This window comes from Barbus barbus, assembly GCF_936440315.1.
Source record: "Barbus barbus genome assembly, chromosome: 2".
In the NCBI taxonomy this organism is placed as follows: domain Eukaryota; kingdom Metazoa; phylum Chordata; class Actinopteri; order Cypriniformes; family Cyprinidae; genus Barbus; species Barbus barbus.
The window spans coordinates 9,826,156-9,970,334 of NC_136730.1; the positions used below are offsets into that span (position 1 = coordinate 9,826,156).

The 144,179-nt window shown below is 37.6% G+C and overlaps 5 protein-coding genes across 11 annotated transcripts in view; 2 read left to right on the forward strand and 3 right to left on the reverse strand.

Moving 5' to 3' along the window:
• Positions 1-7,862, reverse strand: part of LOC306882475 (neuron navigator 2-like) — a 204,246-nt gene extending 196,384 nt beyond the window's left edge. Inside the window, exons 1-2 of the mRNA XM_079437118.1 lie at positions 7,796-7,862; positions 6,613-7,138 (exon numbers count right to left, since the gene is read on the reverse strand). Of these exons, the coding sequence (XP_079293244.1) occupies positions 6,613-6,849 (237 nt within the window). The 5' untranslated portion in view covers positions 6,850-7,138; positions 7,796-7,862. The remainder of the gene's footprint in view (positions 1-6,612; positions 7,139-7,795) is intronic.
• A 1,084-nt stretch (positions 7,863-8,946) lies between these two features.
• e2f8 (E2F transcription factor 8) lies at positions 8,947-18,585 on the forward strand. Of its 2 annotated transcripts, none has more exons than XM_079430673.1 (14): positions 8,947-9,234; positions 10,225-10,312; positions 10,709-10,954; positions 11,053-11,209; positions 11,306-11,617; positions 12,346-12,507; positions 12,750-12,887; positions 13,011-13,214; positions 13,685-13,769; positions 13,853-14,321; positions 15,052-15,354; positions 15,521-15,656; positions 16,041-16,363; positions 17,721-18,585. In XM_079430673.1, exons 2-14 carry the CDS (start codon positions 10,232-10,234, stop codon positions 17,871-17,873), a joined length of 2,769 nt encoding a protein of 922 aa, XP_079286799.1. In that variant the 5' UTR covers positions 8,947-9,234; positions 10,225-10,231; the 3' UTR covers positions 17,874-18,585. The 2 variants fall into 2 exon arrangements, with proteins under 2 accessions (XP_079286799.1, XP_079286798.1); XM_079430672.1 differs by lacking the exon at positions 8,947-9,234 and adding an exon at positions 9,994-10,136 and having other exon boundaries at positions 17,721-18,555.
• A 2,674-nt stretch (positions 18,586-21,259) lies between these two features.
• Positions 21,260-26,839, forward strand: LOC306884169 (cysteine and glycine-rich protein 3-like). Of its 5 annotated transcripts, none has more exons than XM_079439885.1 (6): positions 21,260-21,533; positions 22,643-22,774; positions 24,421-24,589; positions 25,359-25,485; positions 25,721-25,814; positions 26,095-26,839. In XM_079439885.1, the coding sequence occupies exons 2-6, from the start codon at positions 22,663-22,665 to the stop codon at positions 26,166-26,168; spliced, it is 576 nt and encodes a 191-aa protein (XP_079296011.1). In that variant the 5' UTR covers positions 21,260-21,533; positions 22,643-22,662; the 3' UTR covers positions 26,169-26,839. The 5 variants fall into 5 exon arrangements, with proteins under 5 accessions (XP_079296011.1, XP_079296009.1, XP_079296013.1 ...); XM_079439883.1 differs by having other exon boundaries at positions 21,415-21,533; positions 25,588-25,814; positions 26,095-26,809; XM_079439887.1 differs by having other exon boundaries at positions 21,457-21,533; positions 25,696-25,814; positions 26,095-26,809.
• Positions 26,840-27,006: 167 nt separating this feature from the next.
• zdhhc13 (zDHHC palmitoyltransferase 13) lies at positions 27,007-40,518 on the reverse strand. The gene is made up of 17 exons (XM_079439851.1): positions 40,388-40,518; positions 39,458-39,669; positions 37,980-38,102; positions 37,252-37,329; positions 36,854-36,998; positions 36,691-36,755; positions 35,799-35,961; positions 34,871-34,996; positions 34,159-34,292; positions 33,012-33,112; positions 32,723-32,847; positions 30,412-30,474; positions 30,062-30,155; positions 29,881-29,964; positions 29,309-29,466; positions 28,249-28,346; positions 27,007-28,171 (listed from the first exon to the last, which is right to left on the reverse strand). The coding sequence occupies exons 1-17, from the start codon at positions 40,409-40,411 to the stop codon at positions 28,027-28,029; spliced, it is 1,938 nt and encodes a 645-aa protein (XP_079295977.1). The 5' UTR covers positions 40,412-40,518; the 3' UTR covers positions 27,007-28,026.
• Positions 40,519-63,313: 22,795 nt separating this feature from the next.
• On the reverse strand, positions 63,314-118,641 carry LOC306884157 (metallophosphoesterase MPPED2). 2 transcript variants are annotated; one of them, XM_079439864.1, is made up of 7 exons: positions 118,165-118,641; positions 115,648-115,908; positions 102,034-102,215; positions 94,112-94,337; positions 69,550-69,665; positions 68,257-68,370; positions 63,314-64,546 (listed from the first exon to the last, which is right to left on the reverse strand). In XM_079439864.1, the coding sequence occupies exons 2-7, from the start codon at positions 115,773-115,775 to the stop codon at positions 64,428-64,430; spliced, it is 885 nt and encodes a 294-aa protein (XP_079295990.1). In that variant the 5' UTR covers positions 115,776-115,908; positions 118,165-118,641; the 3' UTR covers positions 63,314-64,427. The 2 variants fall into 2 exon arrangements, with proteins under 2 accessions (XP_079295990.1, XP_079295991.1); XM_079439865.1 differs by having other exon boundaries at positions 117,702-118,343.
• Between the last annotated feature and the right edge of the window lie 25,538 nt (positions 118,642-144,179).

The following is a 144,179-nucleotide window of genomic DNA, read 5'->3' on the forward strand; positions in this document are numbered from 1 at the left end:
AGATCAGCAGCTTATAGCAACACAGTGAGACTCTGTAGGTTGCATCCAAGACCTAGGCGCTAGTATAGTTTAATTAAAAGACGTAGACGAGACCTACAGATATAAGACTGCTCATGCTCAGCTTCAACCTTCCAACTGGGCCTGACCACCTGTCCCCTCCCACCCGTCCCTCCATGAGGAAGAAGAGGGGACTGACAGATGGTGCTTCAGGGCCTCAGAGAGTCAGAAGCTGGTTTTTCCACCGTCCACCCTCCATCACATTCAACGGCTCATCAGTGCCACCTGCCCTGACCAACAAAAACACTTTCCCTGCATTGACATTGTTCATGGAGAACCCAACAGACCAGGATAAAAGGTCTATTGCAATTCAAAATTCAAGACAAAAATGCCCCTGCATGAGGTTTTTGTCTTATTTATTAAATGATAGAGTTAAAGCAATATCACACAAGCAAGAGTGTGATTTTTCCATAATTGATTGCGATGACAAATATGATACTGATTTTATAAAACAGTTCATTAAACCAGTAAACCAGATTTTAGACAATACTGTCAATAGTTTTTGCTCAATTTTGCCAACAAAAAAATGGTACCAAAATAATCCACAATAGAACTGCTGTGCATTTTAACAGTGCAAAGATGGATTTTGTTGATACTGATTTAAATTGATTGGTAATAAACTTACAGTGTCTTATTATTCTAAATTTAATTTATTGGTTAAATGTACGCATTTGACTTCAAAGATTGTGAATACATTAATAAGGTTTAAATAAAATGTAAAAATGCCCATGGAAATCAATTTAGGAGGGAAAATGTCACTTGGAAAAGTTAATTTCTGTCACTGCTGTAAACTAACCACCACACAGAATATGATGAATATTGGAAAGCTTCAGGAGTCATTTGCTTTATCTGCAAGATCCAAGAAAAAATAGCATTATTAACACAATAGCATTGGCTCTCATATGTTTTCCTGGGGTGAACCACTTCAACTGTACAGCCAAAAATGTGGACCATATTTCCCCCAAATCCATGCAAAACAGTTATTTCTAAAAGTTACAAATTATTCCTAGTTTAAACAACCACAGTTTGACCAATTCACCATCTCCAGTTTTCCAATTCATAAATTCAAAAGATTGCCGTTTTGCTCTTATTATATTGAAGTAAACTCGACTGCTCTTAGTGGATGAAGCTTCTGTAAATAAACTAACTATTCACCAGTTAAGAAGTTGGACCAAATCAGTTACATCAATGAACAGAGACAAATGAAATCCTTTAACAAATTAATTTTACACAGTAAGTGCATTTAATGTTACAGGCTCATTAATCAGCAGCACATTGGTGTTTCTGATCAATTTGTAATTATATATTCCAGTCTACTTTTTAAAATCAACTCTATCATTTAAACCACTTAAAAGATGTTTTTCTTAAAGGGGTCATCGGATGCAAAATTCACTTTTCAAGTTGTTTGAACAAATGTGTGTTGGAAGTGTGTGTACACATCCATCCTATAATTATAAAAATCCACCCAATGTTTTTTTTTTAATCCCTATTTTACAATCCCCTTTCTCAAATCAGGCCGTTCTGAGATTCCTGTCACAAAAATACTGCAAACAGCAACGTGCTGAAATTAAATTCTATTTAGGCACCAAAAATCAAATGAAATTCCCACAAAATTCTGCAGTGGGGGTTAATATAGTTCACTGTGCTGTACATTACAACTCTACAATATGACTGAGCTATGCAATATGATGCTATATTATACAACAAACTGTAGTATACTAAACAATGTCCTACTATACCATACAAAAATTCACTACAATACCATACAAACCATTTCACTACTATCCAATCCTCTGATCATAATACAGTGGCCTGTACTGTCATCATCAGTCAGAAACCTTATGTCTCTACTCAGATCTCTGCCGGAAGAGAGTAAGACCTTCCTCTACGGATGAGCAGTTCCTCGCAGGAGTTATTGAGATGAATTGTCAAATAGGTGTAAAAAGAGAGAGCCAAGCACAGTTCTTCTCATCTCCAGTGGAGAAATTCTGGCGGGGGGAAGGGGAGGAAAACTTGATTACGGTGATAATGGTTGGCTGTAAATAAAGAGGCCGTGACAGTCATTTTTCAATGAGCTTTCCTGCCTCACTGATATTATGTTCAATTAGACTCAGATATTTCTAGAATGGGCCAGTGGCAAATGATCAGTCAAGGCTGTCAGCAGTCTCTCTCGCTCTCTTTGCATTTCTGGGAAGGAAGCCAACATTACTAAATAAAGGTGCACAAACATATACTGTTCAAAATGGCAATTAGTGTCTTTGATGCAGTTTTAGCAGTCCAGTTAAATCTGTAACAGCCAGAACATTACTGCCAATACACTTAAATGATTAAGGATAGAGATATCGCTTGTTTGGCATATACATGCAATACAAGACAACACCATGCAAAACCGACATTTATTCCAGGAGAAAACAAAAAGGTGATTGAATATTTATAATGAATCAAGACTTGATGAAAAAGTTTAGAAGGCTCTTTCCATAAGTGTATTCTTCTTTCATCGTCTCTCAACATTTTTGCAAATATAGCCAATGACAGAGGTTTTAAAAGACTCATGAGAAAATGCTGAAAATGAAGAGAAAAAAAAAAACTTTACAAAATGTTTTACTTTTGCCAAAGTTAACATGTTAATAAAATATGTAAAATTAATACATTATTTGAATATTATTAAAATAATATTATCCAACTGAATACATTTAATACATTTTAACAGGTCAGGTATCTTTTTCTCTTTTTTTTTTTGACACTTTTATGCTATTTACAGACTATTTTATTCTAACTAAGCCAGTATTCTCTGTAAAGCTGTTTTTCCTGATTTTTTTATATTTTGCTTTCACTTTTGCGAATTAACAATTTATTTAAAAAAAAATTTATAATAATTAAAGACAAAATTGAATTTAGGAAACAACATGTTTTTGTAAAAGGACATGTGATATTATATATTAATATTTAATTGATGTTTTTGATAGTAATATTTAATAAAACTAATGATATTAATAATATTAATATTTAATAAAATAGTTCACAGCATAAATGGGGCTGTATAAATAAAAATAGTAATACGTGGTCATTATATCAGTGGATGAGAGATCATCATATTTGGGGTCATATGGCATCAAAAATTTAAAAGCATGCCATCATTCTCTCTTTACTGTCAAAATGATCCCAAAGAGTATCAATATCAAAGGCAGTGGCCTTAATAAGTCAAAACACACAGACACTTTAACACTTCAACCCTTCACACCATATGACATAATATATATATAAAGTGAAGGAGATCAAAACAAACAGTCTCTCAGCTCAAGCACAAACACACACAGGCTTCTCATCCTAATGAGAGCAATCTGATGTCCAAGATGTCACAGCCAAACAGTTTGATTTACAATTAGCGTCACTCTCCCATTCCCAATAGCACAGGAAATCTCTCCAGACATGTTTCAGAAGAAACGGTTTCTCTTGACAGGGAATCACATGCAACTGCTGATCTATGTAAAAGCTTTTTCCCTGATCTAGACATCCCATTGCAAAGAGATTGCAATTGAAATACAATTAAAAATGCATTCATATTTTTTTCACCTGTTAACATCTCACATCATATATAAACAGCATTTTGTTCCTTTTAATAAGATGTGAGATATTAAACTGTGTCTTCAGGCAAAATACTGAAGGAAATATAATAGCACTTGTCTGTTTCCACTGTGTGTGGCCTCAATAAACACAGTCTAATGTACACTACTGACACAGTAGCCATGTTAACCAACAGGAGTTCAAATTTCAAAAGCAAACCGATTCAACATATTTAAAAATCAGCTCTTTTTAGGTTATGAATCAACAGGGCAGAAATGGTGAAAAGAATAAAAACATTCTTCTGAGAACTGGCTGTTTGTGTTAGTAGCCAACCATCGCTTAAAAAACGATCTCAGGTTCTTCAGCGGTCAGAGAGTCAGTTTCAGCGGTTGATAAAACAAGCAAAAGATGAACCTGAGATTTGAAAAAACCTGTAATTTCACTGAGATTGTTTCTTTTACTTTCTAAATTAAGAAATCAAAGTAAGAGGAAATATAAAAAGTAGGCAAGTATAAATACATTAAAGCATGATCTGTTATTTAGCTAGGCTAATGTAAAAAGCAAGGGCAAAGGCATGGGGGTCTTAAAAATACATATTCTTTTGCAAGTAAGTTTTAAGTTTTCAATTGGCATTTCAGTAACCACAAAAGTAAGATTGGAAGATAGTCAAAAGAATGCGGTACATATGGTACATCACCAAAAAAGTAGACTATGTGTCATTACTTATCAAATCATCATAGATTTACATATCACAAGTGTATCACAAAAACATGATTGCACTCTAAAAATACAGCAAACTTAATTCACACACCGATAACATTAAGGGCAACCTCCGCGCTATCATTTTACCATCAATTATTCTCAAAAACAAGCTTCTTACTATAGCCATTTGCCAACTTGAATTAAAATATTTAAACAGAGGTTAAAAAAAATTAAATTCTGTGCTCATTTACCCATCCAAAGTTCACAGTAGCCATTGACTTCCACATGATTTTTTTCTGTATGGATGTCAATGGCTACTGTCAAATGGTTGGTTCTTCAAAATATCTTCTTTTGTGTTCAACAGAAGAAAAAACTCAAACTGGTTTGGAACAACCTGAGGTAGAGTAAATGATGATGACTGAATTTTCATTTCACAGGCCCCCAAAAATCACAGAATGGAATGGAAATGCAACCAAATAGCTATCCATTAAGAAACCTTCTCTTGTGCTTTGCATTGATGGTAGCAGAAAACACTTGCAGAACGCACTTTAGTTTCTCCTGAAGCCAAACAAAGCAATGCAACATTCGGAGATGCTTCTCAATATAAGCCACTATACTTTTTCAATTATATCTATTTCATTAATGTTTTATTCAGTCTCTTCATTGAGTCACCCTTCCTTCTGTCAATGAACAGAGAACAGGAGTTCACTGGCGCTTTGTCATTACCAGGCCCTAATCTAAAATTCATAGCTTCAGATTGAAAAAAAAATAAAAAATGATGTAAGCTTCACATCAACGAGCAATTCCACAATGAAGTGCGTTACCTGCTTCTCTCCCAGGAAATGTCATTTGATGAACACACGTAATCAAAAAATCAGGCCGAATAGTGGGAGAAAATCCAATTAGCCAAAGCAGAAGCAGCTCTCTCAGGAAAATCTATATAGCATGAGGTAATTGGGAAACACCTAGCATCAGATCCAGGGAGACCCCTGTTATTCCACAAACAATGGACCTTATACTGGCAGACGGATAGACCTATTCAAAACCACCGGTTTCGGTTGGCAGAGACTATTGTGCAATACAAAATACAGCGCCTCGTTCAAACTAAACAAATTACTGATTCATATCATCCTTTTGATAACTTGAATATGGAATTAGTTAAATTTTGGCTTTTATGCCAACAATCTTCTTTATGTCACGGTGTGCGTCCGTCTTAGCGAAGGCGTAGTGTCCTAACAAGAGTTCATCATGCTGGAAAATTGGAAAACAGCAGCTGTGCTTTTTGCTACTTTAATTAATTCATGTTCTACTAAAATCCCAGGTGATCAATTTTGCATATCTAATCGACTCAAACCAAAGAGGACGATGGAAAAAAGCCCATCGACCAAAAATTTCAGCAAAATGAGTCTGTATATTTTAATAGTCCTCTAAGACTCTCCTTTAAGTCTAGGCGAGAGACCAAAATGTCCCTGAAGGATCCAGCTGGGCAACCAGGAAGCCCAAGCCTCATCTACTCGCTTCACGCTAGGATTTACACCAAGCAAAACATGTCATACTTGGACAGGCAAGCAAATGGGTATCCGTTTACATGTAAAATCAGATTCCCAAAGACGGAAGTGAAACATGGGCCTTGAGGAATCTCTAAGCCAATTAGTTCGGCTCTTGAGAGCAGAATGCGCCTGAAACTGGATCGGATGCAAAGAACGCCTAGGTTTGTGATGCCTGCCCTGAAGTTATTCTGCATTACTAGTTGTTTATTTTATTATAAAACTTGCATGAGTGATAATCTGCACTGAGAGGCATTTATTTGCTTTCAAATAAAACTAAACCAAGACTCTGGCATCATTTTTCTCGTGCTTCACTGCAATAAAGTCTAAAATTATCCGCAAGCTTTGTGGTCAGCACATGCATTTGCAAGCAGTCATAAAGTAGACACACACATCTCAGCACAAGTCAATTAAGCGGCCATTGCACCTGGTGCTATGCTATTGGGCCATATGCCAAGGGACGTGCGTGGCCTCAGCTGACCATAAATCACTGGATAATGTGCAGCATTGCCAAGGTGAAAGTGTTCCAAGTGTCTACTTTAGCATGAAAATAAAACTCTAAAAATATTAAAAAGTTGCAAACAGCAATTGAGGCAACAAATCCAGACAATTATGTTTGGAAGCAGAAATGTTTAAAGGCAAATTAGGGGTGTTTAGGAAAATATCAAGCATCAAATTTAGGAAACGCTGTAGTTTTACACAAGGTATGATGCTATCTACCATCTCAAATCAAAGCACTAACCTTCTTCTGATCTTCCAGACCATGAATCACCTGCTTCCGCTTTGTGGACTGAGATGTAGACGCCTCAGCTCCCTTATCAGACATCTTCCAAAAACACTCCTTGAAGTATCCACTGCACTTCTTCAAATATAAATCCAACACTTTCCGACAGGTTCCAGTATTCCCAAATCCAAAGTCCCTATGCAACCGAGCTAATTCCCTTTGCCACAGTAATGTCCATTCATTCGTGCGATTCATTGAGTCTGGGGTAGGACAGACGTGTGATCACACCATGGTGCATCCCTTCAGATGAAGCCCAGCACGGCCGCTCTGTGACAGGCATCGAGAAGGGGGGAAGGGCCCCTGTGACCAGCGACCCCCAACTTCATAATTACACATTTCTGTATTCACAAAGTCATTTTCCCGATGATCTGAAAACATGCAAATGACACAGCGGCATGTTCTTGCAGCTTTACATCACAGCCGGGTCTTGTAAAATCCTCAAAAAGCACAAATCCAGAGATGGTACTTTTGCTCCAGGATTGGTCTTCTTTACATAAACAGGAGCACGTGGGTCAGAAGGAAACAAAACAAAGCAAATTTCATTTCATTTCAATAAAAAATGACAAAGTGAGGACAAAATAACTTACACTTCAAAAGTAACACTTAACACTAACTATTTACACCACAAGCAATATGTCATATTGTCAGATATCCAAACGAAAATGCATTATTTTTACAACTTTAATGAGAAAGACTGAGAAGCTGCTAAACAAGCGTGATTGCATACATTGATATTTATATATTATAGTTATATAATAGTATAATATATCACAATTCATCATAAAACATTCAATAAACAAAAAAAATAATAACATTTTCTCTCAATTTCTTACATATTGTGCAAGCTTGATTTCAAACAAATAACCATCTAAAGATTTGCTTTAAAATACTTTAAAACATTATTCCGACTTTTGCCATTTTAGATGCATGAATGTGGATTGAAACTCTTAGTTTAAGTAATAATATCCCTGCCATGCAGCCCCTCCTTCATAACACTCGCATTCTTACATGATTCAATATACAAATATATAATATTGAACAGCAATTCAGACCGCAACGCTTATAGATAATGTGTGACAAAGCGTAGTCAACTCCGAAGCGCTTATTTAATCACCATAATAATAATAAATAAAAGACAGACCTCACCCAAACAGGAGCGCAGAGAGTCCGCTGAGAGAGTGCACGCGGCGCGGGACCGGCGCTACAGCGGCTTCTATCCATCACATTACGTCATTCCGCGCACACTGCTCTTTTCAAGCCGCTTCATACCGGCGACCGTCTCCATAGAAACGGCCACAGCGAACGCGTACAGTGGCACCTAGCGGCAGACGACGGAAGTGTCGCAAGCGATAATCTGACAATGTACTGTGCTGCAAGAATAACATGACTGGGCTAGATTCGTTTCATATTCAATAGTTAGATCTCATACACTTCAATGCGAGAAAAGATGGGGGAAAAAACATAAAATTTGCAAGTAAATGTTCGCGCTCACGTCATTCTAATATGCTGATTACACAAAACATTTCTTCTTATTATTATCAATGTTGAAAACACTTGTGCTGCTATACATTTTTATATAAACCATGATGTACTAGCATTCTAAAGTATGGGATAAGTAAGCTAAATGATAAAAAAAAAAAAAAAACATTGAGCAAGGATGGACTAAACTGGTTAAAGGTGACAATAAAAAAAATATATAATGTTACAGAATATTTATATTTCAAATAAATGTTCTTGTGAAATTTTTATCAAAGAATCTTATGGGGAAAAGGGGGTACCACCGTTATTTATTGTGCTTTAAAAATAAATAAATAAATACATGCATGCATTCTTGAGCACCAAATCAGCATGTGCCACTGAGGACTGGTGGAAATTTTGCTTAAAATAAATTATATTTTATCAAATATAATCATATAGAAAACAGATACTTTAGATTGTAATAATGTTTCACAATTTTACTGTATTTTTTAACAAATAAATACAGGCTTGGTGAGCATGAGAGAAATATTTTTTAAAAAAGAAAAGAAAAACTATGCACATTGGATGTTTTTAAGAAAAAATATGAACTTTCAATAAAACTGAATCCCTGTCAAAACACATTTTCTCTCAATTGAGTACATTTGTCTTCTGAAATGAGAAGGAAGTGGCTAAACTGCTGTTTTTACTGTGACGTGTCTAGGATCACGCAACAGCCTGCAGAGGACGTCTGACTCCGCCTCCAGTCTGGGTCCCTCGAGCTGTGATTGGTGGAGAGGCGAGAGGAGGCGGGGCAGAGTGTAGCGCGCTGTGTCCAGTATCTAGGCGGGACAAATGGTCAGACAGATCTAATAAACTTTTTAACTCACTAGGAAACGGCCACATACAACTTTTCCTCAGCTATGCATCAAAAGCTGTTTGTTTTCTCTTTTTTATTAATTTTCGGTTACTTTGATACGACTTTTAATTATTAAAAGTTACAGAAGTCCGGTATTATAGGAGCCCTGGAGCTGTATATGTTAGCTACCTGTACAGTATTCCTACGGATTTATGGGCACAACTGATGTCGAGTAGTATGTGAAAGTGGTACATTTCTCTTTTTGGGTGAGTAGCTTTTATATTTTATCATGTTTTTGTAGTTTTGCTCTATGTTATGTAGACTGGGCAGAAGTGTAATGTTATGTGGTTGGCTGTAAGCTTGTGAGCTAGCTGGTTTCAGGCTTGTTTTGGTTTAACATATCCGTATAATATCCATATTTGTCCATATAATATAATACGTACGATAATTACATTCAATATCATACATTTAGGACACATCCCAGACTGGCGGCTCTTGGTAAGTTAGTTTTGAACCCGCGCTAACTAACTAAGTTTTAGTGTTATGAGCCAACATGTCTACCGTCTTGATATAAATTCGTACGTATATTTATATAATTAGTTCCTGCGCTATAATTATGTACTTTATACTAAATAAAGATACAGCACGTAAGCGACTGAGCTATTATTAGCTAACTGTTACCTCTGCTGGTACTCTGATCATTTTAAAAACTGCTTAATAGTTTACGAAGGCTGTTTGAGTTATTCAAGGCGCACGATCATCGGAAACTAAACTAATTATTTAAAGTTGTATTAAAGTTAGTAACTTCCGGATTAAATCTTTTGCAATCGGCGAGATTCCGCGCCAAGATTTCAAAAAGTGTGGAGGCGCGCGGGACACGGCGAAGTCCCGCCTCCTAGCGCCGCGCTTATTGGCTGCTGTCAGTTGGGGGCGTGTTTTCGTACGAGTTCTCCGCAGCCATTCGATGGAACGCTTGTCAGTTATCGCTAAGAGCAAAAAAAAACAACACTGTAATTTGAAATCATAATACTTTTCAATTTACGCACATTGATTGGCATCTGTTAAGTTTTAAAAATCAGTTTTAGCTGAGTGAGAAATTGTTGAACGTTGTACCTGGACCGATCCTCACAATGTTGTCTCCAAGAATGTATAATGCTGTAAAGAAACGGTAGGACTGCTTTATTAAATGTAACGTTAAATAATAATAAGTGAACGTTGATTATTTTAACGTTGCCTCGGTGTGTTCTTTTCTTTAGGTGGAAAATGTCCAGTACATTATCAGAAGGTCAAAAGCTAATCAGGAAGCCTTTAAGTCCATTCAAGGAAAGATCAGAAAATGACAAGGTCAGTTATAAATATTTTGGCTTGGCAGATTTTATTGTCAGCAAAAGAGTGATTTGAAGAATCTATAGTTAACTTTTCATTCTCTAGAGCAAACATGCCCAAACAAGGGCCTCCAGGACAAAGCTGGTCTGTGTTGACCTTTGATTTGTCTTGTCATATCATATCACAAGAGGACGGGAAAAATAAACCATTGAAGCATATCTTCATTTCTAATTTATCTTCCTGTCTTAACACTAAAAATGTCTTAATATAATATAGTTGGACATAATTGAACAATTAAGAGTTTTGTTTTTGGCCCTTTGTAGTAAAAGGTTTTGGGCAACTCTCCTCTAAAAGCATTTCTTGAAAAACATCATGATTATGATCAATAAGACCTAATGTTTTTCTATATAATAGGGGCATGTTTTTGTGGAGCCACAAACACCACTAAAAAACTCAAGTAAGGCTTCAGAAGCTGTGTTACTGGAGAGCCATAAGAACATGGGGCCCCTGACAACACCTACTAAGGGCCTTGAGGCACCATCAAGCGATCCCTGGACACCTACCTCCAACCTGAAGATGCTCATCAGTGCAGCCAGTCCTGAGATTCGTAACCGCGAGAAAGAAAGAGCCGTAGACAGCGGCGAGTCGGAAAACTCACAGGTATCGATAAAAGTCTGCGTGCAACTCCCACTATTTGTTAATTAACTCTCTGTATTGCTAAAAAAAATGTTTGATATATGTGTGTGTTTTCCACACAGGAGCCTGAACAAGGGGAAGAAGTAGAAAAGCTCCAGATAAGCCGTAAAGACAAAAGCCTGGGTTTGCTGTGTTACAAATTTCTTGCAAGGTACCCAAACTACCCCAATCCTGCTGTAAACAACGACATTAGCCTCGACGATGTGGCGACAGAACTAAGTAAGTTGTTCAATGATCAAACAAAACGACTTATTTCAGTCACCAAATCATGCGTTTCATCGATCTTAATTGCTTCCATTCTCGCTAACCTCTCAGATGTGGAGCGACGTCGCATCTACGATATCATGAACGTTCTCGAGAGCCTAAACATGGTCAGCCGACTGGCTAAGAACCGCTACACGTGGCATGGCCGAGTGAAACTTGCACAGACACTTGCCATGCTGAAACGGGCCGGCAAAGAGAACCACTACAACCAACTGATGCAGCAGATCCGTCAAAGAAGCCTAGAGCAAGAAGAGAGAGAGTTTGACTTGGACGGAGAGGAGAAGGAGAATGAAGAAATGTCCAGTTTTGATATAGATGGAGACTCTGGTCAAACAGAGTTTTCAGGAGCAGATCCTAAAGCAGGTCTGACCATCTTAGATGCATTTATCTATGCATGATTTAAAGGCATTTGGTTGCATTTACAAATAATTGTGTGGATTATTTTGCATTTGTACAAATAGAAGAATTTCTCATGAAAAAAAAAATCATTTTTGAATTGTGAATTTGTTCTTAATTTCATTGTAATGGTAATGATTTATTGCTGAAATTAAAAAAAGGTGCATATAAGTCACATTTTATTAGAATGTTTTGAAATAATGTAGAAACTGGTAAATAAAACAAAACATTATAAACTATAGAAGTGTTTTAGTTCCCTCTCTGCAACAAATCCTATAAATTTAACAGCAAATCTGAAACTGCCGATGTGTGGGAAATGCACTGAACAAATACACTTGGGCTCACATACTTTTTTTTCTAAATGTGAGCGCTTTGCGTATGTTTTGCAGGCCTGACAGTAATTGCATTATCTTTCACTGCATTGTAATTGCAGCACATTTCAGATGATAAAAACTTGTTTTAAATGCATTTTTATGCAGACAAACCTTGCAGCTCATTCTATAATTATTCTTTACTGTAAACTTATCAGGATTATAAGGCCACAGAGAGTATGTGATTTTTAAGTTTGTGCGATTTCAATGAATCCTACTTTATTTTTGGGAAATGTAGAATTATGTTAGTATGAAAGTTATCAGTGAATCATGATTTGTACACATATTTAACTGAGACCCATTGACCTTGCTTTTTATCTGCAGCTTCGGCAAACAGTCGTAAAGACAAATCTCTGAGAGTGATGAGTCAGAAGTTCGTCATGTTGTTCCTGGTATCCAGCCCTCCTGTGGTCAGTCTCGAAATAGCTGCCAAGATCCTCATCGGTGAAGACCACATTGTGGATCAGGACAAAAACAAGTTCAAAAGTGAGTGCTGTTCTCATCGTACATATTAAAAGCACTTTGCATCATTATTATAGTGGATGGCACATTTGTTATCAATTTCAGCGGACAGGTACAAATCTTGCAAAAGTGCATTACCAAGTGTACTCACCCAATAAATCCTGCTTTGAAGAAACTCATTTTTTAATGCTTGAGTCTAATACGCATCTGCATTTTAACTCTGCTGAAGATGGAATTATCTAAATTATCTCTTTTTTTGTTGCCAGCTAAGATCCGCAGACTTTATGACATTGCAAATGTTTTGAGCAGCCTAGAGCTGATAAAGAAAGTGCATGTGACTGAGGATAGAGGAAGAAAGCCTGCTTTCAAGTGGACTGGGCCAGAAGACATACCATCTCCAAAGGGTAAGTGTAACATATTTCACATGAAATTGCGCGTAATCCTATTTATAGTATTTATTTTAAGCTGTCTGTCTATATGTTCACTTCTTATATCACGTGTTGTTATTGCTTATGTTTGTTTTATAGATCTGGGGACCTCAGCTTCATCGACAGCATCACGGCCTCTGGAGTCTCGTTCCTCTGTTGACAACTGTGCCAAAAATCTCTTTTCCTCACCTGGAACAAAGCGAGGTTTTACTCGACATCATTCCTTAGTCAAGCTGGTCAAGAGCATACAAGATGACCGCAGAAAAATCAACTCTGCTCCTTCTAGTCCGATTAAAATGACAGGTGAGCCATAACTGTTTTTTAATCATAAGAAAGCAACCAACTAATGATCTTTTGGGATTTTATACTTTTAAGGTCAGTCATTATTAATAGTACCAGCCTCTCTTCTGCCTTCCAGCTTGAGATTGCCTTTTTGCAATCTGACCGCACAAACAAAATTATTTTGGGGGTCCTTTGTGTTGCAATTAAAAGCCTGACATAGAATATGTGATGTTGAAGACTGGAGTAATTGTTGAAAATTCTTTGCCATCACAAGAATAAATTATGCTTTAAAAAATATCTTAAAATACAAAGCAGTTATTTTAAATTGTGATAATATTCCTGTTTGTACTGTATGTTTGATAAAATAATTAGCATATTGTGACTTCTTTCAAAAACCCCAAACTTTTGAACAGTAGTTTATCTATTTCTTCTATTATAAATCCCTAGACTTTTACTACACCTGAAAACTAATGTCCCATTTCGTTTTATAGGTGATTCTGCAAACGGTGAGTTCTACAAAAACAAAATGGCTCATCTGGCTGCTATCTGCAAAAAGCAACTAGATGAACAATCAACGTAAGTAAACTTTCTGTTTCTTAGAACAAAAAAAGACAATGAACTAGCCATTTCAGATATAACAGCCATGATTTGTCTTCCAGGGGCCATCGTACTCTGCCTAAGAATGAGGTGACAGATGCTCTGAATGGAAGCACTTCACAAGTATCCGAACTACCTGAATCCACGTCTGCTAGCAATCATCAGTCTCACGGGCCTTTGGGAATGCACATCCCAGTTCTTCCCGCAGGGGCAATTCCTTACCTTTCTACGTGTTCCCCCATCATCCCGGTTCTGATACCCCAGCACCAGGCAGGCGGGTCATATGCCGTTTACATGCACCCCACTTCTCTCAGACCGCAGCCCACTAGCCTAGCAGTCCGTTCAATGACATTTGAGAGCCCGGGAAGTGCAAACACAAAGACATCACCGGCTGCCACAGCTAGCAGTAACCAAACCAACCAACCATCATTACACGGTAAAGAGCCAACAAGTCCCTCAACCCTTAAACGACCATGTGGAGAAAAGAGCTTAGCAGGAAGTCCATCTAAACTGCAGCGGATAGAGCCAAAGGTGAGGTTATGTGCAGAATATAGGGCATGGTATATTTACATATATATATATATATAGAGAGAGAGAGAGAGAGATTTTATAAGTAAAAACAATTCAGAACCAATTTTTATTTATTGTTATAATAAATGATATTAATAACTTGTGCAAAATTGTGTTTTAGTTGATTGCGTTTTTTATTTGTTTTTGCGTTTAATTAAATGCGCAAATAAACAAAACATGCATCCAACTAAAACATAGGATAGTTTTGCATAAACAGTTATTTTACATTGTAAATGTTTGCAAATATTTATTTTACGTTTTAATTTAATATTTTTATTTATTTAATATTTTATTGTCCAAATAATATAATAAATGACCATGTCTTTGAATTTCATTAAACTGGACTTTTTTGTTTTGTTTTGTTTTGTTTGTTTGTTTGTTTTTCACACAAAAAACTAATTTGAAAAACATTAATGTCTTTTCAAGAAATAAATCAATGAATCAAAAATGGCCCCACATATTTCACATGCTTTTTAATGTTTAGTAAAAATGCGTAGGTAAATATAATAAAAAGAAAATGAACAGTAATTACAGACATATTTAACTTTTTCTTTTTTTGATACATAGATTAAATGTTTGAACTGACATTTTAAGTCTGAATTGTCTTAAATTAACTGCTCAGTACCTGCAATTTATGTGCTTCCAGTACATGGAGTAACAGTTTTAACCTTCTGCTGTGTTTCCTTTTAAGAGTGTTTCACCAAAGCTGTGTGAGATTCTGCAAGCTCGTCTAAAGGCCCATAGAGGGACTTTTGCCACCAACCGGCCTTCCCCGAGAGCCCTGCACCTGGAGTTCTCCAAACCCTCTGAGAACTCACTAATCACCGGCACAGCGCCTCTGGAGCACTGTGTGGAGACCTTCCTGGAGAAGGAGGAGAAAGTTCAGACCTCAGACAATGAGGCCGGACCGACGCCTGTCAGACCACCACATTCACAGGCCCAGAAGCTCAGCGTTCAGGACATGGTGCTGCCATCTGGACCCATACATACAGAGGTAGGAATACTATTTACTACACTTCATGTGTGCAGGAATACTAACTGGGCACTTTGTCTGTCTGATCCTCAATATTCCTCTTTTTGGAATGATCCAAATTGTTTTTAGGTGTTTTTATTTTCACATGAGTTTTAGTCTTGACTCTTAATTTCTTTTTTTGCATCAGACTTTGATCCCTGCAGGTTATTTGATTCCGATCTCCCAGCAGTCCATCGTGAACTTCAGAGATCCACAGTGCTCCACTGGAGAAAGCTCCAAAGCCTCCACACCAACATACAATGTCTTTCACACCCCAACTGCAGGTATGCCAATACCCAAGGATTTACTATAGGATTGAGAAAAAAAAGTAAATTTTTCTAGCTATGCTTTCTAGTTGACCAAATATTGATTTTAGGTAAAGCAGAACTTAATTGTGAGATTTGATTTGTGAGTAAATTATTTTGGGGTCATTTTCAACATTTTTTAATGCGTTTTGGCTGTTCATTACATGCTAAACGCATTTGGGAGCCTAAAAATTCAAATATTTGATAATGGGTTTCATAGTGCAAGTTTTTGAAATTGTGTCTGTGTAAATGACAAAAATGCTTTATTTGTGAAATATGGCAATTCATAAGCACTATTCATGAAATACAGTTAAACATGCACGTAACGAATTGAACAATCACTGATGTATCTGTTCTTTCCAGGTTCCAGACATCCACTTCCTCAAGAAGTCACCCCCACCCGGCTCCCTTTCCACCGAATACCTTCCGTCTCTCCCTTCCCTTCTCAAGGGCATCGCATCCACAGCCCCAGTCCTGCCATTCTCAACTTCACCCTGCAGAACCTGGGCCTTATCCAAGGCTCCAGCACACCAAACTCCACTCCTGAGCAGGCCGGCACGCTTCCGTCTCCCCACCCGGGGCTCCCTCCACAGAGCATGATCTTTGTGAAGCCCATCTCACCTGCCCGAGCTCTGCAGCCGGCCTCCATACACGGGCAGCCGGTCACCCTCATCAGCATACCACAGGTACAGCCGCTGCAGCTATGAAACAATATGGAAAAAAAGTGAAGCATAAGGGATAATGTACAGTCAGCAATCCACTTTTGTAAAAAAAAAAAAATAAATAATAATAATCTACTTTTGTTTTTTATTTTTATTATAATAACTAATGTTATAATTTGTTAAACTATTATAATCTACATTTGACAAAATAGTTAACTGTTGTTCTTAACTATGTTTTTAGGAAACCTGGATAGAAAAAGTAAAATAATATATTTTTTGCTTCAAATTGTAAAAAAAAAAACAGTATTGGCCAATAACAAAATATCAAGGATTCCTTTAAATAAATAAAAACATTTTATTATGTGTGTAGTATATGCCCATTCAAGTCACATTAAAGTTAGTTTTCCTAATGCTTGGAAACTAAATTTAGTTTGACCTACACTGCCGTTCAAAAGTTTGGTGTCAGTATGATTTTTTCATTAATTTAAAAAAAAAGTTAAAAGTGACACTTATAGGCCCGGTTTCACAGACAGGGCTTAGACTAAGCCAGGATTAGGCCATAGTTCAATTAGGACATTTAAGTAATTTTTATAAACATGCTTTGTTGTAAAGGCTCCTTTCAGCGATCGACTCGACATAGGTAAACTTGAGCAGGCAGGAGCGGCTGAACTAACGTTACTGCTCAGACGACGTCAGAATAAAAGCCCTCTCTTAAAGGAGCAAACATTACTGGGGCGCATCTTGAGACAAAAGAAAGTCACTGATATATTTTAAGATCAGTCAGTGCAAGTTTATTTCATTTGAAACAGCTAAGATTTACATTTTAGTCTAGGACTAGGCTTAAGCCTTGTCTGTGAAACCGGGGGATAATGTTACAGAAGATTTCTGTTTCAAATGAAGGCTGTTTTTTTTCTTTTGACTTTCTATTAATCAAAGCATCCTGAAAAAATGTGTCGTGGTTTCCACAAAAATATTAAGCACCAACCTTCATAATAATTAGAAACATTTTTAATAAAGTAGCAATTCGGTTTATTAGAATGATTTCTGAAGGATCATGTGACACTGAAGACTAGAGTAATGATGCTGATGCTGTATCACAGGAATAACTACATTTGAAAATATATTTAAAAAAAAATAGTTGTTTAAAATTGTAATATCTCACAATATTACTGTTTTTACTGGATGTCTGATTAAATAAATGCAGCCTTGGTGAACATAAGACACTTAAAAAACAAACAAACAAAAACATTTTAAAAATCTTACAGACTCCAAACTTTTGAACAATAGTGTAGTTTGCATTTTTCTTGGAGCCTCCCTGGGTTTGTGCAAATAGTCCTTGTTTAAAACAGTCATTTGCATATTTACTCTCCTTCTCCTGCAGACTTTAGTAACCACACCTAAAGGTGCCTGTCAACACCTCCAGCAGAGTTTCTTTCACACACCCGTCTCCTTCCCTTCTGTAACCAACACCACAGCTCCCAAAAACATCTACATCCCTCAGAGAAAGCTTGATGTGAGTCCAGAGGACAGCTAAGACCTTCACACTGATGATCATCACACCTGCAGTCCTTACGCTGCTAAAAAACACTGTTCTGTTTGAGCCATTGTGTGTGCTTGTTATGTGTCTTTGAGTGTTTTTTATGTTTTCCTCTTTATATTGTTACTTTACTATAGGGTCTGCATTAACTTCACATGAATCTGTGGTGCTTAATGCTTTTTACTGTTGAGGCTCTTGAGGAAAGCAGGACAGCAAACATGGTGCTATGCTATTTACCAAGACAGCTGAGGGTATATTTGCCAAATAAAAGCACAATTCAGGGTTTTCTTTAAATATGCTGTAAATTTAGGGTTAAAAAAGGAAGAATGAGCAAAAATGGTCAAATGTTGTATGAAATGTTAACAGGAAATTGCCAAATTTTTATGATTTTTATTTAATTGTTGTGAGTGGCATCGCCTCACAGTGTTAAAGTACCACAGTATATTAAATTGCCATAACTTGGCATTGTGTTATGATGTATTACTATGGGAGAATGTTAGATTAAGGGTGTTATTAAATATTGTAGATGTATTTTATGTTAATGAAATCCAGTAATATTACTATCTGCACATCATTTATTTGAACTGCCTTTACAATCTGATTTGTATGTAATAAAGATAAATGAATGTGCTCCACTCTTGTGTTTATTTCATTGAATAAATCTTTACAGAACACAGTGTATTTCAGTTTTGTAATAAATAAATTAATCAAAAAAACGTATTAATAGTGGATAGTCACCATATATTCTTCAAAACCCAGCCTTTTCTTTCTACAAAATCTTTCACTGTATCATAAAGCATTAAAAAAAAACACAAAATAAAGAAGTCCTTATATGATATCAAGTGTGCTGCACTTCCGGCTGTAAGTATTTAAATATTTAAAGATGAATAAACAGACATCCCTTGCTTCATTAGGTATTTTTATATTTATTATTTTACAAAAAATAGTTACATTTAAAATTGTACAAAAAAATATATGTTCTATAAGAGATATGTTCCAACTATCATAAATGAACAGCTGAAGGATCAGATAAACAGTTCTTGAAATGCAGTACACATACATAAGAGAGATTCCTTGCCTTGTTAGATTATTCATGGCATGGACTTTCAAGCCTAGTTCAGCAACACAATTTGATATGAATGTGTCCAGCTCCTCCGGATACTCAAACAATCAGAATATTGTATTGTACAGATGTGCTATATACAAATTAAGCAAGGGAATGTGGATAGATGTATGATATATTAAATCAAAAACATGTATAATAAATATAAGTATGGACAGTTCGGTATTGCACAGTGGGGAGAACATTTAACTGTGAGGTAGATTGCCTGAGGGAAGAAACTGTTCCTGTGTCTGGTCGTTCTGGTGCTCAGAGCTCTGTAGCGTCGACCAGACGGTAACAGTTCAAAGAGGGAGTGTACTGGATGTGAGGGGTCCAGAGTGATTTTACCAGCCCTTTTGCTCACTCTGGATGAGTACAGTTCTTGGAGACGGGGAGGGTTGTACCAATGATTCGCTCAGCAGTCTGGACTACCCTCCGTAGTCTTCTGAGGTCAGATTTGGTAGCTGAGCTGAACCAGACAGTTATTGAAGTGCAGAGGATGGATTCAATGATGGCGGAGTAGAACTGTTTCAGCAGCTCCTGTGGCAGATTGAACTTCCTCAGCTGGCGAAGGAAGTATAGCTTCTGCTGGGCCTTTTTCCACAATAGAGTCAATGTGATTGTCCCACTTCAGGTCCTGAGAGATGAATAAAAAACATCTCTTGCTTCATCCGATTCGACCCCAGGTAGTCGTTGATGGCATTTTGTTGATTTTTACTGTCCATCTGGAGTAAGGCAGGCCCTTTCACCTCCCCACAGAATAACTCACGGTGACTCTGTATCCAGCACAACACTGGGCCAATGTCTCTTACAAACTTCCACTTTATGTCCTCTTGGCACTCCTGTTAAAAATACAGAATACGTGTGTGTTGGTCCACTAAATATTTGTCATACTAAATAGTATTTACCTCATCATTTTGCATACAAGAATATTTATGATTTTAAACCACAAATATCAATCACTAAAGTATCTAGAGAAATGCTCCCACCATGCCTCCATACCTTTCTTTACTGTTGAAACAGCAGCAGGAAACCCTCATCCCGCAGAACTGCTCTGCATCAGGCCAGGACCAAAAATGCATAGAATGCTGTAAAACATGACAAACAAACATTGACAATCATTATGTGATCTTTCCATTAATATAGAATAATAAGGGCAGTCGTGGCCTAATGGATAGAGAGTTGGACTTGTAACCCGAAGGTTGTGGGTTTGAGTCTCGGGTCCGGCAGGGATTGTAGGTGGGGGAGTGAATAACCAACTCTCTCCACCTTCAATACCATGACATTGATGCCCACTGCTCCAGGTGTGTGTACACTTGGATGGGTTAAATGCAGAGCACAAATTCAGAGTATGGGTCACAAACACAGAGTTATCCAGCAATTCATACTGAAATGATGTGGTTGCTCAACCAAGTTACTGTGCAAGGGTACTGTGATCAGTGTATATCATAAAAATATCATATGTATGTGTGTGTTGTTGGGGGGGGGTGGGGGGGGGGGTAAGTTATGTGTGAATTGCACGTTCAGTCAACAAAAACTTATTTTTAGCGTTTTGCAAACAATTTGACTTATCGATGCTTCTTCCTGTTTCAAAATAATAAGCATGTGATGTTTGAATTAAAACTATAATTTACACTCAATACGTTATTATTGAGTACTGTTTTATAATGTACTACAATACTGAGGTGCAGATAATTGCTATTTGCAATAAGTAGGCCTAGAATAAATAGCAGAAAATCTTGCTATTTTAATAAAGTGTAAATAGAATCTATAGCTATTTGCACTTAGTATATGGTATCTATTTCTAAGAAAATATGCTATTTGCACTTAGTATAAATAGCCGCTGCCTTTTATATATTTGCTGTATTCTCATTCATTGTCATTATATGCCAAAGAGCATATCCGTAATTTTGGCTAATAATGCCATTCATATTCCACTGATTTAAAAAAGCGAGAAAAAAGACAATTGAATTAGGTTAAATAATAAATTAAATAGGTTAAATTAAATGAAATTATAGAGAAATAATGTTACTAATAAGAATTAAATCTAAACGTTATAATTTTTTCAGACTATGTGCAACGTGCTGCATCAGATACAAAGTAGTTATAGAAATTATTCCTGTAAAGTACAGTCTGTTCAATTTTAATATTAAGTCATCCAGAAAATGTAATGTATATGCAGCTATTTAGGCTATTCGGCCTGTGAACTTGTCACACTATGCACAGTTGTTAAACCGAGTTGAGCACTCAAGCCTTTAAAGCGCTGAACCAATACTGCAGAGCTTGTAGAATATCTGAGCTCAGGACTGGAGGCCACTGCAACTGCATTGCATCTGTGTATTGTCAGCAGTTAATTTAGGAGGACAGACTAATTTGAATGTCAGCACGGCCTCCTGGTCCTCTTGAAATTATGAGTGAGTGTGTGTGGAGGTGAGGGAGTGATGCCCAGTATATAAAGATCCACCAAAGAGGGTCAGAAATGGACTTCATCAGGACCCTGAGCTGGACAGAGGTGAAAGCATCATTTCCAGAAAACGATTTCTTATATAACCTGTGTAAGTAGAATTTAAACATTTGCATTTTTATGTTTATCCATGGATTCATCATTTGTGCTGTAATGTAATCGTAAACATTTTACATACAAATATTCACTGGAAATAAGAAATACTGTAAAAAGTGAGTTTAGAAGAATGCATCAGGTTTTATTTGAGTGATAATGATTGGGTAACTTATGACTTTCATCAATAAAATCAACAACAACAAAAACAGGTAATAAAACATTCAAAGAGGTCATGTAACAAATATATTTACATTTGAACGTGCATCAAATGATTATGTTACATATAAGCTCTGTTAATGACTTTTCAATGAAAGTTAATTGTATTATCTGTTATGTGAAAGAGTTACTAATTAATATTGCTTCAATAGTCGTGATATTACTAAACCTTTCCTTCTTACAAAGTAGAATATGTTTAAAGAGAATATCAATATATGAATAAAGTTATACTACCATTCAAACCTATGGGCTTTTTTACTATCATTCAAAAAGGAAGTTTTCTATTCACCAAAGGATTATGTAAAACTCTATCTTGGTTTCCACACAAATATTAAGAAGCACAACTGCTTTCAAATATCTTGAGCAGCAAATCAGCATTTTATAATGATTTCTGAAGGATCACGAGACACTGAAGACTGGAGTAATGATGCTGAAAATACAGCTTTGTCATCATAAAATATATTCAAATATAAAAGTTATTTTAAACTGTAATAATATTTCACAATATGACTGTTTTTACAGTATTTTCAATCAAATAAATGCATCCTTGGTGAACAACGTTTTTGACTTCTTTCAAAAACGGTAATGTAAATATTAAAACATATTTTTACAATTTAGTCACACTACAAAGCAGTCATTACTTGTAAGCTGGCAGTGGCACTAATACAAGTTCTATTTCTGGACCATTATCATTGCATTCCACACTAGTGAGGTGATATTCTGCTGCTCAAAGATATGAGATAGAAAGAGACATATTACTTTGAGATAGGATACATCTATTTTTATATCTGACCAGTCACATGAAGCTTTTGTCAGTGTTTAACAAATGGTAAAGATTTCTTTCTAGTTGTTGGCGGTTTTGCGTTGATTGTCTCTTGTGAATGTCAGAGCCTGTGCCAGAGCCAAAGATGCCAAATTGGGGAGGAGGAGCCAAGTGTGCTGCCTGTGAGAAGACGGTGTACCATGCTGAGGAGATCCAGTGCAACAGCCGGAGCTTCCACAAAACCTGCTTCATCTGCAGTAAGTCCACAAAGCATTAATAAACCGAATGCTACTCTTACCCTGAAAGGTCAAGTTCGGAGGGGTTTGAAACATTTTAAGATAGATAACATCACCAGACACGTCTTTCAGGTAACCAGGTACCAAATAATAAAAATAAAAGCATTGTGAATAGAACCGTTTTAGCTAGAATTATTTTTTTTTTTAAATACACACAAACATAAGGAAAAACCAGAGGGATAAAGAAGAATAAAATGCTAAACCAAATTAAACTAAACATATAAATTAAAATAAGTTAATAAAACATACAAACATGTGCATCCTTTGGGCCTTGAGTCCATTAGTATGTTTGCCAAATATATTTACCTTTAAGTTTTATATTGATCTATCAAATGATTAGTTCAATAACATCAGCATTTTAGGATAAAGCAATAAGCTCCCAGGAGTGTTATTTAAATATTACTACTATTACAATTTTTGTTAATATCTTGAATTAGATTTTTTGTATTTTCTGTTTTCATTTCGAGTTTTTTTGTTTTTGTCATTTTTAGAATTATTTTTTTTTTTTGCCCCAAATTGTCTACATAGTGTTTTAATTTATTGTTTGTTATTTTAGTACTTCAACAAACTAATGCAAATTAGAAATGTTGTCTTTTGTTTTTAATTTTTAGTAAAAATAGTTATTTTTTATTTCAAGTAATTGTTTTTATGGTGTTAGTTTTAGTTTCTGATAACCCTGGCCCATTTCTTCTGCTTCTTCTTCATGTATCTGGTTATGTCAGAATATTTAATATACAGTTAATATATGCAAATATAGAGCTAATGATGATGATGGGGGGGGGGGTTTGGGGAAATAAAATGCCATCAAAAGCAAAAGTACTCTTTGAAATGTTTCCCAGTGAGCGGCAGCTTTCAGTGGCGCAGCATTAACTCTTAAGCGCTTGAGTCATGCCAGAAAGTGTGGTGATAAGTCAGTCTGAGACTGGTAACACAAACACCCCTGCACTTCGCCACCATTCAAGGGCCTGTTTCCATCTGCTGTGGATGCTTTGGTCTCCCAGAGCCTCTTGTTCATCCAGCCCAAAATTAGATATAAAGACAAGCTCCCATGAGCCTCTTGAGCCGTCCTGGCTGAAAGTGCAGCAGCTGACGAACGCAGACATGAGATGACAGCTCCTCTGGAGGAGCCGAGAGATCACGCTCCAACTCTACACTCCCTCTGTCTCTACCAACAGATTCAACAAGAGATTTTAAAATGCAAAAATAAATGCTGTTCTTTTGAACTTTCTATTCATCACAGAATGCTAAAAAAATGCAAAATGCATCAAATGTTTTCAACATTGATACTAAAAAGTAATGTTTCTTGAGCAGCAAATCAGCATTTTATAATGATTTCTGAAGGATCACGAGACACTGAAGACTGCAGAAATGATGCTCAAAATTTAATTTATAATAAATACATTTTAAAATGTATTTTATGAGAAGATATTTAAAATTTGAATAATATTTCATATTACTGTTTTCAATGCATTTCTATTAAATAAATGCAGCCTTGAGCCACAGAGACTTCTTTCAAAATCAAATGTTTGAATTGTGTGTATTAATAATTTTATACTTTATGTGTCTTTACAGTCATATTTTAAAACAGTTGTCTTTCTGTTCTTTAGTGACTTGTCGTAAAGGTTTGGACAGCACTACAGTTGCAGCACATAATTCTGAGATTTACTGCAAATCCTGCTACGGCAAGAAATATGGTCCAAAAGGTTATGGGTACGGCCAGGGCGCTGGAGCTTTGAGTTCTGATCCCATCAATAATGAAGAACTTCAGCCTCAAGAGTATGTCTTGGAAATATCTTTAAAATATATTTTTTAAAGGAACGGTTCACCTAAAAATGTAAATTTGCCAAAGATCTACTTGCCCTCAGACCATCCAAGCCATAGAGGAGTTTGTTTCTTCATCAGAACAGATTTGGAAAAATTTAGCATTGCATAATTTGTTCACCAATGGATCCTCTGCAGTGAATGGGTGCCGTCAGAATGAGAGTCTAAACAGCTGATAAAAACCACGATAATCCACATGACTCCAGTACAATAATTACCGTCTTATGAAAGGTGTTTTAACTTTAAACTATTTCTGCCAGTAATACATAATACTGTGATTAGAACTGTTTTAGACTCCTTTTGCTTGTAAACTGTGCATATTTCTCTCCTGATTCAGAGGAGATGACTTTCTCATTGGAAAAAGCAAAATGTATAGAGGACTTGTATTTTAGCCAGGAGCAATGGTTTAAAGTTAAAAAGCCTTAATGATGTATTTCTTTCTTACAAACTAATTCAAAACATGGATTATTGTGATGTTTTTATCAACTGTTTGGACTCTCATTCTGACGGCACCCATTCACTGCAGAGGATCCATTGCTGAGCAAGTAATGTAATTCTACATTTCTTCAAATCTGTTCTCATGAAGAAACTCATCTACATCTTGGATGGCCTGAGGGTGAGTAAAATTGAGTTTTATTTGTGTGTGAATTCCTTTAAAGATAGAGTACCACTTTAATTAATAGCATTTGTTTTGTGATTCTCATGCGTATGTTTTTATGTTAAGGCCCAAAGCCCCCCACCCTGCATCTGATAACTCAAACAAGTTTGCACAGAAGTTTGGGAGTACAGATCGCTGTCCTCGCTGCTCTAAAGCCGTTTACGCAGCAGAGAAAGTCATGGGCGCTGGAAAGGTAAAACTACAGCTAAAATTAAAGCAAGAAGCTGACTCAGAGTTTTGATACATTATACTGTTTTATGAAATTAAATATATTAATATTAAACCATTCAAACAGAAATATACGCATATTTTGAGAACGTGTTCCCTTCTCAGCACTTCTGCAATATGCTGCTGTCACAGGTCAGCGCTGTGTAAAGCACATTTCACTGTAGTAATTTATCAGACTGTGACTGGTTCTGATCCAATAGCCCTGGCACAAAACCTGCTTCCGCTGTTTATTGTGTGGGAAGAGCCTGGAATCCACCACGGTGACAGATAAAGATGGAGAGCTCTATTGCAAAGGTACAATCAATCAAATGAGAGATCTCTGCCAGCTCAATCTCATTACTATCACTTAACCAATCAATAGATACTCGGTTTCAGATAGACCTGGTTATTGCTCAACTAATTATTTATTGTTCAACTAATTAAAGCCTGAATGAGGATTTTTTTTAATCAGTGTGTTGAGCTGAGCCCCAGTGACAGTCTTATACCTTTTATCCTGAGTGTAATTTAATATAAGCCATGATGTATTTTATTATTCAGAACTAAGATTTGTTAACACATTTATTTTTTTTTCCAGTTTGCTATGCCAAAAACTTTGGTCCAAAGGGGCGTGGCCTGGGGAACCTGGGCGTGGTTGAGGAGAATGATTGACAAGTTCAGTCCAACCCAATGCAGCAGCTTTTTCACACACATCGTCTGAATAGGACTGTCCCCTAGTGGCAGCCTTGATTAATTTTTTTTGCAAACATTCACTATGGTAGAATGAATAAAAGAGTACAGATATTTAATTAATTAATTAACCATATATTCTTACATGTTTTAATGCATTCAAAGCTCAATTTGGATCAGAAAATTCCACTTTCCATAGGAAATGAATGCCTTATGGTCAATCAAACGCTGTTTGTTGTGAGCAGTGAAAAGGCAGCTTTATACTTAAGCTCAAGTGTGTCAGTTCCAAACAGAATTGCACTTTCCTCCCAAACACTTTGCCATAGATCAGATAAAAAAAAAAAAATCTCACCCAAAACTGGTTGCTTGAACCAGTGTTCCGGTGTGGTTAAGCAGTATTATGTTGCGATGGTGCAAAATGTTTACACTTTTTGAGAACCTCATTCACCTTACTTATGCCTTCATGTTAAATTGGGGCAGGGGAAAGTATTTTAAGATAAAAAAAAAAAAATTACACACTTCAGCTTTAAACTTAATCTTACGTTGATGCTATACTGCATAAAACAAATGTATTAGAATTAAGAATCCTATCTACTGTAACTGTATATCATATGTCACAGCATAAAAACAAAATTAAAGATTAAATAAAGGTAAAAAAAAAAAAAAAAAAGTGTCATTCAACATTGATTCAAAGACGATCAGTAACTGGGAAAATAAACGTATAAAATCAGCATATTAGAATGATTTCTGAAGTATCATGCAGTAATGATGCTAAAAATTCAACTTTCTTACAAAATTAAGAAAACAGAAAACCGTTATTATAAATTGAAGTAATATTTAATAGTTTTTACTGTATTTCTGATCAAGTTGCAGCACTTCTAAGTGTAAGAGACTTATTTCAAAAACTATAAATTTATACTTTTTATATACATATTTATATATCTCCAAAACTCCTTCACTACTAGCTAATAGTGGCTGTAATGCAAGTTACTAAATAATAATTGGCTTTTTTGTTGTTGTAGTTGTTGTGGTTGTTAGATCAGCAACAAATATACCTTTACCTGGAGAAACACTCTGACCAGCGAATTACAAAAGTGGTCTGATTTATTCCAAAGCACAGAGCAGGATTCAAGAACAGCACTTTTCCCTTATTATGACATACTGCGTAATAAAGTATAATGAACAGAACTGAGAACTGGAGTAAAGAGCGAGCTGATACTATCAGGCACAGCCCTGTACTACACAGTGGTTATTAAAGGCATAAATAAAAGACCAACTGCCTTTGAAAACATTACTGATTAAAGGTAACATGATACTAATAGCTACTAAAATATATTAAATTATACGATTCGTCTTGCACGTATAATGCATCCGATCGTAGCGTAAAGTTATTTCAAATGCGTTTTGCCTCATCAAGGGATGTACGGTTCTCGAAATTTCTCAATTTTTTGTAGAAATTGCTCTGATTTCCAAATCTTTTCACAAAGAGCATACATATAGTGGTCACTTCCTGTAAAAGGACTTGGAGTAAAAACCAACAGGTGATCTTACTGTACCTTACAAAATATTTCTGATCAAAATAGATCAGTGTATTTACAAACATGCATTCATCCTTATGTACAACTTAAACTGTAAGGCAAAATCTAACCTTGAACGCACATCACATATACTATATTTCCCTCAAATACAAAAGGTGGATGTTCTTGCAAATAGAACAAATGATGATGATCCAAATTAGCATTCAGTCTGTTCTTCATTTCCATCATTATAAAGGCATTAATATCAAACCAATGGCTCCAGAACTGGGGACGTCGCTCTCCCTGAGTGGGCGACTGAGTGGTCAAACAGCATCGGGGCCGCTGAACATGGGATGGTCTCTGCTGAGACCCATGGGATACTGCTGAGTCCAGTCCAGCACCATTGGCTTACAGAGACCACAGCACCGCCACTGGAAGAAGTTCACCAGGTTCCTCACCACTCCAAGACTGTGAGAGAAGGAACACCATTAAAAATAAGAACTTTATGAGTGTTATCAACCCTATACTAATGAAGACGTCCTCACTTGAATGGGTTTTGTCTGAGAGAGAAGGCTTGAGGAAGTTTTCTCTGTCTGTGCATCAGGTTCGCTCTCTCGGCCGAAGTCAGCCCGAGAAACGCGATCTGTGAGGAAACAAAGCAAACCATGAAGAGAGTCTGTGCATGAATTTGTGTGAAATCATCTCCACTTTAACACTTTCCACTATTGACCCGTTCAAACTCCATACAGGAAGTCAGGGCATTATTATGCTAGTGGGAGAACATGTTCCTAATGCCTCTTTGTTAATCATGTGAGAAATTCAATCTCCTGCTAAAACACTACAGACATACGAGAAGGTCATTATTTACACATTTTAAAATACTTTTTTTAAACTTCATTTTAATTTAAAACTTGCACTACTCTTTAAAAAAAATAAAAAAAAAACATTTAGTGTTATATTAGTATTATTTACATACTATTATTGTATTTAATGTTTTGAATTTGCTTTTATTTTAAAATTTCAGTTTTCATCAAGTTTGAGCTATTTTTTACGCGCTTTTGTAATTTTGTGCTTTTTATTTTTTATATTTTCTATTAACTTATAATATTTGTTTAAAATTTCATTTAATATTTATATTATATTTCAGCTTTATTATATTTTTAGTGTTAGTTAATAATTTTAATATAATTTCATAAGACCGCTTATCAGTGTTTGCTCTTTGTTCAAGCTGCGGTTATATTTTTGTAGAAAGAGGCTGCAAGATATTGATGACTAATACTTTTGTTTTTCTTTTTTCTTTATTACAAGTATTGGTCTGATTAAGTTGATATTAGGAAAATAAAATATCAAGGCATAATTCAAAAAGCATACTAGATTTCTATGTACTACCTACATATCATAATTATTCAAACATGATTGATTTCATGTTATGGAAAATTCTAGGCAAAGGAGTGAAGAAATGCCATTATATCTGTCATCAGCCATAGCACAAAAATAATGACAGCTGTTCACTCTGGTTGTCATGTCCTAACATACAGTATTTGGCCAGAAGTGCTGATATCTAGCTGGGATGTTTGACAGTTTATAGCACATCATGTCATTCACCTGGTAGAGCTGCACCAAAAGCAGGATGGAGGCCCAGGAAGCGTTTAAGAAAGCAAAGCAGAAGATGTAGAGCACCCAGGGAGAGCAGCCCGTCAGAGCGGTCACCACCCCCCAGACGCCCTTCTCTGTGTAGTGTGGCGGGCAGTGTTTGGACCAGTCTACACACAGAAAACACACACACACACACACACTTTTTAAATCAACATTTTCTTCTGGAGACTGAAAATGCAAGATGTAGTATTTTACAGACATCAACTATTCATTTGGGAACTTTCCATTCATCAGAGATGGTTTCCACAAAACTAAGCAACATTGATAATAAGGAGATTTTTTATTTTTTATTTATGAGGATCATGTGACACTGAAGACAGGAGTATGATGCTGAAAATTCAGCTTTAAAATATATTAAAACAGAAAACAGTTATTTTAAATTGTAACAATATTTCACAATATTATTTCATAAAATAAAATGCAATCTTGGTGAGCATGAGAGACTTCATTCAAAAACAAAAATTGTACTGACCACAAGCTTTTGGATGGTAGTGTACATTCGAGTTCAAGTGGTCACTTACATGTGATACTGCCGTAGAACATCCATATGCACAGGAAATTAAGAGCAACCAGGAAAAGCACAAAATATGGGTGATTTCTGGCCCCTGTAAAAGGAGGTTAGCATGAGCGACTCATAATGAGAGCAAAAAATGAGAGAAAAGGAAGTCCGTGCTATAAAACATCCTAGTATGTGCATGTTACCTATGCAGCCATTGATCCAAATGGAGTGGTGGTCTTGTTTAGCGACACAAGCGTTACAGGAAAAGCAGTGATTTGCTCTCATTGGCTTCCTCATCTGCAAAAATAAGTTTTTTAAGCTCTATAGGAAACTCTGAAGAAGGTTTACAATATATGTTCCTGTCAGTACTACGGTAAAACCACACAGATTTCCAAACCATGGCCTTGTGGTTAGCGCTCATGCTTGGACTCATTCTGTCATAATGCTTTGAGAAGGTAACAAGTCTAAATTTATCTAGCATCATTTCCCAATCCAGTTTTCTTTTCATCATTTGCCCTCTCTATCTTGTCGCTGAAAAGAGATAATAACTTACCATACATGAAGTACAAAATATCCTGGGATCCAGACAGCCTGCCTCTGCCAGAACCACAATATTCTACAGAGAGACAGATGAACCTGTTAAAGTCATCCAAGAGACTAGAAAGACTATAAGAACCTAAAGGAATCATTAAGTCAAACAAGGCAACCGACTCCTCCAATTAAAATGGTCAATATAAATCAGAAAACGCTTATCACAACAAGCACATATAAAGAGCAAGAATATTAAAAAAATTTTTATTTAAACATATATATATAAAAAAAAAAACTATTTCCATATGCTTATTTAAATTTACATTTTTAGTTCTTTAAAAAAATCCAAATAAATGAAAATCAGTACTGCACAAACTATACAAAATAATATGTATAAATAAATATCATATGTTATTCATACATATCTAGATTTGCTGTATTGATTTTAATTTATGCTATGTGCATTATTAATGGATATTTTTTGCTGATTTTAATTTATGCTAAATTTATTTGTTATCTTTTAATTATTCTTATTATCATTTCCTTTATTATTTTTTGAGTTGCTTCTATAAATAAATAAATAGATTAATTAAGAATGTACATATATACAGTGCCCTCCATAAGTATTGGAACAGTAAAGACAAAATTGCTCTGTTGGCTGTGGAGTCAAGACATTTGCAAATATGATTAAAAGATTAATACGAGACAAAACTTCAGAATGTCACATTTTATTATTAGCCGTTTCAACACATACATGTTTTACCAAATAAAAAAGAACAGCACTTTTAGAGTTCATCCCACTCATTGATGTGAGCATAAATATTGGGACAGTTGAACATAAGGTAGATATAAAAGATGTAAAGATTGAAGATCACTTGCGCACAATCACAGCAGTGAGTCTGTGACCCATAGACATCACCAGACTCTTGGTCTCATCCTTTGAAATACTTTTCCCAGCCTTTGGGGAGTTTCTGCCTTTCCTCTCCTCTCCAGCTGGTGAAATTCATGTTCAATCAGATTTTCTTGAATATTGGTAGGCAAGATGGTTTTGTACCCTTCCAAATTCATTCTGCTACTGTCATCATACATTAAGTCATCAGTAAAGTTGAGAGGGCCTGTTCCAGAGACAGCCATGCATGCCCATGCCATAACACCACCTCCACCATGCTTTACAGATGAGGCTGTATGCTTGGGATCATTGCAGTTCCCTTTTTTTCTCCACATTATTACTTAGATAAAGGCTCATCTTTGTCTCATCGGTCCATAAACACAGTTCCAAAACTCTTCTGGCTCACCTTTGTGCTTTTTTGCAAACTTTAATCTTGGCTTTCTATTTTTGGTGCTGGTCAGAGGTTTGCATCTTGCTGTGTAGCATCTGTAATTCTGTGTCAAAGTCTCCTGAGGACAGTAGATTGTAAGAGCATCACCCCAGCTTTCTGGAAGTTGTTGGTGATTTTAGACACATCTTTTAGGGTTTATTTGTTGGTTGCTGGTGTCGCTGGTGGTTTCCAAACTCTTGTTTTCTCCATGCCCTTTGTTTTTGCTATAGCTCTAATTGACTTCCTCTTTTCTTTTAGCATCCAAATTGCTTGCTTTTCTCTCAAAGTCAGCTCCCTCATCTTCATCCTGGTTTGTGTGTGTCATCATCGAATGCAAGATTCAGAATACAGAAGTAATGGATATAACTGATACGACACATTCCCTGCTTTTAATATCTGAAGAATTAATGCAACAGGACACAGCTGATCACTTAGAAAGGCCTGTGAGGCAACTGTTCCAATACTTATGCTCACATCAGATAGAGGGATGAAACTCTAAAAGTGCTGAACTTCTTAGCTGGTAAAACATCTATGTGTTGAATCGCCCAATAATAAAATGTGACATTCTGTAGTTGTGTCTCATATTCATCTTTTAGTCATATCTGTAAATGCCTTGACTCCACAGCCAACAGAGCAATTTTGTCTTTACTGTTCCAGTACTTTTGGAGGGCACTATATATATATATATATATATATATATAAGAAAACAAAGCCTATTTTTAGGAACATGCCTGTGTCATGCCTGCACCAAAATCGAAAGAAAAAAAAGTTATAAAAATTCTACTTAAAAAAAGTGACAGGCTTTTACATTCACCTCATATACTGTATCTCATAAAATAATATTATATAAGCACTGATACATGTAGTTTGAGTTACAAGTTTGCAGTTTTCTAAAGTTGATTCAAGAATCTCACAGAAGCAGCATCCGGTCAGAATCTCACCACAAGTAACTGGTACATGTATTAATCAATAAGACAGCGGCACCATGCCAGCCAATCACATCCAGAGCTTTACCTTCTTCTTCTCCTCCTCGGTTGCCTTGACGATGCCAGGGTCTGTCCTGCAGGAGCGGAGGTAGTAATACAGTAAGGCTGTGATGTTGATAGTGAAGAGCATCTGAACCGTAGCGCTCGGGTCATGTGAACGATGCATGTTAAGGTATTTACAAACACTAAACACATACAACTATAATAACTCTGGATTGAACATGAGGTGGATATATAAAACCCATCCTGACAGATATAAACACATCTGCATGAAAGTTATGATCAGTTTCAAATGTCTGGGTATTATACAAGGATATCAGGCAGAAACCACAAGCCCCAGGTGACCACCATCCAGAAGACAGAAGCCATGAGACCTGTGGAGGGAATCAAAGACCGGACCGCCACAGTCGCCAACTGCCTACAGAAACAAGCCACACGAATGGGATAGCATTGTTAGGACACTTTCAATACTGGGAACAACAGCTCTTCTTCCAAATTCTATATTTCTGTTCTAACCTCTTACTCTGCCTGTGTACCGTAGATATTTAAATGGCTCTTTCAGGCTAAACCACTGTTTTTTTAGTCCTGGGGACCCACCGCTCTTACCTGAGAGACATACAATAGAGTGGTGGGTCTCCAGGACCAGGACTGAAACCCACTGGGCTAAACAGAGATGTTTTACTGAGCTTACAGCGCCCTCGTGAGGAATTCAATATTATTGCACACAGTTATTCTGTTGACAGATTTGCATTGTGCAATGGCACTGCAAATTATATCAAGCCCTTCATACCAAGATATACTGCCATGATCTGTCTCTTTAAAAAATAAATAAATATTTATATTTAAATGTAAAAATATACTAAAATCAGTATCATTAAAAATCATTAAAAAACAAAAAATCTACATTATCTATCTATCTATATACAACATCTATCTATAGATAGATACAACGGTACAACAAAATCTACATTATCTATAAATATTTTTTTGTGCAGTGTGTAGAATGTGCAGTATTCAGAATTATTTGTTTAAAAATCTGAAATTATAAAAAATAAATGTAATATATGTAAAAATACACTAAAATCAGAGCAATTTAAAATCAGTACAACAAAATCTACATCTATCTATCTATCTATAATATTTATTTTGTTGTACTGGTTTTAATGTTTTTGTTTTACTATTATACTATACTATTATATAAATATATACACACATGCATACATAATACAATATATTATTCTTTTATCAGATTACCAAAATAAAATTTGTTTCTTGATTTCTTAGTGCAATATAGTGTACATAGTTTGTTGCAAATGTTATATTTTATGTATAATATACAAAAGAATACATTTATTGTAAAAATGATAAGAGTGATAGTGGAAACAGGGCCTTTTAAATCCATATGTACAACAAGTCAGTGAAGTCAATGCTTAAAGTTTGTTTGAAGTTTGTTGATGCTTAAACCTTGAAGTGAGGTTGATCACAGCTATGACGCAGGCCAGCAGCACACCCTTCAGTAACCATGACTCCGTCTTCATGTCTAATATGGAACCGATGGCTCCGACCACAACACCACAGAACACACACAGCAGACAGACCTGAAACACACAGTCACACACTCACAGTCTGAATAATGAAGTCTTTTCAACTGCGATAAAAAAATCAGGGTTACAGCAGAGGAATGTGGGTCAGAGAATAAGTGGAATGTTATTTTCTTGTTTAATAAAAGCCTTAAAATGGAGAATTCTCCAGGGCCAAACACACATTATGTGAGAAATTGGCTGCTTTTGTTTCTGAAAGCTTAATTCAAGGTTAAATACAGCCCTGGGATTTCAAGTACTCGCCTCACATCTTCTTTAATAAGGTTAGTGAGAGCGGTGTGTGTGTGTGTCTGTGTTTATGAGTTGGCCTGGAACAATTGTTACAAATCCAACCATTAAAACTGGGATTCATATGCAATGAAACACCATTTTTACTATTATTGTTTCCCATTTCAGTTTCTTAAGAAAAGGTTATTTATTTTCTTCATTCATTCATAAGGTTAAATTAGAGGTTTGTTCAAATTCAAAATAACTGAATTATCTGAACAATACTCCAGATTTTAGTGCATTAAATCCACATTACAAAGGAAATCTTTTTTCTAATCTGACCTGAGTGTGTCTGAGCATGAGTGTACCTTGTATCTGTTGAGCAGTTTGAGACACGTGGAGTTGGCTTTCATTCGTTCTGTCTTCACCACACTGAGCATGTGAATGAGCAGAGGGCTGTGCACCTGGTGTGCCAGGTCAATGGGAGTGTGACCCTAAAAATTACACAAAAACATCAGTTAAAAAGGACACAAGGTAAAGGTCAATTTTCAAACTGAGTGGCCAGGTGAGTGAAGAGCATTGCTTTGGAACCAGTTTTACAGCTATGGAGAAACACTACTCTTTTGTTCCGCCGGTTTAAACTGCATCACTTCGGCTTTGAAATTAGTGACTGGACATGTAATAGCAAGCAATAAGATGTTTAAATTCATGTGGAATGAACGTGAGCACTTTCAAAAAGTACGTACTGAAAAAGTATCTATTGAGCGTGTGAACACAATGAAAACAACCTTTCATGCAGTGAGTAACACATAAGTGAATGAAAACATCCTGCAAAGTTTTAAATCTGAAAGTACACCGTGTATGAAGTTATTGTCTCTCAAGAGAAAGAGTCGACTCTGAATCATTGAAACGAGTCGTTTTTAAAACGAATCCCAAGCCGTTTCATGTTGACATCAACATGAAACATTAGCATATTGCCCGCCCACTTGTTGGTCTGAATGAAAATGCTAATTCATTCTTTGCCACTAGGTGCCGAGCGGTAAAAATAGCGCTCACAAACGCTGCTTTATCAGGCATTACAGGCATGATGAAATGAAAATGAAACCAATCACCGCAGATTAGCGTCACGCAAAGGAGGGGTTTGGAAAATGAATTGAAATGCATATTATAAGACAATGAAAGTGTTCTTTTGACCTTGCAAGCATGTCAACCTGTTGTTGGGGACTCACAAAACCAAAATATGAACATTTCATTACCCATAAGAGGGGCACTTTAAGGGCTTATGTGCCCACTTACATTGGCATTATCTAGGTCGATGCTGGCTCCAGCCTCTAGCAGGATGTGGACCGCATCAACGTTGCCGGCCAGCACAGCGCAGTGCAGAGGTGAGTTTCTGTTCACTTTATCAACCGCATTCACTGAAGCATTGCACTTTATCAGGAAGTTTGTGGGCTCAGGTCTGTTTCAAAAAACCAAAACGACAAGGTGTGAGAAGAGAAAAATATCAGGACAGGAAAGTGCCTAACCACAGCTTCCAAAATGACTCAAATCTGCAATACTTTCGATATCTGAGCTAGACGTTTTGAGTAAAGATTCCAAAATAAATACTCAGTACAAGATAAAACATTGGCTATAAATGAGAAATTCCAGATATAAAATTCACACATACTGTTCAAACGTTTGGAGTTAGTGAGACAATTTTAATATTTTTCAAAGAAGTCTCTTATTTATGCTCACCAAGGCTGCATTTATTTAATCAGAAATATAGGAAAACAGTAATAAAATATTATTACAATTTAAATTGTACAATTTTTCTATTGTAATTTTTTAAAATGTAATTTATTCCCATGATGCAAAGCTGAATTTTCAGGAGCATTTCTCCAGTCTTCAGTGTCACATGATCTTTCAGAAATCATTCTAATATACTGATTTAGTGCTCAAGAAACATGATGTTACATTTGTAACGTTATTGTACTTCAGATCAATTTAATCAGTCCTTGCTGAATACATTTATCATCTTCTTTTAAAAAAAACCTCACTGACCCGAACTTTTAAATATATTTGTTTATATACATGCCATTATCTCTACATATGTTAAATTTAAAAAACAGTTTCATAGTTACTTAGTAATTGCCAGATGAAAAAACACTAAACTCCAAAGCTTGATCGAGTCGATTGGTCACCTTACCCAATGATTTTTTGTGCTGCCAACATTAGTGGAGTTTGTCCATTTACGTCCGGCGAATCCACTTCCTACAACAACACAGGAACAAGAATAGTATTCAACTGCATTACTCAGTATTCAAACCCTCCATCGTTATTTAAAATGTCACTTTGTGCTTGTGCCACACCTGTCCTTTGGCCATAAGGTACGCAGCGATGGGCATATGCTGGAAGATCACAGCCAGATGGAGAGCCCGATACCCTTCACCATCTGCTAATGATGAATCGGCTCCATATCGCATCAGCTGAATGACCATAGACAAATGACCCTGTCTGTTCAGGGGTGACCAGGAACAAAATCAGCAGATATAAAACACGGTCAAGTGCCACTTGCAAGCAAATGTTGCTAGAACCAACATTTTTCAAAGCCATTTTTGCACTGGTTTTAACTGACTGTGTTTTGGTGATTTGAGTGGATGTATGAATGCAGATGTCAGTTCTAAAAGATCACACAGGTGCAGTTCATTACATTTACTAGGACATGTTCTACAATGTAAGGTCATTGCTGTATGTATCTGAAACGTACCGTATGGCCCAGTGGAGTGGTGTTGAATTCAGGTCACCGCCTAGCTGGTCTATGACGGCTCCTTTAGATATGTAGTATCTATGAAACACAGCAGAACATAGGCAAATACAAATAAGAATAGGTTTAATAAGTGAAGTGATTTAAGTGTTGCAACTGTTCAACACTGGCAGCCAAAAGTTGAGAAATAATTTTTTCAAAGTTTTTGTCTCTTATGCTCACCAAGGCTGCATTTATTTGATCAAAAATACAGTAATATTACAGTTTAAAAATAACTGTTTTCTATTTGCATAGATTTTAAAATGTCATTTATTTCTGTCACGTCCAAGCTGAGATTTCAAATAAATGCTGTCCAATGAACTTTTTGTTCATCCAATAATCATCCTGAACAAAAATGCATCACGGTTTCCACAGCAAAAACAGTTTTCAATATTGATAATAATAAGATGAACCATTATTAACTGCACACTAATAATAATAATTATGCACAAAACCATCAAATTAGAATGATTTCTGAACGATCATGTGACACTGAATACTGGAGTAATGATGCTGAAAATTCACAGAAATAAATTAAATATTAAATTATTTATGATGAAATAAAAGCAGTCTTAGTGAACATAAGAGGTTATTTCAAAAACATTTAAAAATCTTAAATATTTCAAACTTATAACTGTTTATAAGTTATATAACTTATATGGATGCCCCCCCACCCCACCCCACAATCTTACTTAACAATATCTGCTCGATTATTGATGGCGGCCCAATGGAGCAGTGTAACATTCTCTTTGTCAGGCTGCCTGACGTCATAACCAGCCTCGATAAGTTCTTTACACCTCTCAAGAGCACCAAACCTACAATTTAAAACAAACAAGAGAAAGAAAGATGTTGTTTATTTTTTTTGCTTCATCAGATTTGACTTGATTGAACATGTATACCCACATACAATGCAGGTTTTCTGCATGAACAAGTGATAAAAAGATCTGCATCGCCCAATAGAAATGAACTATTTGAGCAGTGTGAAGCATGCAGGTGAGACAACAGATATAGACGCTGCTTGAGTTAATAGAAAACCAGATATTACAACAGCACAACAGTATTGTGTATGTGTATTGTCTGCTTCTGTACAAAGGGAAGATGAATGATCTGTTTCTACTCACTACTGAACAGCTAGATCTCAGAGTAAGATCAAGAACATATGTGAAATATTTACTGGATGCTTGAAACATCCCTACAGTGTTTAAGAGGGAATTTCACAAAGACTCTCAATAACACTTTTAGGACCATTATGAGTTTTTGCATTGTCAATGCACAAAGCACATTTCAACTCTAATGATCTATATTTCATTACAAAAAAAATCTGTGGTGGTGGGGGGGGGTATTAACAGCCACTACTATTCAAAAGTTTAAGGATCAGTATGATTATATGAGAGTGATTATGTTAGAAGTGTTATTCTTTTGAACTTTCTATTCTTCAAATAAATCCTGACAAAATTATTAAGCAGCACAACTGTTATTGATGATAATAAGAAATGTTTCTTGAGCAGCAAATCAGCATATTAGTATGATTTGTGAAGCATCTGCAGAAAATTCCTTTTAAAATTGCATTTTAAATTATATTAAAACAGAAAATTGTTATTTTAAATAATTATTGCAATAATAATATATTACTGTTTTTAAAGTATTTTTGACCAAATAAATGCAGACTTGATGAGCATAAGAGACTTTCAAAAACATTAAAAACTCATACTGACCCCAAACTTCTGAACAGTAAGCATATATAACAATGTTTTAAATTATAAAGATACATTATTGCACAATATTTGCACATAATGGCAGAATTTGTAATACTATTTTTATGCAAACTTTTAAAAAGTAAAAAGTAAATATACAATAATTGTCTTTTTTAAATGAGGGGGAATTTGTTTAATTGTCACGCAAACATTGTCACAAATCACAAAATTGGCAAAGTCAGGATAATAAAAAAAAATTATCCTAAAAATAAGTTATATTTATTATTTTTTAGGATTGAAATGTGATCCGAGCATTAATTTTGTGAGATTTACACTTAAGATAATTCCAATAATCACACAAATACTTTCAGTATACAGCTATGACAAAATCTCCAGGGCATCTTAATAACATAACTGCTCTGATTATTAAGAGTAGTCCCATTGTGTTTATTGCACATCAAGAGAAAAAGTCTCACTGTGTTGCTTTGACGATATCCCAAGAACTGCTGTCCTCCGGGTGTGAGACCTTCCTCGGCTGCTGCGTGGGATCAAGAGGTCCCGGGACCAGCTGACCGTGGAAGCCACCGGGCATAAAACCGCCAAATCCAGGTCCTCCATGACCGTGACCGTGGGAGTGGTCTCCGCCGTGTCCATGGCAACTGTCACCCATGTGACCGTGGGAGTGGCACTATAAAATATTACAACACCAGTTATTTCTGACTAATTTTAAGGTTAACATCAAATGCACCTGATTTTGAAAATTAATAAATTGGATTTGTTTTCTACACACACATCCACTGACAGATGTGTGTAGATAACATATTGCTATTTTTCATATTACTAGTAATGGTTGTAGTAACAAGTGCATGCCAAGGCTGGTCATGTGACGTCAACATGGCAGTGGTCATGAGGGAGACCCTCTCCATGTAAAATAAAATTCATGCCAAATTATATTTAATTATTTTAAAATAATCAAACATTTTAAATATATTATTTTTTAAATTAACAAACAATATCGAATGCATATTTTAAAAAACAAAACAGATATTTAGTTCAGTTCATTACATGTTGCTAGTAACATCTGATTTGCTCCCTTGTAGTGATGGTTTGAACTTTGAATATGCTAATTTAACCTTACATTTATCTGAAAACTGTAGCTGACCCATAACCATGTTCAATATTTGGCCCATATTTATGGTCAGTTATTGCCCATTAAAAGCAATAATCATGGCCGGGCTTGTTTTCGTGGTCTAATCAAACAATTAGATGTATAAAATGTACAGTACGAATTGAATAGTTGATCGATCAGCACGTATACACAGGTGATCAGTTAGCAATAGATGCTAAGTTAGCTGAATCCATTTAACGACGAAACAAAAGAGAATATAAAACACTTTCTGTCTTACTCCGTCTCCTTCTGACCAGTCCATCACTTCTGTGCGAGGTAATAAGTGATTGATTATGAAGAATTTACGCTGACTGAGACTGAAATCGGGCGTGCGTTCAGCGCATCTTCCACTTCCTGGATACGAGTGACAAATCCTGCGCTCTGATTGGCCGCTTTGTCTCAGTGACGTTGCTTTTGTTTGATTTTTTGCATTTCCTTTTGCACAAGAACACGTTCCTGTCCACAGACAGCGACAGGAGTGCATCAGAAATGCGGATTATCGTTACATGGTGTTTTACGTTCTGCGTGGGTACTGTTTTAGTAGGCTACATGATATCATGCAAATACTGGAAAATAATAATAATTTTTCTAAATGTGTAGCATAGGCTATATATGTCCCCAAAGTATAAACATACATATAGAGACGCATATATTTGCCTACATTTTACATAGGCCTACGCTTAACGATTAAAAAAAAAAAAAAAAAAAAGTAAATACTTTTAAGTATTATCTTGTGCTGACTGAATCTAGTTTAACTGGGCTGCTGCAGGTTCAAGAACAAAGCAGATGATATTGTCAATTCAGCTTAAATCATAGCCTAGCCTAGTGTGGCTTTAACGCATCAACCCCGTAATAAACCACAACACCTTTTTTAAAAAGGTCTTGAGAAACAATTATCATTACCTGATCATCCATGATCATATAACCCACAGGAGTTTGAAGTAGCTACATACAATACTAACAGGCGTTCTGAGGGTGGATTTCAAACAATTAGTTCATTTAGAATGAGTTAATAAATCAATTTGGCATTATATCCCCAATACTGTATTTCGTAGATTTTCTTTTAAAATGCAATTTCACCCCTTCTAAATTGCCAATTTCTCTCTCTAATTTTCACCAACAAGCTTTACCTGCTTGGAAATTGTGTTATGTGCACAAAGAAATTCTTATTTAGTATTTTAAAGTCTCTTTTTATTGACAAGTGGTATGACAGAGGTATTGTCTTCGTTTTGGATTTATTTAAAGATGATGGTACTATACTGGAGTATGAAGAATTTATGACTTTGTATAGTTTTCCTCTACCAGTTCTGTCATCAAAAGTTTGTCTCCATGTTTTGTGCATTTATTTAAAACATACTTATGTTTTAATGAGAGGAAAACAATTATGCCCAAATTTTTATAGGTGTGTTTTCTTGATAAAAAATGTAACAGTAGATATATAAAGCCAATGTTACATTATTCAGTATATACATCCCCTAGATGTAAGTTTTTCTGGATCAATTTTTTTGACAGCATTAATTGGAAGAGGGCATGGTTACTCCCTAAAAAATTCTGCATCTCTAATAAAATCAGAGAGGTACATTTTAAGATTTTGCACAGTGTTTATCCAACGAACTCCCAAATTGCTTCTTTTTTTGATCTCTCTAACTCATGTGTATTCAGCAAAGTTGAGGAAGAGTACAAATTCCAAGTATGGGTCACCATACTTGGCCGTATTTCACTTCACTTCTTCTTTTATAAAATGTGATTTAAAATTTTAATTGAAAGACATATTTTTGTATTTTTTTCTGGTAGTGACCATGCTATCAATCTTGTTATTTTTTTTGTTTTGCATTGTAAATTTTTTATTCATAAAACCAAATTTTTCAATTCGTTACCTAGATTTGATGTCTTTCTTGCAGAGATTTTGCTTATTGTTAAATCTCTTAAATACACTGATAACAATAAGAATAACAAGTTTATTAAGGCTTATGACAATATTTTTCTTTCTGATTGATTGTTATTGTTTTTTGTTTGTTTTTTCTCCTTTGTTATTGTATGTTAATGCAGTGCTGTTTCGTGTGGTTTTCTTTTTGTCTTGCAATAAAAAAAAAAAGTACATACAATGCTATTTTTGAACACCTGGATGTTATGAAATGTAGTTGATTTCCTTCCTGGGACCTAAACTTTTAAAAAAATAAAGGTTAATATATAAAATATGAAGTTCCATAGAACTTTTCCATTGCACAAAAGGTTCACTGATATATATCCCTTTTGCAACCTTTATTTTTAAGAGTGTATAGTGATCACCAGATGGCAGCATATCGTGTAAGTTACTATGCAAGCTCCTCAGCCAGGAAAAACCCCTCAGCATTTTGTTGCCTGTACAGAACTATTGATCATGTTACCACAGATCAATCAAAGCCTGAAGAGATCCATCACTTCACACTCCTCTGAATTACTATCTCTAAACCACACTCAACTGGACCTGAACCAGAGACAGAGATATTACTCAATCACAGACACGAACCTAAAGACAGAGACTTCTCTATCTATCTATCTATCTATCTATCTATCTATCTATCTATCTATCTATCTATCTATCTATCTATCTATCTATCTATCTATCTATGTTTGTTCTTGTAAAATGTATTGATATTTAAATTGTTGAATCTAATTTGAACAATGAACTGTTGAATTATAGGCATCTTCAGAAACCTGTTTATGAGGTTGATTTCGGAGCTGGAGTAAGAATAGTAGTCTCTCTACATATATACAGCTCATTAATACCTATGGGAAACCAACAGTTTATTAGCATAATTAATTTAATCAGCAGGGGCTCCATGTAATCTCTCTCTTTTTTATTCTAGGGCTGAGAGAACATAATTACATTGACGAGATTGATGTATTTACATTGTTCTCCAGCCTCATTAACGGTAATGTATGCGACCCAGTGCTCAAACCATTGTGAAATATCTCTGAAGTCAAGGCCCTTTTGTCATAAAGGAAATATGTATTATGGATTTATGAGAGCCTTAGTAGAGTAGCCGCATTGAAGTGACAAAAGTATGGATGACATAGCTATTCACAACTCGTGTACTATAACAAAACCATATTAGTTTGCTGCAGCAGACATTCCTCGTCCTCACACTCTTCCAATCCTCACAAAACCAGCACAGTTCATCTGATCTCATTAGTATGTAATGGCAGTACAGAAGGGTTAAAGATGTCTGCAGGCATGATGCTGAGCTTTTGTCTCCATCTGTCTCGTGTGTGTTTAGTGCTCTTACATGAGCATGTCGCATGGCGGACTAATGAACTAATGAGCTAAAAAATGGTGGGCCGCCACACTTTGAACTTCCTGTATTCCACCACACATTTCACTTTAAGCTTACAAAAATGCTTGATATTAATTTACGAAGGTGCATGCATGCTAAAATATACATTGGACAGTAAGTATTACTCTTTGTTGATAGATTTCAAACTGAATGCAAGAGAAAATCTTGAGTTTGAGTTATATATAAAAAAGACACTCGGCTATCAAAAGGGATTTGGTTTTTATTTATGAGAGGCTCATGTAAACAAACAAACCAATGAACAAACAGATATACGCGCATGCACACGAAACGATCCGTCTCGGCTTAGTGTTTGTGTGCATCTGTATCGTCGATGGCTGATGTATCATCCCTCTTCATTCATACTTCACCATAATCAGCCCGGTGATCCATTTTATGTGGAATGGAGTTTTGTGTGGGCTGTGCTGGTTTGATTAAAGGGGACACACATAACTCTGGGCAATTTGCCCAGACATCAAAATCAATATTTGAAGGCCATTTGCTATGGACTTGAAAATAAAGAATGTCAAGGCCTCCCAAAGCTGCAATAAGGTTTCAAGTGATTTTCCTTCCACCAAGTTCTTCTCAAGTTCAAAATCTTTTTGTTGTTGTTGTTGTTTGGTTAAAAAAATGCAGGTGTTCCTGGTGACTCCTGCACTCATTAACACAACATAAGATAAACTGATTATCATATTTGCACATGGGGAGTTAAGATCACCTCAAGACCAAACTAATCCATACTGAATCTCCGAAGGAAAAAATCATAATAACCAGAAACATGCCCTGTTTTTGCCTGAGATTGTCACGAATCTGGTCCATGCTCTCCCGGTCAACCACCACTAGAGGTCACCCGTTCACCACAGTGACTATTTTCACTCACAAGCACATTGGACTCCATTTCCCACCATCCATTGCACAGCTGTTCTCAATTATCACACCCACACCTGATCACCATTTCACAATCACCACCACTCACTACTTAAGCCTGGGACTTGCTCTTGCTCACCGCCGAGTATTGTTAGCCTGTCTGCACTACAAAGCGTTCTCTGTTCATAGTTTTCCTCCACGTTGTTTTCCTGTGTTTTGATTCCTGCCCGTGTTCCTGGATTATTCTCTCTGCCTTGCCCTGTTTGGATATTGTACGCCGATCGTCGACCACGCCTGTTTACTGACCACTCTTCTGTCTTGCCCTCAACATACCTGTTTGCTGGTTATTCGACCCTGCCTGTCTTGACCATGTTTCATAATAAAGCTTTGCACATGGATCCGCACGTCTCACGTCTCATCAGCCCCGTAACAGAATACTCGGCCACAAGAGGATCCAGCAGCTTTTCAAAGGATCAGGAGAATGGTATGGACACAGCATTTCGTCTGTTGCGGTTCAAGCAGGGTACCCGATCATTGGAGGAGTGTATTGAGGAGTTTTTAAGCTTAGCCAATGACTCAGATCTGCCGGACTGTTTTTTGATTCATCTTTTTGGTGATGGCGTTAATAAACCTCTCAGAGGTAAACTATTTAGAGAGGGTCCGCGTTCGTCACTCGCTGAGTTTATGGATTATGCTTTGCTGTGCGTGGGCTCTTCTTTTACTGTGGGTGTCGCGGAGGAACGCGACACCGCACTCACTCACAAAATGGCGGCAGAAACAGCACCCCTTCACGTCGTCGCTGTCAAGCCAGAGTCTGCTCACGTCGTCGCTGTCAAGCCAGAGTCTGCACACCACGTCTCAGTGCTCCAGCCAGAGTCTGCACACCACGTCTCAGTGCTCCAGCCAGAGTCTGCACACCACGTCTCAGTGCTCCAGCCAGAGTCTGCACACCACGTCTCAGTGCTCCAGCCAGAGTCTGCACACCACGTCTCAGTGCTCCAGCCAGAGTCTGCACACCACGTCTCAGTGCTCCAGCCAGAGTCTCTTCACGCCTCCACCGAACTGCCAGAGGCTGTTACCACAGATTCAAGGTCAGTCCTTCGAGTTCTGATATCCAGTGTGATGGACCCACCACTGACGTCGGTGCGAGCAGCTGGCATTCCCAGGGCCTCAACCCTGGCTGTTACAGAGACTGTTCCCCTGACCTCAGTGCTTCCCGTTATGGCGGTCGCCATTTTGAGCGTGTGGGCTGCACACTGTGCTCCTGAGGCCTCTCCTGTCCACGAGTCTGTTCCTGAGGTCTCTCCTGTTCACGAGTCTGCTCCCGTGCCTCCAGAGGTGGCGGCTTCCGCTGCAGAACCTCCCGAAGTGGTGGCATCTACTCCCGAATCCCGAGAATCCAGTTCTCATGCCACGGAGGCCGTTCCTGACCTCATGGTCTGCCCTGTCACGGCCATGGAGGCCGTTCCGGACCTCATGGTCTGCCCTGTCACGGCCACAGAGGCCGTTCCTGAACTCACGGTCTACCCCGTCACGGCCACGGAGGCTGTTCCTGAACTCACTGTCTGCCCTGTCACGGCCACGGAGACCGTTCCTGAACTCACTGTCTGCCCTGTCACGGCCACGGAGGCCGTTCCTGAACTCACTGTCTGCCCTGTCACGGCCATGGAGACCGTTCCTGAGCTCTCGCCCTGTCCTGTCACGGCTAAAGAGGCCGTCTGTGAGCTCACGTCCTGTCCTGTCACGGCCAAGGAGGCCGTCTGTGAACTCACACCCTGTCCTGTCACGGCCAAGGAGGCCGTCTTTGAGCACACGCCCTGTCCTGTCACGGCTGAAGAGGCCGTCTGTGAGCTCTCGCCCTGTCCCGTCACGGCTAAAGAGGCCGTCTGTGAGCTCACGCCCTGTCCCGTCACGGCTAAGGAGGCCGCCTGTGAATCCTTGTCCTGCCCAGTCACGGCTATGGAGGCCGTCTGTGAATCCACGTCCTGCCTAGTCACGGCTATGGAAGCTGCCTTTGAATCCTCATCCTGTCCTGCCACGGCCATTGAGACCGTCTACGAACTCTCGACCTGCCCTGTCACGGCCCCTGGGACCATGGGGACTCTCTCTGTGTTGTTTGTCTCTGTTCTCCCTGTGGCGTCTGTCTCTGTTTCCCCCAGATCCCTGATCCTGCCATGGCTTCCTGAGCAGTCTGCTCTACCGTGGAGATCCTCTGCCCTGTCTACTCCACACTGGTGGGCTCTGGCTCTGTCTGCTCCGTGGTGGTGGTCAGCTGCCTGGCTCTGGGGGTCTCCTGCTCCACCCAGGTGCGCTCTGGTCCCGTCCTGCCCTGCCACGGCTCCTGAGACCATGAAGGCTCTCTCTGTGTTGTCTGTCTCTGCTCTCTCTGTGTTTTCTGTCCTTGTTCTCCCCAGATCCCAGTCTCTGTCATGGGTTCCTGCCCTGTCTGCCTCCCTGTGGTGGTCCTCTGCTCGGGTCTGGTGGTCATCTGCTCCGCCATGGTGGTCCACTGCTCCGCCCTGGTGGGCTCCGGTCTCGCCTGCTCCGCCCTGGTGGGCTCCGGTCTCGCCTGCTCCGCCCTGGTGGGCTCCGGTCTCGCCTGCTCCGCCCTGGTGGGCTCCGGTCCCGTCTGCTCCGCCCTGGCCTGTGGCTCCGCCCTGGTTTCCTGCTCTGCCGGTTCTGCCTCAGTCCCCGGTCTTCCCACTTCCTCGCGGGCCTGGCCCTCCGTCCCCCCCCCCTGTTCCGCCTCTGCTCCACCGCCCTCCTGGATTGTTTGGGAGCGTCTGGAAGCCGCTCTTTGGGGGGGGGCTATGTCACGAATCTGGTCCATGCTCTCCCGGTCAACCACCACTAGAGGTCACCCGTTCACCACAGTGACTATTTTCACTCACAAGCACATTGGACTCCATTTCCCACCATCCATTGCACTCCCTAATCACGCACAGCTGTTCTCAATTATCACACCCACACCTGATCACCATTTCACAATCACCACCACTCACTACTTAAGCCTGGGACTTGCTCTTGCTCACCGCCGAGTATTGTTAGCCTGTCTGCACTACAAAGCGTTCTCTGTTCATAGTTTTCCTCCACGTTGTTTTCCTGTGTTTTGATTCCTGCCCGTGTTCCTGGATTATTCTCTCTGCCTTGCCCTGTTTGGATATTGTACGCCGATCGTCGACCACGCCTGTTTACTGACCACTCTTCTGTCTTGCCCTCAACATACCTGTTTGCTGGTTATTCGACCCTGCCTGTCTTGACCATGTTTCATAATAAAGCTTTGCACATGGATCCGCACGTCTCACGTCTCGTCAGCCCCGTAACAGAGATATTGTCAAATAGATAAATAAATAAAATAAAAGCAACAAGATATCTATCTATCAACTGGCCCCCATTTAAAATGTAAAAGCTATTTTGGTATTTCTGAGGTGATTCCTTCAATGTAAATCTATGGGATTTTTTTACCCAGTTTGTTTTATTATTATTATAAGTCAAATTATTTTAAAAGTAAGACTGCACATCCTCTCAACAATTTTTATGCAGGATGAGTTATACGCTAAATTGTGATACTTCAGGATAGCGCTTTGTTCGCACCCTAAACCCCAAACACCCCTAATAAGAAACATATCCAGCTGAATGTTAAATGTATGAATGTATACCATCAGCATTCACCGCTAGACATGCTTGTGTGGAGAAGGGCAGTAAAGCTCATTCATCAATCCATTAAAGAAGGTAGTATTCCCCGGTATTTCAGCATGTCCGTCAAGAAGACATCAACTCCCAGAGGACGACCGCTCTCTCTCTCTCCTCACGAGGGAAGGAGCCCTTGACTCTTAAAGGTTCCAGTATGCCAAAAATTACTATTGACATTTCAATTTGGGCTAGATTTTTCAGTCCGGCCCCCACAACCTCCCACCCTCCTCCACACCCCCAGAGAAAGGAAGGAAATTTACATCTGAATAAGCCAGACAAAACACGGAAAGATATTTGCGTGTGCGGCACTTTGGGCCGTCCAGTCATCTGCTGCAATCTCTGACTGTCAGTGTCAGGAATACCGATGCCTGAGCATCACTATGCTAAGTGTGTTATGCTATTCCTTCTCTTCTTTCACAAAACTGTATATTTTTCACATTTGTTTGTATGTGGAAAAGCAGCAAAAGCACTGTAAAAGCAGTTAAGCCCCATTTCTGGTCAAGTCAACATGATAAATCTTTGTCGAAAGGATCAGATTAGTGAAACTAAAAGAAAGAAAAGAAATCCCCCAGTACACTAAAATGACATTTCTGCCAATATTTATCCCCGTATTGATTTGAAGTACAACTGAGTGTGTTTTCTGAGCTTTTTGGGGAAAGAAAATCTCAGCAAGGCATGCAAATTGTCTGCTATGAGACCTCTTTGGTGTGAGGGATGTTAGCTAAGATGATAAAAAATAAACTTTGATATTTGAGTGAAATGTCACATTAACAGTTTTTGAAATTTTAAGTCAAAGCATATAAGAAAAGGTTGACGGGATACACAGGCTTTCATTTGGTAGCTTTAGGAACAGAAATTACATTTAGTCATTTAGCAAATGCTTTTATTGAAAACAACTTACAAATGAGACGTCACAAGAAGTCAATATAAGACAACATCATATGGGTTTGCAATAAATTATGACAGACGTTTGGATGAATGCTACTTTGTAATGTGACTTGATTTTAAATTATTTTGTACCTTTGTGAATATACATAAAAATATTTACGATAAAGTGGTCAACATATTTACTTATTCACTAACACTTTGATTCCCAATAGATTTAAACCCTTTAACCAAATGAAAATAGGCCTACAGTAATGTACACTCGCATGAGGTAAAGCCACATTGCTAAAGCTAACATGGAACGGCTATGGGATGTTAGCCTGCTAAACCACAGGACACACTCGCTTGATTCAGACACCTGGTTAAATATTAAATAACAGGTAATGCCTACTTAATCTCCTTGTGGATTGTAGACATAAAGTTCACAAAGTTCTTCACACAGAATTTCTCCTTCTCATGCCCTGGCCAAGGGTGGGCAACGATGCCAACACTAGTTAAACTTTCATGCATCTTCACTGATGCTGTTCTCCTGTTACTTCAGCACAGAATAGGAAGAAACTCATGTTATGCATTCAGTATGCTAGACTGAAAAAGTTAAGTTTTCGTAGATTTATTCCTTTTACAAAATGCATGATTTAGCTTGATGATACAGGCTTATTATATGAGCATTGTATTGTAACTGAACGCACATGTGGAATTTTAAAATGACCAGATTTATAATTAGCCTTAATCTTTCTGTTTTCAGGTTTAATATTTCATAAGTCAAAATTCCTAAATAACTGACAGATTCTGACAACTGACAACTTCTCAGAGAGCATTTCAGCATGTTTTATACAATAAGTGCACTATATGTTTCTTATGATCACTAAGGCTGCATTTGATCAAAAATACAGTAACAACAGCAATATTGTGATTTATTGCAATTGTTTACTATTTGAATGTTTTTTTTTTTTTTTAAATGTAACTCACTCCTGTGATGCAAAGGTGAATTTTCAGCATCATTACTCTAGTCTTCAGTGTCACATGATCCTTCAGAAATCATTCTTATATGCTGATTTGCTGCTCAGTAAACATTTATTATTATTATTAATGTTGAAAACAGCTGTGCTGCTAAACATTTTTGAGAAAACATATGTGATACTTTTTTTTCCCAAGATTCTTTGATGACAATTCACAGCATTTATTTAAAACAGAAATCTTTACTGTCACTTCTGATCAATTCAATGCATCTTTGACGAATAAATATATTAATTTCTTCAAAAAGAAATCCTAACAACTCCAAACTTTTGAATTGTAGCTTACAGATAGATGTATGGATAGATTTTACCATTCGCAGAAGCCAGAACCACAAAGACAGGAGGAAAAAAAGGAAAGAGCAGCGATCTTTCGAGTTTTACACACCATCTCGAGGTTTAAAGTGCTTCTTTTCCATTATGAAGCTGCATTAATGCTCTGCTGCATTTGGGTAATTAGCAGAAAGTCAATTCCCATTACTGGTTAGGCACATTGACCAGCTGCTTACTTTAATAAAAAGGCATGTCCCCTACATTTAGAGCGGGAAAGAATCAATACGCAGGATGCATTAAAAGAACCTGCCTCCTGACAACAGGGCCGCCAACCCATAACACGAGAACCCTGCACTCTCAGAGATTCATCTATTCAAAACTCACCTCTCCTGAACTCTCCACTCAGGCTTTCATGAATCCATTTCTTTTCCTTTTTTATTTTTTTCTTGCTTTTCTTTACTTCAAACTCTTTTGAAAATTTACAATTCCTAGCCTTGTAGAGAGCAACCCTTGAAAAAAAGATGTTAGGTCTGGGGTGGCATAAAGTAGAAATAAAGAAAAATCTTTTGGAAAGAACTTATAAAGGGCTCCTATATTTAATATGTATTCATTTGGACTTCTATTAGACTGCTGGAAATCATGGTATGTTTATGTTTAGCTTCGTAAATAAGAATAAAAAAGCAGGGAAACATTTTGCATCAGGATACAAAAACATGAAGATAATGCCATTAAAACTGCATGGATTGGATTGGATTGAAATGCAAAAATACATTCAGTGTAAACAGGCTTTTTCATAAAATAATCAAATCCATAAATAAAGTCCTTCATACCTTACACTCTATAAAGAATAATAAAACTTATAATGAGATAGGTGGATAAACCATGTTTTCTATGTACTCATCTTCATATGAAGGGAAAGCAGGTGCACATATCCTCACATGTGAAGTGTGCCTCTCAGTCTGGAGTGTGAGTGTGTTTCACCCTTTATCTCTTATCTGTCACACAGGTCTGTGGACACTGGATTACAGCTTTGAGATCTGCCAACTTTTTTTTACTGCCTGTCTGTGGCTCAAGCATTTCTGATTCTCTGCCACCTCCCAAAATTTATACATGTATTTGCTCCCTCCCTCTCTCTGGAATCAGACGATATATGCGGCTGTCTTCCTCTGATTATAGTGATCCAGTGGAACGGAGAGATAGCTGCAGGGATGAAGAGAGGGGGAGGAGGGGAGAGATGTGTCAGTGTGAGAAAAACATCAGACCCTGAGTGTCTTCATATGCACTCGGTGTTCAAAAGTGAAGATGACTGCCGAGGAACTGTGGGCAAAAGGATTGTGGGGGCTAAAATTCCAGAATCAGAATCTCTGAAAGACTCTGTGGTCTCTTTGTGTCAAAGCCAGAACATGCCGTCATTAAAGCTCAAGAGTTTAATCAAAATGATTGTTTTCAAACGGGTTTCCCTTCATCTATACCACTGGTTGAGCAACTAGATAGTCCCAGATAGTTGGTTGTTTGAGGCAATATTGCAAGTGTTGGCATATTGAACGCATTAAAAGTGTCACAGATCCACAGTGTTTGCATCTAGAGAGATTCATTATAATTGTCTCTACATATTAAAATGAGTATGGAAAAATAGTTTCGCTCAAAAATCAAAATGAAGAAATCATATATACAAAAATATTCAGATACATATTTTCTTGTATAAATAATAAAAAGCCAATTTTGGCTCATCACTACTACAGTAAACAGACCCCCAGAGTATGTCTGAATATATATATCTTTTGGACTTTAAAATCTTTAGAAAACTTTTTATTTTTATTTTCTTTAAATATTATTTTCAATTACATTTTTTTTATAATTCATACTATTTACATTGACATTTCTGTCCGAAATTCTCATTATTGTAATGCAAATAAAAGATGATTTTTTTTAAATGATGAAAGTTTTTATATATAACTGAACTACTAGGTGTATTGTATTACAGTACAACAAGGAATAAGGAGAATCTAATGAGAACCACAGTTAAACAAAAAAAATTCAATTTGGGGAGAATTTGTATATAATTGTGCTTAATTGTTATGAGGAATTGTAATAATGCAAACAAATAAATAACCGTATTATAAATATTTCTGAATATTATAAATAACTAGTGCTACTTGATTTTTGTAGTGAAAAAATCTGTACTTCTGTACTGTACTTCATGAATGCACCATGCATCTGATATTTAAAAATAAATAAATAAAAATCAGATTTACATGTTTACAGTAATGCAGTTACATTTTTTGCATTCCAGATGGGTTAAATTGTTAAAGTGCTTTTAGTATTTCTGCAAACCTGTTTTGAAGTTGTAACATTCATTTAAAGAGAGTCTGTACTGTACTGTCAGGCTGTAGTGAGCAGCTGGCATATCAAACAGTCTCATCTCAACGCTTCCTGGATACCCTGCAATGATTCTAGTGTGAAAGATTAATTCAGAGGAAATGTAGTTCAATACAAATGTCACTTTACTTCCACAGAGATGAAAGAGAGAGGGGAAGAGAGCGAGAATGAGGGAGAGAACTCTTGGTATGACTTTAATCGCATGTGCATGATGAGCAACTCTTACAAATGGAGCAAAGCATCTCCTGCTGTTTTTTCTCCCCTCATCAACAGCCTTGATTAGCAGTGCTTTAATTAGACCGAGAACAAAAGGAATGTGATACCCATCTGTGGAGTGATCCCCCATCACCCCCTTCTCCCTACCAGCAGAAACCCTGACATCTAATGAACCGCAGCCATCAGTGTTAACACAAACCTTACACACAACAACCCTGAAACACCAACAAGCTCAATAAACCAGAGAAGGTTTGAGGATTTCAAAGCAGGTATGTGTAACAGATCTTTTCACATGCACTTTTTGCATGTCACAAACACAGCTCTTACATATGGAAGGCAGAAAGGGCCAAAATTCTTTAAACTGAGTGTGTGGAATTTGAACGTCAATATGCATTGATCGTCCACGTTAACGTGACAATTGAATGCGTTTCTTTTGAATTTGTAAACAAGAACATTATAGCTGTGTTAAGGCATCAGTTCTTGCCGCGTTTCTTTAGTATGTGTAAACAACACATATTTGCACCAACAAATTTGAATGTTTCTTAATGCGTACACCTTCTGGCCATGAATGTAATACTGTTTAAAGCAGATTTACCTCTAAATTTACCCACATATTAATCCTTTCTTTAGTTCACTGCGGCAAAAATTGCTTTACCGATATCTACTGTGCTAAAGTGAAATAATTATGTTGCAATTTAAATAAAGAATTTTCTACCTGAGAAAAAATGTTGAACTAAACAACTAAAAAAGGACATGACATAAGACTGACATCACACACACAATGCAACGATGCAATGATATCCCTCATGAACATAATATAACACCTGATGGTTCAAATCTGAAGTCTGATTATGGTGACCATATGGCCATTTTTATGGGACACGCCCTTGCCAGAATTTCTATATTGCCTAAAATATCCAGGTTTTGGCTTTTTGCACTGTGCAGACAGATCATTGTATGACATTATTTCACGAGAGCTATACAGAGCAGAGCAGACGGCTCCTTATGCTTTTGAATCACTCTTGCGGTACTTTGGTGTCATACAATGATCGGTGTGCAGCTTCAAGTGGAACGAAAAAACAAACATGTGCGCATATTTGCTTCGCTTTGATTGTTCTCACCTTCTCACGCACCACGATTGGTCAATTATGTACAATACCTACATGTTATTGGTCAAACTACTTTGGATGTTTTAGGCAATATAAAAATCCTGACCAGGACGTGTCCCATATAAATGGCACTTATGGCCACCCACTGGTTGCTGTGCGTATTGTTAACATAGACAAACATAACACTATCCATTTAAAGGACTTTTGGCCCCGTTTGCCTTCCATACTTACGGGTCTATAAAAGTGAAGGCATATCTCAACAGGTAAAAGTACTTACAATAAAAGGTCCAACATTTAGAAATACTTTTAATTTAAAGTTTAGCTTACCTATCGAGAAGAAACTTAGCAAGTTTGTCGTATCCCAAACATTCAATCAAATTCTTCCATCTTGTTAAAAACTGCCAGTGTTTACTCTTGTTTTACCCCATTGTTTCTGTCTATTTTTGTAAGTCTTTGAATTTTAGCCTTGCACTTTTGTAACAGAATCTGAATTTCCTGCAGTAGCCACGCCCCCAAACTCTCACTATTGACTGTTTGGAGCTATGCAAAGATGGGTTGAAAGGAAGGTAGTACATCCTATCCTATCATTGCATTTGGATTGAATGATGTGATATTGCATGATATATTTGTGGAGTATTTGAGGTTATTTATGCTATGCTTTTACACTGTTAAATTTCCTTTCAATGATCGATGATTGAAGAGCAAGTTGCTCGGAAGCTACTCCCATAATTTGCACAAAGCATCATGAGGTGGAAGAAGGTGGTTTGTTCAATTCACAAACTCCACATACTGTATTTTATGAGCAATAGTTATAGTGAGGATTTTGCAAACACCACTGCTAATTACCCACATGCCCCCGATAGAGGACAAAGATGAGGAGTAAGAACTGCTGTCACTTTATGTTCACGATAACTATAATTACAATGAGGGTCTGTCAATTAAATAAGGCCTCAATTACGCTGAAAATAAATTAACACTAATTATCCAAATGGACCTTCATCCATTAACAGAAAAGGAAAGACAAAGGCAGATGAAAGCCAGACAGCATAAAAGCATCAAAATGCAATTAATGCACCTGTCTAACTCATTATGACCAAACAGATTTATTAATTAAAAGAACATTTTGAGTTGTGTGATTTGACTCCCTTTGATTTTGAGTTCTTTAATTTAGGGTACAGGAATAAATGCATTTCAACCCTTGCAAAAAAATATTATGCTCACAATGTTTAAAAGAGTTTACTTGAACTCTGTGAAAATGTAACTTTGTGTGATCTAATATATATACAATGTTGCACAACCAGCATAATCAACAGCTCAGTAGAAAAGTTTTGCAACCCTGCTATCTATTCTCCTGAAGCATGCAATGCATTCTCCACAGTGAATGTATTTCATTTCGACATCTCGATTATCTCTGAGGACGGTGCCAACAGCAGCAGCTGTGGGGATGGATAACCAGAGGATGTGATGTCGTGGCGCCACTTAGTCGTCATATGCTAGGCACTAATTCCCAAATCAGCAGCAGCTATTAAATCAACTGATTTGCACTTGTGTTCTGCTGTTAGATGCAAGCGCTACGATTTATACCACACAAGTGTTGCAGATAACACTGGATTTTGCATTCTGGAACTGTGAAATTGTTTACAATGTGTCAGTAACCCTGAGATGGTTTGAACTTCTGCTAGTTGGTTGTGAAATATGTCTTGCAAATGGCCTATTTACACCTGTTATTTGAATATATCCTGTTGATTTTTAGCATAAGTGAACACCAGTCTTGCATTTGGGTGCAACAAAGACCTTTTTTTACTTCTTTGTGCATGAAAACACAGAGCAACACATTGCCATAGTAAGTTAAATATGTAGGCACAAAATCAGAGGCCCTCCTCTCAACAAAATATAATCACAGGAGGTCACAGGAGATGTGTTTGAGATGGATGTTAATACAGGTGTAAACGAGGCCTAAGTGTCTATTGATTTTACCCAGCACTAGCTGAGATATTAACATCTCTGCAAATAAAACTGTATGTTTTTTGCACATAAGATCACTTATCTAAATTTAAATAAGAATAAATGTCAAGCTAATATTAATTTAGCTGTTGTCTGTACTTGTTGACACACCAGGTCAAACTGAGATTTTTTCATATTAATTTATCAGTTAATGCTCTATTCAATCTAACTACAAGGCGGTGTGGTGTAAGATGTTCATAATTAAGATCATTTGTTTCGGATTTTTAGGGGGTGGAAATTAATGTCAATTGAATAAGTGCCAATTATCATCCAATCGGTACAAACCGACATGATGAATTCAAATTAGATTCACACACGTCCCAGAATTCCAAACAAGTTCTGATTATCCCTCATCTTCATCTCGACACAGTCCTGTGTGCTTCAGCCTGTCGTCTCGTAATCAGCCTGTAATGTGGTCAGATTGAGCTATTGTTGCTGCATCACAGGTTTTCATGTAATGTTTGTGATTACAGCTCCATTGAAAACAACTATAAGACTCATCAAATCATCAGATTTCAGCCTGGTACTAAACTGCACTGATGCACAGAAGCAGCATTTTTGTGTTACATGGAATTCTATGTGAAACGTAAGAAACATAAAAAAAAAAGATTTTTTTTTTTTTTTTTAAGATTTTCTTTCTATATATACTGAACTGATCATTATTTTTGAAGTCACAAATAAATGTATTGTATAAATTGTATATTTTTGAAACATAACTTTCATTAAAAAGACAAGAAAAGATGTATATATATATATATATATATATATATATATATATATATATATATATATATATTTGAAATAAAATCTGAATAAGAAAAAAAAAATTATACAAACAAAAAACTAAAAAATATCTAAAAATAAATAAATAAAATGAAGAAAAAAGCATTTAGTTAATATGGAAAACGTCTGGGTTACTTATGTAACCTCAGTTCCTCGAATGAACGAGACGCTGCGTCAAACGACGCTTTGGGGAACGCCTACAGCGTAACCGGCTCTGAATACCAATCAAATCTGTCCAGAAATGGGAAGGGACATCACGGGCGAGGTGACGTGATGACCAGCTGGTACAAAAGCACGTGCGGTGAAAAGTGTGGCCCCGTGACGCAGCGTCTCGTTCCCTCGAGGAACTGAGGTTGCATAAGTAACCCAGACGTTCCTCTTCAGGAACTCGAGCTGCGTCAAACGACGCTTTGGGGAACGAGATACCAACGGCTCCAGACTTCCGCACCCCTGCCCTGTGTGTCCAAAAGAGGCGCACAGCTAGGGCAAGAGAACGGAAGAACCTGGAGTGGCTCGCATGTCCAGGCCAAGAATCTGACGAAGGTCAGAGGCGTGAACCAACCCGCAGCGTTGCAGATGTCCTGAATAGGGACAACTGCGAGAAAGGCCTTGGAGGCCGCCACACTCCTAGTGGAATGAGCCCTGACTCCCATCGGCGAGGGGAGGTCAGAAGACTCATAAGGCATGTGAATGGCATCCACAATCCACCGACCGCCTCAGTCCACCACGGAGGAAACATGTAACTAGGGGTTGTGCGCTCACTGTCAAACCACCAAGAGGGGTGTGGTAAGCAGAAATTGCTGCCACATAGACCTTCAAGGTGGAGTGGGCTAACCCTGCGGAGAGTCGAGCCTGCAGGAACTCCAGCACTTTACCTATTGGGCAGTTAACTGGGTCGAGCTGGCGATCTCCGCACCATGAAGTGAAGAGTCTCCACTTCAGGGCGTACCGTTTCCTCGTAGAGGGAGCTCTGGACTGGAGAATGGTCTCAACAACCTCGTTTGAGAGACCGGAAGCTATCAGCTGTGCCCCCTCAGGGGCCACACCCACAGCTTCCATAACTCCGGGCAGGGGTGCACAAGGGTGCCTCCTGCCTGTGAGAGGAGATCCCTCCTGACTGGAACCTCCCATGGGGAGCCGTCGAGGAGGAAAATGAAGTCCGAGAACCATACTCGGCCCGGCCAGAACGGGGCTACCAATAGCAGCCGGTGTCCGTCCCGGCGCACTCTCTCCAGAACTCCGGGGAGCAGAGAAATCGGGGGAAAGGCATAAAGACGAAGCCTCGGCCACGTCTGCCACGGCATCCAGCCCCTCGGAAATTTAGTGTCAATGCTTGTGTTTCTAATGTACAAAGACTAAACGGCAATTAAAGTAAACGGCATCTCTTTGTTGTGTGTGGATGAGTGGATGAGGAAATAGAGGGTGAATAGTTCATCTTGACACATCAAGAGAAAAATATACTGTCGCTCAAAATAGTGATGCATTTATCATTGAAATCCTTGGAGAGTCATTTTTCTAATGTAATGAGGCCATGTAATGTCTCTTAGCTTCAGAGAGGGTGTGTTTGTAAGCGAACAGGACAGTTATGAGCTGGGGTGTTTTCAGTTTTCCAGCCCAGATATGGCTAATCTTTTAATCATAATTGAAACAATAAAATAATATTATAGTGATTTCTTTGATAATGCGCAACACATGGGCAATGAGGAAATGGGTAACAAAGGAACCCAACACTTCTCTTCTTACCCAAGATTTTACTTCATTATTATTTCATGGGTGAGTCAAGTCAGGCCCAAATGAAATCCAGATTACAATAACGGCAGGGCTGGGTTCAATTAGGAGAGCGTAAACACTCCATACTAAGCTCCCGGCAGCACAGTCAGACTTATGAAGGCTGTTTTATACACATTTACACACACATGCAGTAACATGTAAGCCCACACAGAAACTACAGATTTCCCCAGAATTGCAATGTATCTCTTTCACAAAAGTCTAAACATCCCTGTCGCATGTATGGTTATTAAATATTTTGGCTAATTTTATCATGCTTTTGGTTATATATACATCTATTACAAGTCTTTTAGCTTTTTTGAATATATATGTTTACAGATGAATATTTAGACAAAATTTAAGAAAAATGTTATTAATTTAAAATCTTGATTTAGTTATCCCTGCACTGTAAAAAAGTTGAGCCAACTTAAAATTTTAAAGCAACCAGCTTCAGCAGATTTTTGAGTTTTCTCAACTTGTTGTTTTAAATTTATATAACAAAAAGTTGAGAATCTCCTACAAAAATAAGTTAATAGAGCTCAAAAATCTGCTGAAGCTGGTTGCCTTAAAATTTTAAGTTGGCTCAACTTTTTTTTTTTTTTTTAGTGTGGCACATTCAAAACACGGTAGTGTCCAATTCATGAATGAATATTCTTTATATTTCCTTTGTGAAATACCGCAGTGCCGATGAAGATTTTCTATCAGGACTAGACACAACTCCCATTGATCAAAACAGTTTGTAAAAAGGTCTGAAATTGTTCAGTTTGATTCATTTGGACACTCGCACACTGAATTGCTTGTGGCAATTTCTCACTCTGAAATAGTAACATGATAGTTTGTAAGACAGAAATCAAAAAGAGCACCAGATGAGATGGATTTTTACGATGCATTGAAGAAAACAAAACTTACAAATGTGTTTATCTTTTGTCAACAACGAAAACTCTTTTTTTGTGTGTGCAGCTTGAGAACGACTCTGTACTGCATGATTTACATCCATTTATATCCAAAGAATATTAATAAAAAGAGTATCAAAATATGGACACAACTGATGGCTAGAAAGGACACTGGCTGGTACTTTTGCAACCTTTTCAATCATTAATTTTGGGAATTTTGCTTTTTGTTTTCTAAAGTAATTTGGTGGGAACAACATGAGGGAAAATGATGACAGATATTTCTTTCTCTTTAAATCTATTCCAGATTTCCCTCCAAATTCCACAGCAGAAATACAAAAATAGCACTCAGATTCTATTTGGACCATATAAGTTACCTCAAAGACGTATGGACACAAACACCTCGGTCATGTGTTTGTTCCACCAAAGGTACTTCATGTTCTTTACCTTACCTTATATTCTGTGTAGCAGTGTGCACACAAACACACACACACACACACACACACACACACAATCTCTCAAGTAGTGACGGTGGGTATTAGCCTTCAGAGTTGCGTGTCATCCATCACTGTAGCACGAAGGCTAAGTTGACAAATTTCCAATATTAATAGAAGCTGTCGGGGCGTCGTATAGGGTAATAGCAGTCCCTGTCACGGGCACCTATTAATGCCTGGCCCCTGCTGCAGGACGAGGTAATTAATACACTCACACATGCTCCCAACACAATTTAGATTGACATACACACTTTCACCTTCCTTTAAGACAGGGACAGCTGGGAGAGAGAGAAAAGGGCGATGCTTCAGTGTGTCTAGGAAGCTACTTTGAAACCGTAGCTGTAGCTAACGACTACTCAAGCTGCGCATTTATATAAATAGTAAAGCTACATTAAAGCTGCACATTTGAAAGCATTCAGCTTGGTTAATACGGTTAATACACATGAGGAGTGGTATATCAGTCCAATGTGCATTTGGGTGTGGCTTCTCAGTGTAAAAGAATGCAATTTTAGTGCCCGCCCACTTTTTCAGCAGCTTTGGTTCAGGAAGTATTTTTCCCATTGCGATTTTTCAAAATCTTCAGTAAGGTGTGATAAGCCATGAACCAAACCAACCAGGCGCCAGGTGAATCACAACATGACAAACTTTAATTTGAAGCTAAATGTATTTGAAAATCTGACAAAAAGACAAATGAGGGAATACTTTAATGAGGGAAAGAACTACAATCCCATGAAGCATTGAAAGGGACATAATAAATGAAGATTTTAACCTCATATCTCACAGTAGGTCTGTCTTTGTGATTTTTAAGTTATCATTAAAACTCTGTGTCCCTTTGGACGGGGGACCTGATTGCATTCACCAGAAACAAAACAACAAAATGTAATGCTAATCATCGCAGGTTAGGAGAAAAAATAAAACTGACATAGAAGATAAATGTTTTATATTTAGTTTAAGTTTAGGGTTGTGTGTGCAATATAATTCAACAAAAAACAGCAATATTTCCTTGTATATTTTCCCTTCCTTGGAAAATATACATTGTTTTGTATGCGGCTAAGTCATGCTACTGAAATATGCTAACAGCTTTACTTAAGCTAGTTACCCTCCACTATGTTGAGGGTGTTTGTTTTATGATTTTTTCTTTTGTATAACAGTAATTCTACAATATATTTCTACCAAACAACCTACAAAATATAATGCTGCTGAAAAAACAGCTAAACCCAGCCTAAGCTGGTTGGCTGGTTTAAGCTGGAAGTAGCTGGTTTTACCTGGTCTCCTAGCCTGACCAGCTAAGGAAGTGGCAAAACCCCCTCTAAAACCAGCCTGCTGACCAGCTATGACCAGCCTAGACCAGGCTGGATAACCAGCTAAAACCAACCATCCAGCTTAGGCTGGTTTTAGCTGGGGTTTTTAGTCTCTATCATGACTGATTAGGAAAAAACTTACTGAAAATTTTTATTTTTTTGAATGTGCCTAAACTGCTGTCATGCAACTAAAAATGTTAACAGTGTTAATTTTTAGCTAATTTACTCACAGCTATGTTTGAGTGTGTATATTTGATGATTTCTCTTTCATATAGCAATCGAACAATACATTTTAAGTAAATGCACTGTAATGTCCCTATCACGGCTGATTAGGAAAAAACTGGAAAAGCTAGTTTATTTTTTTAATGCAGCTAAACTGTCATGCCACTAAAAAAAATGCTAACAGCATTAATTTGAACTAATTTACCCTCCACTGTGTTTGAAGGTGGTTTTTTTTTTATTGATTTTTGCTCTCATATAACTATAATTCTACAGAAATATATATTTTTAAGTAGGTGTCTTAGTAACCATATATGCTAAATTCCTCTCAGAACACTTTAGCAATTGCATGGCAAAATGCTGAAAAAACCCCCCACCTTTGCAATCTGAACACTTTGTTGCATTGTGGTGACGAGTTTTACTTTGTTTTACAAAGTACCACTCACAAATGTAAAAAGTAGTATATTAGCATTGTTCATTTAAAATGAAAGTGTAGGTGCTTCTATAAATGGGATTTAAGAAAACAAAAGTGTCTGTGCCAGGCTGCCAGCTCACAGGGTTACACTAATATGATTATGTGGATTATGCCAACGAGCTGGTCCGGGGCTATATTTCATGCTTTCGTTTGGGGGAAGTGTTAATTGGTTTGGAGCCTTTGATGTGACTGCTGGTAAGCCGGATGGGGGAGGGTGAATATGAGACTATGGAAAAGTGTGTTTTTGTGGCCTTGGAGGGATTCAGATTGACGAAAAAAAATCCCACTTTGACTCCATGGCCAGAGCGCTGCTGGTTGTCTTTCTCTTAGCGTACCGCTGGCTCATGTGTATCTCAAATTGGATTACAAAGAGATAAACGTGAATGAGGTTCCTGTGAGCGTGAAAACTTACATTCACTGGAGGTCTTTTTAGAAGACGACTGCTTGGAGGAAGTAAAATATCTTGTAATATCTTGGATTCGTATTGAGGAATGTGGTTGAATTATATGGAGACGTCAGACGACAATAACCTCAATTGAAAAACGATGCAGAGGGCAGTTCATACAGCTGACAAAGGAAAAAGGCGAATTCAAAGAGATGAAAGTGCAAAATGCATCTTTCAGTTGCATTCATTTAGATTTAAATTATGAGCTATTATATTATATGTATAGTTTACAACATATTACTCCAATTTGCTCTTTTAGGTAAAATGAAAATAAATAGATAAATAAAATAAGTTTAGCTGTACATTTATTCGACTATTGCCATAAAGTCTGGTCTACTTATTCGCCCACTGAGACAAGGAGAGACTGTCTGACCAATTGTGACCCTGGACCACAAACCCAGTCATAAGTGTACATTTTTCGAAATTGAGATTTCTACATCTTCTGAAAGCTGAATAAAGCTTTCCATTGATGCATGGTTTGTTAGGATTGGACAATATTTCAAATCAATATAAAAAAAATCTAAATACTGACAAAATCGCCTTTAAAGTTGTCAAAATGAAGTTCTTAGCTATCCATATTACTAATCAGAAATTAAGTTCTCATATATTTACGGTAGGAAAGTTACAAAATATCTTTATGGAACATGATCTTAACTTAATATCCTAATGATTTTTGGCATAAAAGAAAAATGGATAATTTTGACCCATACAATGTTTTTTTGGCTATTGCTACAAATATACCCCAGCGACTTAAGACTGGTTTTGTGGTTCAGGGTTATTATGTTTTGGAGATATAAACAAACAAAAAAAACATTAATACTACTAATACTAACAGTACTACTAATAATAAAAATGAATTTTTCTACTTGTGAATATCTAATTTGATTGCAAGTTAAAGTCACAAAAAGCCTGAAAAACCCCTTCAAAGATTTTGTCACTAACTAACAAACCACAATTTTGGTGTCAGGTGAACAATAAAAACCTGCGGAATCCGACTGTGCAAAGCTAGAGGTGAGAATGAACCAAACAAAATGTTTAGAAGTAAAAATCTTGCAATTTTATTTGCATATAAAGGCAGCTAAATATATCACAATGAAACCTGAAGAAAAAGAAGAAATGTATCTAAACTTTCCCAGGAATGAGATCGTAACCGAAAAAAAAAAAAAAGCTGAGGCATTTACAGCGGCAAGAGTTGAAACAACTATTGGCATCATTTTTTTTGTGCTAGCAAGACTGCATTTACACAGTGCAAAATTACAAAAAAAGAGAAAAACAAAAACTATCATATGCAAGATATCAAAGTACAACTAAACCTGGTTTTAGCAGGTTCAAAGAAAACCTTTGAGATTGTACATTAAAATAATTTCAACTTGAGTACTCGTTTATTGTATGGAACAATACGCCGTAAAGTAGGCAACACTGAATGAGCTTCAGAGGAACATTTCATGAAAACAGAAAAGAGCATGTGTGCGCTTTACGCACTTTAAGTCATCATCACTTACAGGCTTAGAACAAACACAATTTTAGTTAGAGATTTTACAGCTTACACACACATATAGATATACTCATATTTTAAGACATTTTCCAATTTCTATGCAGAATGAGGCGCTCCAGAATATACAGGAGTTAAAATGCATCCATGTCTTCCCTGCGCTTGTAAGAAAGTGTTCTTTGAATGCAAAAAAAAAATCAAATAAAGAGAGAAATACCCTTAGTTTTGGATAAAAAAAACAATAAATATGACGCTTTCTCTTCGCTAGCAGAAAGAAGGGGCTCCAGCCGGGGGAACTTAAAGCTAGTTTAAGGCATTATCCCTGTCAGCTAAAAGAAAGCTTAATTATCCTAAAAAAGAATATACAAAATGAACAATGGCATTCCATACCAACATACTTCGAATATTGACAAAAAGAGAGACAATTTTACAAATTCACAAAGCTTATTATCTTACAGATTTAATCAGATCTTTTTATAAGATTGTTCACCACTTCTGTACGCGACACCTGCACGACCCCGTCCGTCATCAGAAACTTCCACTGAATCTTTTAGCAAAAGACCGCCGATTTTAAAAGAAACATTCAACTATTTTTGCTTTTAAAGTATTGTTAGAAAACATAAGGAGAAAAGGAGATTATGGTGACGTCCACGGGCATCTCAAGAGCTGGGGGGGTTCGGGAGGTCGAACACGATGGGAGGGTTTGTGGGTTGAAAGCTGACTGTACAGGTAGAGGCGTTGATGAATGTCGTGTACCCGTCTGTCATGGTGCCGTAACCTAGAGGAAACCAGAGAGGGAAGAGTTAATATTCATACACCAAACTTATGGAACAAATCATCCAATAATGATATGGTTTCATACCCATATGACTTCTCTTCAGTTGAATACAAATTGCTTGTGTTTTTCCTTTTAAGTCATTTTGGACAAAAGAATCTGCTAAATGATGCACAAAAGATCAAAAGTTTGGGGTTGGTAAGATTTTTTAGTTTCTTAAACTCACCAAAACTACATTTATGTGATCAAAACTACAGTAAAAACACTACTATTGTAGAACTTTATTACAGTTTAAACTAACCGTTTAATATTTGAATACATTTTAATATTTAATTTATTCCTGTGATGCAAAGCTGAATTTTCAGCATCATTACTCCAGTCTTCAGTCAGTGTCACATGATCCTTCAGAAATCAATCTAATATGCTGATTTAGTGCTCAAGAAACATTTACACTTATTAATAATGTAGAAAACAGCTAACAAGTTTGTGGAAAGATACAATTTGTTTTTCAGGAATCTCTGATGAGGGAAGTCAAAACAGCATTTATTTGCAAAAAGGAATCTTTTGTCACTTTTGATCCATTTTAATGTGTTCTAAATAAACACATCATCATTCTTTTTGTATCAGCAGCCAATGAGCTTGCTGCTTAACATTTGGCTTGTGCTTTCTGTAGCAGTTGCAATGCACTTCAGAAACCCTCCACCTCCCCCAGCTCCACCTGTATAGATCTGCTATGGGGTGATTTCATGTATGTTGTACAGGTCCTTTTCAAAAAATTAGCATATTGTGATAAAGTTCCTTATTTTCTGTAATGTACTGATAAACATTAGACTTTCATATATTTTAGATTCATTACAACACAACTGAAGTAGTTCAAGCCTTTTATTGTTTTAATATTGATGATTTTGGCATACAGCTCATGAAAACCCAAAATTCCTATCTCAAAAAATTAGCATATCATGAAAAGGTTCTCTAAACGAGCTATTAACCTAATCATCTGAATCAACTAATTAACTCTAAACACCTGCAAAAGATTCCTGAGGCTTTTAAAAACTCCCAGCCTGGTTCATTACTCAAAACCGCAATCATGGGTAAGACTGCCGACCTGACTGCTGTCCAGAAGGCCATCATTGACACCCTCAAGCAAGAGGGTAAGAATCAGAAAGAAATTTCTGAACGAATAGGCTGTTCCCAGAGTGCTGTATCAAGGCACCTCAGTGGGAAGTCTGTGGGAAGGAAAAAGTGTGGCAGAAAACGCAGCACAACGAGAAGAGGTGACCGGACCCTGAGGAAGATTGTGGAGAAGGACCGATTCCAGACCTTGGGGGACCTGCGGAAGCAGTGGACTGAGTCTGGAGTAGAAACATCCAGAGCCACCGTGTACAGGCGTGTGCAGGAAATGGGCTACAGGTGCCGCATTCCCCAGGTCAAGCCACTTTTGAACCAGAAACAGCGGCAGAAGCGCCTGACCTGGGCTACAGAGAAGCAGCACTGGACTGTTGCTCAGTGGTCCGAAGTACTTTTTTCGGATGAAAGCAAATTTTGCATGTCATTCGGAAATCAAGGTGCCAGAGTCTGGAGGAAGACTGGGGAGAGGGAAATGCCAAAATGCCTGAAGTCCAGTGTCAAGTACCCACAGTCAGTGATTCTGGTGTTGGTCCACTGTGTTTTATCAAGGGCAGGGTCAATGCAGCTAGCTATCAGGAGATTTTGGAGCACTTCATGCTTCCATCTGCTGAAAAGCTTTATGGAGATGAAGATTTCATTTTTCAGCACGACCTGGCACCTGCTCACAGTGCCAAAACCACTGGTAAATGGTTTACTGACCATGGTATTACTGTGCTCAATTGGCCTGCCAACTCTCCTGACCTGAACCCCATAGAGAATCTGTGGGATATTGTGAAGAGAAAGTTGAGAGACGCAAGACCCAACACTCTGGATGAGCTTAAGGCCGCTATCGAAGCATCCTGGGCCTCCATAACACCTCAGCAGTGCCACAGGCTGATTGCCTCCATGCCACGCCGCATTGAAGCAGTCATTTCTGCAAAAGGATTCCCGACCAAGTATTGAGTGCATAAATGAACATAATTATTTGAAGGTTGATTTTTTTGTATTAAAAACACTTTTCTTTTATTGGTCGGATGAAATATGCTAATTTTTTGAGATAGGAATTTTGGGTTTTCATGAGCTGTATGCCAAAATCATCAATATTAAAACAATAAAAGGCTTGAACTACTTCAGTTGTGTTGTAATGAATCTAAAATATATGAAAGGCTAATGTTTATCAGTACATTACAGAAAATAATGAACTTTATCACAATATGCTAATTTTTTGAAAAGGACCTGTATATGGGGGTTATTTCATACATGTAATATGTATTTCTTCTTCAGTATTTCTTACATTCTCACAGCAGCATGTCTGTGGATGTACTGGCAGTAGCAAGTCTCGGTGATCTATTCGCCAAGACCAAACACATTAACACTGCAATGTATATTACCATGCTAAACTCTCAAAGAGTTGTCATGACAGAAATATTATTATACAATACATATATATGGAGGTTGAAACACTTATAAATTTTAGACTAATATTGTAGACGTATATTGTATTTAAAAATTTCCCAAAAAAATAAAAAATAAAAAAATTATATATATAATATTTTTCAGATGTGTGTATGATTATGAGGATTTTAAATAGTCTATATTCAGAAAAGGGAGTTATGAGTTTGCCCACTGACTGTGTGTGTGTGTGTGTGTGTGCGCGCATACAAACACATTGAGTAAACACAATAAATCGTACAAGGTCTTTCCTCAAGTGGAGCACTTGTCCAAATTAGCCCCTGGGCTCAGAAACCCTTCTCTGTCTTAAACATGTTTAATTAAAAATATTATAATAATGAAAAGCCTCAAAAGCTGGAGGGAGGAAGCGAGGGGATGCAGCACATCTGGTGAACAGAGTCTGAAGTTGAACCCAAAGGCAGATCTCTCTGATCCCTCTTTCTTCAGTACTGGGTTGAACTTGTAGCCAAATCTGGTGTTAAAATGCAACCCATATCCATATATATTTATATCCTAGACTGCTTATTGGGTTTATGTTTGTGCTGATGCAGCTAATGCTGTTCTCTAACTCTAAAGGAAAGAACAAGCTATTTCTGTTACAAATACAACATCTTATACTGTATTCTAAACTGATTTCTTAAAAGATTTCTGTTTCAACAATGTTGTTCTTTTGAACTTTCTATTAAAAAATTGATCAGTTTACACAAAAATATTAAATCGGCACAACTGTTTTCAGTGATAATAATAAGAAATGTTTCTTGAGCAACAAATCAGCATATTAGAATAATTTCTGAAGGATCATGTGACACTGAAGACTGAAGTAACGATGCTGAAAATACACCTTATCACAGGATTAAATTAGATTTTAGAAAATATTAAAATAGAAAACAATTATTTTAAACTATAAAAATACTTCCCAGTATTACTGTTTTGACCTTATTTTGATCAAATAAATGCAGACTTGGTGAGCATAACAGACTTCTAAAATTTGGTTAATGATTAAACTTTTGGTGTCTTTTATCACATTGATGTTGCCTCTCTGTTTATGTCTTGTTAATAAACACCCTTCGACTATGGAGATCACTGTAGTGCACAATGATTCATGTTTTTTTTTTTTTTTATGGCAGTGCCGGCTTGTCTTTGTGGTTACTCACCTTCATGAATTCCTCCAAAGACATGGAGCTTGGGCTGGACTCTCCTCTGGACTGTGTTTAACAGCTCAACACACCCAACTCTTTGCAACTCCTTCGGTACCCAGTCCCTAAAACCTACATATATACATACACACACACACACACACACACACACGCATGCAAACACACACACACACACACACACACACACACACACACACACACACACACACACACACACACACACACACACACACACACACACATCAGTTTCTAATCTCAGAGGAAAAACAGCTCACATTGTGACTCATGTCCAATCATTTGCGCTTTTTAACCTAAAACAACTCAGGTATTTTACAACTCTAAGGTGTTATATTACTATTATTGATATTCCATTATAGTTTTTTATATTTGGAATTACTTTTTTTTCTTTTGAGGTGAAATTGTAGTAATTTTGTTGTGTGGTTTTGTCATTTTTTAAATTGGATTTCTTTTAAATATGTTTTACTAAGTTTTAGTTATTTTTGAAGTTAAACTTAGTGAATACTAAAATTTTATTTCATTTCAGGTAATATTTTATTTTAATAATGATTTTTTTTATGGTTATGTTTTTAGTTTTAGTTTTAATTAACAATTCTTTAATTCTCTTCATCTTATTTTTTGAATATGTCCATATAGTTTTAATAAGGTTTTAATTTTAGTTATTTTATTTCTGCAATTTATGCTAATATATTTATTTAAGTTAAAATGTTGTTTTGGCAACTAGCTGAAATAAAATACATTTTTAAAATATTTTATTTAATTTACGGTAATGTATATTTCATTTCAATAATTTTTTTTATGGCTATGTTTTTTTTTTGTTTCAGTTAACAATAATAACCCTGTTCTGAGGATAGATCCAAGTTTAAATTTTGGCAATTTGTTTTGCATGGTTTTGTCATTTTTATTTTTATTTAATTTATTTTTTAATTTTTTGTTGGCTTGCTTTAAATATGTCGATATAGTTTGAATTTTAGCAACTTATACTTCAGAAATAAAATATGTTTATTTAATATTTTATTTTATTTCAGATAATGTTTATTTCAAGTAATGAAAATGTGTTTTTTGGTTTAAGTTTTAGTTTTAATAAAATATTTTGAGGATAGATATTATTTCATGTATGCCAAAAATGTCACTCTTTCCTTCTTCTATAACTTTGTATGATGGGTTTCTTGACAAGCATCACAACAGGCTTCATGCAAAAGCCATTTAATGTATTCTCGAGCATTTGAATAATTGGATGGAACTCCATTAGGATTGGTTAATTGAACTCACCGAGGGGCGGCCCATGGGTCATGAGAATATCAATGCCCTCTGGGATGAGGTTCCACTTATCGAGCAGGGACTGTCCCCTCGGCAGGTTAAACCCCCAGCCATTAAACCACGGCGTCCTGCGGGGAGACACAGAAAAACACATTCATAAGCACCACACATGCATCCGTCCACGCAGCGGGACAGAGACGTACATGCACCATTTAAAATGACAGCTGACGGCAGATGTGGAGAAACAATCTCAACCTGTCAAAGTGATCTTCTTTCCTCCATCCATCCCTGGAGGAAGCTTCAAAGTGTGAAATGAGAAGGGCTTCACTGCAGGCTGCCATAATAAATGCAAATGCTCTGGGAGATGCAGTCGCAGAGAGCAAAAAGGGCCCCCTCCCATGACTGCTATGGATTGATGGCTCAAATAAAGCCACGGGGTTAATGTAGGTACGAATGAAAAATGAGCGTGTGCTCGTATGCGGGTGTATTTATACATCTATATGTTTGCGTCAAGCTGAGGGTCTTATAGTGATGATAAATTGAGCGTCCATTTGTCCCTAGTCTGGAAGTCTAGCACTCTTTACAGAAAATTACAGACAGCGCAGGACACGTTTCCTGATGAAAAGCTTTTAGCAAAGCCCAACAGCGCTACACATTTGGGCTGGCAGTACGATTATGGGTACAGATAAACTGATGGAGATTGTGCTGTAGTTTTTTTCTTCTTTTTTAACCATAATAGATATATTCGTGCAGGTACTGTACTAGTTTCATGTTATTCACATGAGATATTTACTTACTTTTGTCATTTAGCAGACGCTTTTGTCCAAAGCGACTTACAAATAAGAAAAAGTAACTAAAACTAAAAGTTACAACTCTATAAATACTATATACCTACATATTTAAGAAAATAAAGAAATTAAATAAAATTGACACATGCATATAACATTTCAATAATAAACAAATAAATGGAAAAACTAAAATAAAAAGCGATACTTCTATCCCTTGCCGGTGTCCCTGCCCGGTGGAGTCGCACGGTAGAGTTGATGGTCTTCACACGACGACTGCCGCGGTATAATAACCTTTTTTATACCAATCCAACAAATCACCATTTTAATTCAGCTGGACCCACTTTCCTGTTAATCAACTAAAAATGGCCAAGCAAGTGCACACACTGACAAGATACGCGATACAGTACGAGACCAAACGCGATTTCAGCAACTCTCAACAGAGTAAACAAAAAGCGTTTCCTAGCAACGGCAAATGCGCTAAACACTGAGACAAGTAAATACACTTACGAGCTGATTTTAAACTTCCGCTGATAGACTGCTTCTCTTAAAGACTATTTCATTACACTGCCTTCTGCTGGCGCTTGAACCCACTTTCCTGTTTATCAACTAAAAATGGCCAAGCAAGTGCACACCAACAAAGAAATTGTCAAAATTGTGCATAGCAACAAAGAAATGTCGAGCAATATGAAAAATAATTTACTGGAAAAAAAAATATAAAAGCAAATAAAAAATATTTCTATATTAAATGAAAATATATTTCAATAATTAAATTCTAACAAATTTTATTTATATAAAATCAATAAAACAACTGTGTATTTTATAGATATTTCTTACATATATATATATATATATATATATATATATATATATATATGTGTGTGTGTGCATTCAAAATAAAAGTTTTTGTTTACATAATATATGTATGTGAACTGTGTTTATTTATTATTTATATATCAATACACATGCATAGTGTATATATTTAGAAAATATTTACATGTATATATATATTTATATGATTATATTTGATAATATATACATATATTTAATATATAAACGTAACATATTTTTCCTGAATATATACATGCATGTGTTTGTATTTATATATAAATAAATATAAACAGTACACGCTCATATATTATGTAAACAAAAACTTTTATTTTGGATGTGATTAATCGCGATTAATCATTTGACAGCACTAATAAATACACACACATGCATGTATGCATTTAAGAAAAATATGATATGTTTATATATTAAATATTTAAAAATGATATAAATTATTTGAATATAAATATAAATATAAATACATACTTTTCAAAATATATGCTGTGTGTGTGTATTTCTATATACATAATATATAAATATATATTTTTTATTTATTTATATAAATCATACACCCCCCCCCCCCCCCCCCCCCCCAAGGTTTTACATAAGCAGCATAAGAAAATAAAGTGACTTGTTTCCAAACAGGTTTACAATTTTACAAGAGAGCGACAGAGAAAAAGAGAGGCAGGAAGGTTGTAGGTGCTATTTTTGACTTATTTAGCTGCAGTGTTTTTCGTATTGAATTTGACCAGGGGGGGAAATCAGGGCTCAGAAACGTCAATAAGGTTTGTTACAGTCAGAGGCCGCCACAGCGACAGCCACCAATGATTATCGAACAGCGGTCGGGCGGAGGGGAGACCTGACATATAAAACGCTTCCTGCAGTCGTTCAATCTCTATCTGCAGAAAGAAAAAAAAATTAGAGCGGGGGAAAAAAAGAGAGAGAATTTACAGAGGTCTTAACGTGTTGTTTCTTTAACAAGGAACCGAACTCTGCAACAAAGTGAACAGATTTATACAAAATTGTCCAGAAACGTGTAGGAAAATGAGTATGTTAAGCTGACAAGGCTGTATTGCATTTCATCCCTGTGGTGAAGATAAGCAGAAATGTGTCTTGGGGGGGGAAGTACAACTCTTAAACAGCTCTGACTTGACATAACTCATAGCGAACCAGGCCATTCTGCGCTGCGGCAGCAATTTGTCACAGACGCTGCACAAAATTGAGCTTTCGTGAAAAAAACTCCTGCAATATTGTCTTTTAAAAACGAGAAAAAGAACGAGACACGAGCACAGCGAGGAGCAAAGATAGTGTGGCGTAAATCCAACCTATATCTCATGACCTGAGCATATTTCAAATAATGTTCTCAAATAAATATATTGTCCAGAAAACACAACGTTCATTCATACCGCGCATTACATGGTAGGAATGTTAAGGTACGGATGCTGGAAGATCAGACTGCACAATGGCCCCATTGTTAGTGTCCGTGAATGAAATACACCTTCCATGCAAGTGTATTTGTTAACCTCTATAAAGATTAATGACATCCCGGTCATATAAAGGAAAGCTTGTTTCCTCCATGGACTCAAGCACAGAGGTCTTATACTGTACAGAGGTGTGTGTGTGTGTGTGTGTTTTGAGTGGGAGATGCAAGGGCAGGATGTGATCCGGCTACACCGACGCACCAGATTAGATAGTCCTCTCACTGATCCACCATCTGCACAATGTCAGAAGAAACTTTTTTTGTTTTGATTCATGCAGACGAAGGTAACATAATTTTTTCATTGTACTCAAAATATCCTGAAACTTTGAACATGAAAATCTAATAATGCCAGTACATAAAAAAAGAAATTTATGTCACACTGTTCTATTATATTACATGTATTTGTTATAAAACCATAATAATACTTATAATATAGTTATGATTATTTTATCTTTAAAATATAAATTAATATAAAAATTACAGCGTTAAGATCTTGCTACAACACTTTGATAAAACAGCATTGATAAAAATAATTTAAAAAAATCAATACGCAATTATTTTTTAAAGGTCATTATTTATATATACTGTATATATACTGTATATATATATATATATATATATATATATATACACACACACACACACACACACACACACACACACACACACACACACACATATATAATATTAACATGATAGTTTTAAGGTCCAGCATACTTTGTATTTGTTTGTATTTTTGTATATTATTTTTAGTTTTATTATTACTTTAGTTTATTTTTTTTAAAATTTGCATTCATTTAAAAAAATCAATATGAAAATCTAAAGTTTCCATACAATATTGTTAGGAAAAGAAAATTAATAATTGTACCTGCACAGTCCTATTTCTACAGAATAATTATTAGTACTATGACACATTAATAATGATTTCAAACTTTTAAAGTTTCAATTTTCAGTACACTGTAAAAAAAAAAAAAAAAAAAAAAAAAAAAAAAAAGTTGGGCAAACTTAAAAGTTTAAGGCAACTAGCTTCAGCAGATTTTTGAGTTCTCAACTTAATTTTTTAGGAAATTTCACAACTTTTTGTTGTATAAACAAGAGGTTGAGAAAACTCAAAAATCTGCCGAAGCTAGTTGCCTTAAACTTTTAAGTTTGCCCAACTTTTTTTTTTTTACAGTGTAGTGTTCAATGAAGGGTTCATGAGAATACTATAAAATTATTTTGTAGTGAAAAAAATAATTGATGTGCCAACTTCAATGGATAATTATATTTACGCTAACTGTCCAGTAGTATGTGATACATTACTTGCAATATATGCTACATTTAAAGAGTTACAGATTGAGAAACAGGTGTAACTCTCAAACTGCCCAGTTTACACATCAGCTTAAAGAAGCAAATACTGTCAGTACGAATAACTTCCTGTCTTACTACAATTGACACAGTGTTCTTCAAAAATTAACCAATATTTAAAATATAAATGCTAGCAATTTGGCTTCAATGCACTGTAGGAAAGTCATTTAATGCACCATATTTCATCATTGTTTTTCCTCAGATGGCCTTCTATGTCAACCCCAGTGAGTTCGATCATCACACACAGCCTGTCTCTTCGTATACTGCTCTCTGTTCATGTGTGAGGAACGGATGGAGTATTACTAGCTCCAGCTGTCAGGCAGCAGGACATTACACACCAAGCAATGCAAAGGTCAGAGGCCTGCGAATATAATAGACAAAACAAACAGAGCGAGAGAGGGGGGGAGCGAGATAACATTAAACTCTCAATACACAGCGCTACTCTGACCCACGCCACAGCACCATGGAGCAAAATCACAGTCTTACTGAATGTTTACCTCCTCCACCATTACAAAGGAAAGTCCATAGAGCTTATGAACAGAAACACTCCACCCCCACTCAGCATGAGCTCGCGCTTGAACCGGTTACACTATTAAAAAGTCCACCAGGGTTTGAGGTCTGACCCTGCCGTGGCCTAAGAAACAGCACTGTTTAAACGACGTCTGCCGCCAGAATGGGAAAGAGAGTCATGTTTTGTCAATGCTGAACACTGTGCATCCATGAATTTCAGGCATAATGCTTTGATTCTCGCGTTTGAGAGCATGCACGGTGAGTCGTTCGTGTTATGGATTACGGCACATTATGAAATGTCGAGTTCAGGTCAGGGGTGAAATCTGCCTTCCTCTGATACTTTAAGAGAATCTGATGTTATTCAGAGATTGACCTGGAGGTGAATGTGGGAGTGTGTATTCACAACGATGCATGCAGGTTCACGTGGCTTTTGTTCAGCTGTGTGGAACGTTGAGATAAAATCTGAAACCTAAGTGTGATATACAGCTGAGACACCATTAATCTGCTCTACAATGGAAGAGCATCAGCAAGGGAATAGTGGTAGTGGTGGACGGGGAGAAAGAAGAGGCATGTGTGAGAAAGAGAGAATGAGATGAAGAACTATTGGAGGTAGACAAAAGGCAAGAAATAATGGGTAGAAACCAAAAGGGAAGAGAGAACTAAAGCAAGGAGGAAGCATGGGAGAAATGAATGAGAGAAGAAGATTAATGATGAATGAAAGTATGGAAGAAAGGAAAAAAGAAAGGAAGTGTGAAAGCATGAAGTAAAAGGTCGAAGAAAGGAAGGAAAGAGGAAGAATGACAAAGGAAAGAAGAGAAGGTGGAAAATGTTGCAGGAAAAGTGGAGGAATGAATGAAGGAAGGAATAGAAGATAATGAAGGAATGGAGAGAAAAAGGACAAAAGAAGGGAGTAGGAAGAATGCACACAGAAAAAAAACAAAAAAACAAGGAAGATAGGAAGAAAAGAGGGATAGGAAGGATGGAAGGAGATAAAGAAGAAACTAATAAAGCAAGGAAGGGAGGAAGATATAAAATGTGATAGGAAAGGTGAGAAAGAAAGAAAGAAAGAAAGAAAGAAAGGATGAAGGACAAGAAATGGAGAAAATGAGGAAAATGAAGGAAGAGAGAATTGAATAAGAGAATAAGAACAAGACAAAGAATAAAATCAATGATGAAATGAAGGTTGGAAGGAAGAAATACTAAGAAAGAGGTGGAAGAAAAGAAGGAAAGGGAGAAAGGAGGAAAATAAAAGAAAGTAAGGAAAGTTGAGCGAAGGTGGAAAAATGTGGCAGTGATGTTGAAATGAATGAAAGAACAGAAAAGAAAAGATGAAGAATGGAAGAGGAAGAAAGAAAAACAAAGAAAATGAAGAAAAAGAAAGAAACAATGAAGGGATGGAAGAAGGACAAGAAAGGTGATGAATGGTGGAAGGAGGTACAGAATCAACAAAGAAGCAAAGGGAAACGAAGAAGAAGAAGAAAGGGAAGAAAACAGAAAGAGGAAAAACAAGATGTAATGCTGGTAGGAAGGAAGGAAATATAGAAAGAAAGAGGTGGAAAAAGGAAGGAAAACAAAAGAAATAAAAAAAGATGAAAGAAAGAAAGAAAGAAAGAAAGAAAGAAAGAAAGAAAGAAAGAAAGAAAATGCAGGGTTACTGGAGCAGTAAATTAAGAAAGAAAAAGAGGAAAGGATGAACATGGGATATAAAACCAAAAGCAAGGAAGAAATAACAGAAAAGAGAAAGAAAGAGGAAGGAAGGAAGGAAGGAAGGAAGGAAGGAAGGAAGGAACAGAAATAGCAGAAGGAGGTATGGCATCAAAGAAGCAGCAGAGGGAAAAGAGGAACAGGAAAGGGAAGACAGGAAGGAAGCACTGTGCAAGCAGAGAGAGCTGCAGGAAGTGTGAGGAAGTGAAAGGCAGGTCATCATGTGACAGTGATCCAGCACAGAGCAGCGCACTGCAGTCCCCAGAGAGAGTTCCAGTGACCGCTCCATTCATCTGCTCCCTCACCTCACTGTCTCTGCAGCACACAGGTCACCTAAACACCCACCTAATTGATTCGCCTGTCAAACGCAATGAAGGGTTGGATGTTAATAGGGGTTTTATTTGTCCCAAGGGGGGCCGACCTGACTGCCACAGGACAGTATATTTATCTATCCCCACACACGTGTAATGCCCTGTTTCAAAGCGCTCATCTCCAGTTTATCAAGCACCCAGAGTCCCATCGTAATAATACCCAATGCACCGACCCCTGATAAACGACCTCTCGGCCCAAGGCCACTCGCAGGTTAACTTAGGGGAGGAGATGTGGGCCGGTAATAGGGGGGGTTTGTCTCTGTTTGGGACGCTGATAATGACCTGAGCTGGACTGTAACGGATGGATGTGGGCAGAGGGCGAGGGAACGACCGAGTTTATAGGGGTCCTGGAGGACAACAGGAGTGAAGAGGGATAGATGCTTAACTGTGGGCAATAAGACGGTGCCGTCCTCAGGGAGAGAGTGGGACACTAAATAATAAACCCTAAACATAAATCCTCCCAATTTTAAACAATTATTTTGTCAACATTGAAAATAAAACAGCATCTTCTGATATTGCACCATTGGGGTCTATAAAAAACATGTCTAAATACAATACAAAAAACTTAAATAAATAAACAAAATAAAAATACATATATTAGTGCTGTCAAACGATTAATTGCATCCAAAATAAAATATTTGTTTATAGTATGTACTGTGTATATTTATATAAATACAAACACATGCATGAATATATGTAAGAAAAATATGTTATGTTTATATATTAAATATATTTATATATAATATAATATAATAATATAACTATATAAATGTGTATACAGTACATGTAAATATTTTCAAAATATATACCAAATGTGTGTATTTATATATACATAAACAGAACACATACATATATTATGTAAACAAAAACTTTTATTTTGGATGCGATTATATATATACATATATATATATATATATATATATATATATATAAATAAAAATAATAAAAAAGTTACCATTTACAAACCCTGCCCACCTTATGATTAGACCCAAGACACATTGGATCACACCTGTATTTTTGTTCTTCTCACTTGTGATCAGATCATCCAAGACCGATGTTAATACCAGGTGCAATCACAGTCTTTGTAAGATGATCTCCAAATTCAACGTGTTTTGCAAAACTGTGTCGACTACATGTCTCAACATTTTGGAAATGAACGGTACATCAGGGATGAAAGGTACAAACACGGTTACGGGGGGAAGGAAAGTGAACAACACAGGAACTGAACAAGAAAACACACCAGCATTTTTGACTCTGAAAATACCGGTTGTGGGTTTTCAGTAGAAGTGAAAGAAAAAACAGCATCCGACACGACTCAACTGTAGTTTTCACCAAAAAAATATGGCTCATTAAAACACATCCGACACATACGCATGTGTGTGCAGACACACACACATAGACACACACACACGTCCCCCGAGAGCTCCTCCTGCAGAGCGCCATGAAGGATTAAAGCAGGCATCAAAGGGCACGGTGCGCCAGTGAAATATTCAGCAGTCTCTGCGGGAAGCGGGGGCTCCAGTGCATGCGTGTCTTGCACACGCACACAAAAGTCAAAGCCGAGGGATTCGGTACCTGAACCCTGTACAGAGAAAGTGTCAGACACATTAAATATTTAACCAGCTCAACAGCGCTGGAAATGACTTCACACTACGCATATGAGCTCCACAGCTGAGGTGCGAGATGTGGAAAAAAAAAAACGCTCACGAGGAGATAAAAGGGTGTACGAACTTCAGCAGAAAGCAGTAATTAATGATCATTCAGGAGGGAAAACATTTTGTTCTGTGCAGAATATTAAAAGAGTTCAAGAGCAGACAGTAAATAATTTCTCAGTGAACCTCATGAAATCACAACAAAATCAAAAAATGCTGAAAATAAAAGGTTCTGCACACCTCTGCCATAGGTTGACAGATTTCAAATATTTGCAAAATGTACTTGTTTTTCCAATAATAATGATATACAATTTTTAAATGGTATACAGACCTTTTTAAAGCATTTTAGATTCAATAAAGTTTTACAAGCTACAGCAGTGTAGACATTTTTATTAAATATTTTCCCTGTTTTATTTAAAAATAGGAAAGAAAAACAATTATATATATATATATATATATATATATATATATATATATATATATATATATATATATATATATATATATATATATATATATATATATATATATATATACACACACAAACAAACATTATATATATGTATTATATTCTGGGCTGAAATATGACCCTGGGATATTTTTGACAGGTTTAGTGAGTAAGAGACACTAACGTCAATATTCACAAGGACACAAAAGATTTACCATCTACAGCAGATTTAGTCAAATACTTAATGTTCATTCAGGAGGAAAAACATATTGTGCAGTGCAATATAAAGAACAGTTCAAGAGCACACGGGGTAGATAAATGTCTCGACGTGCCAGAGAGAACATGTGTGTGTGTGCGTGTGAATACACAGACTGTATGTTTTTCGGGTCATGTAACAAAGAGCAAGTGTGCTCTTTCCAAACCCGTACACTTCTATCTCGCTCCTTTTCTTCCCTCTTGGCAGGTATAAAAAGCCTCGCGGAAAAGAAAATGAAGACCTGTGCATTCACACATCAACGCAGGACGACATGACTTTGAAATATGGATCATTTCAGGAAGCCAAAGAGTAATGAGAGCCCTCTCTGATAGACGGAGAGACACAGTTAGCCCCATTCACCCACCTCAACCCTATTCACACACTAAAGCCCTTTCACACACACAAAAGAGCCACAGAGACCCCGGACTACGCTCTGTTTAACTAAAGGAGGGCAAGAGGTGCGGTAAGGTTACCTGACCCACCGCACATGATACACAGAAAAAAGGTGAAGGAGCAGGGTGGAGATTCTGTAGGTTCTTCCAAACTTGATGTTGGTCATGGTTAGTTTACTATGTGAAACTTTTAGCTGAGCGATTTACAGTATACTTACAATACAAGGACAAACGCCCTGGAGCAATCTGGGGTCAAGTGTCACACTTCTTTTACAAAAATGTATCACGTCCCATGATGTCTGTTAAATAACACATGACCAGAAAAGCATTGATTGCTAAATAGGACTGTTTTTTTTACAGTATTACTGTTTTTACTGTAATTTTTTTATTTAAAAATGCAGCCTTTGTGAACATAAAAGTCTTATCTAAGGAACAATAAAAATCTTACAGAAACTTTGAAATGCATAATTTAATAAAACAAATGTTATATGTAATATAATATAATACAAATCATGTACTCTAACCTGTACATAAATTCTGAAATAAATAAATTTAATAATTCTAATAAACCTCTGGAACCTTTTACTGTACTAGTATACCATGCAACCCTAATTCACTTACATTTAAATTTATAAATGTCACAAAAACATTTTTTGAATGTTGATTTAACATTCAACAGGGAATGTTTTAACAGACACATTGCAAATATTTTCCCAACATTTTTTCCGTCACGTGCACATCTAACAGATGCCTGTTCTGTGTATGTGTGCTATCAGAGCTACAGTATGGAAACTATGGTTACTATGCTAAATGTTGTATGGGTCAGTAGCACATTGGTGTTTAAATGGTTGCAGGGTTGAAACTTGCAACCCGAGGCTATGACATTTTATATACTGTAGATGTTAAATCAACAGCATGAAAGTAAGAGTAACTGCTGTCTGATTCTCTCCAGAGTGAAGCTTAAGTGTAATGCATTTCACAGAGATGCTTTTCTATGTACCCGTTTCAAATATTCAGAAGAAAAACATTCACTTGTCCTTCAAAGAGAAAAGAGATAGATAATAAAGATGTGAAACACCGGAACCCACCCAAAAGGATCACGCTCGGATATGAAATCTTGATGTTTTAATGAAGAACTTGAATCTGAGGGGAACATAAATCTTCAGAAGCAGGTAAAGGTCTCCTGCTCATTCCTATGGGCAGAATGTATTGTTCCAATCATGGAAATGTTTCAGGAAGACTTTGGAAAGAGCCCAATAGAAATCCCTATTTTCATTCTCCTACTGTAAGCCAAAGATCAAAAAGAGGTGGATGAAAAAGATTACAGAGAAAGATGAGAAAGAGAGTGGCCCAGGCTGTACAAATTAGTGTTTTGGCATCTGCTTCCCTTTATCGACCTGAGCTTGTGTACTCTACCTCCTTCACCATACCGACGTGAGTTACTGTTCAGAGCTGATTCAGAAACCCACAAATGAGAAGCGAACAAACCTACCCACTGAAAAACAGAAATTTTTCTGAGGAAGTTCAGAGGGCTCAAAGACTGACAGAACAAGAGAGAAAGGACAAAAGAGACCATGTTTGTTCGACTAGATTAACTGCAACTGCTTTTATAATAGAAATGTAGTGTTATTTATAATGCTTTGAAAGTGTATTTAAACTTAAAGAGAGAAAGAGACAAACCGGGCAATTGAATCCCAATTTGCTCACTTGTATTAGTTGCTAAAAAAAAATGTACATACACTAGCATTCAAAAGTTTCAGTGCGTTTAAAAAAAAGATAAATTATTCCTTTGATTCAGCAAGAACATACTGAATTGATCGAAAGCAACAGTAAAAGACATTTATGGTGCTACAAAAGTTACTATTTTTATTTATAAAAAAATTCTGCAAAAAAATTGTATCATGGTTTTCACAACAGGCCATCACATGAATATATTACAGAGAGATTTGAAGATTTTGAGTTTTTATAACCGATACCGATATATATGCAGATTTATTTATAAAATTTTCAGTCATCTTTTAGTCATCTTAAAAACAAAAAGATTAGTATTCTAATTACATAGTATATCAGATAATGGAAAATACTTCAATATCAGAAAAAATATCGGTAAAACCGATTATCGGACAATTGCTACTGTTTTTACTGTATTTTTGATCACATAAATGCAATCTTGATGAGCATAAGAAATCTTTTTCAAAAACAGAAACACCTTACAGACCACAAACCTTTAAATTGTAGCATAAATATTTATATTTAATTTTATTTAAAAAAAATAAAAAAATTCCACCAATGGAAACCATTGCATGCAAAGGACTGTAGGACATATTTGGCTAAAATTTATGCAGAATTTTTTACCAGAGGAACAGCACCAAAGTGCTATCTAGCATACCATTTTCAATGCATTATGATTTGAAATGCTCTAATTATTATCTATTTATACTATGTTGTCTGTAGTCATATATGCATGAGTGTGTCTAATACCAGAGGAAAACTGTAAAGCTGTAGACTTGGGCAATTAAGGGAATTTATGGCAGAAACATATTGGTAATAATTATCATTTTGTTTGGAGTAAAACAGACTCACTGGATGAAGGATGTGCATAGCAGTGCATCTGATATCATATCCAAGTACTTTTTCATTCTTATGCTATCACAGGAATGATGGGAAATGTAGTTTGGTTGCACAAGACAGTCTCATAATAAACCAGCTAAATGAGTCATGATTTCATGGCACACTTTATCACTACTCTTTATGAACTGTACACAATTGACAAGAATCCTCTTTGGAAACTTTCGCTAAAAGACTCCATCTTCACAGCCATGTTGATGTGCACTCATTCTAACATGACTTGAACACACCAACAGATAAAGCATCAGTTAAATGCCTAATGTGCATCTTTCACTCTTCATTCTGTTGCATTAACACTACCACTAAAAGCTACCGCTAAAAGCATCCTGTCTTTAGCAGGAAATGAAAAAGAGAAAGAAAGAAATACAAAATTGCTATTTTTTTCTGACCAAAATCACTCCAGAACTCTTAAGTAGAAACCTGAAGGAAGGCAGCACTATTCACACAGGGTTCCATTCAGTCTGCCAGAAGAAGTGGCTGCTGGGAGGGGAGAGATTAGAATCAGCTGCAGTCTGAGAGGAGGGTGGGCGACACTACAGTCCACTGAGCCGTGCACCTTATATCGCTTGTAAGGAGTCTAGGGCAAAGGTTTTAGTAGTCAAAAGGAAAAGGGGGTAAGTGAATAAATGCCCATGTGAGTGAGAATGAGAGCCAGGGTGATAAAGGCTATTGTCTTAACCTTTCTATATTGGGTGTTGCCAGGGTCAGAGAGAATAGGCACTTACATTGGACAGGATGCCATATAACCAAGCAGTTGTTATCTTTTTCCCTCTGAGTCTCGGGGATATGAACAGTAGCAGGAACAACACAAGCTTTCCTGTAGCTCAAATAGTAGAGCATGGCACTAGCAACGCTAAAATCATGGGTTCGATTCCCAGGGAAAGCAAGAGCTGATAAAAATGTATAAACTGCAACTTGAATGCAATGTAAGTCGCTTTGGATAAAAGCGTCTGCTAAATGCATAAATGTAAATGTAAGTGAAACACAAGCATAAATACTTAAATTAAAAACAACAACACTTTTCACACAGTGAGGAATCTCTCTCTTTCTTTCTCTATATCTCTATATATTACAATATAATATTTGAGGAAGATTAGAAATCATATATATTCCCACACCCCAATCATATATATTCCCAAACGTTTTCAAAAGCACTTTTGTTTCAAAACACTTTTGTTTTTCAAAAGCACCCCTCTGTTTTTTATATTTATATATATATATATATATATATATATATATATATATATATATATATATATATATATATATATATATATATAAACCCCCTCAGTATTACTAAAAACCTTCACAAAATTAATAAAAATATTAATAATAATACTTTTTTTAATCATTATATTATTTATATTAGATTTTTTGAATATATGAAAAAAAATAAAAAAAATAATTATATATATATATATATATATATATATATATATATATATATAATGTTATATTCTATATATAAAATTCTATTTTTATTCCTTTTATTATCTGTGTCTTGTCTTGCCACTGTCATTCAGTTTGTACTGTGGAACTTCTGTCATCAAAACAAATTTTCTCGTATGTGTAAACATACCTGGCAATAAGGCTGTTTCTGATTCTGATATATACATAAAATGTTAAATATAATAAATAATTCACATTAATTTCAGTGTGTTTTTGTTTATTACAGTCTGGTTTTAGTCCACACAGGAGAATGTAACATCATGAGAGAATGCAAGTAAGATCAATGAAGCCATAGAAAAGTTCAAATAACAGATCATTTCACTTTTAATTTTGTATAAAATATATCAGTATAATATATCAGCTTAAAGATTATGACATCCACCTACCTAAATCCATGAACTAAACTCAGGACTTTTGCCACTAAAATAAACGCCTCTGAAATCTACTAAACATAATGAAGGTTTGAGTCATGAGAGGTCATGATAATGCGTGGCGTCTCGTGTTTGCATTGTGCATGTAAATCCCTGGTGTGTATGGTGAACAACGGCCTGGCCAACAGCAGAACCACTATGTTGCTTGTTTCACGGGTAATTAGATTCATGAAACTGTCCTAGTTCTCATTATAGCTAATTCTCTCTCTCTCTCTGGCTGCTTGGACCCAAGACTGATGGATTGAGGGGGGCCGCAGTGTGGTATGTAACTCGTGGCCCGGTGCAGGGAAGGTTAGCGCTTAACATATGTGTGTACACGTAAACAAACACCGGCTCCGTTTGACGTCCTGTCAGCACAGACCTCCGTCTTTCTAAGCACAGATCATCGATGTCTGCCATATGTTTCCCTTCACCTTTTCAGAATGATGCTAAGCAGTTTTTTGCTACGTCTATGGAGTTTAAACTGGAAGAAAGAAGGCAGGAGACGTAAAAACATGTTTTTAAGCACAATTAACAGAGCGTGGCTACACGATGACCTCTGACACAAAAGGAGAAAAGAGTCATTCAAAGCCGAGAGGGGGCCGTCACCCACCCGCCGCTGTGGGTCTGTCTGTCTGACGGTCATGGCCGAGGGTCTATGGAACATACCCAGACATGGGCCGCTAATTAATGTTGACAAGCCACCACTCCCCCCGGTCAAGGGTCACCTTGCAATCACTGACAAGTGCAGGTAGTGTCTGCCCCTGGAAAGACGACACAAAGATTCCCAGATGACCTCCTCTGACCCTCCCTCTCCTGTTGGGTCGCTCCTCCCCCCTTCTCAAGCACTCGCAGTGATTTCTACCCCCATAACCGCCCCCCATCTCCTCCTTCAACAGAGGGCAAAATGCTTTTGTTCTTTCACTCTGCGTCTTAAACACGCAAAGCAGACTCCATCCCATTCATGCACTCAATGAAAGGAGGAAGTACAAAAAAGGGGCATATAAAGAAACACTATAATGCAAGGGAATAAGCAATATATATATATATATATATATATATATATATATATATATATATATATTAGGGGTGGCACGGTACACAGATGTCACGGTTCGGTACGTACCTCGGTTCGGGGGTCACGGTTCGATACAATTTCGGTACAACAGGGAAAAAAAAGACATCTACTTTGCTCAGTTTCTTTTATTTTGATGTGAAAATGCTAAATATTATTACATGTTATATATATACAATCTGTTTTGTTTTCATTGTGAGTGTACACAAATAAAAGCAGACCTTTAACTACAAGCAACAGCACAAATACAAATAGAGTAAAGATACAAATAAAATAATCTGTGATTTTCAGGGGGTTTTTTAGGTACAAAAATTGAAGTACAATTAAAGTAATCAAAGGTAAAACAGCATTGCATATTTGACTGTATAAATTAAAGATTACTCTTTATTAAAGTTACAAAAGCGATTCAATCAAGAGCAGTGAGTGATTTCTTTGTTGTTGCTGTTTATTTAATATTAACTGTCACTTTAAGAGAAAGCAGTGATACTGTACGCCCAGCCGGCTATGTCTGCTATAGGATACTTACCAAGACGGGCATTTTGACAGAATTTTGTGTGAATTTATCCATTAAAACACAATACTTCAGAGAGAGCTTCATATTTGCGCGCGTTCTGAGGCGCAGGTTTGTGCGCTTCTGATGAACGCACGCACAAATCTTCTCACTGCGCGCGCGAGCTCGCGTCCTCTGGCTCTTAAATATTTGAGCTGGCAAAGCTTACATGACTTTAGTCTAAACACCGATATCAACGTGTGCTGTTCAGGTCTCACCTGTGCGCGCGCTATCAGCACCCGGGTGATGACGGAATAAATGCTCATATTCCAGCATACGGCACTCGCATTGAACAAGAGTGAATGATTTGTCCACTTTTTTTTTTTTTTTTTCTCATCGCTGTTGTTATAATGTACTGGGAAGCCAGAATGCGCATCCATTAACAGAAACATACATTAGCCGAACCCTATTTGTTTTACGTGTTATTTATAACAAACCACATGCGTTGTCAGAATTCAGTTGAACCGCGGTCCTAGCGCGTGCCGAACCGTGTGTGGAGAACCGTGCGGTTCGGTTTTTTTCCGCGAACGGTTGCCACCCCTAATATATATATATACACACACACATATAAAATGCAGTTTTTAAATGATGACTTCATTTATTAAGGGAAAAAAGCTGTCCAAACCTACCTGGCCCTACGGGAAAAATTATAGACCGAATATATATTGTGTAAATATAGAATTATATTACATTTATATACTATGTTAAATGTATTATATTTATATATTTTATGTTACACAATTGACCATTAAATCCTTCTCTATGAATATATATAATACAAAATATTTAAAATGACTGTATATTAGGGGTGTAATGGTACACAAACATGACGGTTTGGTATGTACCTGTTTTGACATCACGGTTCGGTAAAATATAGGGAGCCGTTTTACATTACTATAAGGTTAAAATTAACAACAGAGCCCAAACTTGAATTCAATTACTATTTATTTACTAATTTAATTTCTCTAGCAAATACGGAGCTGTAGACATTCAGATGTTCATTCATGCATATGTCGCGTTAAAACTAGTAATAAAGAGGAAGCGTTGATCACGCTATATATTCATAATTATATATATACATATAACTATTGTGTAAATATTTAAATTCTATCTATCTATCTATCTATCTATCTATCTATCTATCTATCTATCTATCTATCTATCTATCTATCTATCTATCTATCTATCTATCTATCTATCTATATTAAACAGTCTTGTGACCACAAATACATGAAAATTAATATATGAAAGAAAAAAGTATGAAATATGATAATGAATAAAACCTTTGGAAATAGTTGGAAAGTTTGGAAAAAAGGTTTTACAGATGCTTAAAGGGAGTGAGAGAGTGGGAGACCTAATGGAAAACAACCAACCAACACAGAATTAATAAAGATTATAATTTGGCACAAAAACCCCCCCAAAAAACTCAAGTAAGCGCATTTCCAGCAAATCCTAATTAGCCCTGAAGAAAACCAAACAGTAAGACCCATTTATTGAAGGCTAAATAATTAATGCATGAGGAAATACAAACAAACAAATGCAAAGCTCGATTCTGAAACGGCCCTTTCCTCAAACTTTCCCTGTCATTTGTGGTTTATCAGCCGTGTCTGACCAGACGCTGATGGATAAATGTGTGTGGGGGTATAATTAGCTGTACTTCAGGGACAAAATTGTAAAACCTCCCTTTGTGTACACTGTAAAATGTAAACATTAATCATAAATAAAGTCTTTAGTTATTACAATTAGCTTTCTATGAAACTATAGTCTGAACAGTTTGTGTGTGTGTGTGTTGCATGTGACGGGAGGATCTCAAACAGTAGCTGCTGTCACGACCCTCTGACAGAGAGAATGTGACGGAGGGAGGAGTAACCGTGGAGAGCAGGGGGTCGGATGATGAGCCAATGATGGAAGAATGGAGTGTGTGAGCGTATACGTGAGAAGGGCTGCGGGAGGTTTTTGAGGGGGAGCTCTGCGTCCCGTCACACTCCGTGGGGCAAAGGTGATGACAAATGCGCCATTTAAAACTCACTCAGTCAACAGAGCGACTCGGCCTGGGAAAGCCATTCTCACACACACACACACACACACACACACACACACACAGAGATATAGAAACCCTCCCCCTCAGCCTGTAGGCTCCATAAAGTCTGTATGAAGTCCAACTGCCTAAATCCCCCAGTATCAGTAACCTGACTACATTATGAGCCCCGCTTTAAGCCCACGGCTCTGTCAGTGAACCGTAGAGCGCTGCGACTGCAAGTCCAACACCTGGTGCCACCATTTCAAAGTCACCTAAACTAAAATGACCAAATCACTAGGGACACATAACCCTCACACCTTCTCATTTGAACAGTTCTCTCATGAGTCCAAAATCTGAATACAAAGACAGTCAACCTGCTCTAGTCACATTTTGTGAATAGTGGAATATGAAGCTACAAAATATACTATTAAACCTTGATGTGTAACTCATCCTGGGACATTCATGCTATGGACATGGATTACGACTAAAATCATGTGGCTTATTTTTATCTACAAAACAGTTTAAAAAAAGAAGGGATGGAAGTCATATAGGGGTTATGTTCAAGCTGTTTTAATTGTGATTTTTCTGATAAATATAAGAATTTAAAATGTGATAAAAAGCTCCTGGTTTGCTGTGCTAAAAAACAAATAGTGATTATATCTCAGTATGACTATAAAATGATCATTTTTATAATAAACTAAATAAAATAATATACATTAAATATTAACATTGTAATTTTTCACTGTAAAATAAAAAAAAAAATTCATTTTACAGTACAACAGTAAAAATACAGTATTATTTATGGCCGTCTTATTTTCAAATGTTAAACACCCAGAACATCATAGCATCATGTTGGTGAGTTTTGCAAATTTAGTTTAAGATTAAGAATCAAGAACCACTTTTTCTTAGTGTGAAGAATATTTAAATACAACGAAAACCCTTTTTTCCACTGTAAAGAACTTTTTGTGCATTGGAAAAGTTCCATGGATGTTCATGGAACCATCGATATCAATTACTAACTTTTATTTTTAAGAGTACATGACGATTCTGGTAGAAACTTAGCTAAAAATTGGTAAATTGTTGTAAGGGTTAAGGTCCTGCTCAACTGTCAGTTTGTAAAATTACGATGAAGCTACAATATGCATGGAATGTCAGTGCGCTTAAAATAACGGGATTGGATGTCTCGAATTCAATATTTTGCAGCAGCTATCATACGTACGCAATAATCTGGAAGTGCAAGAGAGAAGCGATCATTTCTCTCTGGTTCTGTGAGGTCTTTTTCCACACACTATCAATCACTCTATGCTCAGATAAGGGCTGAGGGAGACAGATATTATGAACGGCTCAGGATTACTCTCACAGCATTTAAGAACAGTGGAAGAGGATAAGTGTCTTTGTGCGCGCCGCAGCAAGTGCCTGTGGACGGAGGGGGATTTTCACATTATCGTACAGAAGTGGACGTGGGCTGAGGGCGCCGGGCCAACACAAACGAGAGAAGAGCCTGGCGCCTGCACCACCAACCCGTTTGAGCCACAGAGAAATATTTACCCAACACAGCCAAACTCTCCCAGCATCCAGACGAGCGCGGAATACACTCGAGCAAAATCATTCAAGATCTAGCTATTTTGTCTACTTTTGCAACTCCGTACTTCTGCTAACGTTAGCTTCATGAGATCAATAAAGTTTCAGTATTTTTAACAATTTGGTTAGTCATATTAACTGTCTATAAATGCATTACTAATTAAATAAACTAAAATAAAACTCTTTAAAATAAAAAAAGAAAACTTTCAAAAATACATGAAAACAGTAAAAATATTTATTTGGCTATAACTTGCCATGTCAATAATATATATCCACATTTTTATATTTATATATAATTGTATTCACACAAAAAAAAAAAAGAACTTGCCAATTGCCATTATGACTGAATTCACCAAGGAAAGATTTTAAAGGAATAAGGAATGACGACTTTTTTTTTTTTTTTTTTTTAAACCGCAAAATCAGTCATAGCTTGGCATCTTTCAGGCAAATATTTATTGTGCCCGCGAAAACATGCTTGAAATATTCTTCTGAAGTTTAAAGGGATTGAATCTCTTAAGAGAGTATAAGAGTATTGCTTCACCCCTGGGGAGTGGCGCTGGTCTTACGCCCAGATTGACTAGCAGAAGGACTCCCCATCTGAACTGCATCACATGACCAGACGGGTCAGGCCTTCAGGGAGATTACTGCTAGCATGCAGCTTTAAAAAGCCAGACAGACACCCCCACCCTTCTCCTTAATACCCAAACCTGAGTACCACGACCCCTCGCACGGCTTTCACTCATCTGAAGGCATTCATCCATCCTTCAAACTCTAAAAACACCCAAGAACACCAGCGGCTTGTTGAATGTTTATGAAATGGGTTAAAATTCAATTCTACCTGAAAATGGAAACGTTTCGAGTTTATTAGGTTTAAATTTACATACTCAAGTGAGCAGTATCTAAACATAAGGATCTTAGTCGATCAAAGCCGATGCATATGTCAACTGTTGAGTCTTTTTATCTCAGTTCGTATTTTCTTGTCCTTTAAATTCAAAGGGTTTTATCGTGTTGTGTGAGATTGTGGAAGTGGCTCTCTGAGGTCAGGCCAGGGTCTGATCTCGTGGCGCAGACAAAAGCACCAGGATGTTCCTGAACAAAAGGCCACTTCCTGAAAGATGTCTGGGTTCTCTGTCGCTATGCAACCAGTAGCTTGCTAAAAAACCCTTTATAGCATTTGAACCTTTATCATTAAATCTGTATTTGGTTCTTAGTTTGCTATAATAACTTTATTTAAATTTTTCCATAGTTCCAGATATAAGATATACACTATGGTTCAAAAGTTTGAGGGCAATAAGACATTATTTATTTAATTTTCTTATTTTATTGATTGATCGATTTAAATAAAGTAATAATGGAGTAACGCCTGTTAAAAACTCAGCTTTGCTAATAAATTACATTTTAAATATAAATTAGAAATTAGTTATTTAAAATTGTAATAATATTTGACAGTACTCCTGCTTTTACTTTTGCAGCCTAATAAATCTTATCGACCCCAAACGTTTAAACAGTAGTGTACCTCAACGTTTTCTGAAAAACGCATTTTCAGGTTTTTTTTTCTCCCTCTTGATGCAGTTTTTAAGACTTTTATAGGCTAAGGCTGCTAACTTCCACTTCTCAACACATTTCACCCTGGACTGAAGACAGGTGCATTTAACACCGGTACCTCTCAAACAGATCATTTCAAGTAGCTGATTGCAGATAGAAGATTTAGACCGGGTAGCTGGCCTAGTGTTGTGATGCATGTTCTGGCCTAGACAGACAGGCCTATAGTTCTTTTGCTCTTTGTCGATGATAAATTCATATCAGCCAACCACACTCAAACCCACATGCAGATTTATTTCCACAGTTCATCATCATCAGATTACCATGATTTAACTAATCCATGTGATTCGTGACTTGTAATAAAATGGAATATGCATATAATAAAATGATCTAAAAGTATTTTACTTTATATTGTATCTTCTGTAAAAACAACTAAAATTGAAATAAAATTAAATCTATATATAATTATATAAAAAAAATACAAAATGATAAAATTACATAAAATTAGTCACTTAAAATGAGATCTGAAAAGATAAATATTTAAGCTAATTCAATAAATATAAATAATACTAAAGCAACACTGATTTGCTAATAAAACATGGTCATGAAAAGAACGGTGTGAAGATCCTTCAAAATTTCTCAGGAATAATAGGTTTGGAATTAAATGAAAGGCAAGTTAATTGCAATGCATTTATTAGTTGAAAATTAGTTTTATAAGTTGAACTCTTCATTAAAACTTAATGCTAAATTACTAAGTAAGTGATATTACTTTTATAAAAAGAAACGATTTAATTGCATTAAATAAACAAGAGGAAAAGATATTGAAAAACAATTAGCTGCACATCTGATTTTTGCGAACAGACTCGGTTCATGCTGAACTACAATATATAAAATCCTCTTTTTTTAATATCTCAGTGACAATTAAAAAAAAAAAAAAAGATCCTGGTGTGAAGAAGCATTTGATTCCCTGAGCGTGTCTGCGCATGATGTGTTCCCATCAATACAGCCACCGCCATGTCTATCTGCATCAGCGCTTTCTGATTTCTTTATGCATTTCTTTTTCTGACAGCCGTCCTCTCGCTGTCTCCCTTTCCGGCCCTTGCTCTGTCACTGTTTGTCTCTGTGTCTCAAAGTATGCCATTACTGTCTCCATCTGTCCATCAAGATAGCTTTATGGATATCTTTCTTTTCTTTTAGACCGCTTTCTCTCCTTTTTCACTCTTGGGAATGAGTCAGCAGCGCTCGAGGCGAACGGCCGGTCTGCCGTCACAATATTCAGCGAACGTCTGACTTATGTTACACATTCGATGGTGTGACAATATGGTAATACAAATTAGCCGGCTTCTCAAATTTCTTGGCCAGATGAGGCACACCAGGGCCACCCAAATGCTTTTATAGCAAGACCCAACGCTGCAGGTCAGACTGACCACCTAACGGCCATCTGTGTGTGTGTGTGTTGAGTTATCAGTATCCACCCGCCGGGCCCCTCCTCCCCGTTTCCCACAAGACCCCACGCTGTCACAACAGACATTTAGCAGCTTTCACGCTAAAGGGCCACGGGGGGCTTCCTTCCTTCTCCACTTCCTCCCTCTGTTTTCCGCTTCCCCACTGTCTGTTTCGCTACATTTTGCGGGATACCCTCTACAATGCCCTCTTTAACTTCATTTTACGGCTAATTATAGACAAAAACAAGACAGCGCAAGAGGTGAATCTCACAATGGCTCTTAAAAGGGAAAAAACACACAGGAAAACGGAGTCTAAGGGACAAGACGTAAAAATAGAAAATGCCAGGAAGCATTAAAGATGTTGTGCGGGATAATTATAGTTCAGGGCCATTTTATCTTTTTAGATGGATGCTAGGAAAACAGGAAGTAGGGCAGAGGTGCAGCTAAATGGGCTGCCCAATAGAGCGCGAGGCGAGCGATTCCCACAGCAGCGCTAGAAAAACAGGCAGGTTCCAAGACGATCAGAGCATTCGAGGAAATTCAAACACACGGGGATGGAGTATGGGAATGAGGCGGAGGTGCTTTCTCAGGCTGCTTGTTTGGGGAAGTCGTGGCCTAATGGTTAGAGAGTTGGACTCGTAATCGAAAGGTTGCGAGTTCGAGTCCCCGGCCGGCAGGAATTGTAGGTGGGGGAAGTGAATGTCCAGCGCTCTCTCCACCCTCAATACCACGACTGAGGTGCCCTTGAGCAAGGCACCGAACCCCCAACTGCTCCCCGGGCGCCGCAGCATGGCTGCCCACTGCTCCGGGTGTGTGTTCACGGTGTGTGTGTGTGTGTGCGCATTTGTTCACTACTCACTGCTGTGTGTGTGCACTTGGATGGGTTAAACGCAGAGCACCAATTTCGAGTATGGGTCACCATACTTGACAATACGTCACAACTTTAACTTTTTACTAGTGCACAGTGGCACAGAAATGACATCACAAAAGCTTTTGAAGTACATATGAATTCAAAATGTCATAAAGTATTTGAACTATTAACTTTCTTAGTATGTTAACGAATTTTCTAAATAAATTCCACAAGATTACTTTTTTCAGCAAGGATGCATTGAATTAATAAAAAAGTGACAGTAAAGACATTTATAATGCTACAAAAGATTTATATTTCAAATAAATGTTGTTCTTTTGAAAAAATGATTGTGGTGATTCAACTGGGGTGGGGTAACCCTTTAATATCGTTCCTTTCCATACAATTTATTTTTTTATTTTTTACATCAACAGAAAAGATTTTATATATATATATATATGGGAAAAGTTGCCTAAAAGAAGTCTTTTATCCTCACCAAGGCTGAATTTTACAAAACAGTAATTTGTAAAATAGTATTACAATTTATTTTTATACTTTTTTTAAATGAAACCACTGATGGCAGATGGACTATTATGACAACGTCTTTCATACCTTTCTGGGCCTTGACAGTGTTAATTGTTTAGCAGTCAATAGGACAGTCACAAGCCTCCCGGTTCTCATCCAAAATATCTTAAATTGTGTTCCGAAGACGAACTAAGCTTTTACAGGTTTGGAACGACATGGGGGTGAGTGATTAATAACAAAATTTTCCTTTTGGGGTGGAGTAACCCTTTAATCAATAATCAATAGTGAATAATAATATCAGACCATAATAACTGAATCAAATACCAATGGAAAGGATCAAGCTCTATCCTCCATTATTGCCCATTGAGAAACAGACATGTTACAGAAGTTAAAGGTGTTATGAATGGCGTCATGTTTTCTTTAAAGCAAAACTGGCATCTAGTCTGTTGACGTATGCCGATCTAGTCTAAAGTCATTGTAAACCTGGAAAAAGACTAAATCACTGAAGCAAATTCTCTTAGTCTGTTAGTTGGTAAAATATATGTTTGACATCGTCAAACACTGATAAACTAATTTTCAAAAACAGAATAATGATGACACGACGGTGATGAAGATAAATACAGAAAGCAAAGCAAAGAGAAAGCACTCTAACCATCGAATGACTGTCAACAATATGTAATTTTGATTAAAGTAAAATGTAAAAACACAAGAAATGCATGAAGAACTTACCATGGTGCGCCATATATTCGAAAGCCCTTGACGGTGACGTCAGAGTCCTGCAGGTAAACACAGTTTGTCAGGAGAGACTGAACATTGTCAAAGTCCTCGGGTTTCAACTTGGACACGGAGGGAAAGCGATAGTAATCCTGCTTGACCAGCTCAGCCATGAAATCCTTATCGAAGGTCAGCTCATGATTCCCCGCGATCACCACTTTAAACTCGTATGGCAGGCTGCCTGCAACACCACAGAAAAACATACATGTTAAAACAGAACATTAACTCTACATTTTCTTATTCAACAAATAATGGCAATTGAAGTACTGGTTTGTAGTAGTGCACCCTAATCATGCGCCTACAGAGAAATCTCATTGGTCCAAAATCCTATACCCCATAACTGCATGCTAAAACTCACATATCTTCTGGTTGGACATCGTAGCACACTAGTTTGCATTCACCACTGACACATACTTCTTGTCAATGGAACTCACGTCTGGTCACATCTGAATTTATCACAAAAAATGCTCTGTTGAAGTTCATGTGAGGTTATTGCGATCCTGAGGAAGTCAGATAATGAAAAACAGGACTCTGCAAGTAGAAACAGGCCATTACAGCAAACCATACACCAAAGCATCTTTCTTTACCTCTCTATTCAGGCTACTGTCTATTCTCAAACAACGATATGGCTGGATATCGACTACAAGAACCTAAAGCTAAAACATATCAGAAAGATTTTTAGTCAAGGACACTGTCTGTGTCTTTCAAGCCACTATGGCCTTTCTTTTCCCTTCTACAGAAAGTGCGCTAAAACTCAACGACCATTAAATGGCCACCAAACATTTATTAAAGTCACGGCCGCCTCGTTTTCCCTTTTATCTTCCTCACTTCAGCCTCCATCGTCACAGCAAAGCTCTTTTGTGCTGGTACATCAGGATAATGCAACCGGGGGAAGTTGTTGTGTGTGTGTCGTGACGTATTGTCAAGTATGGTGACCCATACTCGAAATTGGTGCTCTGCGTTTAACCCATCCAAGTGCACACACACAGCAGTGAGTAGTGAACAAATGCACACACACACACACACACACACACCCGGAGCAGTGGGCAGCCATTTTATGCTGCGGCGCCCGGGGAGCAGTTGGGGGTTCGGTGCCTTGCTCAAGGGCACCTCAGTCGTGGTATTGAGGGTGGAGAGAGCGCTGGACATTCACTCCCCCCACCTACAATCCCTGCCGGCCGGGGACTCGAACCTTTCGATTACGAGTCCGACTCTCTAACCATTAGGCCACGACTTCACAAAACTCAAACAAAAAGAGCAACTCTCTCACTCTATATGCCAATCCTCAGACAGGAAAACACACAGACCGTCTCTCAGTGGATTGCATAACACATATGGAAAATGCCGAGTGAGTTTGTGAACAAAACAAATCACAATATTTCACCTACCAAAACAGATGAAACGAGGTGCTTTTCAAAGCAAAATGGGACTAAAAATTAAAAAACAAAGACATAATAAAAATAAAAATCCGGTGTGATCAGAAGCGCTATAAAATATGTCTGAAGGTGCTCTTCGCAGCCCATTATTTGTTCTCTTTTATGAAAGACAACAGTGTGAAATAGTCAGTTTAATAACGGCTTTTCACAATTTGAATTGGAAGTGTGTCTTTTTTGGAAAACAATAAAAAAAACAATTAAATCTTGAACTGTAAAGGCATCAGAAAGGAGCAAAACGCTTGACCGAAAATATAAAGATAACCTGATTTAAAAGTAAACACTTTCCCAGCAGTTTAATTTACTTTCTTGCTCCTTCCATGCGCTCGGCACTATATAGACTGGGATATATCGTAAATCCCAGTCTAATCTAATAACAGGAGCCCATCTCTCAGCTCCGAAGTCCGCAGTCAGCCAAACGCCATCACGGATCCATTTACATGGAGCTTTCCCGTCGCACAAAACCGAATCAGAAACCCCCGGCGGACGACCTTCGTGCCAACCTCTCCATGGCGGAAAAAGGCCTAGAATGCAATTACCTCCCCACCGACTGCATCTTCTGCGTCCCCGCAGGGATTTTTACAAATTTTATTGCCATCAAAATGTATTTTTCAAAGAGGACTGCGGATATAAACTCTGTTTATTACTTTGAAGACGCTACGGAGGAACATATGGGAAGGTATGCGGCGTATGGGAAAGCTCTGACAGTCAAAGAGATTTGGGTTTAGCCTCAGTGTTTGAATCTGATTTACATCAGAGGACCGGCACGGGGCACAGTTTGGCAATCGTTGCGCGTAATGAATGTAAATCAAATTAGTGAAAATAAACTACACACCATAAACATCTGAAACTGAAGGATGACTGGTAGGGAACATGTGTATTTTGTTGAAAACAGAGCAGCGCAATCACATTCGTCAAGATTTTCGAACTGCTGCACAAAAAAACAAGTGGGATTTGATGAATAGAATTAAAAACAAAGAGCACATGGCACCAGAAAGCACAAATCACCAAACGTTCAATCATAAATTAAAGCAATAGTTCACCAAAAAATTAAAATTCATTATTTACTCTTTATGTTTTTCCAAACTAGTATGATGTCTTTTCTTCTTTCATGTTAACACAAAAGATTAATTTTCTAAGAATATCCTGGTCACTCTTTTCGTATAATGAAAGGAAATGAGAACTGGGGGTGTCAAAAAGCATTATAAAATTATCATAAAAATGGTAAATATGCCAATCTTCTGTTTTTTCTGGAACCATACAATAGTTTTGTGACGAACAGAGCAAAATAGAAGCTATTTACCCAAAGTCTTTACATTTGCTTTAGTGGGTTCTTTGTGAATAAAACTTTCTTTTGAGCCAGATATTTCCAAAGGATCAGTTTATTTGGTTCACAATACCTGTCTGAAAGATTTTTCATAAATCTGACCAATCCACAAAACAATTAACGTAGAAGATTTAGAAGAGATCATTTAGTGTCTGATAAAGACACAGTGTTATGCTATTTTGCAACTTATTGCAAAATAGCAGCAACAATGGCATATTATTATAGATTGAAGACTGACTGTATCAATATAGATTGTTAATGCATTTTTAAAAATTATAAATAAATATTTACATTAAACAATTCCTCATTAAAATAAAAAGTAATTGATGTACATCAACGGAAGTAACAACTATTTTACAATAGTTTTGAATGCATCTCATCCACATTTCAGAGGCCGAACTTATCTTTTCTATCTTTATCTTTTAGAAAATGTAATGATGTTCTTGAGAGAAATACCAATGGGTGATTCACGGGTCAGATGTTTCCAATGAATCACTTGAGTTGGCGCACAATACCTGTCTGAATGATTCTGTTTTGATTCTCAAGTTCTCACAGACTCAACGTTCAGGTCTCCGCAGTTATAAGGTCACTGGAGAGGAAGATTTTTAGCAAATACGAAACCAGTTTCGTGAATCATATGGACTAATTTAAGACAGTTTATGTTTCTTTTGTGTCCATTGAGAAGCCTAAGTGTAAAGAGCAGGATATTCTTCAAAAATAAACCTTTCCGGTTTAATACAAGAACAAAAGTCATACAGGCTTGCAATGAGTTGAGAGTGAGTGAATAATAACAGGATTCTCATTTTAAGGAAAACCATCCCTATATCTCAGCATTTACCGTTTAAAAAACATGCAAACACTTTATTTTTCCACCCTCACAACATTGCAAAACAAAGGAACAAAACTGATCTATTGGACATGGGATCTATCAGCTGTCTTGCATTGATCATAACCAGTGAACTCAGACAAACGAAGTCAAGACCTAGAAAAGCTCCTTATTTACGGTGCACAGATCCATGTTTGCATCCGTGAATCCCGCACGGAGAAGTACAGGTCAGATCTCACGGGCAAGATATCGAGCAGAAGTGAACTTTAGCAAAGAAACCTCATTCCCACCGAATCGATCCCACTTATCAACAAAAACCATGATCAATGACAACGATTAGCGGCTGGGCTTTCTGTGCCAGAAAAACAAACAAAAGTGAGCTACGCTTCACGAAAATGCATAGTGAATGAGGCAAATGCAAAAGAGAGAGAGGGAAAGGAATGAGAAAAACGGCAGCATTTAAAAGGTCTAAAATAAACACCAATTTCCCCTTGAAAGTTTAATTTACAGAGGCCTTTTATGTTTTTTTTCCCCTCCTGTATCATTTAGCCCCTACTGCTAAAGAACAAAGGAGCGACCTTGGAAAGAAACGCAAGCATTTATGTTGCGGAACTCTCCAGAAAATATAGCCGGAATGCTTTGGCTCAGACAATGAAAACACAAAGATCCTTTTTCCCGAAGATCCACTTCAGGCTCATCTGAGCAACTTTCTTATAGAGTTCGTCAAAAGGCTTCTATAAACTACTCCATCATAGCGTCATGTTCAAGGGAATGATTAAACTGACTAAACTCTTCTCTCCAAACATGGTTTTTGAGAGAAGACAGCTTTCAGCCATCATGAGATTATCTATCAGCGCCCAGCTGTGTGTTTACAACAAAAAGCGATGATGTGAAAAATTATTTCATCGTCAGGTTTCCTTCGGGATGTGAATAATAAGAAAGTCAGAGCATTCTCTGACCACCAGGCACTTCAAAAGCAGCCGGGTGTCACATGCCAGCTAAAAAAAAAAGGTGGCGTCGAGTACGTTGATAGATGGAGGGATGGAAAGATTGCTGACAGCTCTCTCCGTTTCTTCCCTTCTGATTTCAACCGTGTGTGACACAGGAGTATGCATGGATGGAATGACGGCGCGAAGGACGAGCTAAGAGCCTGTGACATCAAAAATCAGACTCTTGCAAATACGAGTGTCACAGAAACTACTTTGCAATTGCAACTTGCCAAGATTCAAGTCACTTGTTATTTAAATGACCAACCAATAGTTAAATACAGTCATCTTTTCTACAAGCTTCAGACACAAGTATGCTGTAGGTATTTATGAGGACAACATATTGGAGAAAAAATTAAAAAGAGCATCAATTGTTTTGTGGGCCCAAAAATGAGGATCTGGATATATACAAAACACTAAATGATAAAACCTAAAAACTGTACTGAAAACAATGACAAACAGTATTTTACAAAATATTTTGGTGGAATAGTAGAATTTTTATGGGCCCAAAAACATAAATACATTAACTAATACAATGATAAACACTGGATTGAAAACAATGATATTAACATTTTGCACAGAATTTTGCAAAAACTATATATGATAAGAATCAGTGAATCTAATTTCTGAATGAACCACTGAATCAAACTGTTCAATCCAAGTTGCAACCGTATTGACTTTTATCAAACTTTGTTAGCAAGATTTTCTTTAAATCGTTGCTCAAATAAAAGAGAAAACCAACAGTTTATGCTAATTTTGGCCAGAAAACCAATTTAGAATGCAATTTTACATTTTGCAATTTACATTTACATTTTTAAAAAGTTACATTTTGCAATATTAGTACTTTTTACTTATAGTTAGTTTCTTTCTAACACTGAATATTGCTTGTGGCGAACAGCTCATGTTAAAGAGGCCACATGGATACACATACAAACAGTATGACAATACACCAGATTCGCTGGTCTGAAGGTCAGCGATGTGAGCGGCTTCAAGGTTCAGTGTGATCTCTTTATGACTGTTCAGGTGCCAACATCCCAAACCCTCGGCCTGGGACTCCCTGGCGCCAACAGAGCTCTGGATGTCAGAGTCAGCAAGCGTTTGATTTAATCACGTGTTTTGATCTACACTCAACCAAAGCACAAGATCAAATAGGACTTGAGGTGCAGGATTTACTACACACATGATCAAAACAATATAGAAACTTCCTTATCTACATTTCTATGAACAGAATTCTTCAAGACACCAACTCAAACGTCACGAAGAAATGTTTTTTGGACATGAACCAGTGGTAAAAAGAGTGGTTTCATCATTTTTATCTTTATTTCTTTCAGTCGTGGTCAGTAAACAAAATATCATACGAAAGAACTATATAAACAAAATACACATTGTAAACAAAATACCATATGAAACCTAAAAACCAAAGCCAAGAGACTTATGCAAATTACAAACTCCATGCATTCTAACGCACACTGCATAACATAGTGTGTATTATACACACACACACACACACACACTGTACTATACTTTAAATGTACTTTTTCAATAGCTATTGAAAGCTGGTTATCTAATATACTGCTGATCAGCAGACAACTGCCTATAAAATAGCAATTTATGCTAAGGATTCCTAAAACCTAACATTGAATACCAATGTGTGTAAAACGTTAACAAAATCTTTAATCTTTCCTCTAGATAGAATAAGTAAACAAAGCTGGAAATTGTGATATTCACAATTTTCAGCTTTTTCTTCATTGGTATTTTACATATTTTTCTCAGAGGATTGGTCCTACACATAAAATCATGTTGAATTTAACCCTACATAAATAAGCATAATTAGTTGCTAATGAAGTTCCATTGCTCTCCTATGAATCAGTAATTAGAATGTCTTGTAGAAAATACTAAATAATTCTTACACCATGTCTACACCAGATAAAAATAGGTCTCACCAATTATAATAAGCAGAACTGTCTACATTGAAAATGTTTCTCATGCTACTTTATTGGCCTAGTCCATATGAAATAAATTGCATTTTTTTACTAATACAAATATTTTCATTTGTGCATTTAAACAACTTATTACTGTTAAATCAAAGACACATTTAGATGTTGCTGTTCTCTTGCCTACTAATTTCAGTTTTTGGTTTCTGATCGTATGTATATACAGTTTAGTACATTTTACATTGTGTGCAAAATACTGCATTTCATTCCATAACAACATAGTAAAAGTTCATTTTAACATTACTTAATTTTAGTTGATAAAATTAAATATAGGATTATTTTCAGTGCATTTTACTGTTGCTGAAGTGTGGCTTATTGGTCTGATTTAGTAAACAGTCTCAAAAACTGATGCAACACTGGAAACGTCTACTGTAGACACAGCATTAGAGAATTAAAAAGTACATAAAAACATATCAAATCAAAGGATTCTGGATTATTAATATTTATTAATCAATCAGAATGAGCTACAGTGGCACAGATACACTACCATTCAAGTTGATACACTACAAGCACAGATACACTACCAACATTTTTTTTTAAATATAGTAAATGACACCATTGCTGAATTTATTTCATGAAATACACAGTAAAAACAGTAATAATGTGTAAAAATTATTACCATTTTAAACAACTGTTTTCAATTTGAATATATTTTAAAATAAAATGTATTCCTTTGATGAAAAGCTGATTTTTTTTGCATCATTACTCCAGTCTTCAGTGTCACATGATCTTTCAGATATTAATCTAATATGCTGATTTGCTGCTCAAAAAAAAAATATTTTTGTGAAACCATGAAATGTTTTTTTCCCCCCTGGATTTCTGGATCAATAGAAAATTCATTAGAAAAGAACAGCATCTATTTGAAATTTTTCTAGCAAAATATTTACTTTAAATTTTAATGTGCCCTTGCTGAACAAAAGCAGTAAATATCTTACTGACCACAAACTTTTGAACGGCACTGTAGAATGACTAGATAAGCACATTTTGTCCAAAGTGAAAAGGTTGAGGATAATTACATAATAATTAGACAAACCCAAAACTAGCATTAAAAAATCTCACAAAATGACTTGGGAGTACCCAGAATTCCTCACTGAACAGAAAAAAAGATTCAGTAATGACACACACAGCCCACTGACATATCTCCTTCTGTTATTGTAACGGATGCCGTAAGGAGAAACTCAGCCTCTCCTGACCATTAGCTTCAGTCACTAAAACCTGTCACCACCACTTCACACATCGCTAAACCCTGCGAGTGTGTGAGGGTCAGCTGGGATGCAAGGGGTTAAACGGTGGTTAATCGCAGCTCTTTACCTAACCAGTCGTTAAACTTCTTGACCTCCGAGGGCAGGCCCAGCTCGGTGAAGTCCCCCGTGTGCAGCAGAACATCCCCGTAAGGCATCTGGATGCCATCTGTCCGTGAGTGTGTGTCCGAAACACACACAAAACGCGTGTGGCCACTTGGCTTGGGGCTGTCGTACGAGATGGGGTCCACCCTGAGAGCGAGAGTAAGCCACAGAGAGACAGATGGAGGGAGAGAAAGAGAAGGCATTTATGAGCATGAAAATCAGCAGAAATAACTGTACACAATTGCTAGCCGGCTAGTTACACAAGTACATGAGCTCAGCGACGTGGTTAAAATCAGTCTGTCATTGCTATGCTCCTAACACAACAGAACAAACCCAAAAAATGAGTGAATGAAGGATCACTGTCTATAACAGATCCATGTGTTAAGGAAACATTAAGGAACTGGATGCATTAAGTGATATTGAAATTGAACCACAATTCTTATCATACACCTCCATTAAAGTTTGGGATCAGTAAGATTTTGTAATGTATTTGAAAGAAGTCACTTATATTCACCAAGGCTGGATTTATTTGTTTAGAAATACAGTTAAACAGTAATATTATGAAATATTATTAGAATTTTAGCTGTTTTCTATTTTATATGTTTTAAAATGCAATTTATTTCTGTAATGTTAAAGCTGAATTTTCAGCATCATTGTTCCTGTCTTTCTTCAGTGTCACACGATCCTTCAGAAATCATTGATTTGCTGCTCAAGAAACATTTCTTATCATTATTAATGGTGAAAACAGTTATTTTTGTGGAAATTATTTTTTCAGGATTCTTTGATGAACAGAAGGTTCAAATTAACAGAATTTATTAAACATTAAAAATGTCCTTATTGTCACTTTTGATCAATTTTATATGCATCCTTGCTGAATAAAAGTTTTTTTTTTCTTAAAAAAAACTTTTTGAATAATATGTATAAATGATAAATATTCTTGTATTAATTATAAATATATCTAAACAAAATTAAATATAAATTATACTCTTATAATCTGAAATCTTAACATGCATTATAAAATTTAGGTTACGTTTATAACTTAAGTATGTAGGAAGGCAGACAAATAGTACAACGAATAGATGGATAGTTGGATATAGTAGGGCTGGGTATCGAGTTCGATACTTTTTAGGCACCGACCGCCTCGATACCACCGAGTATCGAAAAACGTCTTGTCGTTCGGTACCAAATTTCGATACCTAAGGGGTTAATCTCATCACCGTCAGTGAGCCAATAATCCTGCAGCACTAGGTGTGTTTGACTAGAAGCGGCGCGGCGCTGATTGATCAGTGTTTGACCTCCGCGAGAGCGTTTCAAAAGCGCACGGAGCAGTCTGCTCTCTATATCACGCAGTTTGTTTATTATACACAGACTGAAGCTCGCGTGACCCTCGCGGTGATTTCAGCGTCTGCCGTCTCACTGAATGAGGACATGAACAACATCTCCAGAACTGCTGTGAGAGTCAATTAATGAGCATTTTACCGTTTGATTCGAGTAAAACTAAGGTCATATCATATACACACAGAACTGTAAAGGTATTGCAGGCAACCCGTCAAAATAAAAGTTCGGATTAACTTGGAAGACACTGCGGCAGAAATATATTAATATTGTTCAGCGGACATACTATTAAAATTATTAAAACTTTATTATTTTTTTTTTTTAGAAATTATCACACAACAGTTATTCCATTTTTTAATTTTAATAGTAAACCCCCTTTGTTTGCCAAAATAAACTTTGATTTTCAATAATTTAAAGAAATTAAATTAATGTTTTGTCTTCATTTGAAAACCAGATACAGAACACAGAATTTCTGAGGAAAAATAAAACCTTTCATTAGGCTATTTTAAGAATAAATTTAAATAAATTAAGTTGTTTTTATGCATTCAAATAATTAGACATACTACACCAGAATTTAATAACAATAAAACATATGGTGAAAGAAAATAAAACACCCACTTATGAAAGTGGATGAAGATTTTAAATTTCTTGAAGTCTTTAACAACCTAGAAATGATGTGTTTTAAAATGAACACGCACTAATGTAAACGTAGCCTAACAGATGTGTAAACTGAAAACAATTTGAACTTTATTAAAATTATTTATTTATTGTGTTGGATATATTTTGTTCCTTTGTGCAGTGGCTCAGGAGATGAGGCTTTGAGTCTGTATAAATATCAACATTAAAAAATAGTTTTTTGAGATAATGTAATCTTATTAAAACTGATTTCATAAAACTGGTATCGAAAAAAGTATCGTTCAGGATCCGGTATCGAACTCAAGGTATCGGTATCGATATCGGAAATTTTTGAACGATACCCAGCCCTATTGGATAGACAGACAGACCGATGGATAGATAGATATTTTGGAATTGAAACTGGAATGCAAAAAAACTGTTGTTGCAGAAACATTTTCCCATTTGCATTCACAGCTTTTGTGAAAAAGTGAAAACTAGAGCAGAATCTTTTGTTGCAGAAGCTCTGAAAATGGAAGCAGCCTTCAGAAACTCTCACATTTGATGTCTATTTAAGAGAATCACTCTCTTCTTGTCTGAACATCCTTTTATTTATTTTCCCAAAGATCGTTTGGGGGGAGAGATGGGGGGCGGGGGTGGAAGAAATTCTCCTCTATAACTCAAAAGGAATGAAAAAAGGATCTTGGCTGTAATTGAAGTCAGAAACGTGCAATAAGCCGCACTCCCCCACACTATTATTTCATTACTAAAAGGGTTGTCAGTCGACAAAAAGCCCTCGGCTCTCTAATTAACACTTACATCTCCTGTCCGACTAAAAATATAAAGGACCTTACGAAGGGAGGTGGGCCGTTGTGCACAACACACATGCTCTCGGTCTCTCTCTCTCTCTCTCTCTCTCACACACACACACACACAAACACAAACAAGTATGTTAAGCAGTTGTACATAAAAGAGAATAGACTCAAATGAAAGAAAATAGCACAGAATGGCATATAGCGATTCAACAAAAAAGAAGACGACACAGAAAAAGAAGAAATATACAGAGACATCCATAAGGAAGAACAAACAATAAAGTAAAACGAAAGAATGAAGAAAAAGCTGCCCATTTCCCATCGTCACTGGCTCGTACATCGGTCTGAATTGTGATTACATTTATATGACCGAGTCATATCTGAAATGAACCACCTGCACAGAAAATCATGACACTTTAAAAAGGAGAGAGAGAGAAACAGGCGAACAGAAAATAATATTTGTTATTGATCACAATGCAGTAAATAAAAGCAGGCTCGCGAACTCTCACACACACACACACACAAATATTGATTAAATGTGGTCTGTGGTGGTCAGGCCAGCCACGGAGATATAAAAGACTCGACAGATCTAGTTATGGAAGCGGCTGGCGTGCTGAACTCTGTGGCCTGCACACACACATACACACTTCAACATACACACACGGTCATACGAATCTATTAGAGTCAACAAGGTTTTTCCACATGGAAACGGAGCTGCGTATCTGTCAGTTCGCTGTCACTTGAACACGCGACTCAGGATTCGTTTCACAAGCAAACCAACATTTTAATGCCACCATGAAATAAAAATGGACATTTGATTTCTTAATACACTTCTTATGAATTGTGAATGATTAACTGGGGTAGATTTTAGAATATGTCTTTCACATGAAAATCAAACCAGTGAGCATCAAGCATGAAGCCGGAGAAACAGTACTCCTGGCCCTTAAAAACTGGTTGATTCATTGATTTTTAAATATATTTCCACTTGAATAAAACCAATTTATTTACGCTTTCTAAAAGAAAACCGAAATCAGCACAGCCAAAAATATAGCCATGACCGGATGGAGCCTTTTGAATATTTGCTCATTGTTTTAAATATTCACTCAGTCTTTCAAATATTCATTAGACGGGGGGAAGAATAGAAAGGATTATTCGGACCAGGGGCTTACGGAGCCACTGAAATTGCATTAGAGAAAAACTGGAATGTGTGTGTGTGTGTGTGTGTGTGTGTGTGTGTGTGTGTGTGTGTGTGAGAGAGCGATTGAGAGTGTGTGAAACTGGAAAAGCAAAGATATATCTTATGAAACTGAGTGAATAAAGACACCGTCGTTCGAATCCACAGTAAAAGTATGGTAAAAAACAACACTTAGATATGAGAAGCTTCATCATGAAAAGGAAAACACCTTTATAAAACACACACGTTTAGACTCCGGATGCACCGCGGCTCTTTTATTGGATACATGTGTCATATTGCACAGGAAAGCATTTTGATTTCTGTTCAAAGATACTCTATTTGACAGCGCTCACTTGATTCTTTAACCTTCAGGAACAACAAACGATTGAACTGTATCAAAGCTTCAAAAACAGCCACAGTTCATCCACTTCAGAGAGCCGAACACACGCATGCTATTTGTGGATCTCTCTTCCTTCCTTTAGCTTTTGTAACAAGAAATAACCTAACATTTGTAAATAGCAGCCACAATTGTTTGTAAGGTCAAAACTGAGGTAGGGAACAATTAGCTGGTTACTATTTTGACTTTTTCCTTAAATAGCACAGTTAACATCGCACCCTCAGTCCTCATGGGAAGAAATAAAGTGACAAGTGATTAAAGATATCTGATTAAAGGTATATCTGCCATACAAATCATAGTTTTTGTGTCAATCAAGTCACAATCAGAGCTAAAAATGAGTGACATTTTTTTGGTTGCTTGGTTTCTATTCGTGTATGCTGTGCTGGGTAGCTCCGCCCACTGCACACTCTCATTGGTCGAAAATCCTGCTCTACTTAACAGTACATTAAATATGTTCTGATTGGCTGTATTGCATCAAATAAATGACACTTTAACTTTTCCAGATTATACCTAACAGACTATATGTGAACACTGCATCGATCATCAGTACAAAATGGGTTTAAAATATACTTCTCTCAGAATTAAGCATCTCTTTTTGAACCAGAATATTTCCATCAACATCCATATAGCCAGATTTACATTGTGATTCCACCCACTCTTCATAATTGACAGAGGACATTTTAGTCAATGTGCTGTCCAATGAGAAGAAAGAATAATTACGTTAGACCCTCCGTCCCCCACCCCAGCACTCATTATGACATAATGATTGCCCGGTCAATAGGTGGTTAATTTAGAGTCTGACCTCTGGTCTACAGGTTTAAAGGCAGTGCTCCAACTGCTAAATAACATCAGATACCCATTATCTGGGTTCTTACATTAGTCAGAAACATCCATTTTACTAATATTACTCTTTGCTAATGTAAATGAAATCATTACAGCTTAAAAAACAGAGACAAATCCAGTCAAACAATTAATTGTAGATAAATATATCTGGTAAATGAGATGGTATTTTGGCATTGGTTTTTAAGGTGAAAATCTATCGATGGATAAATCACCTGTTTTCCAAAAAATAAATAAATATAAATAAATAAATTAAATAAGAATATTTTATTTATCTACTTTTTTTTTTAATTTTGAGCATTTCAGCATTTTTGCAAGTTTTTAAATTTTTTTTTTTTTTGCATTTATCTGAAATAAAAATAAATAAATAAATAAATAAAAATGATCCTGGAATGAAAAATAATAACCTGTTTTAATGATTAATAAAAAAACAGTCCTGAAATCAGGTTGATGCATTAATATTGAAAATATCACAAACAATAACATCACAAATGTGACCCAGGACCACAAAACCAGTCATAAGGGTTAATTTTTTGAAATTGAGATTTATGTATCATCTGAAAGTTGGATAAATACGCTTTTCATTGATGTATGGTTTGTTAGGATCGGACAATATTTGGCCGAGATACAACTATTCGAAAATCTGGAATCTGAGGGTGCAAAAATATCAAAATATTGAGAAAATCGCCTTTAAAGTTGTTCAAATGAAGTTCTTAGCAATGCATATTACTAATCAAAAATTAAGTTTTGATATTTTACGGTAGGAAATTTACAAAATATCTTCATGGAACAGGATCTTTACTTAATATCCTAATGATTTTTGGTATAAAAGAATTTTTTTGAAAAGAAAGCATTTTGACCTATACAATGTATTGTTGGCTACAAATTAGAGATGCACCGATACTGAATTTCTCTGCCGATACCGATTATTCAGAATGATATCGGCCGATACCGATAGTTATGTGGGAGTTAAACATTTGAGGTGGTCGCATTTGTGCCAGTGCATGGTCTGCGCTGCTCCAAAACGTATGCTCTGCTCCATGCATAAAGTGCGCGCTGCAGAGCCGCACAGTGCGGCAGGAGTAAGATTTCTGATCATGTGAAGAGAATGAGAGAGGTGCTTTCAATGAGTACTCTTTGGGAGCAGAGCCTGGTTTATACTTACCGCGTCAGCACGGCTCTCTTTAAATGTTCTTTATTTATTTCATTCCTCAAGTGTTTGCTAAACATTCTGGTGTAGCCTATGCCATGCCTCGTCTTATTTGTTTATGTTAATTACATTATATAAGTTAGTTTGTAGCGTACTGTTTTATTATTGTTGTACTTTTTAGGCTTGCTGTAATAGACGGTGTTGGCGGTGATACCGGTGTTAAGCCGCAACACTGGTAACTTGCCCACCGCCCCCCACCGTCGTTTTGATTTTTTTATAGTAATAAAATTTATTTAGTTCAGTTAGAGGACACTACAATTAAAACTGAAAGCGGCTGCTCAATACAGCGCACCGAACGAACAACAGTCGCGCATGACAGATCAGATTTCATTTATCACCTGAGGAGAGCGAGTTGAGCTGACTGACAAGAAGAGTGAGGTGAAAAAGACAAGACAATGGCTGAAGAGTTTCAAAACGAAATGTAAAAGCCTGTTGATCTCTACTCAAGATTTCAAGATTCAAGATTCAAGAGTTTTATTTGTCACATACACAATTATACAGAGTATAACCAGCAGTGAAATGTAGGTCAGGTCCGCTCCAAGGACAGTGCAATTATATAGAATACAAATATTAAGAAAAAGAAAAGTAGAAAAAATAAAATAAAAGAATAAAATAAAATAAAAGATAAGATAAAAAATATAAATATAAATGTGCAGGTCAGTATGTTGTTGACTTAAATAGTAATAAGAGGAATGTGCAAAAAGGTTGTACAGGGTATTTAAATAGCAGCAATATGAGGTAGAGAAAAATTATGAATAGCTTATTGATATGGTGATATTAACATGGAGTCAAGTGATGTTATGACAACAAATATACCTGTGCTACTTATGACTGGTTTTGTGCTCCAGGGTCACAAATATGATGGATATATGTATGATAAAAATGTTATATTATTGTTCATTTTTAAACAACAATTTACTTACTGGAATCATTTTTATTGATTTAACCTCACAAATATGACAACATCAAAAATATGATAGACGGATGGATGGACAAACGGACAGGATATTATATCAGTCAAATCTAAAAAAAAAAAAATAAAAATATTACAGCCATTAAAAGAAGACGTGCAATTTCTTCACAGAAGGATAGATCAGAGCTCTGCAGAGACTACAAGTAAATGTTTCGCATTTCTCTCCCGCCATGGAAAGATTCCTTCTTTAATGTAGGAATTTGGTGAGAGAGTGACCGAGAGAAAGAGTCGGAGTGAGAGATTGAACCCTCTGTGTACAGTATGAATATTTCAGAGGGCCGTGTTTTGCAGATGTGGGGCACAGGGTTGTGAAAAGAGTGCCCTGCAGTCAAGCCTTTGATGCGGATAGCATCGCCACTGCACTGATCTGCAGCAGGAAATGGACTTTTCAGTCTTATCTGCCTCACTCAGGGCCACGTGTGTGTGTGTGTGTGTTTAAAACAAGCAGGGGCAGGAAGCTCCATGAACTAGGGCCAAAGAATAAAAATTATAATGATAATCATCAAGAGGAGCCAAATATTTACTGGCTTTTCCACTCATGCGGCTCGGCTTATACTGCTATTGGTGTAGAAACATCAAGCCCTACGTGCAGTCCACCACCTTCCCTCATACATAGCAATGAAATCCATTTCAGACAGAGAGAGACACAGCGTTTTTATCTTATCTTGTGCTTCTCAGCTGTCGGCGCTAATTCAATAAACTTCAGAGTAACACAGAGAGCACAAAAATGAGAGAGAGAGAGAGAGAGAGAGAGAGAGAGAGTAGCTGGAAAAACAGGAAGGAGGATGAGGATGAATGAGGAAACACTTCATGAACAAACATTTCAATTAGAACATGACAATTTGCAGCCCTTTTAGAAACCACTGTGTATTTCCTCAGGTTGTGTTATTATTCAAAAATCTGCTGTATTGTAAGTCTAAAATCTATTTAAAATTAAAGTTTCATTTCATATTCCGCCAAACTCTCAACTTTTCATGCTTTGATGCCATTTTCAGCCCTTTGCCAAAAAATATAATTCAGATTCACCACTGACAAGGATAAAATAAATAAATGTAAAATAAAGCCAAATGATGTTATTAGACAGGATGTGAATTGTGGTAAAAATGACTATATTGCACTGCTTCCAGTGGATTATTGCTTCTATAAAAATGCCGACAATACCATATTGTATAATAAACATTAACTATGATAAATTATACTTACTCAAATAGTGTATGTTGAATAAACTTAAAAATATTACAATCAATAATAACTACCATTCAAAACTTGAGTCAGAAAGATTTTTTAAAGAAATTAATACTTTTATTCAGAAAGAACGCATTAAATGGATCAAAAATTACATTTGTAATGGTTAAATAATATTTATTTTTCATATAAAATCTGTATCAGCATAACAAATCAGCATACTGGAATGATTTCTGAAGGATCACGTGACACTGGAGTAATGATGCTGAAAATTCAGCTTTGCCACCACAGGAATAAATTACATTTCAAAATGCATTAAAATGAAAAAATTGTTATTTTAAATTGTAATATTATTTCACAATATTACCGTTTTTACTGATCAATAAATACGCCTTGGTGAGCTAAGCACACTTTCTGTGATTCAGAATGTTTTAACACTGCAGAGTGTAGAGCTGAAATAGCTAATCCTGAAGTGGCTGTTATAAAACAGATTCCTTCAATCTTACAGAACCAATTGAAGGAAAAGTTACAGAGCATACAATGCAGTCCACGTGACATCTAAAGCAGAGTATGAGGGCAATCTAATCTTAACGAATAATCTATTCAGAACTAGCAAGTCAGACGTCCTTTATCTGTGACAGAAGTGGGAAATTTTAGCCAATCGATTTAGCAGGATCTTCTGTGTCTCTGTACTGGCCACAGTGCCGTTTGTCTGGAAGGGAAGTACACGGTCGCCTGTGCTGAAATTGAAAAAAAAACAAAAAAACTTAAAACGTACAGACCTGTCCCAGACCTGCCCAATGTCAATCACTTGACCCCCGTGACCTTGTGCAGTGGCTGCCTCGGTGGACAGAAGCTGTGTGAGTTTAATCAAGGGTTCTCTCATTTCAAAGGCTTTGGGATGTCCTGTGTAACCCTTCCACACACACACACACACACACAAGCTAAAACAGATCCCCCTGAAAGAAAGAGTTCAGGCCTTTCGGACGAACCGGCGAAACGAGAGAGAGTTCTGATTTAATTCTGCGGGACATCTGCATTACGGAGGCCAGCTAGAGTGCTTACTGCAATTACAGTCCACGCAAAACCCCACTAGTTCCAATATTTTCAATCCCATGCACTTCCATTACGCGCATTGCACACAGATGCGCACACAAACGTACGTGCTGCACTCGATTCCTGTCGTTTGCCACTCATGTGCTTTAGAAAGACAACGTAAATGTGCCAAACATAAATCTCTAAAGACAGGTGCGGTAAAACCTGCTCGTACACAACACGTCAATGCATCCGAACTAAGCTAGTCACCATATCCTCTTTTAAAAGAGGAATTTTCTGCATGCCTCTCATCAATGGAAAAACAACAACAATTTTTCCAAACGAAAAGAGAAACAGACTTCGTAAAGCAACAATATTCTTCTTTCTCCTGTCCAACAACAAGATAAATACATGACGTAATTCAAACAACAATGAATTCAAAGCGGATACAAAAGTCGGTGGTTTGTTTGTGCGCGAGAAAGCATGCTGCATTCGTTTAGCTCGATAAGAACACCCTCTTTTCCCCGTGGCTGGGATTAAATGAACGTCGAGTTGAAATTCTTAAACGCTTCGCACTTTTATGAGCGTTTTAATTATTCAAAGGTTGAGAAATTAACAAGGCTAAAGGAAGCCGATCAGAGCCGCACAATGAAAAAAGAGAGAGAAAGAGAGGGAGGAAACGAGAGGGATAATTCAGTCTTGCACACTTAAGACAAATTTTAGAAATGAAGTGTACAACATTGCATTTTTTCCCAGAAAAATGTATTCATTAATTTTAATTAATCAAGTTAGCAATGATGAATTTGCTTGTGAATCAGACTGCATTGGACATGCTGCATGTTTATATCACATTCAATTCAGACAGCAAATTCACATTCACTACTTAAAGCACTATGCCATGAATCTATCGAAAATAGGACAATTGTTTTTTTTCCATTTTCTCTTTGTGATTTCATAATCAATCTACTCCGTATTGAACAGCCGAGTATTTTTAGTCTGGCATCCGTTCAGGCCTGGACACGTGCACATTAAAGAGCAGGGCAACGGAGCCAAAGATCAATTACACTCTTATTAAAGAGGGCTTGAGAAATAAAGGCACAGAAGCTACCGGGCCATGCTCGGTTATTTCTGTTAGATCAGGTTAAAAGGAAAAAAAGGCAACAACCAATTTCAGGTGGAAGGTGGCTGTGGGGAGGAGAGGTAATGAGGGAGCAGGTGAACAACCGATTTCAATCACAAAGAAGATAGGGAGAAAAAAAGAAAGAGAGGGAACAAATAAAAAAGGATGTAGGGGAGACAGTAGATAAAAAATATAACTAGACTATACTAGCAGTGCTTACAAGGCAGCAAAAGAATAGTTAAAGCTTTAGGTAATTTGGGATCTAAGCTTTGGTTCTGCATAAATGTTGCATCAGAAATGTGTCATTGAGAATAAACATATAATGTAACAATGCAGAGCCAGCTATGTGGTTAAATAGATGCAATAAAGAAAAGAGCAATCACATTTCAATATGCAAATAAGCACAATAAAGAAGACCAATTGCAATGCAGTATGCAAATAAATGCAAGAAAGGTCAGATCACAATGCAGTATTTTAGATTCTGAAACACTATCAACATTTTCAAACTTTAAAGCTTACATTTCTTACGTAATTTCTCTCTTTAGAAAAAAGCTAAATAATGCAAATCTGAGGCTGAAATGATCTACACAAAAACTTTGTGGATTCGAAGAAGTATTTTAATCAAGTGCTGCCTTTTGAACACTTTAAAAATTAAAGTTAAAATAAATTAAAAAATGCAGAAGTCATGCCAGCTTTAGATATTGTTAAACAATGTGCTCAGCATTTCCTTTCCCAAAAATCACACAAGCTCATGTAGCTGACACGACATGACTAGCACCAGAGCATATGCTTTCTGTTGCTGTGAATTTGTTCCATGCAAACAAGAGGAGAAAAAAACAAAACATAGGTGCTTAAAAGAAAGAAAGGGGAGGGAACCAAAACTGACAAACGTGCTAGTTCTTGGCCAGAGTGCTGTACAAAAGAAAAACGTTTCTTCCTAAGTCTTCCTCTGACTCCTGAGGTCACGTTGGCGAGCCTTAACGAGGGTAATTGCTGTCGATGCACAGGGGCCATGTGCATAACTGGGTCACAGCCACGATCGTTTGAACACACAACATCTACTGTGTAGCGTCACGAAATTCCCTGCTAAACCACCTACACGAGGGCTGCATAAAGTCAGCGCGAAATCCAAACTGAGCCGGTTTGGTGTGGTGCACCAATTCATCTATATTATTCCAGAGTAAAAAAATATTTATAATCTTTCTCTGAAGCATCTTTCGCATCAACCAACTAGCTAGTCTTTTAAATTTTACTGCAAACTCTAGCATAGAACTACAACAAAGACTAACTCCCAATGGACAATAGCAAATCCTTCATATTTTTTTGTTGTATCCATTCACAAAGAAATATATGTTACTGATTTAAAACAGGTTTCGAATGTCAGGTCACACAGTAAAAAAAATGTTTTCCAGGTAATCTAAAAATGCACCATTTAAATTAACTAACAAATTGATCATAATTAACGGTAAAAATTCCCTTACTCTATAGTGAAAAGCTGCAATAGCTCTAATTGGATATTTCATTACAGTAAAATACTGTTAAATGTACAGTTCTTGAAAGTGCAAAAGAACAAGCCATCTTGTAATTCACAGTGAAAAAAAAAACATACACATACATTCCCAGAATTCAGCGTGACGTACATTAGGGATTTACGTTACATCTTCTCTTAACCATAGGTGGTTGTCAGTATATGATTAAAGTAAAAAACTGATTTTAGTAATTTCATATATTAACATGAATTCAGCTATACATTATATGCATTGTTTACTCTAAATTCCACAACTACTGTTTTTTTCTCCATAAATTTCCCAGATTTTTTATTTTTTTTTCAGGACCAGATAAGGTAGATGCAGCTTTAAAGTAAAGCAAATCACAGTGCATGCTGACTACAAGGCAAAAACATGGCCTTTTCTAAACATCCCCCGTTTCATCAAGCGAATGTGCAGTTGTATGTGTTTATGTCCAGCAACGCTAGCCTCTGGTAAACACGATCATTATCTCCCCAATCTAAACAAGCCTTTGCCTTCCCAGAACACACTGCTCTATAAGCAAGGAGGTGATTAAGGAGAAAGCAGTGGACGAAGCAGAGCTGATACTAGAAAGGAATCACACACAGGCCTTCGGTACATTAAACTGCGGGTGATGCAAACACCAGTGGCTTTAAATAATGATGCAGCTTTTTTAATCTTCATCATGTTACAGCTCAAAAACACTTGCTGTGTTAAAACGGCTCGGTTTATACGTTAACTGAACGGATCGTGCAAAATTATCAGCCTATCAAACGGACAATAAGAATTGAAATGATGTAAAAGCTTTTGTAATAACACCAGCATGCTACGGTAGTAATTTTATCATCATATTCAATAGTGTGGAAGACCTTGCCCAAATATGAATAATGCTCAAACAGCATATCTGCTGCAAAGACTTTTTCCTCCAAACCACAAACCGCTACATGCGGAGTGAACAATCCGGTTTTAAATTGCACATAATGCAGTGCATGAAAATGACAAAGAGTTCGGTGTACGTTTCACCTAAAATATGTAATATTGTGCCACAGCTGAGGTCGATATAAAAACCAAGAGCCTGAAAATCGTAATCGTAACTATCTATTTCTGTCTGACCCACGTAGACCATTATGCTATTAAAGGTATCTCGTGTCTGATGCAGTCCAATCCTATTACAAAGTTTGCTTATTCAGGAACAAACACCATGTTAGACATATAAGGCTTTGTGATACTGCAAGCCTGACAGACCAGGAATAAAGTATGAATCGATGCATTTCTTAATTTCAAAGTGAGTGCAAAACAGAATAGCTAAAAACGAAATTAAACGGAACGCATAAAGCAAACAGGACTGTATTTCTGTGCATTGTCCCTTGTTACTCACATATGCACGTGTGGCGGTTGAAAGCGGCTCTGGTTAATGTTGTAGTGGGTGAAGGCCTGTGTGGGGTTGGAGCTGTACTCGTCCACCGAGATGGTCATTTTGCCTTGTGACGGCATTCCGTGGGCCATTCTTTCTCCACGTGACACATGAGACACTTCACCAGGACCCTGGAGCGACCCACGCAGTCAGCATCCTTCAGAACCACCACTTAAACACGGAAAAGAGCCCTTGATAGTGCCGAGATGGAGGACGAGATACTGTCTGTAAAGATAGTGTGACAGAAAAAAGATTATGATGTGAAATCAATTGCATAAAATGACTTTATGAGTAATACATAGAAAACAAATTGATTATAAAACAAGGGAAGACATTGAAATAACTGCAATTGTATTGCGGAAAATTTTAACTATATACAATATTTGCTTGCTTGAATGTCTATTATCTTATTGAAGTGTTTTATATTCTGTATATGAATGTAAAGAGTAGGTTTTTTTAGGTTTATTTAGTCATATTAAAGTATATGTTTGTCTAGTAAAAATGTTAATTTAGATGTTATTACAATAAACACACTTAAGTTAATTTTTTACAGTGCATATCAATTTTATTTCTAGAATACATTTGCCTAAATATTTAAAGCTTTTCTGGCAAACATCTCAAAATAACAATTTATAATCATTTTCATTTTAAATTTATGATAAAACAACTTCATGCTCAACACTTATAAAGTTGTTCAGAATCTTCTCTAAAATCATCAACACAAACTCCAGCTGCAAACTTAACCAAAACTTAAACACAGTGTCTAAACAGATGAATGACTGAGCAATATAACAGTATCATGATCCAAAACTCAACAAACTGACAACAAAATCTGAGCAAAAGTGTTGAAAACAAAACTTAAGAGAAAAAGCGGAGAAACAGAAAGGTGAGCAGCGAGTCAATATCTCCAGAGGGACAGTTAACCACAACCAACTACAAAATCAAAACAACTTCCATTCACTTACTTAAAAAGATGTATAACATATTTACTGTAGAAACTGTACAGCATGTTGCTGTCAGTTTGTATTTTATTCTTTGAAAAATATATAAATATAATACAAATAAAATAAAATTATATATATATATATATATATATATATATATATATATATATATATATATATATATATATATATATATATATATATATATATATATAGGACATAATCAAAATGACCATTATGATATTTACTGTTTAAATGAATGCATAAATAATAATCATTGATTCTGCACAGGAACCCCCGCCACAAAGTACGTTTTGGGTTTCTGATTAAATACTGATTTAACGCCCCTAGATTTAGCTGACACCTTACTAGACATAATTTAATGAGACAACCCATCATCGTACATCCTAAAAATTGAGTAAAGACTGACACTGCTCTCTCCATGTGTGTGTAAAAATCATATTATTTAACTAAGTACAACATATTTAAATATGTACAAGTCTGAAGGCATTTGAAACGTGATGCAAAGTAATTCTGAATTCTTGCATTTTGTTTTGTAGGTTTGAACATGCAAGAATTAGTCAGTAGTAGTCTGTCAATCAATTCAATGTTTATTTTTTAAAAATATTTTAATTGATTAATAATTTATGAGTCTGGTCTAATTTATGAATCTTGTTTCCTCCTCAATATTTCTGTAGCTTTACTTCATACCATTATTATTATTAATTAATTTCATTTTTTTTCACTCAACTGTAACACCTTATAGTTAGTTATGCTTACTGTTTTTAAATATACAGTACTGTAGTAATGACATACAAATAATAACCATAATTATAATTACATTCATTTTAACTTAATTTAAAAGTATTAGCATTATACGATATGTTGCATACTAATACAGTTTTTTTCACGCATCTGTCATTTGATTTCACGGCAAACTCTTTCAGTAAATTACAAATAACTCTACAGGTGATATACTAGTTTGTTTTAATTTTTGCATAAAACAATATTCACACTTATTAATCCACGTATTCTGCAAAAAAAATAAATAAATAAATAAATCGCTTTCCTCACCTCAGCTAGCTAGCAACCACGATCATAGCTGCGTAAAAACCTGCCTTTGCGTTTAATATATAACCCGCCTGATATTCATTTGCGCACAACTCTACCGCTTCCGGCTGAACAATGCGAGGGAAAGATCAAAATAAAGGCTGCAAATCATGCTTCAAGTGCGGACTACACTCTTCAGAGAGAGAGCACAAGAGATGAAGTTGAGCCTACAGCACCTCCGACTACAATATCCCAGACATTTCTTGTTAAAAACACGCAAAGTCGCGCGTAAATATGTCCAACACGCCTGCCGCGAAGGGTGATAGTTCTCCGGGTGAGTGGCCGCGCTGACACCGCCGCTCAATGACAAGCCACCTCTAACCCTTTTGTGTCTTATTTTTTTTCTCGCTCCCTGTCTAAGCGTATATTTCCAGGCTGCATAACACAGCAGAAGAGGTTGGAAGACCCCTCTTTCTCTCTCGCCCACCTCTAAAGATGTTGCTCCATACGCGCCGAGGAACGCAGATGTCGGTAGCCGAAGAGGTGGCACTCGGAGCCGGCCAGGGGCAGGACCCTCGACCCTGGGAGACCCTCCGGCGAAGCTGGCGGCAAGACGCGGGAAAAGCGGCGCAGGCAGGCGGCGAGAGCCTCGCTCTGACTGGAGGAGAGGGGGAGTGAGTCTAGACCGCAGTAGAGGAAGAAAGGACTGCCACTGGGGTCAGAGAGCAGCGACGAGAGCATAGCCTCCGTACTAGCATGGCGGAGCGATTGTGTGTGTGGTTACTCCTCCCCTCCCTCAGAAGAGTCTGCCATGATATGCGTTCACACGTGGAGATGAGAGACCCTCTTCTGCTGCTAATTTTCGCGTCTTTCTGCGGTGTCCTTTGTTGCATTTTAGTGCATTGATTTAATCAAACCTGAGAGGACCTAAAGTACTTGAAGGACGTGCTTATTTTGTTGCATTTTAAAGGAGACACCAAGATTTACTTCACACTATGTGTGTGTGTGTGTGAGTGTGAGAGAGCACTGGGTCTTTGTTACTGTCCAAATGAAGTGATGTTTGCAAAGTTTTCTATGTACGGCTGAGTGCAAGGTAAAATGAGCCACTATTTTGATAAATTCAGGTCTTGTATCATTTTTACATTGAAATTATGTAACAAAAAGCAGCTATTACAATATTACAAACCCCACTGTGTTTATGGCACAAAATCTACAGCAAAATTGTGAACAAAGAACCAAACCCTCATCCCATTGAATACTTATATTCCTGATTTAATTTTAACATGATATTACATTATAGGAAATGCATTATGGCATAAAATGTGTTAAAGTGTATGTGAGCGGTGGGTTCAGTTCAGACGGACTGCGTTTGACTTGTGGGTGTCAAAATGAGAACAATATGAAACAAAACATTAAAAAGCAACTTTTCTTGCTAAAACTCAATTGAACGAATTAGTGTGTCTAGGTGTGTGAGAGAGAGACAAATTAATTTAGTGCTCTATATAATTTCTCATAAATAATCTATAGACAAGACGGTTTCATCATTTATTTAAAATTGTAATTTTGTGCAGTTGTACTTTTTGTTTAATTGATAACCAAATGAACACAAGTGTAATGTGAGTTTCTGTGTGTGTGTGTATTATTGATAATGCATTCATACAATATACTATGTGCATATGATTTATCCTAACTTGAAATTAGATTATTTATTTAAAGAGAAAAGAACCATCTGGTCAAAATTAATATATATATATTTTTTTAGTTTCTAGTGTTTTGTAAACATAATAGACCTTATAAGTGAACGTTGCTTTTCCCATTTAGCCTCTGAAAATGATTGCCCTGCCCACTCTGCTCATTCAGAGACCAATTAAATCAGTTCACGTCAAGTATACCTTTGTGGCAGATGTTATAATCATTTGCAGTGATTACAAAATATGGTTCATATATGTGGTGACTTGTAAAAAATTATGACAGGGCTAATTGAAAAATGCAAATTTTTATCATTGCTTTTCATTTCATCATGCATGCATTTAGTTTTGTGTTTTCTTTCAGTGTCTTCAAGCTAAAATCACACTGAAATCCTTGCTAAGTATGGACTGTAGCTGCTTTGCATTACTGTTACGTGATGCAAGCAAGAAGGTGAATCTTGGAAATGTGTATTTTTCACTGACATGTTTCAATTTTCATAAACCCACACACACTAATACACACAAACCACACACAACTAAGCAACATTTCTATTTGACTTTTCTCTTATCACTGGAAAATGTGTTTTCATCGACTAGCCAGCAGGCAATAATGTGAAGGCAGAGTAGGAATTTTATTCGCGGAGGCCGCCGTTAAACACCGCACCATCATTTGTCCCCCTGCCTGTGCTAGAGAGAGAGAGAGAGAGAAAGAGAGAGCGATGATAGATACAGCTTCAAATGTCACTGAAGAAATGGCCTCTGACATGAATGTTTTATTCAGTCTCCTTCCCCTGATCACATCTATACAATAGAAAATGTAAATGTTATGCAGAATGCTTAAAAAATTCACTATATATTTTATGACCTATAAAAGAGGGGCAAAATGACTCCATGAAAATGGAAATGGAATAAAAGCCATATTAACCGGGAGGGTGGGATAGATTCTGTGTGACGAGTGGTAGGTGATTTTCACTTAACCCAAATCTAGCAGCGGCGGCACAAGGGGCTCTCAGACAGATAGAAGCGCAGACTTACACACACACAGATTTATGTCGATCACACATATTGTCACTCTTTGGATTAGGAAATCAAGACTATAGGGAAGGAGAGGAGAAGAGAAAAATATTATTGGATTTCATATAATGCACTGCATGACTGACTGAATTAATTTAAGTCAAAAGGATTTATTTTATAAATCTACATCTTAAAATATTCAATTCTAAACAAGTAGGTCTGTAATACCTGGAAAAGGATATCTGAGAACATTCCTATTCACCTTAATGCCTATGAAAATACACGACTTTGGATCTTTGTTCATGCTCAGCTTTTTTGAGCCAATCACATGAGCTATAAAATGTCATGTGAGTAATCATTCTATAGTCAAAATGACATCTTGATGTGGATTAACTGATGCCAGAATGGACAAACTCTTCATAGGTGACTATCCTGAATGTGATGTCAAAGGCTAATGAGAGCAAAAAAATATATTTCACATTTTAAAAGCCTCCAAAAACAGCCAGGTTCTTGTAAAACATCTACTACGATACAGCAAAGAAAATTACTATGTATATTTGGCTTGCAAAAAAAATGACTTCTTCAGAATACATCACCAGCTAAGTCTGAATTGCCTTCAAAAGAGAAACCAAATGGTGTAGTTACGAGATCTACCAGCAGAGGATGACTGCCAATTCTAAGCAGCCAAATACTGAACCTGATGCATATCCATCCAATTTTAAGGGCCCAAATTCACACCTTGACATTTTTAATGTCAACATTTACATTTATTCATTTAGCAGACACTTTTATCCAAAGCAACTTAAGGCTGGAAATCACGACACAATTTTGAAGTCGTTCTGAACACAACAAGCTCACAGAAACATGAAAACGTGTGTGGAGATACAAGACAAATGTTACGAAATTGGCTCAAAATATCAAACAAGTTCGATACGCTATGACTGATTGAATCATAGCCTGAAGCTAATATAAACTTGCCAATCACACACCATGTGATTTTATGTAAAATCACTCATCTCCAACTATCCAAAATCTTCAGACTGACCCATTGCTTGAAGCAACTAGCATGGACTCCTCCAGATTATAAATCTGTGCAAAGTCATGTATTGTCTTCCAGCCTTTATAAATGGGGAGCATAAACAATCTTTATAGTGTACAATTCCATGTTTAAAATCTACATTAGTACACCAAGACACAGTAGAGATTAAATGCAGAAAACATGGGAGATAATGTTTTTTATATACAGTATATAAATAAATAGGAATTATTATAATACGTGTCATGAAACAGTTTTCACAACTTAATTAAAATAAAACATTAAATATTCAAAATATTTTCATGTTGACAGTAAAGCAGCACATTTTTTATAATAATGTTTTAGACTAATGTATAAAAGTTTTGGATCAATAAGATTTTTTAAAGAAAATCATACTTTTATTCAGAAAGGACACATTAAATTGATCTAAAGCTAATACAGTAAATACTTTTAAAGGCAGTTCTTTTGAAACAAAGAATCCTGTAAAAATATATCATGGTTTTCAAAACAAAATATTAAGTAGCACATATGTTTTTAGTATTGTTAATAATAATAAATATTTCTTAAGCAGCAAATCAGCACATTAAATTGATTTCTGAAGGATCATGTGACACTGAAGACTGGAGTAATAATGCTGAAAATTCAGCTTCACCATCACAGAAATAAACTGCACTTTAAAATATATTTAAGTAGAAAACAGAATTTTAAAGGGGTCATCGGATGCAAAATTCACTTTTACATGTTGTTTGAACATAAATGTTTGTTGGTCGTGTTTGTACACATCCACCCTATAATGATAAAAATCTACTCAGTGTTTTTTTTTCATCTCTATAAATAATATCCCCTCTCTCAAATCAAGCCGTTCTCAGCTTCTTGGCTGTGTGATGTCACACAGACCCAGGCCCCTCCCACGATTGTTGATTGACACTGGCGTTTTACCTTAGACCCGCCCTGAGTGAGCTGTCATCAGTCCGCCATTGTTTCACTGCTGGAGCAGATGTAGACAAGAATGTCTCCTAAGTGATTGAAGTGTTTTGTTGTAGGATGTAATAATGCAAATAGCAGTCGTCATTTACTCCTGACATCAGAGCCGCTGAAGATGCAGTGGATTAGGCTACTTTTGTTTTTGAAGGGAATGCGCCTCCGATCTACCTAAATGCGTCTATGTTTGCGTGAATCATTCGTGATCCAGCCTCACCTACAGAAGAAGTGAGTATAAGGTCCTTTTATGAATCTTTGGAAATCGCCTTTCCTAATAACATGCTAGTTAGCAAATTCCGCGGCTAAAGTAAGCAGTCTCATGAGAAAGGGGTGAGCATAGCTCATTAGCATTTAAAGAAACATGCACTAAAATGTTTTTGACAAGGTAAAAAGGTTTACACTACCACTGAGAAATTTTACCCAAAGTATGTTATAGACTTTCCATTAAGACCCTAAAGAATCATATCAACTTGTGTGATATGAAAATGGGCATCCGATGACCCCTTTAAGTAGTAGAGTATATCTGTAAAATATCATTTGTAAAGTTTAACCCAGTGTTTTGTTCATTGTCGCTTTGACAGCTCTGCGCCTGTGGGTCCAAGGGTGTGCACTACACGTATTACCTTTCGGAAGTCATGGTGAACTGGAGCACTGATCAGGGTGAGAGCTCACTGCTTCACGATGCTTCTACAAAATGTGGAATGGCCTCTTGTCATGTTTTGACAGGGTTGACAAAGGTCTGTTGCTCTGTAACAGCACATCTTATAGAGATAGCTCAATCGTCACTGAAGTTGCTCTTTCGCTAAGGTGCAAATGGTATACGACCTGAACACCTCAACCCCTACACACAATAGAATGACAGAACATAGATAGATAGATAGACAGACAGACAGACAGACAGACAGACAGATAGATAGATTTTTGTGAGTTTGAGTGTCTGTGTTTGAGAATTCAGAATCCAGAGTGAAGTTGATTCTCTTCAGAGAGACTGAACTCTCAATCCCATCTCTCCCCTCCACTAATGCTAAACCGCAGAGATGGATCAATCACTCTTCCCTCTCTCTCCCCATCGGCACTGAAAGTGTGACAATAAAACAAGGAAGAACAGAAAACAGGTTTATTGTAGAGATGGGATATTGACAGCAACTGCAGTGTGAAACAACAACGGCTTGATGTGTTTGTGATGATCACATGCAGCAAAAGCAAGTAGCAAATGCAAGTTTAGGTTGCATAAGAGAATATGGAACAAAAGCTAATGAGGTGAATGTCTGTGGCAAATTTTGACCCATTTAACCCATTAAAATAAATAGTAAAATAAATATTTACTTTACATCTCTACATAAAATACATGAAGAAAATGAAGCCTTTTAAAAAGTTTTTTTTAATATATATAACATTAACTATAAAAACACTAGGTAATGTTATAAGAAATCATTTATATATATATATATATATATATATATATATATATATATATATATATGCTAGCGTGTATACACACACACAATACATTAAGAAAATTAATTAATTAAATTTAATGTGAAAAATATATATATTATTTAAATACAAACTTATTTCTGCATTGAAGCATGTTTGTGATCCCAATTTATTCTGATATTTATTTATATAAAAATATAATATTTTAATAAAATAAAACTATTTTTAAAATATTTGTATTAAAGGTTATATATTGAAAAGAAGTTACAAATTGTCATATATTAATAAAGAATCATTTTATATTAGGTTATATATATTTATTACAAATTACAACATAGTGTTGTTGACAGATTTGTATAAAAGTCTATGTGTAATCATGCTGGCATCTGTGTAAACATTTTAGTCAGCGGAGAACCAACTGCACTTTTACTACATGATGGTCATATATACACTTTCAATAATGCATTTAGACTTTATGGCCTCGGATATACCACATAAAATGGTCTCTCATGTGAATAATGCATGTGAATCATGAATATATGTATATATTGTTTAGCTTTAAATAGAAGTGTGTGATATATCTGGACCATGAAATCTGTGTGTCTCAGACGATATAACAGTTTCATTGCTTTCCACCCTGCTGTGGTTGTTGATAGTGTTTTGCTCTGAGAATTGAGTGAGTGTGTATGTGTGTGGCAGGCGATGTTTGTCTCTGTAGCGTCTTTATTTCACTCTTTGTCAAACATTCATTCTCATCCCTCTCAATCACTCAACAGACCTGCAATGAAACACAAGTCTGACGTCTTCTTTGTCCCCAATAATCAAATAAATCAGACTGCAGGCCCATGCACTCCATGATTGCACATTATATTTTGAAAGGAACAAATATGAAAACCAATTTGATTTAGAACGTATTGATTACATTTTTATAGTCTCCCCATATTCAACGAGAAAAGAGAAATCATGGGTGCCGTTAAGCCTATTGAGAGGCTTGATGTTCTCAGGATCTCGGTTCTAATGAAATTTCAGACTCATTTGGAATGAAAGCAAACAAACCGCACTGTTTAATTTCTTGAAAGCTCAGAGCTCTCAGTTGTTTGGATGCACGTTAGAACTATTTGGCCAAATGCACACTACGGTGACAAGGTTTGGCAGTGATAACTGGAGTGAATCCCTTAAATTATGAATGTTTTGTCATGTAACCTAAAACAATGTGCTTTGTGTGGAAACATCAAAATTAACAGATTTTATTCCAGCAAGAAAAAACGAAAACATTTGAGATTTTTTTCTATGATGAATTGTTGAATGAATGTTATAAAAGTTTTAAAAATGTGATAATTTTTCTTGAGTATATTAGAATGATTTCCGAAGACTGTAGTATGGCTGTTGAAAACTTAGCTTTGCATTACAGGAATAAATTACATTTTTAAAATATATTAAAATAGAAATTGTCTGTTTAAAATTGTAATAGTATTTCGCAATATTGCTGCATACTTATTTGTTATTTATAATATTTTGCCTTTTGGCCGTGAGTTCAATTCCTCACCCTATTCAGTGTAATACAGCAGCTCTTAAAAGACTAGATAGTACTAACATGTGCCAGTCTCTAACATGTGTTAGGTCAAAAGCATCTAACAACCAATAGTTTAAACTGTTAACATCCACGTGTCTTGTCTATAATTGGGAGATGCCAAAAAACTATGGTCATTACACACAGAATAATAATAATAAGAGGGATTCGCACTTGTATTTAAATGTAGTTGTCATTCCAAAAACCAAAAGAGTTTAGTATGGTTCTTCACACTCAATGTAGATTTAATTTTAACACTTAATCACTGATATTTTGAGGAGTGAACTGAATGCAGAGTGCAGAACAGAACGCCTTCCCATGTGGGATACGCACTCTGTCTCTGCTTCCTGTATGTGTCCGTTTACCCATCGCTCCATCTCTACACATCCGTCTCTATCGCTCCTTCCCTTCCCCCATCCTCCCTCTATTCCCACTTCCATTTAACTCTCTATTCCATCTCGAGAGGAGATGGTAGATGGTCTCTTCATTATGTGGAACACAGACAGCGTGATTGTGTGTGTGCGTGTGGAATGAATGAGAGCCAGCCGAATACATGCAATGTTTTATATCCTGTCAATGGCATTCCTAGTTGCTGTCCCGTGGCCATGATTTACCATGTTTTAGCCAAATCCTCACTGCAGAAAATGAAAGAGCTGTTTTCCGCCCCTCTCTGCCTGCTTCCCATTCATCTCTTTTCTCTTTCTCTCTCTGTCTGTCATATTTTGCGGATAGAAGGCTGTCCGTAGCACTTTGATAAAAGCATTCCTGTCATGCATTAACTGTAAAAACTGAATATGCCTGTATTTTAAGTATGCATTTCTAATAAAGGGTATTCCGACTTCAGGGACTTTTTTTAAATTAATTGATTACTTACATAATAGCAAGAAAATGAATGGATGTCTACCAGGACTGAAATTAAGAGCAAATGTAGCTATTGATAAATGAGGGATTGACATTTAGCTTGCATAAAGATTTCAAATAAATTGATATATTTTAAATATTCTTTTGAAATGTTGATGTGAAAAAGCAGCAAAGTGAAATACCAGTTGATGCCAAAAAAAAAAAAAAAAAAAAAACAGTGTTGCAAATACTTATATTTGTGTGGTCCTGCACCAAAATGATGTCACTTCCTGGGAGTTGATGTCACTATGACACTATTAAATGAATATTACTAAAGACTATTAATGGAAAGTGAAATTGAATGAAGTTAATGCATAACTATGGAAGCTTGTTTCCACTTTAAGATTGAAAAATGAAACAGGTAATAATAAAGTTTGAAATAATAAGATATGAGAGTCACAATTATGATAAATAAAGCTGAAATTGTGAGAAATAAAGTCACATTGAAATATGTTACGTCATACTTGCTTTTTCTTTTTTATGGCAGAATGTTTGAGTCATGAAGCGTGGCAATCAGATTAGAAAGAGTGCAATGTAAAACTATTGACTTAAAATAAATTACTTATTAGTAAAATAATAATATATTGCAATTTATGAAAAATGTACATTTATTGCAAAATCGTCAAATTAAAGATTTTTGAAAGACGTCTCGAGCCTATATTTATTTGATCAATAATACAGCAGTAAATAGTTGTAGTTTGAAATAATATAAAAATTTCTTGTTTTTCTATTTGAATATATTTTTTTTATGTAATTCATTCCTGTGATGCAAAACTGAATTTTCAGCATCATTACTCCAGTCTCCAGTGTCACATGATCCTTCAGAAATCATTCTAATATGCTGATTTGCTGCTCAAGAAACATTTTTTTCCAAAGCGACTTGCATTGCATTCAAGATAAACACTTTATAAGATTTGTGAATATTTTACCTGATCTATTAATATGAATTGACTGAAGATATGAAAACTGTCCAGTAGGAATGATCCTTCTCATGGGTTCAGTCCAATCAGATCTCCTATACTTGATCCGAGAGCAGATTGCTGAAATATATGAAAAACCTGTTCGTGATTTATGAATAACACATAACTACTCACATGCACAGTCAAATAAATGAAAGAGAGCACTGATGAGGTGCAGAAATGTGTTTGTGTCGTGTGTTTATGTGTGTGGGCAAAAACTGAGAGCAGGAAGAAAAAGAAACAGACAAATAAAGTCTGTCTGTTAAATTGATGACCTCATGTATCTGTGGCACACGCCTCTCTAGCGTCTCAGAACCTCAGGGCCATCACACACAATCAAATCTGCCGCTCACTGATGTGTTACATCTGGTCTTGTATAGCACTGCTCTGCCTCTCTCTCTCTGGAAACAAATGCAGTCTGTTCAAACAGTCAAAATAAATACAGATGACATGAAAGAATCACAAAGACAAGCAAAGAACTGCATGCATGTGTGTATATATAGTTATACAATATTATACAATAATATTATACAATATTATTTACCTTGTAATGTAGCTGCAGTTCATGTTTCCAATCACTCACTCAGCAGGGATTCTTACAATAGTATGATTTTTACCTTGATGTGGGAGGCTGTAGCTTTGCTTACGGATTGCATATTTTTTTCCATCTGTACTTAAGAGTTTCAGCTCAGAGGAAATAAAGCAAATGGGAAGGCCCTGTCTTATGATACATACTGTCACACACACACACACACACGCACGCATGCACGCACACTCACACGCACGCACGCACGCACACACACACACACTTTTTATATCTAAGATGATAAACATAACCAGCACTGAAGGGTAAGCAGATCATATGAAAATATCCAAATGACATTGAATTCATTTAAATTAGCTAAAAATTTGCCAAAACTTAAAAAAATAGAAATTACAATACAATACAAATTGCCATGAGATTGCGTTGATAATATGAATACTACCATTCAAATATTTTGGGTTGGTAAGATTTCTTAATGTTTTTGAAAGTAGTCTCTTCTTGCTCACCAAGGATGCATTTATTTAATCAAAAATACAGTAAACATAGCAATGTGTTGAGATATTATTAAAATTTTAAATAACTGTCTTCCATTTGAATATATTTCCAAATGTCATTTATTCCTGTGATGCAAAGCTGAATTGTTAGGATCATTGTCAATTGTCAGAAATCATTCTAATATGCTGATTTGCTGCTCAATAAACATTTATTATTATCAATGTTGTGCTGTTTTATTTTTATTTTTTTTATGTACTTACTACTTACTTACTTTTACTTTTGTCATTTAGCAGACGCTTTTGTCCAAAGCGACTTACAAATAAGAAAAAGTAACTAAAACTAAAAGTTACAACTCTATATATGAAACCATGAGATATATATATGTCATACGATTAATCACATCCAAAATAAAAGTTTTTGTTTACATAATATATGTGTGTGCTGTGTATTTTTATGATGTATATATAAATACACACACATGCATGCATATATTTAAGAAAAATATGTTATGTTTATATTTTAAATAGATTTATATATCATATAAATTATGTTAATGTAAATATATACATGTAAATACATGAAAATATTTTCAGAATATATACTGTATCTGTGTGTGTTTATATATACATCATAAATATACACAGTACACACACATATGTGACCCTGGACCACAAAACCAGTCATAGGTGTAAATTTTTCGAAATTGAGATTTATACATAATCTGAAAGCTGAATAAATACGTTTTGTTAGGATGGGACAATATTTGGCCAAGATACAACTATTTTAAAATCTGGAATCTGAGGGTGCAAAAAAAAAAAAATCTAAATACTGAGAAAATTGCCTTTATTTAGAAAATTTGCGGAAACCGCCGCAAAGGGCGATGTATGTTGCGCCGTTCGTGACGAAGAGGATCCCGCCGTCAATAAAGGTTCACCCCGAACCACCGAGGGAGGAAAAACAGGTGCCGGTGGGGATTTTGATAGAGTTTGAGGGCATGTCAGTCCCTCCAGTGCCTGTTCCTCGCCAGTGCCATCCAGTGCCTGCTCCTCGTCTGTGCCCTCCTATCCCTGCACCTCGAAAGAGGGTCCCGTCCAGCCCACCTGAGTTCCCGCTGGTCCCGTCCAGCCCACCTGAGTTCCCGCTGGTCCCGTCCAGCCCCGCGCCTCCCGTGCGCCCTCCAGTGTCCGCGCTGCAAGAGCGCCCTCAACTGTCCGCGCTGCAAGAGCGCCCTCAAGTGTCCGCGCTGCAAGAGCGCCCTCCTGCATCTACGCTGGTCCCGTCCAGCTCTCCTTCGTCTCCGCTGGTTCCGTCCAGCTCCGCGCCTCCCGTGCGCCCCCAAGAGTCCGCTCCTCCAGAGCGCCCTCAAGCGCCCGCTCCTCCAGAGCGCCCCCAAGCGCCCGCTCCTCCAGAGCGCCCTCAAGCGCCCGCTCCTCCAGAGCGCCCCCAAGCGCCCGCTCCTCCAGAGCGCCCGCAAGCGCCCGCTCCTCCAGAGCGCCCTCATGTGCCCGCTCCTCCAGAGCGCCCCCAAGATCCCTCTCCTCCAATATGGCCGCCTGAGGGGAACTTTCCCAAAGAAATTTGGGGGGGGGGGGGCCATATAGCCTCAGTTTGTGTGGCCAGGCCAAAGGCCAAGGCCACAAAGGACCCCGATCCGCCAAGGCCGCCCGAGGACCCCGACCCGCCATGGCCGCCCGAGGACCCCAACCCGCCATGGCCTCCCGAGGATCCAGATCCGCCATGGCCGCCCGAGGATCCAGATCCGCCATGGTCGCCCGAGGACCCCGACCCGCCATGGCCGCCCGAGGATCCAGATCCGCCATGGTCGCCCGAGGACCCAGATCCATCATGGCCTTCCAAGGCCCCAGATCCGCCATGGCCTCCCGAATCTCCAGTCCTGCCATGGCCTCCCAAGGCTCCTGATCCGTCCTGGAGGCTTCCCTATCCTATCCTGGTCCTGCTCCAGCCTCCAGGACGCCCGCCCCCCCTCCCCGATGTTACTGTTACGGTGCGGGACGCACCTTCCGGGAGGGGGGCGATATCTGTAACAGAACTGTTTGTTTAGTTTCCTTTTTGTCCTTATTTGGTTCTTCCTGTTTTAGTTTCTGACCTAGTTCTGTTAATTAGTTATATGCATCACCTGTGTTCGATTAATTACCTTGTTTCCTTGTTTGTTCCTCTCACTTTAAAAGTCCTCAGTTCTCCTTGTTTAGTTGTCGGATCTTAAGTTAGTAATGGTTAAATGTGTGTTGATGCTGAATAAATATACCTTTTGTTATTCCTCGTTGTGGGCGCCCTTACTACAACCACCAACCGTGACAACAAATATACTCCAGCAACTTAAGACTGGTTTTGTGGTCCAGGGTCATTATGTAAACAAAAACTTTTATTTTGGATGTGATTAATCATTTGACAGCACTAATATATACACACAAACACCCAGTTTTAATCTAAAAAAGACCCATATACAGTGGCTCCTAAAAAATATTTGGGTAGTTATGCTTACAAATATATGCTTGACATTGCATTATATAATAACATATTTGAGCAAAATGGCTTTATTTTAAAGTAAGATAGCACAGGCACTCTTTCAACAAATCAATAAAAGAAGCTTGTTAGGTTTGAAATTATAAAACGATACTTTAAAATGCAGACAAAATGTATTTGGACACTTGTGTCCTGGAGAAGTGACTTCATAATTCAACTCATAATTACAAGAATGAAATTTGGAGATAAAAAGTGACAACTGCTTTTTTTTTATTCTGTTGCAGAAACAAAAAAACAGAACTGGGAAATGTAAACTCAGATTTTCAAGAAAAAGGGCAGAATTGTAAGTTTGTATCTCACATATCTGACTTTTTTTTTTTAAAACAAAGTCCTTATTGTGAGTGAAAAAGTCACAATTACCTTTTTTTTTTTTATCCTGTGGGTACTATGTACATTTTAGGTACAAATTTCAGGTATCCCACTCTGAAATTATTCATTTGCATGAGCTGCCATTAATACTATACTTTATTCAGCACTATGATATAATAGCGTGTGATGAAAAAGGTGCGAGGGTCTCCACAAAATCAGAAGGCATGTGGACACAGAAAACGCATTTGAAATGCATAATAATATCAGGTAATCTGTCTTGAATGCATCTAGGCATCACTTCACCAAAAACACATTTTAATACCACATGGAAACAGGCTTTATCTCTTGCTTACACGATTTCAGGGATATTGTATATAATTTGCAGGCATCAGGGAGCCACTATCAATATGCAGGAGAATCCCGGACCTTCCGGGAGAGGTGGGATGTCTGTAATTTGTACATTCAAAGTACTAATATGTAGTTTTATGGCACTAATATGTACTATTTAGGAGTGAATAAGGTACAAAGATATACCTTTTAGCTTTTGCACCTCAGGGTACAGCACCAGCGATAGCTTTGCACGTTATTTTCTCTGTGGATTTCTATTGACCATGTGCAGTGTTTTCATGCAGAAGATTTCTACAGTTTCCAATTGAGATTTAGATGATAATATAAGCAGTTTAGTAGCTTCAATAAATATAAGTCCATTTTCTTTCATGTGGAATGTGGGTGCATAAATATGTATGTGTGGCCTTAAGACAAACCTGCACAGATTTGGCCAAACCTGTCCTGAACGTCACTATATGTAGTGAACTCAGCTCTGCCGATTTCGATTCTTAGCCGTCTGTAGGCTGTGTGTGAACGTTTTACACAAGAATAAAGGCAAGAGAGCTCTTTGAGTGGGCCTTGGCCTGCCCGCCTGTGTCTGGCGAAGGCCCCGGAGGACTAGTAGACGCGTGGCTAGCTTTATGCAGTATTCATAGGATGTAAAGAATTGCCCGTCTCACAGAAAAAAAGGAGAAAGAAACAGAAAGAGAGGGAGAGTAAGAGAGAAAAATGGAGCCATTATTCCAGGCCTCTAATGGGAGCTGTTGTTTTTACAGCACAAGCAGGGGAGCCTGAATATTAGTATGTACAGAGGAAGCTAAGTGTGTGTGTGTGTGTGTGTGTGTGTGTGTGTGTGTGTGTGTGTGTGTGTGTGTACGTCCAGATGTGTATACACAAGGGGTCATTTACTGGGAACTGCAACATTTACACTATATGAATATACAGGAGTGTGTGTGAGCGAATACTCACGACATCTGTGCTAAACTTCAGACGGAGCGGCTGAATATACACACAGACAGATTCAGACACAGTTTCTTATTAGAAATCATCTATGACGAATGCAAAATTACCAAAAAGGATTTAGCATTATTTATGTCCAAAAACTGCTTAAGTTTCATTTTAGGTGGTGTGCAAGAATAAACATTTTCATTTGAATAAATGAAATGATAGATAGATAGATAGATAGATAGATAGATAGATAGATAGATAGATAGATAGATAGATAGATAGATAGATAGATAGATAGATAGATAGATAGATAGATAGATTTTATATAGTTTATATCCCGCAATTCATGCTTTATATCTCAAAATTCTGACTTTATTTCTCACAATTCTGACTTTATATCAATTTTATTTATTTCTCAGAACAGAAATACAGAATTCATATAAATTCATAATTGCAAGAAAAAAAGTCTGCTTTGAAATACGAATTGAAATACATTTTTTATTTGTCTTACACACACACACACACACACAGTCACAAACACACACACACACACACACACACAGACACACACACACACACACACACACACACACACTTTTTATATCTAAGACGTTAAGGAACAATTAATGTTTTAATTCATTTTCAAGTATTTTTTAATAAATGCTACTCTTTTCCATACAAACTTTTGTATTAAAATTAAAAAGATTTTCACGAATACCTATATTTTAACTCCTTAAACCACAATATATGCAATTTCAAATGCTGCCTGTCTCATTTTCAGTCATTTAAAATTAATATTTGTTATTATTGTTGCTGTTTTCACTATGGAAGTGAGGAAACCATTTCAAATTGCAGATGAAAAATAGTACAGAATTTTAAAGTATAATTTAAAGTGATCATTTTATTCACTTCAAAATCACTTTTCTTTCACACCTCATTTCCACTTCAAAACAAAATAAGTAATTGTCATTGATCAAAGCTCATTTCCTAAAATCCTCAGGCTTATGATTGGACTGACTGGGCTTGCAGTAGTAAGCGCAGACTTCGGGATACACAAGATGTGTGCACGCGCACACACACACACACACACACCTTTTCCTTTGTGATATTGACCGCATGAACAATGGGTTGATTGTGAGGTCTGGTAGAGTATTGTGGAGGGGTGTAGGCAGAGGGCATGAGGATGACCCCTCTTACAGGCTCACAGCATCCCTGGACACCTTCTCAAACTAATCACAGCAGGACAACGAAAATACTGTATGAGGAGCAAAATAATAAAGTTCTCTAAAGAGAGAGTGACTATCTAAAAACTGGAAGGGCTACAAAAGAGGTATAGATAGTGAATATAAATACATACACCACATGTGTTTAAAAAAAAAAAAAAACAGTGCAATACCTGGAGAGAGCTATCTGTTAGAATTCCCATTCATCTCAATGGCAGCTGCCTGGCTGGCACAGGATCTGTTGGAAGTACAAGATTTGAGGAAAATAATGAGACAATTATTTGAGACAATCATCTGAACTGTAAATGCCATGTGACTAATCAATCTAGAGCCATAGTAAAATAATAATAATAATAATTATAATAACAACAATAGTAAACACAAAATAAAAAATAAAATTAAATAATCAGAATATAGAGCTAATTTTGAAGGATTTCAAAGGGGAAATTGCTGTTTGGGTTCAGCTGATGTAGTTACAACATCTACCAGCAGGGGCTAACAGGGTCATGCCAACCAGCTAAACATTTAGTCATGTTGAAGATAGTTCCTCTTCAGGAACTCGAGCTGCGTCCAAAGACGCTAGGGGAACGCCTTCAGTGTGTCCGCACTCTGATACAAGTGTAATCTGTCCAAAGGATGGGCGAGACGTCACGGGCAGGTGACGTAATGGCCAGGAAGCATAAAAGCACGTGCGATGGAACCGGCATCAGCTTTTGTCATTCAGCAACCGCTACTCTGTGTGTTTCTGTCGATCTGTGAGGTAAGTCTTATTTAGTGTTGTTTGTTTACAGTCACTTGAAATAAGCTCCACAATGTCTTTAAGTGCAGGGAACTAGCACTTGGGCAAGAGCAGATCGCATTACAGGCTGTGTGTTCTTCACTGCTGGGGATGCACAGTCCATGTGTGGTCTGCTTGAGAGCAGAGCACGCAGAGTCAGCTCTTGAGGGAGCTGACTGCCCGCTTTGTGAGTGTTTGTCACTGCGTATGCTTGAGGGCTCTCTTTGAGTGTTCCTCATGGTGCCGGTCCCACTTTCGCCGAAAAGGGCGGGGCGGCGGCTGCCCTCGTGGGAATCGCAGATGGATCAGGTGGAGGGAATGAAGATGGGCGATCCCCTATCTTCTTCCTTTCCATTAGATTCAGCGCCCGCTCTCTGGGTTCGGAAGCCCGCCTCGCGGTTTGTTCCCCCTAGAGAGGGAGGGCTTATTGTGAACGAGGATCTCGCGGTTCTGGTCCCGCCGCTGCTGAGGCACGGCGGCGAGTGAGATCGCGGGGATCACACTTAGATCTGGCGGACGGGTTGGAGACTGGTTCGCCCTATCTCCACCTGCATTCCCCAGAGCTAGCACTCTTGCTCGGGACTGAAAGCCCGCGGTGCTGTTCTTTCCCCTTTGAGTGAGAGCTCGCTGTTGCAGCGCGCATTGCCGAGGCAATGACGAGCATTACATCATTCTCGTTCATATTGTTTACTTGTCTGGTTGTTTTCTGCATTTAATTTTGAGGAATTAAATGATGTAAAAGATACATATATGTGATGTATAGGAGCCTTTTGAAAAAAAAAAGCATTCTCGAGTGAGAGCACGATGCTTTATCTCTCTTCCTCTGAAGAGGTTGAGGTGGTCAGCAGGGGATGCTTGGCGGAGCAGCCCCAACCGTGTTCCAGCTCCTCATTTAGGGGGCGTCACTTCTCATACTCCCCAGAATGTTGGAGTCAGAGTGGCGCTCTCGGGCCATAGCTTTCTAGCAGAAGGCGGATCTGCAGACCTTCATTCTTGCTGGATAGTCTTCGGCTAAAACATCCTGCTGCCTATGGCTTAGGACTTCTGAGGGCCGGCACCTCTGGGGAAGAACGGTGTACACCGCGGTACTCTGTGCCTGTCTCTCCTCAGTGCCATCAGGAGATCGGTCTGCCAACCCTGCCACGCACGGTGTTTCAGGGCGCAGCGATCTCCAGCGAGCACACATCTCAGTTTCTTCCACCCGGAAACGTAGCAGAGCTGAGATGCTCGCCACCCCTTCGGGGGTCTCTAGAACGGCTAGTTCGTCATTTTCCTGCCAGTGTGCCGTTCCAGGATACCAAACTAGTCGCTCTGATTACACCAGAGGCCAGTCTCCAGAGACTGGTTCCCTTAGTGGGCACCTGGCGGTGTGGGAGCCCCTGCCAAGCGTGTCTCATTGGGTCCTGCTTTGCAGGCTCTGGTTCTACCAGTCTATTATTCCTGGAAGATGACGGGTCTGAGGACAGTCGCTTCAATAGGAGACTTCGGCTGAGGCAGTCCTGGTGCCCATGGCCCAGGACTCATGAGGGCAGGTCCCGCTGGGGAAGAGCGGTGTACACGGTGCCCGTCTCTCCTCAGTGCCCTCAGGAGATCGGTCTGCCAACCCTGCCATGTTCGGTGTTCCAGGGTGAATACATGTGAGCATACATCCCAGTTTCTTCCGCCCGGAAACGTAGCGGAACTGGGATGATCGCCACCCCTTCGGGGGTTTCTAGGGCAGCTAGTTCGGCCTTCCCCTGCCGTTGTACCATTCCAGGGCACCGAACTTGCCGCTCTGATTGCACCAGAGGCCAGTTTCGGGAGACTGGTTCCCTTAGCATTGGGTTCGTGAGGTTTGCTTTGGGGGCAAAGCATACCAATATCGGTTCTTCCCCTCGAAACGGTAGAGCTCCGCTGGGAGCCTGTGAGTGGTAGTCCCCAGGTGAGTCTCCTTACAAAATCTCAGCATGTGGAGCATAGCAGGCCTCCTCTCAGTTCTAGAGAGTCGTCATGCTGAGGCCTCTGCTCCTAGAGCCTGACCGTTTTGGCGAGTGTCGCAGGCCTTCTCTCACTCAGAAAGTTTTTGAGGCCTCCAGAGCTCTACTGGCGCAGTTTTGTGAGGGGTAGCTTACCTCTTCACAGCATACCTAGTGTACGGAACCTCCTCTCGTTCCAGAGAGTCATCATGCTGAGGCCTCCGCTCCAAGAGCTCGTCCCTTTGGTGACTGTCATCAGGCTTCCTCTTGCTCAGAGAGTTTTAGAGGCGTCTGCTCGCCAGAGCTCTGCCTGGACTGTATCTGTGAGTAGTAGGCTCTAAGTAAGTCTCCTTATAAGACATCTAGTGTGTGGAGGGTAGTAGGCCTCCTCTCAATTCGAGAGTCGTCATGCTGAGGCCTCCGCTCCAAGAGCTCGACTGGTCGGTGAGTGTCGTCAGGCCTCCTCTTGCCTACAGAGAGTTTTAGAGGCCTCCGCTCGCCAGAGCTGCGCTGGGGCAGCTATGTGAGTCATAGGTGGACCTCCTTACAAAATGCCCAGTGTCTGGAGTGTTGCAGGCCTCCTCTCGGTCCAGAGAGTCGTCATGCTGAGGCCTTCAATACAAGAGCTCGACCATTTGGCGAGTGTCGTCAAGGCCTCCTCTCGCTCTGAGAGTTTTAGAGGCCTCCGCTCGCCAGAGTGCCGTTAGGAGTATGCCCAGTATACGGAGTGTTGCAGGCCTCCTCTCGATTCAGAGAGTCGTCTTGCTGAGGCCTCCGCTCCAAGAGCTCGGTTGTTTCAGCAAGTGTCGTCAGGCCTCCTCTCGCTCAGGGAGTTTTTAGAGGTCTATTCTCGCCAGAGCTCCGCCTGGACAGCATCTGTGAGTATTAGGCTCTAAGTCTCCTTACAAGACGACCAGTGTGTGGAGGGTAGTAGGCCTCCTCTCAATTCGAGAGTCGTCATGCTGAGGCCTCCACTCCGAGAACTCGGCCATCCGACGAGTGTCGTCAGGCCTCCTCTCGCTCTGAGAGTTTTAGAGGCCTCTGCTTGCCAGAGCTCCGTGGGGGCAGTTGTGTGAGTGGTAGGCTCTAAGTGAGTTTCCTTGCAAGATCTCCAGCGTATAGAGTGTAACAGGCCTCCTCTCGATCTAGAGAGTCGTCATGCAGAGGTCTCCAATCCAAGAACTCGACCGTTTCGGTGAGTGTCGTCAGGCCTCCTCTCGCTCAGAGAGTTCTAGAGGCCTCCACTCGCCAGAGCTCCGCCCAGACAGCATCTGTGAGTTGTAGGCTCTAAGTGAGTCTCCTTACAAGACGTTCAGTGTGTGGAGTGTAGAGGCCTCCTCTTATTTCGAGAGTCGTCATGCTGAGGCCTCCAATCCAATGAGAGCTTGGCCGTTCGGCGAGTGTCGTCAGGCCTCTGCTCAGAGAGTTCTAGAGGCCTCTGTTCGCCGGAGCACAAGGAAACTGTACGCCCTGAAGTGGAAGTCTCACTTCATGGTGCGGAGGTTGCTAGCTCGACCCAGTCAACGTCCCGATTGGCACAGTTCTGGAGTTTGTGCAGGCCTGTTCCTCCGCAGGGTTAACCCACTCCACCCTGAAGGTCTACATGGCGGCTTTACCGGCCTACCACGCCCCTCTTGGTGGCCAATCAGTGGACACCCCCTAGTTACATGTTTCCTCCAGAGGCTGAGGCCTCCGGCCAGGGAGTATGTGGTGGATGCAGGATGCTATAGCTTCGAGTCCTCTGCTCTCCCCTTTCCTAGTGATCAAGACTCATTTCTCAGAAGTTGGCCTTCGGGACGCTGGCCCCGCCCACTTTAGCCACTTGTGGCCTTTTTCTCTCACCCTAGCTGTGCTCCATCCACTCTAGGCAGGGATTTGTCAGTCTGGCGGTGTAGGTATCTCGTTCCCCTAGCGTCTTCGGACACAGCTCGAGCTCCTGAAGAGGAGCTGCGTCTCAAGGCCATACTTCCTGCATGCCTGCTAGCGGTTGCTTCATTCCTGAAGCTGACGCCGGTTCCATCGTACGTGCTTTTATGCTTCCTGGTCATTACGTCACCCGCCCGTGACATCTCGCCCATCCTTTGGACAGATTACACTTGTATCAGAGTGCGGTCACGCTGAAGGCGTTCCCCTAGCGTCTTCGGACGCCGCGTCTTGTTCCTTCGAGGAACTGGGGTTACGTATGTAACCTAAGACGTTTTATGCCGCCAAATGTTAAACTATCAACATATAGTCTGGTCCTATTTGAAGCTAATTCTCTAATCACCCAATTACAGGAAAAGTCTGTGTGGTCACAGTTCATGTTGTTTGGTGTGTCATTTAGGGTTGGGTTGATCTGAAATAGTTGATGCCAATAATAAACAACTGCACAGTAGTGTCATGTAGACTCATATCTAAAATAAAGTTATAAAATTAGTAATGCATGATATCATATTTTATTGGAGTGCATGTTTAGCGTTTCCTATGATATGTGAACTGTTATGAATAGTAACTTTTTTATTTTATTTATTTGTATATTTTGTATTTTGCCATGTATCAGCAAGGATAAAGGAACAAATATACGTTTTCCTTGGAAATAACAGCACACAGACATCAAAGGGAGCACTCATTTAATTTTTAGGTTACTATATTAGTTGCATTTATAGTACATGATTTGTAGTCTAAATATGGGATTACATAAAAAAATATTGTGGTTTACAATATAGGTCATATGGCTCTGGGAGTAGGGCAAGCTCTCAGACATCCTTACGGGACATGTTACATTTACAATTAACTGAAAGAATGCAATTCTTTATTAGGTTATGAATTAGCATATGCTATTAAGAGTTTTTTTTCTGATGAGTTGTGTAACTTTAACTTAGTGTAACACTAGTTGTGTTATAGTGTTAGCACTGCTTTCACTAGAATCTCTCTCAGACGGCTAATTAACATGTTAAAATATCAGTGTTATTACTGTAAGGTGTATTAAAAACCACTCAACCTCAAATGTGAGCTAAAAAAGCTTAATGTGTAAAAAATACCAGAGATTTTCAATGACATCGAGCCTAAACTTAAAAAATAAAAATAAACTCATTGAAAAGTTGTAATGCATAATATGACAGCTGTACGAAAAATGCGTCCCACTGTTCAGATAAAAGAGTAAATCAAATATATAAAAAAATTAATGTCCATATCACAGTTTTAAAACAATAAAATAAATAAAAATTATTACAAAAATGTTTTATGGGAACAGCAGTACTATTTTCTAATGTCTCAGTTTCAGTCTCAACTCACTGTTTACATATTCTGCATTTATTCTGAATATGACGACATACTGATTAAGTAGTTTACATAGGTTGTGAACTGTTTACATGGGTTGTTTGTACAACTGTTTCATTCAGATTCCCCATTCATGCTCATGCGGTCTGATTAATGACTGCTTATAAGGAATGTAAAGCACGTGCTGTGAAGTGACTGCCATATGCTGCCAGTCGCTCACAAACTAAATAGAGAGTTATAGCCCGATTAAAATGTCTGCATGTCTTAAATAATATGACACAATTTGAAAAATGTTCCACATGCCTTATTACAGCTATTTTCTCATCCAAAATATTGTCTGTGGTCATATTACCGCCGTCTATGTAAACACAGCCACCGTCTGATCTTTAATCACATAATTGACACCACGTGTGGCAGAACTCAGGTGCAGAATCACAGCACCTCACCAGACCAGGTATAAATCATGTGTGATTACTGGAGCGAGCGCTCGGCCTCCGCCAGCCAGGTAGCCTCTGGCTCTATATATGGAGATCTATTTATAACCCCCTGTGTCACTGCCGCTGCTCTTTGCTGTTTTGCAATGCACAGCAAATCTCCTTCGTCTCTGTTCTTGTTCTGTTCTCCAACCCATCCTTCCTCTGCCGCTTACCACCCATCCCCATTCATCCAAAACAGCAGCACTGTCACTCTGAATATGAATTCCAAGACCAGAATAAAGCTTTATGTTTGGAAATATACACCTGGAGCGGAGAACATCTGACATATGAAGAGTTTCAGTGATGTGCCACCTTAAAATGACCTAAAAGTTGCAGAAATCGCAGAAAGTGTTTGTGCATTGAATCCTGTTTATGAAGTATATGCAACTACATTATATGATCATAAGATACTTTATACTGTTTGTAATTCAAAAAGGCATAAAACAGATGGATTTGTTCTATTTTTGCAATATTGCAAGTATACTGAAAAAATGCTTTAGAAGACATTTTCAATCATTAATTTATAAATTTCACAATCAAAGAAATGGCAAGTAACACATTGAATTAAAAGTCAAATAGTAGAAAAACTGTGATAAAGTAAAAAAAACTGAAATAGTATTTTCTTGTAAAATGCATAATAATCTTTTATTTATTGTTTTATTTACAACTTAGAAAAATCATATTTTACAGCATAGTTATGAATGTAAAATTAATTAAATTAAATTTGACCAATAATAGCATGAAATTAGTATTATTAATGTTTATTTATTTATGCATTTGTTTAATTTCAACTTTATTTTATTGTTTTATTTTTAGAGTAATATGCTTGTACAGTTTGCTTTAACTATTTCATTTTAATAAAATAAATGTTAGCATTTTTTAGCATTTAGGATTTATTTTTTTTTAAATGTGAAAGTAACAACAAAATGGTTAGTTTGGTTGAAATTAATTTAACTTTGCATTTTTGTCTGAATAATATATATAAAAAAATCAAGTAATAAATGGTGCACTTGTTGAAGACCCCTGCTATATAACGCTGCCTGATTTTAAAAGCCAGCTCAGAGATGTGGCACCATGGTTAATACATACATTTGAACCAATGAGGAGCTGCTGCGGTTCAAGGCTGACCTCTATCTCCTTCCAGTTTTCTGTCGCTTTCACCTATCCTAAAGACAAAAGTGCATAAATAATATGTAATTTGCACTCTCTTTTAATTTACATGAGTATGAAGAGATCTACCAGGAACATCAGCTAAATTAGCACAGATTTTGGACTTCTGTTATGATATGAAACACCATTAAAATAATTAACATAGCACATTCCTCCAAAGACTGCATAAAAAACACATTAAATAAAGATTAGGCGTTCTTTTATTTTGCGCAATAAAAGAAGAATAAAATCTTTTTGTTGTCTGCTAGTTCTTTTGCAGAAGAGGTCACATGACTTTTTGTGTGTCAGGGAAAGAGAAAAGAAGAAGAAGGAAAAAAAAAACACGGGGGAAAATTACCTGTCTTAATGCTAGTGGCAGCCTGTAATTTCTGAGAATTTTTCATGAAAGCTCTGAGGTTAAGTAGGCAGGCCTTTTCAGTTCTGGTATTGATGGTGTTTCGCCGCTAAAAATGAGTGACTAAAATAGCAGTTCCTTTATGGACCGGCCACGCTGTTGCTTCTGAACATCTGCACATACATTTCCCATAAAGCCTTTTAAAATACCTCAAGTCTCAAAAGCAATATTCAAGACTGGGAAAAAAAGAAAAGGCCGGAGACAGAAGAGAGAACAGAAAAGTGGGGGTAATTTCTTAAGTGCTCTTAGCCTGAAATGCAAGTTTTGTCTTACATCTAAAATTAGACTACAGGAAAACGGGAATGAGGTAAGGGGTTGAGATGACATCAGTAGAGGTCAGCGGGTGCGAGGAGGACGTGAAAGAGTCAATGTTTAATCTGAGCCTGAGACACAGAGGTCAAACTCTGAGGTCACATATGACATAAGAAATAGCGAAAGATCGCCTGTTGACTACATAAACAGCTTTTTCCTTTTTTTTGCCATTTTCCTTTTGTTTCTTTTTTTTTTTTTTACTCAAGTAAATTGTTTTCAGTCAAATCTGTAAAAAACAGAAATGGTCACCATATAAATCATCTGAAAAAAAAAAAAAAATAGAGAAAAAATATTCACCATACGTTTTTATATGTTTTTTTTTAAATTCTTTGGTGGTGAATACATTTTCATAATTGTAATTATATATATATATATATATATATATATATAATAAGAAAAGCTCAATGCACCAGCATATAGAGATAGCCTTAATTAATACCTAGTCCAGAGCATTCAGAACCTCAGACCGAGCAGAAGGTTCACCTTCCAACAGGACAATGACCCTAAACACACAGCAAGAGTGGCTTATAGACAACTTTGTGAATGTCCTTAAACCCAGCCAAATACTTCTGGAGATACCTGAAAATGTGCAACTGCCCCTATCCAACCTGACAGTGTCAGTCCTTGTCTTGTGTTTCCCCTCCTCCCGTGCCCATATTTGGCCTTCCTGTTCCTGTCCTCGTTTGTTTTCATTAGTTTAATTAGTCCCTAGCCCTGTGTTTGATTAGTCCACACCTGTTCCTTGTTTTCCTAGTGTTTATAAGCCCTGTGTTTCCTAGCCCCTGTGTCCGGTCATCACGTCAGATGTGTTCGTCTCTCCCCATGATCCCTGTTTGTATGCTGGATTCTAATAAAGAACCTTATAGGAACCTTCACGTCTCCGCACCTCCTTGTATCCCGAGAGGGAACGTGACAGATGACCGGACCCACAAAGTAAGCGGCGCTCCTTTTCCCCCGTTTTGTTTTCCGTTTTTGAAAGTTTTTTGTTTGCTCCTTTTTTCCCGCTCCCTCCATGGCGATGGAGTTCGCCGCCCGCCTCCGCGCCCTGATACTCCGCGAGCTTCCCTTCGTGGAGTACGCAGAGGAGTTCTGCGGGCTCGCGCGGAGTTCGGATCTGCACGACGCGGCCATCCTCCACCTGTTCCGGCTCGGAGCCTGTTACAACTACCCCATGGACCTCCCAGACACCACAGGATTGACCTAGAGGGTAGGAATATACCGGTGTCTGGGAGACTTCCGGGTCCGAGTCGGAGCTAGCCCGCCGTCGTCCGCGGCTCTCCCGAGCCCGCCGCCGCTCGCGCTTCCAGAGCGCCCCCGCGAACTCGCGCTTCCAGAGCGCCCTCCAGTGCCTGCTCCTCGCAGGTGGACTCCCGCGTCTCCGCTGGTCCCGCCCAGCTCTCCTGCATCTCCGCTGGTCCCGTCCAGCTCAGCTCTTCCCGAGCGCCCCCAAGTGTCCGCGCTTCCAGAGCGCCCTCCAGTGCCGGCTCCACGCACGTGCCCTCCAGTGCCGGCTCCACGCACGTGCCCGCCAGTGCCGGCTCCACGCACGTGCCCTCCAGTGCCGGCTCCACGCACGTGCCCTCCAGTGCCGGCTCCACGCACGTGCCCTCCAGTGCCGGCTCCACGCACGTGCCCTCCAGTGCCGGCTCCACGCACGTGCCCTCCTGAGTTCCCGCTGGTTCCGTCCAGCCCTCCTGAGTTCCCGCTGGTTCCGTCCAGCCCTCCTGAGTTCCCGCTGGGTCCGTCCAGCCCTCCTGAGTTCCCGCTGGTTCCGTCCAGCCCTCCTGAGTTCCCGCTGGTTCCGTCCAGCCCTCCTGAGTTCCCGCTGGTTCCGTCCAGCCCTCCTGAGTTCCCGCTGGTTCCGTCCAGCCCTCCTGAGTTCCCGCTGGTTCCGTCCAGCCCTCCTGAGTTCCCGCTGGTTCCGTCCAGCCCTCCTGAGTTCCCGCTGGTTCCGTCCAGCCCCGCGCTGCAAGAGCGCCCGACAGAGTCCGCGCTGCAAGAGCGCCCGACAGAGTCCGCGCTGCAAGAGCGCCCGACAGAGTCCGCGCTGCAAGAGCGCCCGACAGAGCCCGCTCCTCTGTGGCTCCCAGGGGGGAGCTTCCCCAAGAAAATTTTGGGGGGGGGGGGGGGGGGTAAGAGGGTCACAGCCTGTGTGGCCGGGCCAAGGGCCAAGGCCACAGAACC

Excerpts from the sequence above, each read along its gene's own strand:
- e2f8 (XM_079430672.1), top strand. The coding sequence starts at position 10,099 with ATGTTGTCTCCAAGAATGTATAATGCTGTAAAGAAACG. Across the intron at positions 10,137-10,224 it reads TATAATGCTGTAAAGAAACG|GTGGAAAATGTCCAGTACAT; the intron begins GTAGGACTGCTT and ends TCTTTTCTTTAG. Across the intron at positions 12,888-13,010 it reads AGACATACCATCTCCAAAGG|ATCTGGGGACCTCAGCTTCA; the intron begins GTAAGTGTAACA and ends TTTGTTTTATAG.
- zdhhc13 (XM_079439851.1), bottom strand. The coding sequence starts at position 40,411 with ATGGACTGGTCAGAAGGAGACGGA. Across the intron at positions 35,962-36,690 it reads GCAGCACAAAAAATCATTGG|ACCTGAGCCCACAAACTTCC; the intron begins GTAAGGTGACCA and ends TTTTTGAAACAG. Across the intron at positions 33,113-34,158 it reads GTGATCAACCTCACTTCAAG|GCAGTTGGCGACTGTGGCGG; the intron begins GTTTAAGCATCA and ends TTGTTTCTGTAG.
- LOC306884157 (XM_079439864.1), bottom strand. The coding sequence starts at position 115,775 with ATGGCCCACGGAATGCCGTCACAAGGCAAAATGACCATCTCGGTGGAC. Across the intron at positions 94,338-102,033 it reads GAAGTTTAACGACTGGTTAG|GCAGCCTGCCATACGAGTTT; the intron begins GTAAAGAGCTGC and ends GTGGTGTTGCAG. Across the intron at positions 64,547-68,256 it reads CTTTGGAGGAATTCATGAAG|GTTACGGCACCATGACAGAC; the intron begins GTGAGTAACCAC and ends GGTTTCCTCTAG.
- LOC306884169 (XM_079439883.1), top strand. The coding sequence starts at position 22,663 with ATGCCAAATTGGGGAGGAGGAGCCAAGTGTGCTGCCTGTGAGAAGACG. Across the intron at positions 22,775-24,420 it reads CAAAACCTGCTTCATCTGCA|TGACTTGTCGTAAAGGTTTG; the intron begins GTAAGTCCACAA and ends TCTGTTCTTTAG. Across the intron at positions 24,590-25,358 it reads GAAGAACTTCAGCCTCAAGA|GCCCAAAGCCCCCCACCCTG; the intron begins GTATGTCTTGGA and ends TTTTATGTTAAG.